General features: G+C 40.6%; 1 protein-coding gene across 1 annotated transcript; it reads right to left on the reverse strand.

Annotated features, from left to right (window-relative positions):
- Positions 1-16,563: 16,563 nt before the first annotated feature.
- On the reverse strand, positions 16,564-92,605 carry TAFA4 (TAFA chemokine like family member 4). The gene is made up of 6 exons (XM_031049265.2): positions 92,474-92,605; positions 68,025-68,160; positions 64,863-64,978; positions 28,680-28,835; positions 21,042-21,125; positions 16,564-16,661 (listed from the first exon to the last, which is right to left on the reverse strand). The coding sequence occupies exons 2-6, from the start codon at positions 68,102-68,104 to the stop codon at positions 16,564-16,566; spliced, it is 534 nt and encodes a 177-aa protein (XP_030905125.2). The 5' UTR covers positions 68,105-68,160; positions 92,474-92,605.
- Positions 92,606-104,767: the final 12,162 nt, after the last annotated feature.

Consider the following 104,767-nt stretch of genomic DNA (forward strand, 5'->3'; position numbering starts at 1 on the left):
CAGTTCAATACCCTTACAAAAAGTATGGAAAAGCAAGAGCAGGAAGAATATGCTGGATATAACTTAGTCTGTGCTTCAATCCACCCTTCATACTTTTTTTGGTGACACACCATATCAGTTAAAAACAATTTGCATCTGGTACACACCTTCTCACATCCAGAGGTTTTGCAGCTTCCTGATGTGAATTATTTTATTCATTCCTCTTATGAATCACAAGTAGATTTGGGAAGCTTGTTATTTACTCCTCATCCAGCTCAACAACCTTGCGTGGCTGACTGTTGTCCAGGGCAATGTTAGCTTACCTCATATACCAGTGTGCAGGAAGACTGATTTGTGTCCAGTGTTGACTAGTGGAAGTACCAAGTTTATTTGCATTGAAAGAAGTTGGTTTTCCAGCTCACCATATATTTAACAATTACAAAGGGACAGTCTTTTGCAGATGGATATGAGTTTATACATGGTATGTGTGTTAAATTGACTTCAAAATGCAGTTTCTTCAGGAACCACATTTTTTCACAAGGCTGCTTTCACCAGCCTCAACCATTTTCTTCCCATATTGTTCCCCTCCCCAGAACATCCCTGTCCCACTGAACATTTTCAGCATTGAGTCCTGCTAACAGTAGATGCAGTTATCCTGCTCTTCCCACCAAAATCCATGGCATCATTGCTAAAAATGCTCTTGGAGTAGCACAGGCAATCCCTTCAATTCATCATATTCTGCCCTTTTGCAGACAAGATTAAAGACCTTTCAGTAATTAAAGATGGAATGGTGTCATTGAAAGGTACGTAGGGTAGCTGGGGAAGGTGAGTTAGCCAAGTGACACATCTATGATTCTCTTGTCTCTTCTGACCTCTTGTTCTGAAGGCTACTGTTTGTAAATCAAGATTAATGAGAAGAAAAGCACTTAAGTGCACCTGATCATAAATCTGGGAGAGTTAGTACACTCTCTGACAAGATTAATATGTTTTATATCTGACACTGTCTGTGTATTGCTCCATGTTCAATATATTACAATCTCAGACCTGAAAGTGGAGCATGAATTTACTTGCATTTGTTTACAGCTCTGTATCCGTTGTCATTCCTCTTGAGACTGCTTTCATTATGAAAAGAAACATTAACATGACTCCAGTACAATTGCATGTAAAACAGCATATTGGCAAAAAGCCACTGAAGAGTGTTGTTGGTTAGACCATTAGGACAACAAGTTGGGAATTTTTTGAGGAAACAGATCAGAAAATGCCATTTCATCTAAGTCAAAACATTTTGTATGTAAAATTTATTACTTTGCGAAAAAAAAACCCATAATCTAAACTACTTGTTTTAATATAATTTCACTTGAAACAGACTGCATTTCATACAGACCTGCTTTCTTCTTTTGAAATATGTAATGATTAGCAAATACTCCTGTAAATTTAAATAAGTCTGAACTCAAACTGCAGTAATTGCTTTTTACTGAAATGCATCAAGTGAGACAGTTCCATCCTCCAAAATTCCCCCACCTAAGGAAAGAAAATTGTTGAAATTTTTGTTTTATGCCTTCATCTGACACAAAAAAAAATGTTTTTCAAATCCTGACTTTCTCATAGATTAGGAAAACAATCCCTACTGAGCCATAACAGACACACAAGCCCTGTGAGAAACTGTAAACATGCTTGGAGCAATTCCTCAGCAGATCTTCAGATGTTCTTGCCCATGGTCAGTGAACAGACATGGTGATGAACAGTTCCTTGGTGGTCCGAACACACCCAGGATCAGCATCAGACACTGCAGAGAAAGCTCTTTTGTGCAACAGCTGCACCAGTGACAGTGGCAGTATGGTGTAACACATAACTAAGGCAATACCATCCAACCAATCCCATGCAGCTGAAGCAGCACAGAGCAAGGAGAAATGGGATTCTGCCCATTGAAGGAACTCCTCACCACCTGCTTCCTCCCCATTTACACCTCCAGAAGCCACTCCTGCCTTGCTGCTGTGGCCCCAGTTAGCTACCCCAGGCATAATGGGCAGGTGATACATCTCCTCCCATGGCCTGTCCCTTCTTCCAGGACTGTAAGTTCACAATCATGGGCAACAGACAAATAGCTCCTGTCCCCTTCTGAATCAAAATCAGAGCTAGAGAGTCATTAGCAGAGGCCATCAGTTTTATTTCTCTGGAGAGCAACATATGGGCATAGATTATCCATCTTTCAAAACACTCCTCTAATTCAGGTCATAATTCCAGTGGCCTCCAGGCTGAAATGCCATGAGAAGCACATGCATGATAGAAGCTAATTTCACTCCTAGGTCCCACCTCTGCTCACAGTTCCCACCCTTACATGGTTTGATTCTCCTTTGCACACACAGCCACGCTCTCAACAGTTCCTGCCCTCTGCGACAGCATTTCCTGAAGTCAGCAGCCTACCAAAAGTTGTCTTCTCATTATATTTCGTGTTCTGCAGTGCCACTGTCACCTCCTCCCACCACACCATATGTTCCTCATCTCTTCCCTGCTAAGCAGTCTCTGGTCTCTGAAATCTGACAGCTGAAATGACCTGCCCCTCCTTGGCCCCCTGTTCTGTCTCAGCAGAAGTCAGTTACTGCAGTCAGAATGCTCTGCTCTCCTCAGGCACCAGATCCATACCTGCAAATGAAGGTAAAGGCACATCCTCATTCCCAGCCTTGATCTACTCCATCTCCTGATGCTGTAGGATTTCTGGGACACAGAGGTCTGTTATTTGGCTGTGGAGCACTTAAGCAGTGCCTTGCATCTGATTGAGGTCACTGGGTGCTTTCATAATGCAGATAGCTAAACTGTTCCCATATTACTACTGGCTAGCCATTTCTAAAGCTTTTTTGTCACCAGCACCACTGAAAAGCTTCTAACATCATATGAACTTTCAAGACTCAAGGTCAGAATCTTACCCATAAACAAACCAGTTTCATGAAACCCTGTTCATGCTCTGACTCTGTAGCTAGGACTAAAGTAAAGTCACGTTTTCTAATCTTCCACACTATAAAACATCCAGCAATCAGAGGCTTATTAGCAGATAATGATCTACTTTCTACCCACCAGCTATTTGCAAAGATCATCCACTCTCCCTGTCTGAAGTACCGTCAGGGCTTCTCCATAAGTTCACTCCATTTATCATTAGGGGGATTTACACTGTAAACAGGACAGCTGCATTACTAAATCTAATTACACCCTGAGAAGACAAAGCACCGTGCACCTACACTTTGAACTGGAATTAGAAGTCCAGGTAGAACAGACGAGAGGCTTTTAATTAAACAACGTCAGTTACCTTTCACAGAAAGCCTACGATTTAATTTAAGCACACACACAGGAAGAACAGTAGGTCAAGCACCTTCCCCATCTTGTGAACCTCAAGCCTAGTGGCTGCCAAACACGACACAATCGTTTCTGACCACCTGCCTCACATTTCTCTGCAGAGGTACCTCATCCTCTTTTTGGCTTTCTTTCCTTTAATTAGGAGTAAGGGAAAGGTTGTAGTGACTTCATAGCATGTCAGATTTAATCTGCGTAAGACCCCACCACATGTTGGGGGTGTGTGTGGCAAGAGTTTTTAATAAAGGATTACAGGATGCACCTGCTGTGGCTGAAATATTGTGAGCTTTGTCTGAGCTCTGGGAGGCCTGCAATAGGTCATCTTTGACTTGAACATTCATTACATATCAACCTTTGGTGCTGGGATGGAGTTGGAAGCATGGTGATGATGCCAGCTGACTTAAATTGCTAAAGAAGTGATCAGGTTGTTTGCACGAAACAAGATAAGTGTTTGTCTTAAATGGCTGTTTCAAAGATGGGCAGAATTCCTTCGCCCAAGAAAACATATTTTTGTTGTTCCCAGATGTCATCAGATAATGACTTTTACGTCAACAAGTTAATTGCAAAATCAAAGCTATGCAAATGTATACTGAACTACACTCATGTATTTCCTACAATTGCTTCAAATTTAATGTAATGAAAAGAGTGTTTTGCAAAGGAATATTGCAGATGCCAGGAAAAATTAATGCTGTTTCTGAGCATAACTGTCACCCAGCCAAATGTTTTGCCAATTCTTTGCTTGCCCTTAGCTTGCACTACTTGTACTGCTCCTTGCTCACATCTTTCACAGACTATAGGACACAGAGGGTCAATTGCTTTCTTCACCTGAAGGCGTTCAACCCAAAGCTCACTAGCATACACCTTTGCCATTTGGTGTACGTGAACGGGACAGGCACCCCCACTCCAGCCAGCTGAAGCAGCTCTGTGGTTGGAAGGAACATTAAAAATCATCTAGTTCCAGCTCTCCTGCTATGGGGATTTTGGGGTTTTGAGGTAATTTTAACTAAGATAATCTCACCTTAGACCATTATTGGCACTTGCAGCTACACAGCCTGGTTCAGCAACCCTTACAAACACCAAGCAGCAGCCAGCAAAAGAGCAGTTAACCAGACCACTTCACCTAAGTATTCTCAGCAGTAGGGCTGCAGAGCTGGACCAAGTCTGTCTAGGAAACAACCACCTTTGGAGTGTTTAAATATCTCCTTTTTAATGAATCACTTGTCAGTTCATTGCTCACAGCTGCCAGTGTGTACCAGACTATTTACTGCATCCAAGCCATTTCCATTCTAATGGTACACAATAGAAGAGAAAGAGACACTCAAAATACACAGAGCAGTGACAAGTGTTAATAGGGCTGCTATCCTGCTTTAAAGCAATTCTATTAACACATTATACTGCAGCTGAGGGTAATTATTTCCAAGGGAAATGGTTTTTGCAACCATGAGCCATGGTAGGCTCTCATAATGGTGATTAAATTCACATGTGACTAATATACAGAAGACATTAACTGAAGTTTCAGGATTTATTAAGATTTGCAGAGACATCTGCAGAGTCACAGAAGACAGTCTCCTTGGGCTGGGGGAACAAAAAAAAACAAAGAAAGAAGGGCTCATGTTGTCATATATAGCTAAAGAAATTAATTTCAGATTTTCAGTAATATATTTTAAAGTAATATCTCTGCAAATCTGACATCTTGTGAAGAAAATAAAAGGGTTTTTATTCGTAACATGCACTAAAATATCACATTTTGCCTTCAGTTAACACAACTTCAATCTACTACTGACTACCAAACTAAGTTAGAAACTTAGTGGTGGTGGGGATAAAAAAAATAAGGATCATCTATATTTACTGCTTCTCATCTGGCATTGTCTGTCTCTTCCTTACTGCAACTTGGTGGCAGCACAACATTGTGCATTCAGTACTTCCCTGTCATGCAAATAAACAAAGTACTGGAAAATATGGGATTCTCCTTGTTCCTTCGCAGCATCCAACTGGCTAAGCCAGTGCTGGAGACTGATTAAAGCCAGCAGCTGATCACTCCACCATTGGAAAGCCTCCACTTCTGTCTCTCTCCTGACACTGGGCTCACCACTATATGCCAGTCTGCCTGCGTTCAGCATTCATTTACTACTGATCCAAATCGGTCCCAAAAGGGACTATAAACAGGGCAGACTGCGAAAGTGTCAATACAAGTTATGCTGTGCCATACACACTGCAGCATTAAAATGTAAAAGCTTTTCCTGCTTCATAAATAGAAGTCCTTCCATGGATTTCCACAGTGACTTGATGTGATCTCTACAGTCAGAAATAAACAAGAGCAGCACCAGTAAACTGAATCTTCCCACATGCTCTCAGGATGACTCTGTTGTGTCAGGATGGCATCTGGTTGCAGCTGTGGAGCAGTTGGCAAACCTTAAGCCTTTCCTTTATGGGAAACCATGCTGCAGCACCTGTCTGTAAGGACCAAATGCTGTCAGGAAGAGCTTTCCCCACTGCACAATAATGTTCCATAATGTTACCATAAATGTTCCTGCAGAACAAAATATGCTATTTTGAAAGGAAAATCACTTCTCATCTAATTGTGTCCATGCAACAGCAGTGCAGGAGGCTCTAACGAGTAACTCTCCATTGCCTTTTGATTTTGTGCTTATACACAGCTTGGATATAAGAAAGGGAAGGGAAATGAGAACAGAAGTGAGGAAAGTTTAAATCTACCTTGTGGGATGAAAGAATATAGAAGTAGCTTTTATGGCACAGCCAAGTTTTCTACTGCATATCCCGTAATGCCTTGCGGTAGCTGCACACAGTCAATATTTGATAGACAAGTTGGTAAAGCATCTTACATCTTATGTTACTTACTTATTACACAGCAGACTGAGAGTTGCAGGCAGGCAGGCTACAGGTCTCCACACCAGGCAAACACTGTGGTCTGGCTTCTCCTTTGGACCTTGGGGACAGAAAAGGAACATGGCTTCTTAGTCCTTGCTGTCATAAGCAGTAAAGCAGGGAAGGATGCAATTGCTTTCAGACATCAGTTGAAAACCTTTAGGCTCCATCACTCATGAAGAATTTCTGTTGATAAACATGCACATGAGGATATCCACTGCATTTAAGAGATAATCTGCATTTATTCAACCATCTTGTCATTCTTTGTATGTAACAGCCTGCAAATGGCTCTCAAATACAACCTCCATTGCAGAACTCTGATTTAACAGCAGAACAAAATCCAGAATTTCTCTCAAGCAGCTGACCCTCTCTCCTAGTCTCCTGCTTGGCCACTGCCTGAAATCTACTGAGAGCTCATCAGGACACTTACAGACTTGACAGAGAAAAAGGAAAAATAAATGTTTGACTTCGTTATTCACCAAATATTGATTTTCCCTAGATTTGAGTATATAATGAAACATACCCTTGAAAGTACTGTGTGGTGGCAGAAAATGTTGAGAAAGGAAAGAATTTAGCATTTCAGAGGCTACATAGTCATTTATACAGCTACTCATCAAGCAACAAGGGCACCTTTGGCAGGCTCAATAAGGTCATTCTATCATTAAAAAAAACCTCTGGAATCTCCAAAGCAATCCTTGAATTGAAGCTTTCCAAAGAACAAAAATGCAGTTGGAGAGTATAGAAAACATTCCTGCCTGCTTCAGAGTTTGTCTGACAGAATGTAATTCTACATACCTATGGATCGCCAGATCAATGACCCAGGAACAATAACTCTGTTGAAATATTCTTGACATGGTGAACATTAATGGGTCTTGGAATAGGCCCATAGGGTCTAACCCATCAGTGCACCTGCAGCAATTCAGTGGACTGTAGCAACTCTAAAACTGCCATTAGTCCATTAAAAAGATACGTCTACAGATGTACTTCTCACTAAAGGGGAAGCAAAGTCTGCTTTGATTTGACATACTGAAATAGCTTCGTCAGAACTACTAACTAAAATATCTTCGAAGGTGTTTACAGGGGCTTTAGATGGTGTTGAAAACCACATTCCTTTTATATGCCACAACTACAGAACTCCAATGGGATGTTTGAATGGATAAACCAAGATTTCACTGATTAAATAATGTCAGCACAACATAGCACAATCTTCCCACACAACCAAGCCAGCCTCCCCAGTTTGCAACCATTAGGGACTTTTCCCAAAGGGACCATGTCTAAAAGGGACTGAACTTGTCACATCATTGCTCAGTGCCAGAGCCTTGTTTTGATGTGATAGACAACTGGTTTTGACATGCCCAAGCCTCTTTTCCTACCCAAGAGGAAAGACCAACAGCTACAGCTTCCAGTTTTCACCTAGTTCAAGCCCATCAATATCTTCTTCTTTTCCAACACTTTCAAACACTTTATTTCAAACACTTTCAAGTACGCTTTTAAACACTTCTGCTCTTCTCTGCTTTTCCCTTGACAATGTGTGATGTTCTTGGTTGGTGGAGTGGAGGAGCAAAGCTTGGGAAAGGAAGATTGACCAGACCCATTGACAGCCAATGTGCCAAACTCACCTGAGGGCCAAAACAGTTGCACTAAAATGACTTCTGTCTCAGCAACCTGTCACTTGTCCCCTAGTGATTCACAGATCATCATTCCTCATCATTGCTTGTTAGGGAAGGAACCCAGGGTAAAGAACTTTATGAAGGTCTTTATGACCTTCACAGAAGACAGCCTGTTGTGGTGAGGAAGATAACCTGGTGGGTGGGCAAGTGGAGAGGAGCAAGGACACAAGGGAGAAAAGATAAAACAATGACAACCTTTTGAGGGTTTCTCTGCAAAAATACTTGCAGATATTTGTATAGAACCTTTCTAAAATGAAAACTAAAATATTGATACATTCATCATAGATAAACATACTGTACCACAAATGCAGCTTTGTGAGCAGTCATGAAAGACATAAACAGCTCCAAAATCTTCCTCTTGCAGAAGCTCCAGCACTCCAGACCTGTTCTGTTGCTTGGCTTAATTTTCAATTATGAAAAATAAAAGCTTTTGCTAAAAGGACATAACTATCCTTGTGCTTCATAAAAGAAAGTTCTTTTTTTGACATGATTACCCCAATCTAATTAAAAATTATGCTTGTCGCATCTTGGAAAATTAAATGTCTTCACAGAGGGCAAATTCTATCATTTGGAGAGGTCACAATAAATTACTTATAAACAAGAAAATAAATATTAATTCCTGCTGTAAGTACAAAACTCTTTACAACCTAATTAAAGAGCAAAAATCAGCATCCTGAAGTGACTCAGAGATGCTTCTCACTTGCACACTCTGTGTGCTTACGTGAGCAACTCAACACATTTGGGAAAGAGATGGAAAGCACAAAAGGAATAATATAAAAGACGAGAGACAGGATTTTGTGCAAATGCATTATGAATATAAATACACCCCAACACCAGAACAGGGAGTGCATCATTATTGTTGAAGCAGGGGGATTGGTTTTCTTGTCATTCAGCATCAAAAATCAATGCTCAGAATTCTTTTCTCATGACACTGTTACAATTCATAAATTATTAACTGGAGTCTTTTGTAAAAAGTTCCTGTTTACAAGGTTACTCTGTAAGTTAAAATGTTTGTTTCCCCACAAATCTCTACTGTAAAGCATCTGTGGGTATATTTACATGATGAAGTTGATAGATTTGTATTTTGACAGTACATCTGTCATATTTGCTTCATGTGTCAAGAGGTCAGGTGTGCACTTGGTGTTTTCAGGTGGCTCATTAGTGTCCTGTGGGATATACTACCTTGTCTGCTTTACTTTAAGTGACAAAGAATGTTCTTTTCAGCCCTTGCTGCAAGAATTCACATCCCTTTGCAATTGCTTGTATGTTCCTACTGTCACAAGGTAGGAATGAATTCGTAGCACACATACAGAGAAAACGTCAAGGGACAGAGCACCATGCGGAGAGAGAAAGCTCAATACTTTCACACACCCTCTGATCAATCTGAGCTGCCAAGGGTGCAAAGTATGCCCATGGCCTCTTCTTTACAGGACCCGAAACACATATTTAGACACTCAGCACAATTCGCACTGTTTCTGTCAAATAAATGTTCTTTAACCAATGCCAACAAGCCATCAGCTCACTGTTAACTGATCTTGGACATTTATGCTCTCTATAGGGGTAAGGTAGCTCCACTGGCTGTGAAAACCATGGGCTAAAACAGAATGTAGTTTTTCCGTTACTTTCCTAAGACTGTGTAAAAGTTACTAAAACCAGCAGTACTATTCCTCTAGTCTTCCTGCAATATTCCTTGCAGATTTGCTAATGCCTCCTGCTGTTTATGGGCACATCTTCCTAAGACAGACTAGAGAATATCATTGTGCATTCATCTGGACCTGTGTGAACCCATCAGCTCCAGGAGTTTCATATGAATCCAAGTGACAGCAAAGATTAGTCCTGCAAATACCAGCACTCTTTTAAAAAGCACCTATATTATTTGCTGGGACTTAGAGTAATGTATTTTACATTGATTTTACCACTGTAGTAGATTACTCTGTGGGACACTTAATTTAAAGGGTAAGCAAACAGCTGACAGTTTTGCTGGCAAATCACTTGTTCCAGTGAATGTTAAGCAATGGGTATATTTGTCAAAAAATTTGGTAAAGAAAAAAATTATTGGGTTTCTGTAAACTTGAAAATCATTCATTTCATGAGCTTGGGTGGGTCTGCATATCATTATACAGCAGACAGATTCTGTATGTAATTTTTTGTTGTCTTCTAGGCTACTTTTCCACTATTGCAGTTGTCCTCATCTCTTCCTCATGGTGCCTGATGGAAGCATTGTAGATGTCCTTTAAGGTGCATGACAATGATTTTTCCATTTATTGTGGCTCTCTGATGTCTCAGGCTTACAGAGGCCACAGGTCAACAGTCCTTGGAAAGTCTATGGAATAACCCTTTGTAATAATCATAGAATCATAGAATAGTTAGGGTTGGAAAGGACCTTAAGATCACCTAGTTCCAACCCCCCTGCCATGGGCAGGGACATCTCACACTAAACCATGTCACCTAAGGCTCTGTCCAACCTGACCTTGAACACCACCAGGGATGGAGCATTCACAACCTCCCTGGGCAACACATTCCAGTGTCTCACCACCCTTACAGTAAAGAATTTCTTCTTTATATCCAATCTAAACTTCCCCTGTTTAAGTTTTGACCCATTACCCCTTGTTCTATCACTGCAGTCCCTAATGAAGAGTTCCTCTCCAGCATCCCTGTAGGCCCCCTTCAGATACTGGAAGGCTGCTATGAGGTCTCCACGCAGCCTTCTCTTCTCCAGGCTGAACAGCCCCAACTTTCTCAGCCTGTCTTCATATGGGAGGTGCTCCAGTCCCCTCATCATCCTCGTTGCCCTCCTCTGGACTTGTTCTAACAGTTCCATGTTCTTTTTATGTTGAGGACACCAGAACTGCGCACAGTACTCCAAATGAGGTCTCACGAGAGCAAATAATAATATAGAGTATCTTCGGGCAAAGTTCTCTTACCAGTGATCCCTTGTTATTCTTCTGGCACCCTGTTAGAGATCATCTGTGGGACTGGATGAACCTTGTCCCTTTTGGCTTTATTTTCATGTCTGAAGCAAGCCTTCCCTCTACTCAGAAGAGTCAGTAAGAAGTTTCCTGACAGGAAAGTGTATCCACCCACAACCTTGAATTGCAGAGAACACGAATAAGGACTCCATAACCAACAGCAGTGCATACACTAAAGAGCAGAAGAGACATACCGGACTCCTACAATTCATATGTGTTTGTGTAAATGGCCTTACCAATCTGTGCAAACTCATGTCAGTATAGTTTGTCACTAAGAGAAACTACTCCAGTGAGCAGACAAAATACTTGTCTTCCTACTCCTCTGCTGAGAAGTCTTCAATGACTAAATACCAAGACCAAAGTGGAGTCAGTTCCACAAAGTTTCCCTCACAAACATAAAAACCTTTTATACCCTAAATGAAGAAGTCACTGCTAGTACTGGGTTATCCAGTATCCCTAAATAACCACTGCTTGGCAGAAACAATGCAGGTTCTAGCTGAGGCAGGCAACTATACACAAGAGTTAATGTATCTTTAAAAGCTTCTGCCCCCAGCTGCAACCCTCATGGCTGTATATACCTCATACTTCATACCTCACTTTACTCCATCTATCCATACACCATGACTAGGTATGGTACCTACATTTCAGATGAAGACCAATATCTTGTCAAGATGCACCGCTTAATCACTTGTGATCTGACCATGCCTTAGATAGGTACATTCTAAACTGACAATGTTATATTGGCTAGCAGAGGTAAGTCTGAACTTTATTCCCAGAAAGATGCACAAAAGCTTCATACACAAATCTCTTTCTCCATTGTATGTTAAGGGCAAGAAGACTGAAGCCAGAGTTGACTTTCCACTCAGCCTCCTTCATGTCTGCCCACATTCATTACCAAGACCCATCTTGCTCTATCAAAAGACAAGTGTCATTTCATAGGCTTGAACCTCCACGTTCAGTGTAACTTGTAGTGATTTTTCCAGCAATATTTAATCAACTATCATTTTGTGTAAAGGATTGTAATAACAAACTTTCTATCCATGCTACCGAAACTCTTCTTTTGAGTGCATGTAATTTCTATTAGTATTAATGGGAATGTCACACACTTATACAGGACAGAAGGGACCCTGAAGTGTTCTAACACAGTATTAATTTCTCCTGGTGGGTGACTTTATCCTCATAGCAATAATAAATATACAGTGCTTTATAAAATGAAAAAGGACTCTTGAAGGTTGGTACAGGCTGTTATTCTAACCTGTTAGCTGTGTGAATTTTCATCAAAATTAGAAAAATCTGGTAACAGACCTTTACACAAGGTTCTAGACTCTAAAGTACAAACTGCAAACACTGCCTAGGCACTTCTTTTAAAATAACTATTTAACAGCAAAAGACACAAATAAAATCTATTGGAGATATGCAGCTTATCCAACAAGGCAAAGTCATCATCTGGAAAAAAGCCTCCAACTTTTACCATTGCCTACATAGTCCTGCTTTTGCAAAGGGCATCTAGATGCTCAAATAAACACTAAGGTAACTAAAGTGAAAAATACACACATTCCATGTTTTCAGATGTAGAAGTCTCATTTCCATTCAATGAGAATCCCTGCAGCTGTGACCTTCAAAAACATCCTCATGAACTCAATATAACCAGCATAGTCCAAGGTGAGCAGATCCATTCTGTTTCTGCCCAGAATTGTTACCACAATGAAGTGCCTGGGGACACCACGCTGCAAAAAGCAGTCCTTTAAATGACATTACTACAGTTTAGAGGTATTTATCCTAAATAGTTAAAACTTTGTTATAGGATCATTTATATTTCATTAGATACAGAACCATCTATTGTTAAAACAGAAACCTTAACTGTTCTCTTACCCCAGGGTCTGTTCAGTCTGTTCAGTCTGTAAGCAAATTGTTAGTCTTCAAAGACATTTTTTGCTGTTGTAGGTTTATTATGAACTAACCCTTGAGAAAATTTACAGCAAATGTAGAAACTTTATTCACTCTCTTTAGGTACAAATTCTAACACAAATTCTTGAAGATAGCAGACTTAGGGGTAAACGGAAAATGGAGAAAATCTATCATGGATTTAACAGAGTTGTAGAAGGGAAACCTTGCAGAGATTTCTATTAACATAATTTATTTTCAAGAAAATACCATGTATCTAGTTTGATCTATATATCAAAGCATTTATTTTGATACTGCAGATATTTCCCAGTTTAATTGGAGAATATATAGATGGTGGTAAGAAAACTGCTACAGAGTGAACAATGGCATTTTCTGTTCAAAATGAGATGGGATAGAGCTTCTTCACCAGTCAGTCTTGGTAGTGTTCAACCATAACATTGCAAAGAGACACACAGAAAACCTCAGCACAGGGGACAGGCAGCCTCTCATGACCTCAGCCTGGGAAAGTAGCAGTGAGTGACATTCAACAGCACAAACTTCAGGGCCACTCTCGAGGTAGAATCAGTAAAAACATAGGCAAGGAGACATGAGCTTTAAAAAAGCAAGCCTAGAATATTAGTCAAACACTCACTGACTGTGAATTGCTAGAGTGATGTGGCTATGAAAAATGCAAAAGCAACTTAGGCTGTGGAAAGTGAAGTATTCGCAGCAGAGATGGAAAAGTGCTAACGACACTCTAGAAAACTGGCAATGGCAGATGTCAAATAAAGTGCATAATTCTGGCAATCCTTGATCAAAAAAAAGATCTACCTAAATTGCGAAGGATGCAAAGAGGACTACAAATACAGGCAGGGTGAAAAAGGAGATGAAGAGGCCATGGTTATTTTATGCCTACTGAAATGTCACCCAGGTGAAGGAAAATACATCAGGATTATCCTAATGAGGGAAGAAAAGAACACAGTTAAGAAGTAAGATATAAATAGGACATTAGTCAGTTTGGCTGATTGATACAATAATAAATCATCAGAGAAGTGTCTGCAATAATTTTTGTTAGAAAACATGGCAAAATATTGCTGCTTTTAGACCAAGAGGATTGCTTTCTGAACCACACTAGGAGACAGTGCCTGCCCAAACAACAGCCTGGACATGATGACCCACAGAGTCTAGTCCCATAGAACCTTAACAGTGGGATGCAAAGTGTGGTTTCCAAGAGATTAAAAGTATGCTGTTTACAAAAAACACTCTTCCAGAACAAGTAGATAAACAGAAACCAAGCAACTTACATAGAGAACACATCAAGAATCTGGGATGCTGATCTCTTCTGCTAACAGAGCTGCTGGCAAAGACTTCAATTTTGCTATCGTTCAGCAGAAGGGCAATGCTGGTGTCAGATGCCAGATAGCAGCATTAGAAGAAGCAGCAATCCTCCAAAAAGAGACAGGCATATATTACAGCATTTGTGCAATGAGTCAGAAAAAGCTGTAAATCAACCCAAGATCCTCTGGAACAAAGCTGCTTTAGGAATATAAAATCTCTGTCATGGGCTGAGGATCTAGGAAGGCAAGTCATTCATATAGGTTGTATTTCATAATCCCAGGCTATCAAAATTATGGTGTGGTTTCCACCTATCTCAGTGACAGCAAAAGCATATTCCAGGTGGCTATTACAATACATGTGATACACTGTACCTCTTTTGGGTAAGTATGTTACATGCCCTAAATAAGAAAGACTTAATTAGACATATGAAGTTTTGATTCTGTTCTCAATCCTGCCACAAATCCAGTGTAAAACCACTGACAAGTAACTTGTTTTCTTTGTATTTATAATCCAAAAAAAAGAGGAAAATAATAAATTTTCTCTAAAAGTCATTTATCCACTTAGAACATTTCAGCAATTGTTTTTACTGTGCCTTTCTAGAGCACTTACCAGACTAAATAAATAACAGTTATAGGTCAACATTGTACAAATAGTAAATTCAAATGATCTTCACTGATGACACCGTTGAACACATATCCACAGAAATGGTAGAAATAGCAAAGGTAATTTTTAAATTTGATCAAAAAATCAAAACAATGGAAAAATTGTAGGAATGAAGCACTCATTAGGGCAAGCAGAGTCTTAACTGTTCAGCTGTCCAAGCACAGAGCAGAAAATCTCTTATTTGCTTATCACCGAGTACAACGACCACTATGAACCCAGCTGTCATCAAATACATAATTGAAAGTGAATTAAAGCAGAGAAATCGAACTAAAAAACATGGGCCAGATCTTCCCACCACTGACTTCAATGGGATTACCTGACTAAATACTCATGCTTACTCCAGCAAACCAAAAGCTAATAATTATTACTCTGAATCGCTTCATATTGCTGATGGTATCTCTCCCATAAACTAGAAAGCTTACGCACAATGACCTAAATTAGTACAACACACTTCATTTTTGCTTTTCTGTCTATATAAAAGTTAGATGTACATTGTTAGCCTAATATTTACATAAAGCATAACAATGAATTCAGTAGCTGGGTCAGCAGCTTTTCATCTGCATGACAGCCATCTGCATCGCTGCATTTTAGTCTGATTCTATGCATCTTAAGTCACAAAATGATGTAATGAGGAACAGACAGGCTACAGTCTGGCTCCATCTCTTACTGTTCTATTTCTGAAGACTAATGACAAAAAAATGTAACAGGCAAATAAGAAAAACAGTATGAAATGCATCTACAATAATATGAAACAATTATGTGTCAGAAAACGTAACCACTTGGGAATTCAGTCTGTTAAGAAATTGGACATTTAATTATTATAATCATTCTGAACAAGAACTAATTGGAATTGAAGATTCACTTTTATCTAGAATTTTGCTTATGTATTTTAAGTATGTTACCTATTATAATATAACCACAGCTATGAAAATCCAAACAAATTACTCTCTTTCCAGAAAGCCTTCCTTACGCAGTACAAGCATGTTCTCTTTTTTTGTTTTGGGGCATCTGAATGAATATTTCTAGCTAATGGCTAAATTCTTTTTGATATCTAGATTCAAAGAGGCAAGGAATATGTATACTTTTCTATTCCCCTAGAGAATGTATTTATTTTAGGACAAGAAAAAACTATATCTACTTTCAAATTTTGTCTCTTCCTCGTGCTTTTCTGCCATCACATATGAATGTAAAAGCTAAACTACCTAGAATCATCTAAGGAAATAAATCTAATTGCACAAATACAACCAAAGTATGCCCTACAGTAATTGCTACTGATTTATAAGTTCAATCTTTCAACTTCATACAACCTTGGTAGCTACTAAATCACAGTTGAAAATACACCAAGACATAATTTACTAGTACTGTCCTGTCAACTCATTTAGCATTGGGATCAGCATTGTATTTTTGTTTTATACTGTATGTGAGAAGTACCTCAGATAAGCCATAGAATCATTTGGGTTGGAAAAGACCTTTAAGATCATCTGCATCAGTTCTAACAGAAGCATTTTTTTATATGACCCCTAGGTTACATTCATAATCTAAACTCATTTCAAACCAAGTTTACACATCAGTGTCTTTAAGAAAGTCTTATCCTTGAAGCACCACAAAAGTTCAGGTGTGTGCTTCCACGAATTTCTGTTAGGTGTCAGATCCTTGGGAATCCAAGGTGCATTTCTTGTAGAGCCAAACCTCCTTGTTTTTCCTTTGTGAAACCAAAATGTACCATTCTGTGTAGCAAAATCCAGTTCTGGAGCTTCAGCCACAGTTGCAAAGAGAAATGTCCTTTTTGCTGCCTAATTTTGCAAGTTCAAAGAATTAAGTCAACAGCATCATGTCAAAAAGGGTCTCTGTGTAACAGCCAAGCAATAGTTGCACATGCCATTGTTCTGGTAGTGACCCACAGGTTTATTCTTTGCTACCGTGTTACCTATAAAAGAAGAGGAAAATATTACCTACAAAGAATGGAACAAACAAAGGATGATAGCACATGCTTTGTTGCTGCAAAGGAATGGTACACACAAATGTATCATGAATTAACTTTCCCCAGCCATATATATATACCTTGCAGAGAAACAGAAGTACATGTAGATGTTATTCAATAGTATAAGGGAGATTTGCAGAAAGAGAAATAGCTGTACGCTATTAAATTTGCCAAAAAAATTGCCATTGCAATCTGCACTTTATTTTGTTTATCATAGTTTTTAGCACCGGTGTGTATGACTTACATCCCAAAAGACCATTTATGCAAACCCATTCATGGTGGTCCATCTTACAGCAGGGACCTAGGGATCAGACAGAACAGGGTATGCAGGGTAAGAATTGTTCTTGCGGCAGAAGCTAGTCCCAGATAGGCTTCTCCATGAGACCCTGCAGTGTCTTCCCCTTATGCAAGCTCAGTCAGATGCTTCAGGGATGTATGTGCAATCCCTAATATATACACACTGCATGAACACAGTGGGTTCGGCTACATGGTGAGGAGTGGTCATGTCAGATTTCCCATCCTGGACATGGCTGATAATAGGCAGCCTGCAAGGAGGAAAGCTTTGTCAGCTCTGCTCTATAGCATCTAGGTGTGTTACAAAATTAAACAGACACTCAGCATAGAGGTTCTTATCACCTTCTCTGAGGTAACTGATGTAAGATATGAGCTCTTCAGCTTTTTAGATTTTAACTGCGCCACTCAGCTACTAACTATTCGTCTAAATACTGAGTAGCATCATGAGTCTCCTGTCCTTCAGATACTTCACGTTACTCTAATATTTTCACAATATGAAAAGACAGAGGACTTCAAGCTGGTTAAATGGCATTTCCTCTTTCAGTGCATAATTAACCTGTGGAAGTCACTGTCCCAACCAGCACTGATCCCAGGGTCTTAGAAAGCTTTAAAAATTGATTAGAAATTTAAATAGTAATGAGATTATCTTTGGTACATAACAGAAAAAAAGATAACATGGAATGGATCTCAAATCATGTTTTAGACATAAGCCAGCTATTAAACTGAAAGAATTTCATGTATGTGCACATTTCTTATAATTGTCCACAAGGGTTTTACTGTGTATTTCTGATTAAAGTATCCCAGCACTGAGATACACAGGCTGCTGTACAGTTTGGACTACTGTTCCAACAGTTAATGCAGTCCTATGTGTAAAGTTTGAATAATGCACTTAGTATGTATTTTGTTGATTGAGCTGAGTTTGGAATAATCTTTGGTTCATTTTTAAATGGAATTTTTCTTTCTATTCTATTTTCTATTTTCCTCCCAGTTCAGTATTTCCTGTAACACAAGCTTCTGTTCAGAATCTGAAGTTACCATTACTCATTTTATTTCATTTTATTATCTTAGTAGACAGAGAAAACCACACACAAGACAGAAAAAAACTACAGAAGAAATATGGGTGCCAGGACAGATTCTGTAGCTGTCTGCTAGACAGCTGTCTAGGAAGCAGACATCTACATGTAAGGTTGTCACCCAGGGCTTTCTTAAGGTACAGGAAAGAGAAAGAATTACTCATGGGAACACTCCTATGGATGAGCAGTCATGCTGAGACATCACCCTTTTCTCCTCATGTGACTTCAGAACACCCTAAATAACTTAGCTTGGATGGAAAATGCCTGCAGCTGGGCACAATAAATCCCACCCATAAAACCTTGGACAAATCATGTTCTTTCTCACTTGGACCAATAAAGAAGACAAATTTCATGACTTCAGATTGATTCTCCAGAGGTTCATTACTAGAAGCTAATTATAGGAGTAAACTCGGTGATAGTATGACAAGTCCTCAGCCTTTAGAAATGTCACTACTACTGAAGATACAGCTATATTAAATCTCAGCCTCCTAAAAGCAGCTTTTCATGGTTTGCTTACTATCAACTTAGGTAAATGCATGGACAAAGCTTTTAGGGGTCAAAACTACCATATTTTAAAGTATGAAAGTAATTAATTCCCTGAAGTATCTGCACATAAAACACATACAGCAAACAATGGAAGACTTTATCTAGTAAAGAATAACTAAAAAGGGAGGGACTGAGACACCTTTTTAAGGGATCTGCCTTTTAAGGAAATCTGCCTGTTCCTTTTCCTAACATGGCCAATCACTAATTAAAGGTTATGATCCTCTTATGTCATTTCAATGTAATTTTCAACCACTAGCTTTGTTACTCATATCTGTATTTATACAATTACATTACTCCAAGACACCCATGAGAATCAGGATCTCCCTTATGCTGCTACTAACCACATTCACAAGAGAAACACTCCTACCTCTAACACATTCTAATGAAAAATCTAAACCACAGGGCATTAAAAGAAAAACAAAACCATGCAAGGAAAATGAACAGTTTCCATGCCAGTAATACAGTAGAATGATGCACATCTAAGCACAAGTACCAGCTGTTTCCTTATCTTTTCAATTAAATGCCCCTGAAAGAAATCACCTATAGTAAATAAAAATCAATGTAAAATACATTAATCCACATCCCAGAAATGGAGAGGAAGAATTTAATGAAACAACATTTGCACTCATATTGCTATGCTTTGCCCTCTGTTAGACCCACATACACTCACTGGAGTTGATGAATTTGAACAGAGCTAATTGCAGGCAGGATGATTTGTCCCACTCTAGCTTTATAAGACATCCCTAAACTCATCAGAATGTATTACCATATCCTGTAGTTTGCTGGTTACAATATTTGTCATGGATAATAAAATAAAGGATCCATGCCAAAATTTGCCCTTCTATTAGTAAACTCCCACTGACTCAGGACTCCTCTTTTCAGTATTTAAGAGAAGTCATGAACACAAGGCTGTATGACTAGTGTGGGCAGTTGACCTCAACTAACTAAAAGGCAACTCTTCTCAAACTTTCAGCCACCAATGCCAGCATAAAATTCATTCTTCTACCCTTCATCCCTCTAGTATCTATTGAAGGCATCAAGGATGTTTAACCCTCACTTACTCTTTTCCAGTAAGGTCCAGCTCTCTTCTGGTATGTCCAGAGATGAAGTTGTCTTATTCAGCATCTAGAATTCCTGCTTCACCAATCTTACATTTCAATGTGATGCTACAACACTGCATCTTACCTCTATATGAATAGTTCAAAGTCATTGCCCATGAAAATAATGTAAAAGCTGAGGGTAATCTAGATCTTGCAACATGCCAATTACCTACATTGGTTCTAGACTGTTCAGGTCAACTTTCAGGTGGAGTATCCATCACAAGAGAACAGCAGAACCTAGGCACACTATAGATTACATCTTTGGCATTTGACAGATAACACTGATTTACAACTCCTCTGATCTTAGAAACTGGAATACAGTTTTCAGAGCCGTTGGTTCGGTCAGCTTTTTCCAGCAAACCTGCCACTATGCAATGTTTGTAGAAGGGCTTTAGACTACCCATATACACCACAGTCGTCCAAACCATCCAATTTTGTCTGTTTCTTCCAAAAATTAGTATAGTTTTCATTCCTTAGAGCAACTTTTATTAAACAACATTTGGTGTCAGTATTTGCTTATTAACTCCGACTGTAACCTAATAAATAACACTCATTTCTAACAAGAAGAAGCTGTAAAGAGAAAAGCTGATGTTTTTCCTTGTTATTGCCTGACAAAGAGTTCTGTTTTATGATATATTTCAATATGCAGTTTGCTATGACTTGTTGAACTTCAATGCACTGAAATCATTTTAGATTTTTAAGCAGAGGACATGATATTTTCTCTTTGCTCTTCATTAATTAAGAAATAAGCTGGCATAGCAAAGGGTCTTTTTGAAGAAACAGGCCATCTACAGGGCGGCCTGTAACTAGAAATGATCTAAACCAGACTGATTTCCAGTGGTGTCCCATAATTCCCACTAACATTCAGTGCAAATTCTCAGTAACTCCCAAGACAGGCTGCTGCTTTCAAAAGGTAAAAGGGCTTTTCAGTAGCACAGGATTCTAACTTCAGATGATGCTGATAAAGCCCTTGGATCCATATGCACTGCCTGCAAATTAAAGATTTGATCCCAGAACACAATTATCCCTCTAGCCCTAATCACAACGTAATAGCTTCTTTGCTCACTAAAGACTAAATCAGGGCTTTCTTCAGTTTGTCTCCAGCACACAGTAACTTCACTAGGGTGATAGTGAAGTGGAAGTTCTGATGCAATATTTCCCTCTCTGAGAACAATTGAGGAGTCTTGTGCTGGTGCTCACACCCCCAGTTACAATGCAATAAGTGCTCTCAGCAGACTGCCACCTTTAAATATAGGCGATCTCTGTACTTGCCTTTGTGGTTTTGACTTTATTTCCACTGCTGCAAGACCAACCTGAATAGTCTGGTAGTACTTTACAGTCCTCTCCATCCAAACAGGGGTTCATATGACACCACCACTTCTGTAGGACAATGGAAGCTAGAAAAAGAAACAGGAAAGAGAAACACAACACAATCTGGTTTTAATTACGGTTGATTTCAGTAAGGAGGTTATCTATGCAGTGTTCAAGTGTTTGATTTCAAAAGGCAGAACCACCAGTTACTGTTTTAATAGTTAATCACACTGATTGTGGTTCAGCTCAAAATGTGGCATATGCAAGCACACAGAAGGGTAAATTCTATACACAAATGGTGAAGACAGGCAAGCACCACCAGAGACTGACTCCAGCATTTGAAATGATCTCTGTAAGTGCCTTGCCATCTCAACTGACTACAGATATGATCCGCCTCTTTCATTTACATGCTTCAGTCAAGCTCCTGCTATAAGGCAGAGTGAAACTAAAGCTTCTTGTTTAACCTGGATATGCATATGCAAGACTGGACGAAGAACTGCCAGTTTCTCCCTTCACTGGGTGAGAAAATAGAATTGCACAGAGATGTAAGCATGTGAAGCCTGTCAGCAAACAGTGCAGATAAAAATGGAAACCACTGGAAAGCATTAGATTATTAACTAAAAATCTACTTGCAATTACACTGCCAGTTTTGCAGTTTTGTTTAGAGCACTACCATAATACACCTTAACTGTGCAAATTTATTGATTTTCAAATCCTTAAGCCAGTTTCCATTAATAACACCATGGTTGTTATTTCTACAAATGTAGTCATGACTTCATAATACTGCTGTTAACAAGAGATATACTTTCTCACAAACAGCTGCAAACATCTGCATGAATTTCTGCTTTGCATTGCTCATGAGATTCCTCAAATCACAGCAAATGACTATGAAATATATCAGTTCACAATCCCTCATAATCTAAATTGGATTTCAAAATAAAATATGGCTTAAAATCTTGATTTAGTTCTTGTGCATTGTGCTACTATGCGCACAAAATATTGAATTGCATGCTTTAAAAGCTACTACATCCAAAAGAGATGAACAAAAATAATTGAGTCTACTGCTTATAAAGCACTTGTTTTCCTTTTAATTTCAAGGTAGATTCATACTTCTGCAACCTGTCAATTAGGGTGACAAGCAGGCAAGCTGACATCAAGATATTGCTGAAAAGTTCATTCAATTACTTCTGTTTTACACTTTCACTCTAAGCCTATGTGAAAAGCACTAAAAAAATATACTTCTGGAATACCAGTTTGGCTTGTCTAAACTATTCTTTTGATCTCATAAATGTATAAAATAAATTTACAACTCCTTTCACCAGCCATTTGTTTCTTAGATTCTTGATGCCGATTGACTGTTGACAAAACGAGTGAAACTTGACTGTTCTTCCTAGGAGGTGAGGGATCATTTCCACTCCAGATCCATGGGCTAGTCACCCATTTTACTTCTGCTACTTTCTATATTTTTTCAATTTCTATAGCACATTTATTTCAGGTAAATAAGAGCAAGCCTAGAAGGCCAGATTCAAGAAGACCAGGGGCATGTGCAGAGGTCCCTAAGCAAGCAGAAGATCCTGGTAGCAAGCTACCTGTATCTTCAGAGCTCTGCTTCAAAGCCAGCAAGTGCTCCTGGGAGGCACAGCTACTACATTAAACAGCTCTGCACAGTGCTGTTGAGGGTGTGAATGTGGTGACATGCTATGGCTTCACCTGCACTCTGACATGTGAGCATGCTTTCATGTATTTAGTGCTACCTTAAAAATAAGAGCTCAGCTTCAGCACTTGAACACCACCTCTTGCTCCCCTGTCTCCTACAGGCACCTAGAATGCACTAATTCTTACATCCATTTCATGCCCAATTTCTTTGTGGTTGTAATGTCCAATCTGCTGATCTGTATGTCCTAATGGGCTGTAGTTATTTGTGTAGAACATGCTCTTGACATTAGTCCATTAAAATTCTCCATCAAAGCCATTAGGTTCATCTTCAGAGCTAGAGTTCTTTGACTGTCATTGTCCCTGTGCAACTCCATGAAGGATATAAGAGTTTGCTTCTCCTTTCAGATAGAGGCACTCTCAGAGAGGTTTAAACCGATGACTTTTCTAAGAAATGAGAGCAGCTATGTCACTCTCATACACAACCACCCACACGAAGGGAGACTACTTTAGTTAGACATTAGCCAGCTGATTTGCTGGAAAGCAGGCAGAAACCCTTTGAGAAATCAATCTTCTGCTGACACCACTCCCTAGATAGTGTGGCACCACGGAAAGAGTAGGTTCATAGAGAGTATAGTGTCAATACATCATCTCATCCTGCCTCATGCAATTCACTGGTTGTGCAACCAATTGTGTTTGGCTACACCCAATCTGGAAAAGGTGAAGAAAGAAACTTCTCCCCCTGCAATGTGTTTTGACAGTTAAACCATCTCAGCACGAAACACACCGCCTTAGTTTTTGGCCTCTTCCCACCTTTTTTGTCATATTTTCTACTCTTACATTACAGCACCTGTTAGTAACCATAATTTTATCCCTGTGAAGGTATTAAATGTGCTGCAATCCAGTAACTTTTCAATCTTCTGCCTGATAAGCTGAGCTGATTGAACTTCTTCAGTTTCACGCCACAATTCGTCTTTATTAATGCAGTCATTTCAAACAGGTTCCACTTCCTGTGAGTAGGACTATTCCTCTAGATTGCCTTGTGCTTGTCATTAATTATTCCTTTGCCCCACCAAATGAAGCCCAAACATGCTTTTTGCTGGGGGAGATTCTATATTTGCTTTCATGCTACTGTTGAAAATGTTGCAGTGTGTCAGGTGCAGAGCTAAGCATTATGAAATCCCAGCAAGTATGGGCCATTTGACTACCATTTCCTACTGATGACACTAGGGAGAGAAGTATTTTTGAGGTATGCCACACTAAGCAGTGCACACAATGACACATCATTCAAAATTAAATAGCTTACCAAAAAACCCAAAAATATTTAAATCCTCAAATGTATTTAGCAAACAAACCTTTCATTAAGTAAATATATTATCTTCCAAGGTAACTTGGAAAACCTGGGCTTAAATGTTTTAAACCCAAAACTATTGGTATTGAGTCTCACAGACTCCTCAGAAAATGAAATCAGTTTGGTCTGGCAAATCTCGTTTCAGAAAGCTATATAAACTTTTGTGATCTCTACTCCAGGAACTCCTTGCTCATTGGATACCACATCAGCTTCTCAGTTACCCATACAGGGTTGAGATCAGCCTTAGTTGCACCTAAGTATCTAGACAATGCTGCCTACCCTCTCAAAACTGACACAGTACTAGTGCTCTTCTAGAATACCTGCAAGTATTCTGAAATACATTTTGAATTACAACAACTGACCAGAGACCTACAAGCCAGTTTCTCAGGATAAAGTACTCAAGGTCAGAATGGGGAAAAAGTTTAATACTTTTTAATGCTTAGCACCTTCTTTAGTTAAGTTAGAAAACACCTCCCCATCCTGTTACTTACCAAAAGAGCTGTGATATTGATATGCCTCAGCATTAACAATGTCAATATTTCATGCATTATGGGCCAATAATTTCTTTTTTAAGGATTTCTGTGTGCTCTGCTTGAACAAGTAAATTCATACTGCTGTTAGTTTGGACAAATACAGATATCTTTCCTACTCCACTGAGTTAAGCTTTCTTTCATAAAAAATAATCAGTACACTAGGCATTCTACTGTCTATTTCCCTTTATTCTTTGAATACTGACATGGCATTAGCATGGCTCCCAAGTATTCCAAGAACCATTCAAAAACAGTGGGAGATAAATCTTCTCAGCTATTTCTTCTCTTATCTTTTTCTTATGTACTGGATTTTTATGTTCTTATTTCTATATGCTCTCTTCCTTTCAGTCTGTAACACAGATGGGCTTTCAGCCAAAATTGTCTTTTTCCTTCATTGCAGCTCTTTGGCCTTACAGAAAATTCTTAAACAATTCTTTAGTTCTATTTGCATTTTCTTCCAATCTGTGTGATTCCTCCTCATAAATTCTAGGACTAATAGAATTTCCTGGATGGAAGATGATTTGGCTAGTGATGATTTACTTAGAGGCATTTAATGCACTTAGCTAAGATAGCTACTCTACAGACACAAGTTATTAATGTTTTATCTCCTTGGCAGTAGCTGTTAGACAAGCTGGAGGTACTTACTCAAGGATGTTTATTTCTATAAAGAAAATGGGTATAAACAAAATCTCATGACTACTTACAATGTAATTTACTCATTGACAGAAAAGTGGGTTGACCTTTGCTAAACAAAATTTTCTATAGCTGCAAATAACTATTGCTACAACTCAAGGCAGGGTATAGAGGCTGTGCAATATGTCCTCTCTGCATATTTAAATGCTTTTTTGTGTATGCTTTGCTTTTTTCTGAGTGTAATGGCTCAATTTATCTACAGCAACATTTCCCAAAGTATCAGATGGGCCTGTGCTTGGAAGCTCAAATAACCCCCAGGAAAATGAGGTGTGCATGTATGCAGAAGAACTAGCTGTGCTTTTTTTTGTTTGCCAATGCTTGTCAATAGCTTTCACAACTAAGTTAAAATACACAAATGACAGAATTGCTTGCTGGATGCATCCAAAATGCAACCATCTAAGTAAGTGTGTTAACATGGACAAACAACAGAAAAACATTATGAATATCCAAAGAGTTCTTGCCCTGTTCTCTGGTCTAGGCTATGAGTGATTATACTGAGCTTGTAAAAATGCTTGGAAGATCTCAGTCTATAACAAACATTGATTTTCACTGCCATATCCTTTTTAAATGAAGTACTTTGACTTCTACTGCCAATATTTAAAGTTTCTGAGATGAAAGGCACTCTCAAAATGCAAAGCACTCTATAAACGTCAGTTCGGTTTCACAACACAGTATTACTTGCACAACATGGGAAAGGACTGATCTGGAGCAATCAAGACAGTCAAGACTTTCACTTCATGTATTTGCAAGATTTAACTAGCTTTTATTTTCCTTTCTGTACCAATTCAGCACCTTTTCCTTGGAACTCACCTGGATGTCTATAATTTCTGTAACACAAGTACTTGATTTCCTCCATAGGACATATCCTGAGGAAAAAAAAAGTCACTTCTATGTATAGGTGTATGCCCAAAAGTAATTATGCAAAAATCCATTCTGACATGGCTCAAATAAGAAGCCTTCCTGGAATTTAGGTAGCTGTGAATATTGGTGTATACATTCACTACCTCTTTGAGCCAGGCTTAGCCTTATGTACAGTGCTGCTCCAATAAACTGCTGCTTTAAATCTGACCTTGTGTAAAATTCTTTAGCATCTGTCAGCCTATTTCAGAATGTAAATATCTGGCTGGCCTATGACTGACACTAAAAACGTAATGATGGGCTTCATAAGCCTTTTTCATGGCCTATATATACAAAAGTCCACAATGCCCAGTACTTATCAACTAGGAGCTCTGCCTGATGAACTAGGCTCTATCCCACCTAAATTAACAAGCAAGATGTCACTGAAAGCCAGTGGGATTTAGGTCAGAAGATTCATATGCTTCAAGACAGAGAAAACTAAGAGGAAATGCTCAACTAAATTGAACAAAAAGGATCTTCTGAGTCCCTTCCAACTTGAGACATTCTATGATTTTGTGTAGGAATTGTAAGTACCAACCACCACATGCATGCCATGCCTAATCAACAGCACAGGAAAAATTGCTGCCCTCCTGTAGTGATAAATGCTACTGGATGGGGTCTGAAGTTCAAAGAAAATGCTTTAAAAGAATGCTACAAGTCAACTGCTCTATATAATCTTTTCTTTTGGCTGGAAAAGTAACTCTGTGCTTTGAGCATGTTGTTCCCTTTAATCTCAGGGCAAAATACAGGCAAAATAAACAGCCCTGTGTTCAGGAAAAAAGTGCTGGAAAAGAAAATAAAATGTCTGTATAAAACTGAAATATGCAAATTCAAGACATCAACTGTTTCTGGTTTCTGCAGGATAGAAGCCTACTGAAGGATATGTACAAAGAAGGAGAAAACACACCTAATCCTGAGGCTAAGGAAAGATAGTTACCATTTCTGTGCTACAGCAACTGACTGTGGTCCCAGATACTTGCAAAAATAAGCAAAGTGTGCTAAAGCGTTACCCTAAGGGTTGAGATGGAATCAAAGGCTTCTACTTTAGAAAACAAAATCTTACATTCATATTTTGTTGCACTTAATTTCAACTATACTTGAAGTAAAAACAGCTACTAAATTCTTTCAGCAACTATTTGCATTGACTAAATTGAGGTTCAAGATATTGTACATTTACATCTTTCTATCATAGAATGAGTGTCACCTTTGCAATCCTTAAGCAAGTTTAAAACAATGAGTGATTTTTATTATCTGTTGTGTATGTAGGTGGTGTGTCACCTAAAAATACAGAAGGTACTTCTGATCTGACAAGAAAACTGCTTAACAAATTACACAGTTAAAGCTGATTGTGTTCCTGAATTACAAGGTACGAAAAGACTAAGCATGTAAATAGTAATTTTAAAAATCTTTTCTTAAATAAAAGGTTCTTAAAAAGGATAAAAAAAATAAATCAAACGTCACATGTATTTTGAGTTTTATGTTTAAAACTAATTATCTTTGAAGGTTTTTCTTTTATATTTAACTTGAAGTACTTGCAATTTTTTTTGTGTGAAAAAGAATGAAAACAGAAGAGTCTTGCTTATGAATTTATGAAATAGGGGATCCAGTAACTTGTTTTCTAAGTTAACAAGATCAGCAGCCTCTCCAGTGAATAGATTCTGCTGGTGGATAAGGAAGAAAGGTAACCCACAGTTTCTGAGCTGCTGTCAAGCCAGAGAGGAAATTTAGGGTGAAGTGCAGAATGAATCTCAAGAAGGCAAGTTTTATATAGCCTCAGAATGCCTGGTCAACATTATGATCAAGGTAAGATTTTGGCTTTAGTGTATATAATAAATTTAATTTCAAACGAGTTATACTGCTAAAAGCATAAGGATGCCAACACTGAAACCTGTGAAGAGTCAGGAAGGTGATGTACTAAGGCAGCTGTACCACATTTTTGCTTCATCAGGCATGTGTTCTAGCTCAGACAGTGTCTTGTATAGCAGTTTATGCTGAAGTATTTGGGGTTACAACATGTGAAACTGAATAGACATGGGGCATCACTGTTGCACTGATGCCCAGCATAAAAGACCATTAGGCACATAAAATGACGAAACAGTCATCTAGAGAACAGCGCTCAAACTCATGGAACCTCAGCACTATCTTCATGCTCAGTCTTAGGGCTGCATTTATTATCCAGAGCATTTTAAGCCAAGTTACTAAGTCTAAAGACATCTGTAAGAGTTAATATTATAAGCTTGAATTTCTTGGCTTATGCTGCTTCTCAGACTAGTTTTAAAGAGTTCTTGTGTGAAAAACTGAGTTTTATTGGCACAGACATGAAATAGATGAGTACATATATTAAGAGGATTAATTACATCCAGATTTATGCACAGACTCATTATCATCAATGCACAGAGATGTCTCCAAAATTAACAAAAGGAAGGATTATGCTTTCGAGGCAGTGGGGAGTCAAATAATCAAGGAGAATAAACTCTCAATCTTAATGAACTATGAGCGAGCAGGAGACTGCTTACCTTCCACACAGGAGGGCTGAGCCCTTGTTGTACCTGCCACCTGCCCCGGGAAGCAGGAACACTTGACTGTTTGTGATCGTTCTTCAATACGGTTCTTATTGCAGCAACGATGCACTGCCACAACTTCACATGTCCCTTGCTTGACTTGGTGCTGGCCTATTAATTGCAGAGAGAAGTGATGGAGAGCAAACCAAAACGTCAGTGCACAAAGAAAAAGCCAGTTCATACAAGATACTGAATCTCTCAAACGTCCCAGCAAGACAAAGGGGCAAAGCATCTTGTAGACTCTGAGTTATTCCCAAGTTTATTCTATTCTTATTAATAAACATTAGCTCATCATAACAAGTCAATTTTTCAATCTATCTTCCCTGGTGTTTACAAAACCATAGGGAGAAAAGGAGATTGGAGTATTCAATTAGATGGATTAGACAAGGAGACATGTGGAGACAGAGCATGCCCTTCCTGCCTTTGGCTTCCTGCCTTGCATCACGTTTTATATTTAATTCCTTCCCTTCATAAATGAACACAATGGACTGGGCAATATTTAGTGCAAGGGAGACTTGTCTAGGGAAACTTTCTAACTTACATGTAAGCACCATTACCTAAGCCTATCATTGAGTGTGGACTAAGAACAAAGCAGACTGAAAAGGTGTCATAGATAGTCAAGTTTTGTTAATAGACAAAAAAACAAACCAACCCAACAAACTATAAGGACTTCTCAAGTTCCATCCCAGACTATTCTGAAGAAACCTGAGATACTCTCACTCAAACTACTGCTTTCCTCTCAAGTAAATTTCCTCACAACTCACTGCTCCCTATTCTGCTCCCTATTTCTGTGTGTATTTTATCCTTCCTCTCCTTTCCTTGCTCCTACTTTCATATATTACCTCCACTGCTCCTTGCACCTGACCAGTTTGCTCCACTGCCAAACTTACTCTCTGTCCTGTCTAAAATGCTTTCTCAGAAACCCCATTTCACAAAACCCCTTTCCTCTTTGCATAAGTCATTTCCATGTCCTCACTTTCCTGAATAGTCTTCAAGTGCTTCATCTTTCATTTGTCTCGTCTTATTTAGAGTAGAGCCTTGGATGGCCCTTATCAGTGTTTGTAAAGCACCATGTAAATTAACAGCACTACAGAACAGGGTGAGGTTTTTAATAAGTGAGCTAGACAGAGAGACAACACTGAGAATAATAAAAACATTCACCATCAAAGCAGTACAGGCTCCTTATATGAGAAGAGACTGCAATACAGATATTGGTGTAGGTGGGGGTAATATCAAAGGCACAGAAGATGGGAAAATAGAAGGTAAAAGGGAGAGCACTCCTCAGAAACAAACAATCCTCAAGTGGCAAGCCTGGGGTATTGCCCTGTTTCATGCTCGCTTCATGCTTCCCTTGTTGTGTTTCTTTTGGGGGGTAGGGGTGTGGGCTTTACAGCATCAGTTACTAATATCAGACACAGGATGTTAAGATATAGAACACCTCGGTCTGGTGCAATATGGCCAGGCTCACATCCTTATTGATGAAATGTTACTGAGTGACTAAAATCACTGTATTGGGGGGGCCGAAATTTCACTGAGTAAGGGAGAAATCTTCAACCTTCAAAAGAGTTAGCAGTGCAATTTAGGCTTCGGGGGGGGGGGGGGGGGAACAATGTGTGAAAAAATGAAAGGAGAGTATTCAAATATATAATACATAGGTTTTAAAAGGTTTGCTTGGCAATGTTCCTTTGCTGCGTGTGTTTTCGTTTGACAAGTATTTTAGCTAAAGGGCTGTCCAGCTATTTTTACCAAATTTGTATCCATAACAACCTCAATGGACAAGAAACTACATATATGTAATCCAGGAAAGGAAATTTAGTTTTCTATTTGTGCACTCAACACATACAACTCAGTAAAAGAAAAATATACATCTAGAGATGTTTTGGGGTTATTTTTTCTTTTTTTCCTGAGTTTCCACTGCACTGTTAAGCAGAATATGCTACAGCAGAAAAACGCATAAGGTATTTTACAGAATGTTAAAAATGTTGAAGACAGCATAAAAGTATCTTACATAGTAATAACTTATTGGCAGACTCCAAATTTTCATGCAAGTACCCAATACCCACATCATAATAAACATGAAAAAAAAATGAAAGCAGCTACCAGCTTGGAGGACAGAAACTTCTCTGTAAGTTAATATGGAAAATAAATACACAAATAGAGCAAGCAAATTGGCCATGCCACTGCATGACAAAATATTGATCTATAAAACACATTGCATGACAGTGTTTGGGGATGATAAGCAGATGGCCAGGGATTGACAGAAAAGATTTTGTAAAAAGAGGTTTTTAATTCAAAATTAATGTATTTATTTATTAGCTCCACAGCCTGAAGCAAAACTCTCTGTATTAATCAGGGGAAATTTTCATGTGTTTCCTATATTGCTTAAGGTGATGGGCCTGCATCCGCTGGAGTCAACAACAAAGTTGCTATTGACTTCAGGAGAGCAGGGTCACCACCTGGACTGTCTCTTGAGAAGGAGATTTTATAAGGGAGGGAAGAAAAAGTAAAAGTTTGGAACTGCTCAGGCCGCATACTTGAGTTTGCCATGTGCCTCATCTGAAAAACCAAGCAGCCAGGGCCTCTTTTTAATTAAAGTCATCATTCACAAGACATCAGTTGCCAAGATAACGGTAGAAGCCATTTTTTTCAGAAGGTGCATCATGAGGATGGAGGACTAGATCCAGCTCCAACGATCAATATGTAGCTGAAAGTAGCTGAAAGAATGTCTATTTTCAAACCCTAATCCCACTTCCTTTAGGTGAACAGTCCCGTTAAGCCAATGCCAAAATAAATCAAACAGGCTGGCCCTGAGCATGCAGCCTAAAAAAAACTGGGACTCTCTTTCTCTTATCATGTTTGAATTCTAAAGCAATGACAGTGCTCCCTTGAAGCGCCAGGAGTCAACAGGTACACAGATATTTGCAGAAGGCAAAATCTAGTTACCTCATGAATGCATTTTTTGTTTTAGTAGCTGTTTTACTGTTCATGTTTCAAAGCTATACAGGCAAGTAAGAGAAAGTGTCCCCTCATCATCTACAGGCAGGAGTAGGATGCTAAAGTTTGAAAGTACTGCTGCCATGCAGAGGAAGACAGCGCTCTCCTCCCCTGTCCCTAGCTCATACAGAGTATACCAGTGAAAGGTACTAAAAAAGCCAAAGACATCTGCATGCATCATTTGCATTAATTGGATTGCCCTTGTAATAGTCTTTCCCCTCCTACATGTTCACATCTATATTTCCTCTTGCTTGTTCACGCACATCAGAACACCTTTTATTCTGTCGAACACCATGCACATTTCTTCTTAATATTCAGACACATCTGTGAGCAGGTGCTGAACAAATGCTAAGTGTTAACATACTGGGTTTCCATCTCATTTTTGCCAGTGTTCAGCAATATAAAGAGCAAGCACTCGGTCTGCAGAGTGGCTTTCAGATTTAATAAAACTCTCAGACTATCTTAAAATCTAACCATCAACTCAGTCTGTTCTCTGCCTGGATCTACTGAGACTCGCTGTATCTACATTTAGGTGCCAAAAGGCAGCAAAAAGAAAAAATATAAGAATACTCTCCTGCACATTTTAATCTCCATCTTGCACTATACAAACCTTCATCTTAGTTCTAAAGTACATTTAAGGTATAGCTGAGATAATAATGACAGGAAAAATCAAGAACAGCCTTAACATATTTTATAATCAATGGTTTCTCAGGAAGCAAGGCATTAAAGGAGCAGCGAATGAAGGACTTTTAAACTGTAAAGATCACAGTAAGTTAATTCTATGCTGGACACTCTGAAATGGCTTTCCTGATCAGAACTACAGTGAGAGACAGAAAGCCAGGCTGTGCAGAGCAAAGCCTCTTTGGGCTCACTTATGAAAAGCCCAAATTTATAGCTCTTCACCTGTAAACCTATTCCGATGTTCAACTTAAGGGTTGTCAATATTTGCAGTTTAAATTCAGTTACATCCTCACATTTAAATAAGAAAACTCTCCAAGGAGGAATACATTTTATCAGCAACAGTACCAGAGAAAGGTTCCTGTCATAGAATGTCTTCTGCATACCGAAGAGGGAATGCCTGCCAGCCAGGCACTGTGGAGGAATGAGTATGAATGTCGAAGACTATGAGGCTCTGGGTTACCTCTGATCAGGAGTCTGGCACATGTGTTACTCTCCATATCCCAATTCTTTTACAGTTTAACTTCCCTAGAAATACCACTGCTATTCAAGTTCACTAAGGACACTTTCCCTACCTCCCCATATGGGGCACAGACATAACGGGATAGGACTTCCTAATGGAAGCAGCTTCCAGGACACTCCATGATAAATATAAAATAAATATATAAACATATTAATATAAGTATTAAATATTAAAATAAAAATATGTAAATTTTGCTGGCTTCCATGATGAGATACATACAGATAATAACATGTGCCCAAGTCCAGAATGCCTCTTAATGCCTCAGTGACTGGCTGCACCAAGGCTCTCTGACTATTTCTTAGTGTGCTTTCTAGCCCAGAAGATGGTTCTATGCAGAGATGCTCAGCAATCTTTACAGTTTTCAGAGAGGCAGTCATCATCTCTGAAGAACAAGAATGACACAAACCTAAGAAGTTACAAGGCTTGCACATTACAAACCAGTACAAGTGTTGTGAACAGAGTTGACTGAATAATCACAACTGAGCTTCTTATTCTCAGTTTAATACATTTTTTTTCAAACATATTTGACAAGACCTTATTTTCACTTTTCTTCATAGAAGTCAGGGGGCAGATATGCAATTAATGCTTCTAAAACTCTTTGAAATCCTCAAATGAAAAGAGGGAAATACAATTATTGTTAATAAAATATCAAACTTCATAGTGATGTACTTCAAAACTACAAGGAAAATATCAAAGAAAGAGGAAGGCTTTCAGAAGTTTGCTAGCCAATTCTATCCACATCCATTTCATCTCTGGGACTAATTCTAATCACTCCCAAGGAGTACTCTTTCAATGTAATATATATGCAGGCAGTATGCTTGCATCGGAAATGCTGAATAACCTCCTCTTTTTCTAGTTCCTTAGTTAAGAAACATACAGAAAAGACACATTTAAAGGGAATTTTTATCTCTGCCCTCTTTGAAGAAGAAAGCAACTAGTGCTTTGGAGAACAGCACATCTAGATATTAGAACAATATGACGCTAGCTCAGCACATTCTTTAGTAAGCCTCAAAACCAGCAAGCTTGGTCTGCACAAAATCAACTGCATCATTTATTTATAGAGTAAGAGTATGGCTGTCAATAGGAAGATGAATGACTATGGAACCTAATGTTGCAAACAATAGTAACAGAAACAAGTGAGTTTAGAGGTCAGCACTGATACAGTTTGGAAGAGGAAAGAACTCTAAAAAGCTTGGTGCCAGTTCATCATCTGTTCCACCTTCATTTCATGCTGGCTTTTGCTTACAGATGTATGAACAACGGAGAATCGCACACCAACAGGCAAATGCTCTTAGAAAAATATATATTAAAGGAAATATCATTTGCCAGTTTTCTCTTGCTTTTATCAGTCATATTTATGAGAACTTCCCCAGCTCATGGAGTGGCTTCTGGGGGCAAAAGGGGAGAATGGATGTTTCTAAAGATGACAGCTCTTCTCAAGGGAAGAAGCTAAAAGTCATTTGGAAGGTATCACACCATCTACTAGTCTGAGCATTTCAGCAGAGCTTTTCTCTACCATTCCATCAGCCACTGAATTCTTTCACTAATAATTTCATATTCATGTCACAAGGTGCTGACTTGGATGCTTTCTATCCTGAAGGATATACAATACTTCCGTATATGCTTTCTTATAAATTGTCTCTGCATACACAATTCAGCCCAATTTCACTTTTACAGTTTTACCTTTTCACTTGTTGGCAGTAAGGACTGTTCAGAGATAGTCCATAACTGCTAAAAAAGGCTAGTTCAATTTCTCTGAAGATAAATAGACAAGAAATATCTTCCCATAATCATTTGCCCACGTAACAGCCAAAGTAAGACATAGCTCACACACCGCAAAAAAAAGGAAGGAAGCAATCAAGTTTGTATCCATTACTCTCACATTCCTCAAGCACATGCAAGTATTGTCATTACTAGAAGCTAACATCTATAACAAAACCAAGCAAAGATACAACAATCTTCCAGATGAAGGAATTAAGGTTGATGTTCACACAGTGTGCAGGTTTCAAACCAAAAAGTTTCTCACAGCTCATAAAGATACAGCCTTTGTTGCAGTCAAGACATTTGTGCTTGTTGTAAAAGCCAGTAGTAAGGCATGTGCAAAAATTGCTATCAGCATTTTAACAGGATAACCAGGGAACCAGCACTGAGCTACTTCAACCTGTTTTGGTCAAGATGTGACACCTGAGCAAAACAACTCTCAAAAGTAGCAACCAATTTGAGAGGAACCCTAGGGGTACCATAGACCTAGATGTATATCTGGAAAAAAAGGTGAGTGACCTCAAACCCTGATAATGAGACCCAAAAAGTTAATGAAATCAAAAGCATAACCTTTCAGTGAGGATGGAGGAACCTGCTGACACAGCTGGAGAGAATCATGTAACACAGCGAATTCTTTGGCGAGTGTCAGAGGTCACATCCATATGGAGATTAAAGTCCCCTGGAATAAGTAGCATAGGTGACCTTAGATCAGACACAAGCACTCCAAGGTACAAAGTATTAAATCTGAGCGGTCAATAAATCAAAACAGCCAAGACCAAAGCAGGGACTGCAAACAGGGGAGGGAGGAGGGAAAAGTTGCTGTAAATGAAAAGAAAGGTGGATGAAGAGTGACCTGGAAGCAAAAATAAACTAAAACATGAGTTTCTCTACCTACTGAAATTAATCAGTAAGGACTGCCTTTCTGCCAGGCAGTAATATTCATCCTGGCTCAAGCACACATGACACTTGTACAAATGAAATCTAAGAACATAAACATTCATAAAACACCTCGGAGTAAAGTAGTGCTAATCATTTCCTGTAGGAAACTTTCCACCATGCAGCTATTTTAGGTGAGGCAGAGAAGAAAATACAAGGGACAGATTTGGTTTTCCATCATAACTTGCAATAATAAGCAATATTGTGCTCTGTAATACAGAAGTATTTCCCACATGTACCATTAACATTCACTCTTGCTATTACGTGTGAATCACACTTCTTCTCTCATTTGTTCCTTCCTTGGCAAGTTTATCATGAAGAAAAGGGAAAAAGAATTAAACCAGCTTCCCAGAGTTTTCTGCTTGCCTGAAGAGAGCAGGCAAACACACACATCCATATAGGCCAGGCTCACAGTTATTCACCAGTTTGTACTTGTACAGCGTAGTACATCACATCTATGGCATGCCTTTAATATTATCATAAGCTTTTAATAAAGAAAAAAAGAAAAACTCTAAAGTTTGTCTCATGTATGTGGATAAATAAATGCAAAATAAATTTCAGGGTTTGTGCCATTCTGAGTTTTCCTCCATCACCTGAAATAACAAATTATCATTTGGGCCTTAGCTGTGTAAACCAAATATTTGTAATCTACTAAATACCACAGGTATTTTTAACCCAGTTCAAGGTTATTCATCAGACAAGAATGATATTTGTTTAGAGAATATGGGACAGCAATTGTTGTCGAAATCATTAGGCTCTGCAGATTAAGTAAATGGCAATTGCCAGAAAACAAAAGGAGATGTTTGGAAAAGAAGCATTTTCTTAATTTCAAGTGAAAAGTGAATTCTCATGTCCAAGTGCAATGGGGTAAAATGGAGGAAGGCAACCAAAGGAACTTCTATTCTGTTCTGCTTCAGTACCCAAAACAGCTCAGATTTATAAGGTACAAAGAACTTCTGTTTTTATGGGGTTTATTTTTTAAATGCAAAAGTGTGTTTTCTTCTTTAAATGAAATTACTTTAATGGGATTGTAAAGTAATAGGACTGTGTCTGAATTCAGCTGTTAGAGGTAGGCAGATGAGTTTGTTAGTTAACCCTCATTTGAGAATCTGTTCAAGAAAGGTCCAGAAATAACTGTTGTCATTAAATGGTATGGTTTAAGAAAGTCTTTCTGGTTGTTCTGTTTGACCGTCTTCATTTAAAAGACTGAGTTTGGCAGTGAATCTCATTTTCCATTAATTGCTCTGTGTTTATTAAAATTATTCAGCAGTATTTTTGGCTACTGGAAGAATTGTCTTTTGCAAAAAAAAACCCAGGACCAGTGGATAAGACTGCAAATTGGAATGATCCATTTCATTGCTGAAGTGTGATGAAATTTTCATGCAATGGGCAAATCAGGCAAATGGAATTTTGAGGAACATTACAAGCAATCAGATCATTTAATGCACTGGGCACCAGGCCATCAGCTCCTCAGCTGGTCTTTAGTCCCTGGAAAAGCCCCTATGTCTTGATCACCGCTGATTAATTATTTTCAGAGTTTGCCTCATTTTATATCAGATTTTCTATAGCTGTAATGGTCATCTTGGGTTTATTCCTATGCAATGGACAAGGAAAGCATTGCAGCAGTCCAAGTATAAGATCCAGCTGCCAGTTAAGCAATAACAGGTCATAAAACTAAATTGCACAAATGCATTTTTAATTCTGAGAGGCATGACGACTTTTAAATGGCTTCAGTATGTGCAGACTTTATCCAACCTGGCTGAACAACTAATTGAACTTCGGCTAATTTAACTATTATATCCATAAGTGCAAAGCATAAGTGAGGTTTCCAGAATACCAACAGATATTTTTAGTCAGTATTATTGAATGAGCAGTTTTTTTAATTATATGGAAAAAAATAAACGTGCAGATTACCCACCATTTTATGCCACACTGTAACAGTGGAAGAGACAAGAAAATAGACACCATCAACTAAAACGAGAATCAGAATCTGATAGCAACTTCCCATAGGCTCACACTGCAACTCATGACCCTGACTTATACTGCTAAAAATGAAATAATATCAGAATTCAGAAGTTGTGAGGATCTGAACATTTGCTGTTTCATACTGATGACTGTTTTTCAAAGCTCCGCCATTAATACTTCTTTTCCTATTCAAGGTTGTGCAGATCTCTTGAGCCTCTCAACTTCCCCTTTTTAATCTTCTTTTCCTAAGAATAAAAGTGCAAATCTTAAGTTTTCACATTTCAGTTGCAGGCTGTAACACAAGAAAATCCCAGAGCGGTACATTTCAGTGAGCCAGATCCAGAGATATGTGCTCAGTAACTAGGTGCATGCACAAATGGATGCTGACACAACACTCATCCTATGCTGATCTTTCACCTTATTTCCACTGTATTATTTATACTATTAACCCTATGATCTTATGCAGAAAAAAAACCTTTTTTTTGCAGTCAGTGCACTGCTTGTTCTACACAAATGTGGCTTTTTCAATTAGGCAACTAGCAACAATAAAGATAGTTCACCCAGGCGTACAACGTGAATTGCTATGCAAAGCTGTATGAATCAGTGAAAATAGTGTTAACAGACCCTTCTCAGAAATGGAAGAACTAGAGGTTAAGATATTCTTTTCCTGTTCACAGATCCCCCTCCAAGCATCCAAGAACCCAACCCTCTTCCATTCTTACCAAAACAGATAGCCCTTGACAATCATTAAGTAGATTTTCCATTTTAATTAAGCCATTCATCTTGATGTGAAAAATTAATATATAACTTTAAAATGTTACATAAGCTACTGTATCCTGTGACTTGTACAAAAAGAACAAACTCGAGAGTAACATCAGAAGCATCCCTCCACGCCATGCTTTAGCTTTGGCAAAAGAAACAACTCTGGGAGAAAGTGTGACAGTTTAGTCCAGGAATATTCAAGCCTCAGGGTCATCATTCAGAGGACTAAGAAGGCTCTCGACTCTCCAGATTGTTGTATTTGGAAGGGGGTTTTCTACCACGAGATAGAAATCTGCTCCCTGATAACAGAGTACATTTATTTTGTGATGTAACAGCTGCAATAACAGTACTTTCCTACACCTGCATGTAGCAAACAGTCACTGGCTTAGCCCCAGGACCCTTGACAAAGTGTATCTGGATTGAAGCTCAACAGAGGTAGAATTGAAGACGAAGTCTCATATTCCCAAGGGCTTTTAGATGCCCAGTTCTTATGTTGGCAATGAAATCTATTTGAAATCATTGGAAATGAGATGTTTAAACAGCAGGAAAACACCTGGATCTTGGCCCAAAAAAATCCAAGAGGTCAGCCAGCAAAGGGGATATAATTCATTCACTGTAAAATGAAGGGATCGCCCTTTTTAGTGGGAGCACTTGTCACAACTTGGCAAGTTGCAGAAACGATGTAGTGAAATTGTCTTTCAGAAGTATCCCAGCTAGCTTGTCAGATTTGACAAACTTTTACTTTTCCCAGAAAACAACAGGCTTCTTCACCTGGTGAATTGTCCCTTGGCCCTAATGAGGCTATCAGCAAATGAAGAGATGAATTAAAACACTCATTTAAGGAGGCAAAGCATAAAAAGTGAGTTACAGGAAAGGTCAGAGCAACAAGGGTGAATGAAGAAGAGCACATGCCCTGTCACAACTACTGCAGATAGTGAAGGAAACAATTGGGAGAGAAGCAGATGTTGCTGTTGAAGCTGTGCAGATTTGATGGCTGCTGTCAAGGATAACAGAGCAGCCCTAGGTGGCAGGAGAGGGCACACCATTAACTTACACAATGCCGATTGGACTCCCCCAAGAGCCATTTACTTTAACAGCAGTGCTTCACTATCTCCCCTGTCTGAGCAAGTTTAAAGGTGACCTGGTACACTTGTCATTAGTTCCACTATCTTTCCACAGAGACAGCACTTTAATTAAAAAGGTTTGGTTTTTCCTCTTGCAGTGAGCATATTACAATGGGGAAACTTTTAAAGTGTTACTTCTGGTAATATTCTCCAAAAACAATGTCAAAACATCAGTTGTTTTTTATTTTTCTCACCTTTAAAAGCTGTGTTGACTAACTCAGTAGAAAACAGTTTCTGCTAGTGTGGCTTGTCATAATGGTAACCAACTTTGAAAATCCATGGATATCATCAGATTGCATATAGCATCTTGTAGTTCTGGTATCTGCTTTCACTCAGCGTCCCACCAGGGACAGGGTGAGAAGGACCAACAGGCATTGCTCACGATAGCTGTTCTACAGAGCAGCTGCAGCTTCATAAAGGCAGATTCTTCTGCAAGACTTTTCTTGAAGGTGCTGAAAACCCAGGTAAAGGTCAGGTTTAGTCCATAGCTAATCACAGGAGCAGGAATCAGTGACAACTTCATTAGTGTCACATAAGTGCACTATGAATAATGAGCTATGAAATCCTTCACAGTCTATACGACACGCTTGCACACTGGCTGGATATGTCATGGGAAAAGAAGAAAGAATTACACCAATGCCTGTTTGATTCCTGTTATTTTCAGAGCTTCCTAGGACACTGTGTGGTTGGAGTGCCTCCCTCACCCTATTCTTTGACTAGCTTCTCCTTTAAACTCCTCTGTTTCCTCCCTTTGCTGACATCCCTCCAGTGACTACACCATTGGTCTCATGTCTGACAGCATCATCGCTGCCCAGCAGGTAGTCCTCAGCAGCAGTGGAACTGGTCTGACTCACATTAATCTCACCCAGTCAGATCAATACAAGAGAACAGAAGAAATTCTATCTCCTATCTAGAGGAAAGGAAGGAGATAGCCAGAAAGCAAACCACAGCCCCAGCAGTTTTTCTCCAGTGGATATGTACTTACTAACAACCCTGAGATCTCCAGCTAATTTCACACTAACCACCTGCCTGATGGCACTTCCAAATGCTACCAAGCAGGCATAGAAACAACAACCTTGAGGTGAAAGGCTCTGTATCTTATTACTAATCCATAGAGGCTTCCTGTTCTCATGTGATTGCATCTTGTAACTATTTACAAGTGCCTCTTTCAAGCACAAGAAATTACAAGACTTTAGAGTGACTATACACCTTTGGAGCATGCAAACCCGACCGTCTGAGATTAAGCAATGCAATTAACATATTTGTTTCTGCACTACCACTTCCATGAAGAGAACTCAATTGTCTGCACACTGACAGCCCTGGCTAATCCAGTTTAATTCCAGCTTGGCAAACAGAACATTTAAGAAGAAGAATTCACACACCTGGACTGCCATGCTATACCTTCTTTAACGAAATAGTCTGAACCTATATGTCTGCATTAATAAAAATCTAAGGTTTGCCTTAAAAATACTACAGAATTTTTTGTTAGGGACCAGGCATGACATTATTCAGCACGAAAACGCTGACAAAGAAATGTCTTTTCAAAAGTCTTTTTGGCACTTTATATATGATTCATTGCCTGCAAGCTTCCTGTTTAAATACTTCTAACCAAGTAATTTACTCTCCACTCATGTACTACATATGAAATAAATGGAAATTTTAATTGAGGTCTCCAACAAGTTGCTTCTGATAATGTAAAAATAGTAATACAGAAGTTAAGGAAAAATTTTCTCTTATTTTTTGGGCAGAGGTTAAGGGAAAGGCAAAAGAGAAGTAAAATTAAAAAGATTCTAGAATGAGTATAAAATAGTCATTGAGTTTAAAACAATAAAATAGAGCAAAAGATATTCTGCTGTGATTCACTGGCTGTGGTAAGGAAGGATGCATCTTGGATGAATAGTTCCATTCATTCTGAAACTGGTGGCAGATGGCCTGAGGTGGTTATAAATACGTACATTTTGTAAGTGGCTTTAGCTGAGAAGGTATCGGACTTCAGCAACATAACCCCAAAAAGAGTTCACTTTTAGACAAGAAAGCAGGCTTTCCACTACCAATTTCCAAGCATTCTGTGCTGAGAGGTTAAAGAATTATGATCTATCTTTAATCACAACTCAAAACCACATAGCAAGCTACACCAACAAGCTGGCAGTCAATGCCCTCAGAGTTTGATGTGGCTCTGTACAGAGTATCCCTAACTCCATGTTACGTGCTGTGTTAGTTTACAAGGCTCATCAGAGACACTTAGACCTTCAGGTATGGCCTTAAAAACCATCTAATGCTTTACTTAATACAGCCTACTTTTACAGAAAGGAATTTGCCATGCAAGTTCAGAAAAACTTGTGAGTAAAACGGAAGCGCCAGAACATCCATCTATCCTAGCACTTACACATGGGGTGACTAAATCCCACATTTCACTTTTCCTCAAGGCCTATTTTAACTCTTAACACATCCTAGTGACAAGAGCTGAACAACTGAACCACCACAAGGATGCAGGCAAATGCAATTCCCTCAAGTATGATGGCAATTCCAAGAAAGCAAACATCCACAAGAGAGTCCCTGAGCCATACACTGGTTGTGGATGGGACACTGGAAGTATGACAGCTCTCACAAGGACTTTGCTGTCTCTCCATAGAGCCCTCTCAGGCCACAGCACACTGTGCTTTGATGCTCCCAGCTGTCAGATTATACCCAGCATTAAAACTCGGGGAAGTTTTCAAGCACTGGTTCCAAACTGACTGCAACAGTTAAACACCTCAAGGACCAAATCACTGTATTTAGTACAAATTTCACTCCCTTCCTGAGCTTTAGGTAAAAGTACCTTAAATATCAAGTACCTTAGATATCAACAGTAAAAATCTCAGACCACCAACGCCCTCTTGTTAGCTACAAAGGTTGCCCTTTATCCCTCCTCTTGAAACCTATTCAGGTTGTGAGCTAGGGTGGATTCGTTTCCAAGGTGCCCTGGCTTCACATTCATTCTTGAACACAGGAGAGGCACTGAGAGCACTGAATGGCCACCTATAGGTATCTCTTACAATCAAATGAACAACGGGGTGTGTCAAAAGAAGAAGTCAGCTACCCTCCTACCGGGAGCTATTCTGGCTTTCAGTTTGTACTCATTAAATTTTGCTAACTATTAGACATGAAATCAGACGTATTATTTGGCAACAGACTTGACAGCTGCTTTCAATGGAATAGAAAAACCAGCATCATTTGTGTCCTGCAGGAATGCATTTTGTAGTCTGAAATTAAAAGGTGCAGTCATAACTGGGTTTTCCTGGTTTTATTTATTTAAAAGCATGGGCATTTTATCAGGAACTTTGGTAATAAATTGTTATTTAAAAAACACTGAAACTGGGTGAGAACAGATTTATATTTCTTTTAATGTTCCTGTCAATTTAAATCACAGGGATTTCTTTTTAATTGAATTTTTACTTGTCCATCAAATTTCAGTAAAAAGTACAGTAGAGAAAAGGAAGAGTCTGTTAATGTAGACCCCACAAAGCCTGAAAACACTACAGTGAAACAACATTTTTGTTTTGAATGAAGTAGCTAGTAAAAACCTGAGACTACCTTCTTTAAAGGAATTTCTTACGCATCCTTCCTAATACTATAATAGTGTCATGGCTGGTCATGATTCACTGTTTAAAAACAGGTAAGTTTCAGACTAGAGGTGGATGGACATTACTGGGATGAACAGATACTATGCAGAGATTCAACCTGACACCAGTCTGACACCTCATCCTTTGTTAGCATTTAAGTAATTTTAAGCATTTGATACAGGTAGATTATGAGATAGTTTATGTTTCAAGGCACACAGACAATTTATGGAGGCTTACTGCTTAGAAGCATAAAACATCTTTCTTTGCAGGATTCTGTAAATGGCTTGTCCAGAGACCTTTACATTACAAAGTTGATGTTTTTACTGGAGCTGAACAAAGGGGTCTCTCAGCTGCCACTTCAGACCATGGAACAACATGGAAAGTGCTGAATCAAAATCTTTACCTGTAGAACAGAGTGACCAGTTTCCAGCTACTGCCAAAGAGAAAACACGTAGTCTGGCTTCTTTTCGTAAGCAATCAGGCCTTGGGTGTAAAAATAAATACAAGGTGGCTTATGTCTTATCTTCACAGGACTGAACCAAGACAGGCAATTAGGCAAAATGAGAATGGACTCAGTGAAACAATTTGTTATTTGTTTACTATACAGTATCATCTAATAGAGACTCCACAGAAACAAAATCCCTTCCTGGAGGTCTTTGCTTTGCTCATAACTTATTACCCTAGAGACAAGAGATATCACTGATGCTATTTTAATCCACTAAGCTGCCTTTGCTCAGCTATATGGCATGTCTTATAAAACCCCTCTGTGCACAAAGTAAAAATCTCTCTCCTGGCAAGAAGACCTTGAACTTGAAGGTTTGAATCTCTAGCAAGGCAGGCTGTGGTAAAATGTCAAGTCATAATAGTAGTGCAGGATAATGCCTTATATTTTCAAATTCGAGGTTTTGCTGTACTGTGTTAGCACACATCCAGAAGCTCTTGTCACCAGTAATTACTATCCCACAGCAGCTACATAAAAATACTCACCAATTAACTAATTTCATTTTGACAGTTTTGGAAACAGAAGAGGAGAAATATTGATGTCTCCAAACCACAGTCAGCAGCTGACACACATCTTTCTATCTAAAGAGGCTGCTGTCAAACTAATTGCTTATAAAGGTATTTGAGGTGGTTCTATACAATACAGCAGGGATGCATTGCAGAGCCTTCTGCAAGTGTTTATTCTTGGGGTACTATTAAGATTGGTACAAGTGAAAAATAGACCTTGGTGGCAAGAAATGACAACTAGAGAAAATTAGTGTTTATAGATGGCCAGTATTTCAAAGGCTACAGGAATTTTGAGAATAGTAATTGCCTGTAAAAAACAAAGCAAATCTTGACTTTTTCAGCACTATGCACTAAATATTTAATAAAGGAACCTGGAGCTCAGAAAGGTTTAAGACACTGTGTTAGGATATTGAATAAGCTCCTCCAGTAAGCCTCTAAATACATATAGTTAAACACTACCCCGTTTATTTTAATTATTTAACACAGAGACTGAAGGAGGTTAATGTGACCCAGCGGACTTGTTTATGTTGAAAACTATTGCCTCTCCTTACTCAAAAATCTGCATGCTGAGCTGCATCAAAGCACTGAGTTACAAGAGAGCAATAAGGAACAGAGGTTTACAGCTGCTTGCTAACATCCAAATGATAGCAGTTACACGAGGACAGTGACTGCATGAAGGAAGAGATAACAAAAAAGGTCAGGCCCATTGACTTTATTGACATCAATGGAAAATCTAATACATGTAAGAAAGACGCAGAGTTGAAAACACCCTTGATAAATGGGGATATTGTTTGTTTCTAAAGTTCAGGTTTAGAAATATAGGAATAAATTCACACCATCTACCATGCAGCTCACAAATCACAGCTTCTATTTGTCCACCTCTCTCTTCAGACCATGGATGATGTGTCACTTTGATCTTCAGCCTTGGCCTCAAGCGAAGACAATGGAGAGAGCAGCTTTCACTAAGCCACTGAAAACAGTGAAAAAGCCCCAAACCACTTTAAAGAACCTAAAGGATAGTTATTAAACAGCAGGGGGAGAAAACTACTTCTGCAATATTCCACATCCAATCAAAAAGAGAGAAATGATGGAAAGGTAACCATTCACGACCCCACCTGAGGAGAGGGGAAATAATGCAGTTTTAAGCAACACCAGCTAAGGCCCAATGTATTCACCTGGACACCTCTTCCTTAAAAAGCCTAAAAGCTAGTTTTGCATAAGCAAGAAAGGGCTTGAGTTTCATTTTTAACTGGTTGTTTATCAAAAGAAATCTTGATCAAAACCGTTTGGTTTCCTTTGTCTTCAGGAATGTGAGCACAAGATGAGGCTTACTTTCCTTCTCATACACGGCATGCAAAACTGTAAGCCTTGTGCATAGCATGATGTGCCAATGAAAAATATGGCCTAGCTCTGCAATATCTCTGACTATTTCAGAGCAGTGTTCAGAGGCATTGTTTTGATTCTACAAACTAGTATTTATACAACAAAGGTTGTTAAAGATTAAGGGAAAAGCTGAGTGGAAGTCATGGAACTCTGAGAGGATTGGCAAAGAGAAGGCTTTGGAGTTCACTGCACTAATGGTGTTACATTCATTCAGAAGGGAACAAATAATGGAAATTTTATGTATGCATTTCCTAGAAACAAGGATTCTGCTGTGCTAGAATAATCCTGCCAGCAGATCCATGCATGAACGCAGCTTTGAGCTGCTCAACCATTGGAGAGCTACTGACTTAAAAATGCAGAATCCTGCCCAACAGCATGATAAACACTGTTACTTCAGCCATGGTGCCTCAGCCTTTTCCCATTCAGTCTCTAGCACTACCACCATCATCACCTTCTTTGCTGTTATAAACATGGATGACCATGACCATGAGTTGTCTCTAAGTCAGTGCCTTGCCCAAGTGAAAGGTGGTATTCTTAAACACCTTCTGAGATCCATGTGCTGTTCCACAGCTATTCCATTTCCAGCATTAGGTAAGTTTGGGGCTGTACTTTGGGGCTTTGCCTTCTACAAAATCAAAACTTCATGACAATTACTGATTTCACAGTAAATACAACCTCATTTTCAAGCAAAGCTGAGGTACAATGATTCCAAAATCTCTAAGTATAATCAACATAATCTTCAATCATCTAAAGTCTCAGTACTGGGGAAATCATTGGGGCAGAAACAAAAAGGGAAGCTCATCCACACATAAAGAATATTTAAATATAATTAGTGATTCAAATGTTTTATCTGAGAACAAACCCAGGAGGTACTAGTCTTTTTTTACTCGCAGTCCCTAATAAAAATAGCACATTTAAGTCTCAATTATGTTGGCTTATTTTTCCTTTTCTGCAGGATTTTCATTACTGCTTTCCTTTAAAGCTCTCCCAAGACTCAGTTACATGCCCAGAGAGCTTTTAAAGGAAAAGAGCTTACTTGCCTGGCATCTCTTCCCAGCCTCTCTTAGCTCTAATTACAAGGTGAAGATTAAAAAGACAAATGAGTTTTATCATTACATCCTTTGCTTTTGGAGGAAAAACAGCCAACCAAACAAACACAGAAGCCCACAACCAATCCCAAAACAAAAAGCAGTGGAGCCTCCAACCTCAGTGAAACACTGAAATCAGCAGCTTGCAATGGGAGAGGAGGGAGAAAGAAACGATGAAATCCAATTTACAGAAAAGAATTGCTACAAAGCTCCCATGCCTTGTGGCAGTCTTGCATGAGTACAAAGTTGTGCAGGTGCAGGTGACATAATTAGGTCACAGGGGGCAAGGCTTCTTAGAACTATTACATAAAGAAATCCATAACATTTCCCAAATTAGGCTTCCTCCAGGTTTCAAGGAGGTTCAAAACAGCAACTCTGTGAGCAACCTGGACTAAGTCCTTCCTGGCAACACATCACACTGCAGTTACATGATCTGGCTAACTAACTAGTCAATTCCCATCATTATTCTGCTCTCGGCTTGCAATTATTTATGGGATCCTGCTAAACAAACTTTATAACTTTGTCACTGAACATGAAACAAGATTAAAGAGATGTAGTAGGCAAGCTGCCATTGGTGTTTCCCTGTCATACCAGCATGAGGAGTGGCATTGCTCATATAACAAAAGTGAAGTAACAAGACATAGGCTTTGCAGATGGGTAGGATTTCCAGAAGTGTCTAAAAGGTGTTTTCAGTGCTCCTGGGTCAATGACCTTTCCCATTCAGCATTTGCTCCTACTCACTCATAGGCTGCTATCTAATAATCAAAATCTAATGGAACAGTCAGTGACAGTTAGAGGGACTGTAAAATTATGTATGTCCTGCTCCATTAGGAACTTCCAGTCTTTCAGGTTTAAGGGGTGTTTGAAATGCAAGGTGTACATGTGGTTCCACTTCTGGAAAGCACTGCGAATTAAACAATCTCACTAAATACAGAAGACTCAGCCACCTCTTGTTCTCTGCAACACTCCCAGTTATATTCACTCTGAAGCACTCCGCAATTAACTCAGAACATGCTGGACTATTGGATTGACAAGTATCACAATACACAAGAGCAAATGGAAATGGAACAGACAGCTAAAGAGAAAGAAGAAACCATTTGCTCAGGACAAAAACCAAAGCATCATTCTTGCCACCTGCAGCTAGTCCTAGTACTTGGAACAAGAACACAAATATAGGGTTCTACTTAACAGCAGCCTTTTTACGCAACTATTACAACTACATAAATCACCTCGTGATTATACTGCATCATTTCGTAACGATTGTACATGAAAAAATCCCAGTGCACGTCTCCACTATTTCCAAATTCCCCTTGAACTCCCAGTTTTGTATGGATTATTTCATGTGTCCACCAGCTAGCGATGTTCTGTCCTCTCCCTGGATCTTCCATCATCTGCCACCTGGGGCATACAGAGGTGTATTTGTATCTTTGGGATATTCACTCCCAAAGGGTGAATCAGAGAGCTAGATGAATATAGCTAACCAGTTAGCTCCTCTGAATGACACAATTAACCCTAATTAAGAAATCTATTTCTAACAAATCTTCTTTCAAAGTGACTTTCCCTTTAGGCTTTTAAGCCAACGAGATAAATTCAACAGATGGGAGAGTCCCATAAGTCAAAGAGCCTCAATTCCCACTGTGCAGCATCAGCTGATGCACTCAGCCAGTGCACATGGCTTGTGTTAGTAAATTTCAAACAGGTATGTGTCACCATATCCGCAAGCAAGTTGAGAAGGAGGTGAACAAGCTGCCAAAATCTTGTTTCTTTCCAAGATCAAAGGCCACAACAGAGATCAAGCCTGTACCAGCTCCAAGATTGAATTTCTTCCCACAGAATAATTTTCCTAACTTTATTACCTCAACATTCTTGCCTAGTACCATCACTAGGACCTGCTGCTGGTATTAAGTCTCTACTACTTATCCAAAAGGAACTACTGTGGGATTACTGATAATCCAGTCACTGGATGTCACTGCTACAGCATTTATAGGTCCTGATGCTCTGAGTAAATAGTCTGTGTTTTAATCTCTAGTTTCCTGCTTACAACAAACAGCACCAACTTCAGCCTACCCACTTAACACCATATTCATGCCCTGGTAAATACAAGTATTTCCTAGTAAACTTAGGATCACGTCCAATAAAAGCAGGTATGATATTTTAATTTCTGTGGGACTTTCTCATACTGCAGAGAGCCTTAACTGTATAGATCTCTTTTTCCTATACTGTACAGACCAGACACACAGCTGAAGAATGTAGCACTGACACTAAGGTGAACTGCCCACACTTTCATCCTAATGAACTGTCAGCCTTGGAGGCGAGCTGGATCCCCTTTAATTCTTGCATACATATGAAGTATCGTAGGTCTGAGCACTCAACACAAAATCAGGACATTTAGTTAAGTAGTATGTTGCGCTTCTACAGGTACAATGATGCACAAGATGTTATAAATTTTAAGTAACATAATTTACATTTTAAATAGATCCAAAAATTCAAACAATGCTTCAAGTAACATGAGGAATGTGTGATTGCTCAAGGTCAAATCTGATTACAAAGCCTGCTAAAATGAGGATCATTCCTTAAGCAGTGGGAAATGTGTCCGCACTATCTGGAGGTAAATACCTGCCTGTTTGAATCACTGTTGATATAACCTCATAAAAATAGGAAGGGAAATGCTCAGTCTTGGTTCTCTTTCCAGGCAAAGTTCTACCTGATGTTCAGCAAGCTGGGCTGGTCATTGTTGCAGTCTGACCCACACTAGGTACGGGGCACATCACCTCCTCACTGGCTGACTCAGGCCCCTGGCCCTTTGACGATCTAGTACAACAATCTGCATTCTTGGACGCTGTGAGAGGAGGACACTGAAGACCAAGCTGTGTCTTCCCTGGATACCCAGAGGCAAATAACAGAAGATTAAGTAGGGAGAAAGTCACATGAAAGCTGGGAAAATATATTCTAAGCTGGACAGGCCCATTACTTTAGACAAAAAAAGGGAATATATGGATGTGTTCTGCTGCTGCCATCCAGTGGGGAGGTCGAGTAGATAGCACTGGAGTAAAGATCGATGACCAACAAGGGCTGAGTCCAAGTCACTGTCAGATTGATGCTTACGCTGTGCTTTCTGTCAATGCCATCCAAGACAAAAGTTTTCAGAGAAAGTAAAATAAAATAGGTGCTGAATAAGAAACTGTTGTAACAGTCTGCTACTCCTGCACAAGGACAATAGAGGCATTCTGCTCCCTGGCTCATTCCTGGTGCTGCCTGTGAAATCACTCTACAGACCTGATTCACTTCGATCCTGCAGCTGTTTAGCTGTTTCAAGATGCTGGAGCTGACATACGAATGGTTGCACAGAGCTTTGTAACTTGCAGGATCTCAGCTTATACCACCACAAATTTCAGGTTTTCAAACTTACAAATTTCATTGCAATTAAACTGGAAGTTCAGCAACTACCTCTCATAAATGCATTTGAAAAATCCTACTGACTCCTACTGTGCAGTGATAGGTACCTAATATCTTGTTATATCTGGCTTTAAAAGCCCCTATCTGCCTTGTTTCAGTATGTGGGAGCTCTGAATATAGATATGTGGAGCAAAATGGAACTCTGATACTCCACTATCTACTTAGCATGTCCTCATAGATAACAGAGGGCCTCAGAATTCATAAGTGATAGCATAACATTTTTGTTATCAACATCATTACTTGTGGATGATGAAGCAGAGGCAATGACAACAATTTTAAGCCAACTCAAATTGTCAGGGTACGGCCTACAGGGCAATTTATGAAGAAGATAGATTTCTGATGCTAATAGGACTCTACAGCAAGACATCAATACACAAGAACTTCTCCAGCAAATCAAGGAGAATGGGTGGAAAGCAGTGGGAAGTGGACTGACATCAGACTCAGAGAGAGGAAAAGACAGAGCTTTCCTCAGTGGTCTGGCTGCACAATCAGGACAATCTTTCTGAAACCATGAGATGCTGCTGGGACTGATTCTTGCTTATGTTCATATTTTTCACACCTTTATAATGTTTCCAGTAAAATTCCTACAAGGAACATAAAATTATAATTTTATCGACAGCATAAAATCACACTACACTGGACTCTTCCAAACAGCTGTAGTGATAATAGCAGTCAGCAACAAAGGGGATGATGCTTTCTTTTTGGTGCATGCATGTGAACTGTGCCCATAAACATCATTTACCAGTATTGACATCAAGCTAAACCATCAGCAGAATGGGAGAATCACAATCCACATTTAATCTGGTTTAGGCACTGAGGATTTATGCACATCAGCCTAACTCTTTGATTATCTTGGTATTTGTACAGCAGTCAGAAAAACTGACATATGTTGTCTTCTTTGCCCAGGCAACCTTCCTGAAAATCAGGATACAATCAGAGTCCTCTACTCTCCAGGAAATCCTGCCCCTAGAAACTTAGGGCTGCCCTCTGAGCATGTGCTATACATTGCACTAGACACCAAGTCAGATTTGTACAAAGAATCTGCAAGTATATCTGACCTTATTTTCTGCCATATGCTCTGTTCAGCTCTCTCTGAGCAAGACACCAAAGCCCAGGACACTCTCAATGCTTAATTTCCAGATTAATTTAAGATAACTATGGTTTTTTTTTCAGTAAACAATTGTCCTTTGTACCAATAAAACGCAAACCAAGCATATACCAAAACACAAAAGGACCATTTTCCTTTCAAAAATAATTAACTATGGCATTACAGCCATTCATAACTTGCACAGCCATACAAACATTGCAGAGACAAAACCTGCATAGTAGAATCATAGAATCATAGAATAGTTAGGATTGGAAAGGACCTCAAGATCATCTAGTTCCAACCCCCCTGCCATGGGCAGGGACACCTCACACTAAACCGTATCACCCAAGGCTTCATCCAACCTGGTCTTGAATACTGCCAGGGATGGAGCATTCACTACCTCCCTGAGCAACCCATTCTAGTGCCTCACCACCCAAACAGTAAAGAATTTCTTCCTTATATCCAATCTAAACCTCTGCTGTTTAAGTTTCAACCCATTACCCCTTGTCCTATCACTACAGTCCCTAATGAGTAGTCCCTCCCCAGCATCCCTGTAGGCCCCCTTCAGATACTGGAAGGCTGCTATGAGGTCTCCACGCAGCCTTCTCTTCTCCAGGCTGAACAGCCCCAACTTTCTCAACCTGTCTTCATACAGGAGGTGCTCCAGTGCCTGATCATCCTCGTGGCCTCCTCTGGACATGTTCTAACAGTTCCATGTCCTTTTTACGTTGAGGACACCAGAACTGCACACAATACTCCAGGTGAGGTCTCACGAGAGCAGAGTGGAGGGGCAGGATCCCCTCCTTCGACCTGATGGTCACGCTCCTCTTGATGCAGCCCAGGATACGGTTGGCTTTCTGGGCTGTGAGTGCACACTGCTGGATCATGTTCATTTTCTCATTGACTAACACCCCCAAGTCCTTCTCCGCAGGACTACCATGAATTTCCTTTTTGCCCAACCTGTAGCTGTGCCTGGGATTGCTCCGACCCAGGTGTAGGACCTTGCACTTGTCATGGTTAAACTTCATGAGGTTGGCATCAGCCCACCTCACAAGTGTGTCAAGGTCCTTCTGAATGGCATAACACAAAGAATAATCTCAGCCTTTGCCCACTTCTACCAGGTTACTGCTTCTTCATGTTTTAAACTTTAACACTTATTTGGATGCAGGGCAGTAGAATTAACTGAAACCCCACAATATTTAATCTCTGACTCTAGTCCAGAGGGTATGTAATCATTAGCTCAGACCTATTTGTCTCCCTCTCATTTCATCATTGAATGTGATCTTTGAATTTCAATTAGCTTATCAAGTGCCCAACAACATCATGAGATCCTGTCTCCACTGAAAGTGATTTCTGCATTTCTTCTTCCTTGAAGACAGTCATGTCCTGTTCATCCTGTCAATCAGCCTGACATTATCTTCCTTTCACAGAGCAGAGAGCTTAAGTCATCAGATTTATGCAAAAAGTAACAAGTAGCTCTCTTTGCCCCAGAGAACATTTTGCAACTGGATGTTGTTCTTTATTCACACTCTTATTGAAGCACAGTGTTTATACTTGTGTATTTCATACTGTGTTTTTATATTCATCAATTCTTTTCTTAATGCTTTATTTCCAGTATAACATCACTGACCTTTAAAAAATAACCCAAACAATTACTTACTGATTTTTAAACAGATACAGGAATAAAAGTAAAGAGAAAATTGAAGAGGGTATTTAAGAAATCCATTAAGTCAAAATGGAATTAAGATCCGAAATACATCCTCATATGCTATTGTAACTCTTCTGTTACAACACAGGCCTCTAAAAAAACCACAGCACCCAGGTAACTCCAGTGATCAGCATCTTCCTTTCATGCTTCTCACCCTGTCTGGTATCTCCACAGTAAATCAAAAGTACCTTTCCTTTTATTTAATCCTGTAATCTCACTCTTCAACTAAGCAGTCATTCCAGCTTCACAGGGAAATAGTATCTCACTAAAAACACTTTACTGGCTTTGTGTGAGCCAGAATGTTACACATCTTGCTTCTGCCCTAGGACTTGATTGTACTTTTAAGGTTTCTACCACTGTGGCTGATCAAATGGTGGCGAGGAATGGTACTGCCCTTGTCCTCGGAGAAGCTCAGACACTGCAATCCCTGAAGAGTGATGCTATCAAACGGTTGTTTCAACTGTGCAGTGCCAGAGTGCTGTGGGCACCCCCTAAGATGGATCCTACTAGAGCCGTCAGAACTGCTGGAGGACCGAAGTGAAAGAGGGGTCCTGGCCTTATGGTTTACTGTGTACTGAATGGAGAGACAGTCTTGTCACCTGCCACAGACAGAAGGACCCCACTTCTCTCCCCATGCCCAGAGGCAAGTGGCAAACCAGTTCTTAGTGAACATGCTAATATAAGAGCAGTGGCAATTAGCAATATCCACTGTCTCATTACAACCATCTGCTGAAGCTGCTACAAACCAGACATCTTTGCATGGTTTGTCCCTGATTGAATTTATCATCTCACAACATGTAGTTTCTCCTCGGTCATGCAATGACCTTGCTAATACTGTTTACCATCTAACAGACTGAAAGCCCGTGCATACTCCATTAAAACAAAAACACAGTGAGCAAAACTCCCTGTCTGTAAGAATGGAGTATTTAGCACTCAATGCAAAATGTTACTTGTGATTAAAAAATGACATTTCTTTACATGGCCGTTTGATCAAGTCATCTAATGGACTCTGGACTAGGAAACATTTTAAACAAGTTTGGGAAGGAGCTTAACAATCGCTTGTCAGCTTTGATAGTTGCATGCCCTCGCTGTAGGTGGCCAGCACAGCACAATGACGGAATTTAAGTACTGCTCTGCGTTGTTTGCACAAATAGTAGCCCAGGTGCCAAGTCACAGGCAAGACAATCTAAACGTGACCTTTGGCACTGCTCTGCAAATGAGTCCAATTTGCTCCCAAGATCTGGAAGCATTCACCACACATACATGTGTGTTTCAGCCCCCCATCTGTTAAATGAGAATAATCACACTTCATTTGTAAAGCACTTCATGTTCTGCTGACAAACACCTTGTATCGCTTTGTTCTCAGTGAGCCTGGCTGACAGAGTGGAGTTATTCCAGCTTACTGCTGTTTATTTAGATTGAAGCACTTGGGGCAAAGACCCTTCTCTTTTGTTGAGGGGCAACACAGAGAATGCTGGATCACCTTTATCCCTCTGCTAAACTGGTCATTCTGCAGCCATAGTTCTTTTTAATGCTGTTTTGACACAGTTCTTGCTACAGAAAAATGAAAGTGATTTTGCAAAAACCCTGCTCACGCCTTGATTCAGATCCAGAATTCAGTTAATTCAAATCCTGTGACACTGGGGAAGGGCCAAGAAAATGCTTTCCATAGTCACCATTGGATTAGATGTGTTCCCCTAGAAGAGGCTATAGTTTCAGAGTAAACTCTCTTTTCTCTCTAGCTTGGCACAAACTACCACGTGATAGAGTCTGATAAAAGAATGTTTCTTTACATTAGCATAGCAGACTTATTTGTCAGTTGTAGGCTAATTATCCTGGCTCCTTGTTTGGGGACTGTGGCATCTCTTGCAGTAAATTGCATTTTGCTGAGGGAAGGAATTTTAGTGCATTTCTAAAGAATGTCAATACAAACTTGTGTGGTTTTTGTATTTCCAGTAAAAATAGTGTGTGGCGAGGGAGAAAAATAGGACGCCTGCCATAGTATTTCCAAATTCAACATCAAACTAGTGCTTTTTCCTACATAGTTCAAACAAAAGAAAAGAAAAAGCATAGGACTGATAATAAAATCCACTATGTTGTTCCCTCCCCATTCCTGAAACCTTGGAAGTACAACAAAATCTGGACATTAACCCAAAATAAGTAAATTATTAACCTCCATTGTGAGCAGCCACTTCCAAAACCAGACAAAGGTTTGGGGGACACAGTCAAGCAAGTGACAGTCATAAAAGGCAAGATACATTTAAAAACACTGAAAATACAAGTATCAGTTACATATTAATTCCTCAGTGACCCAAACAGTGCCGACTCCAATCAGTTACACCTAGAGAACAGTGGGGACCTCTTTCTACATTAATGGCTTAGATGAGATATTTCTGTTGCTTTAATTCTGGAGATGTTTTTTGTTTGATTTGTTTTTTTTCCAGTTGGAGGAATACCAGTATCTGCTGGAAGGACTCAATAGACAGAAATCATCAGCATATCCACAATTTGGGCCAGACACTCATGTTTCTGGCATGATTTCTGCCAACTGACATAATATGCACTTCTTTCAAATGATGCTTTGACTTGATTTTCATACTTTCAGTAAATTATATTTTCTAAAGACAATCTAAGAAAACATAGGAATAGCAACAAACATCAGTGATGACATACAGTCAAAGATCTTCCTGTCTGATCGCCTCTGAAGAGGGCATCTCTGCACAACAGTAAGTCGAAACTGGACAGGCACCATTCCTTTGGGTGACAAGGTATTTATTTTGCCTCATTTTAAAGATAAAATTGGTGGAGAGGGGCACAAAGTGTTTTCATGATTATTGCTTATTCATGAAATACAGTAATCTGGCTCCATAACTTCCAGGGTTTCAATATACTTCTTATCCTATCACCAGACTATGCAAACAACATCACTGGGACTGCGGCAGGAGGGAACATGTCAGAAAGCCTTGATGTTTTCATACTGCATGGTGTATAGGGTAGTATAAAACAGCTGTAAATAAATATTTATAGGGAAAACAGATACTTCTATGCTTTTTTCCAAGCAATTTTGTCTTTCACTGTGCTGTGTATTGGGTTAGGAAGAGCACTGAATCCAATCCGGTACCTTACAAAGGTCATAGCTATGAATGAGCGCCTTGCATTCAGTTCCTCTCTCCCCTTTTGCACTGTTGTGGAAAGAGAGTTGTACTCTAACCAAGAATGCCAATGCCACCTCAGAGTCCTAGAATACCCTCATCTTCATGTCCCATTCAGTGCCAACCCAGGGGCAGTATGGAGAAAGAGGGTCAGCATGCCCTCTATCAACTTTTATTTCCTGCTATGTAAAAGGAAACCTCCCATAGAAAAAGGAGCTACAGAAGAAAGGATCTTCAGAGCACAGGAGATAAGATTTCTCAACCAAATTTTTGCTTTGCAATTGCCTACAATTTCATTTTGCTATCAGGCATCAACAGCCACCATAAAACTAAAATCAGCTGTGTGCAAAACCATACAAGGACTGGTTAACAAAATCACGATCTGTTACACATAGATCCTGCCATTCCACCCCAGAAGTACAACACGCCAAGCTAATTTGCTGAAATCTGTCTGTGAAAAAGGCAGTAAAAAAACCCTGGTTATTGCAAAATATTCACTGCATCTTAGGATGCCAGTGGAAGAACTGATACTAGGAAATTAAGTAAACAGTAAGTAAAGCTGAGAGAAACCCTGCCTCAAACTTACCTGGTCATTATTTCTTCAAACAAAGAATAGCAACCATCACATACAAGGCATACGTATGATGTCCATCACAGAAACAGAGAAGAAATAAAGAAAGGGGACAAAATAAATAAAGGCAGGTCAAACACTAAGCAATAGAACTGTTGACCCTAGAATTTTATACTCATAACTTCAGTCATTTGGGGGGTATTGTTAAAGTTTGCCACCATGGAAGATAATGAATGTCAGATGCAGCCTCCACTTCTGTGCTGATGGATAGCATCTCCAGGCTGATGAGAGGAGATTACCCTGCTAAACCCTACAAGACATCTTTAATCTCCTGATTCAGAATCCCTTGTCCTCTACCAGTTGTTACCCTCCTGAAGGAATGCAAGAATGCTGCCAAACACTGATAAATAGACAGCTGCAGCAAAGGGCTATCAGCAGCAATCTGGAGGTGCTCCGCCAACAAAACACTTATATGTTAGTTAAAAAAAATACCATCTCCAGGTTCTTCCATTATTAATTAAACATTTTCTGGTTTCTAAGAAGAAATGCTTGCTCAAATGTGTCCTTGAAAGCTGACACATCAACACTGTAAACTTTCAAACTAATGTTGAGGGACAGCTCTCTGGCAGGGGAAAATACTGTGCTTGGCATGAGAGCAGAGCTGAGCACTTCTTCACACAGTCCAAGTGGATTAGAAGGTGGGGTGCGTTTGCTGCTACAGCCAAGTATGACAATTAATTTCCTGCTTTTAAATATAGGGTGAATATTTTGTACCCACCAATAGCCAAAACCATGAGCAAATGGAAGCCAGCACAGAGGGTCAGCATGTCCAAACCTGCTTCTGAATGCCCCTTCATTTGACAGCACAGACAGAAGTAGACACAAAGTCTAAATCACCAAATCAGCACAAACTGCTATCCATTTCTATGGACTTTTATTCAAGCCTGTGCAGTCACTCATTTGGGATGAAACTCTCCAGTGGCACAAGGCCTTACAATTACATTTAAATTGGACTCTAAGTCTGGGACAGACTCTGTGCTCCTATTACAATTAATGTAATTGTAAGGCTGTGGCAATACAGCCCATGCAGCAAACACAGACAAGTTGATCAATAGCAGAACAGGCCCTAAAGCACTTTCCATCCTTTAAAATGGCAGTGATTTGCAAAACACTGACTGATGAATTCTGTAAAAATGACTGGCTTAAGCATTCATAAAATCATAACTATGAAGTCAAACTTTTCTGCTGGGGCCAAAAAAACATATGACGCATCCAGAGCAGGCTGGAAACTAAATCACAGAAGAATCACAAACTCCCACTTCAGTGAGGTCAGGACTTCATCTTAGGAAGGACTTTTAATCATTTCAGAGCAAGGAATTCAATACAATTCCTTCACATTTCAATCTAGTGCCTTCATTACTCAAGCATCTATCCTCCTAAGGACTCAAAGTGTTGACCTCCATGTAAACCCAGAGTAGAGCTCCTGAGTAGAACACATTCCAGTTTTTCTTGCATCACTTTGCCCAGCTGAACTCTCAGGACAAGATGCTTTCCATCCTACTTGTGGATTATCACTTATCCAACCATTTCTTTCTCCCCACATTATCAGAAGCCTGTACATAAAATGTATACAATAAAAAATTATTATATTGGAAATATAAGTTCTAAGTTGGGAGAAGTAGATTCAGACAAAGATTAAGACAAAGAGCAAAGAAAGCTTTCTTGGTTAGGATGTTGGTCAATGGAATATAAAGATTACCATTTATTTGAGCTCACAGCTGTGTAAAAAAATGATTGTGTCAGTGTAAAATGAATAAAATAAACACAGTGTTTTCACAAGCTTTCTCCAATGGCTTTTAAACAAGGTCACTTTGATACTGCGGAAAAGAGCTTGGCTTCAGTCTCCTACTGTACCAATTGATATACAGGACTTAGCCATTTGTGTGGTAAATGAAACTCCATCTTCTTTTTGTTAGAGAAGATGGTCCATCCCCCCCTTTTGAAATGTAATGAAATATGACGTGCAAAACCTGCACATTCACTGATTTGTCTGTAATTCCACACATACACCCCAACTCCCTGGAATATGAAAATCTTTTCATAGACAATCACAATCCATTCATGGAAAATGATACCAGAAGCTACATTTTACCCTATAAAAGACTAGATTATCATTGAATTGGCTTTTTACTGGTAACACAGCTATGCATCCAAATTGAAATCATTGTCAAAATCTGTCATATGTCCTAAAAGTTCCCATTGTTACTGGGGGAGAGGAGCACGGAAATCAGGAAAATAAGAAGTATTTCTTCATCTTCTTTTCCATCTCTGAAATAAATACACCAACAAACCACACAGTGAACTTCGCTCCTTTTTGTCTTAAAGGGAACCTATTCCTCAGTTGAATTGCTTTGCCTGCCTTATTACTCGAAGAGATTACAGCCAGGGCTGTATGTTGTAGCTACCCTATATTTAGAAGGTGGATAATAAAACACATAAATAGCACACTGAATAAAACATTAAGACATAAAAGGAGTTAAACGGAACAGAGGGCTAAGGTTTATTGTGCAGTAACCAGGTCTGACCCGTTAAAATACAAAGTACTCATAATTCTAATTAGTAAAATGCACAGTTACTATAAATCAGGGGAAAGCAAGAGGGGTGCTGATCTGTGACTGTGCGCTGGAGCCCCTTTCACAGCCTTGCAGAGCCCTCTGGTGGAACTGGGAACCAAGCCCGTGGCTACCCAATAGCACTGAAAGAATGATGCTACAACCCCAAAATAAGGGGACAAGAAGACTGGGTTTCCCCTTTTTCCTTGAAAGCAGCAATATTTCTAAGAGAAAGCTGCATTTTTCACACACACAGCCTTCAGTTAAGCAGGTAAAGTCCTAGAGCCTGTGTAAAGAAAGAATTTTTCCTCTGACTCCAAAAGAGCAGGATCTTGTCCACAAATTCCTAGAAGCCATGAAAACCTGCAATAGATGCAGAACTATCCAGTCTATCAGACCATCTGAAACCAGAAACATGATCAAGAGGTACTGACAGTTCTGAATTCCATCTGACAGCAACATTTCACATTCAGAGATAAAAAAGGGGGGGGGGGGGGAGAGGGGGGTCCTGTAAGCCAGAACAGTTTTAATACACGCCTCAGCACATGATTTGCTTTTCTGTGCATAAAGGAACAGGCTCCTGTTTGGGATGTTCTCAGCATCATTTATGCCCACCTCCCACTCAACCCCCAAGTCCAGTCCAACAGCATCACTGAATCCCTTTACTGTGATGTTCATTTTCTTCATCTGATGCCTATTTGACTGATCCCACACCCCACACTGACAACACATCCAGGTTTTACCTATCATAGGCTGCTAGTCCTTCCTCACCACCTAATAAAGAGCAATGAAGTATGTACTTTCCCAGTGTGGTATGGAGGTTTAGGGGGTGATTCTTCCACTCCTCCAAAGTACTGACTTCTCTGTGCTGTTTGGGACACAGAAAAGAATTATTAAACACCTCATTCAACACATACCCTCTGTACTGCCTTCAGCAGGTCTGGTCTGGATCTGTCCAGGATAGGTCTTGGATTCAGGTCCACGTACATACAATACTTGCCACTACCAAATGACAAGAGTGCTATTTCTTATGATAAACAAGTGACTTTGACCATCCCTCTGACAGGTTAGATCAGCACCTCTTCAGTTAGCAACCAAATAAGAACAAAAAGAAAAGAGACAGACACATTCTGGAAAAGATTGTTTTCTGTGAGCCATAGCCAGGGCAGAAAGGGAGCAACAGCAAGGAGAGGCTTTGTCTTCTGCATCAAGTGCATTATTCGCTCAGATTGCTCTCACACAAGCCAAACCTTTCAGTACATGTCTCTCCCTGTTCATGATGCTGTTCAAGCATCAATCAGAAGAAAACAAAGGAGAACATTCATGGAATCCCAGAGAATTATCACAGGTCCCACTTCAGGCCCTGCTCAGCAGAGTCTACAAAAGAAGCTTGTCTTTCAGAGGTAATGGAAATCACTGGTCCTCTGAAAACCGGTTAGGGCAGCATTCTGGTTGTTGGAGATCACATCTAAGATGCCAAGCAACAAATTACAAACTTTCAGCTGGATTTCACTAAGCAAAGACATAGAGTTTACAACAGCTCAGGCTGGTGACAATTCCCTCCAGAACACACTTCCCAGGCTCTAGTCATGCATATTTGCTTGCCACTGCCATTTTTAACAAGACTTGTGCTGTTTAACCTCCAATAACTCTGTAAATAAAACAATCTTGCAGCGAAACAAGGAAAAAAGTCCACAAAAAGAAGTTGCTACTCACTCTTCTGGCTGGCCAGAAAAGCCAGCTGTCCCAGTGCACTCAAACACAGGCAGTGATTTCTCCCTATGATCTGCACCATCCTGCAGGTGCAGCAAGGAAGCAAACTGCTACCAGCTGCATTACCACTGATGTCTTCACTTGAAACCACAAAGAAAAAAGAAAACTTGAGCTGAGTAAAACAGCTCAGAGACGACTTTGGCCCTGCTTAAAACTACATATGGATGTTTATTAAATACATGGATTCCAGGCATATTAGTAATAATGGGCTTTCAAAAAATCTAGAACCTTCAACAAGTAGAAGGAGGCTGGCAGCATTTCAGGTGAACATCATCACATAAAACACAGCAGCCACAGAAAAGCCAAGCTGCACTGTTAATTCATGATAGAAACTGCTCAGCTGGCTATACCACTTAATGGTCTGCAAGTCCAGTCCTGCCGTGAGGTGACCTGAGGAAGTGTCTTTTCAATGCTTCATCATGTGTGGATCCTGACTTATAGCAGTGAGATGGAAACAAATCTCCTCTGTTACTAAATGTATGTTGCTTCATTCAGCACAGCATGGAATTGATAGTTATATTGGTATCAGTTAGGTACGCTGAGAGCCTGAAATACTGCCCAATTTTAAATAGCCATAGTAAGGTTGGTGCTTATGCTTCTCTCAGTTACTGTCAGTGCAAAAGACAAACAAGGGTAATTCAGAGCCACAAAGTCAAATGAATATTCTGACATATCTTCTCTACATAGACATACAGGAAGCCTGCTGAAATAATCTGCATGAGCAGCATCTTCAGTGAGCTAATGGTAATGAGAAGGAACATCTCTCTTTTACCTTTTGCCTAGTTAACTCTGCCAGTCAAAGCAATTACAGTGTTCAAATGAAAAACAGTCTGTGGCCTCCAAGCTGGGCTCAAGATCCAAACTGCTTCAAAGCAATGGCAGGATTGGCTTGCTAGATTGAACAGACTCTTCACTAACAGTTATTAGATGGTGGAGAATATTTTGCAGAACAAAAGAAGCCAGATCTGTCTTACACTTTATTACAGTGGAGAGGCCCTTTTTTGTCAAAGTGATTGCTCAGTGGCATTCTCTCCCACTCTTCAGAAACAGAATGGGTATTGGGTCCTTAAAGATCTGGTCTCTGTTCCTGCCTGAATATTGCAGAGACAGCTGTCAAATGTCATTCTTCCAGGCACCATGTAACATGACCAAAGTCAATAACTGTCTTTTCCCAGATTAGGGTCCTTAAAAATGGCAGCATTTTGAAAAGAAAGGAGTCAATCTGCACTTCTTCAGTTCTATTGCCTGCTCTTAGTTAATAAACTTCTTTAGCCTTGATGAGTAAGCACTTTTTCAAAAGCCACTAATGATGGCAAGTACATAGCTTGAAACACGCTCATTTTTGGGAGCAGACACAATATGTTCTTAAAACCCAGACCCTCCTGAAGGATCCCAGTCTCATAAACAGATCGTATTTCCCACCTCAGTACACTCCTGTCAGGTTACAGCTACTTGACCTAAGGGACACCAGACAAAGGTTTTGCTAAACCCAGAGCTTGAATCCATCCCCCTGATGTGCTTCAGGACATTTTACTTTGAAAAAATATTCATGTTGTCTATTGAGTGGAAGAATTTTATCTCAATTACCATCCAAGAACATGCTAATTTGTATTAAACAAAGGAGGCTAATTATCTGCTTTCCACAAAACAGGCTACACTAAAACAGCTAAATTATTTGCTTTCCTGGTGAACAAGACACTGCCTTGCTCACAGATCAGATTCCATCTGATCATACATTAGAAGGTCAATCTAGGTGGTATATCAAACAGCAAAGATAAAATGAGGCTGGGAAATACAAGCCCCATGAGGAGAGCCCCCAAAGCCTTCTGAATGCTCTATGATGCCATAGGGCAGACACAGGGAGCTGGAGAATCAAAAATGGGGTGACTGTTTCATTGCTACATGAAATAATAAAATGGGACAGGGATCACTTCCATGTATGCATAAGAAAAACTCATGTTTGGGGAAGAATATGATACAGGAGTCTAAAAAGATGTATAAATGTCCCAGCTTCAAGGATATCTAATTGAAAAAGAGTTCCATAATCTATGACCAAACTATTAATGAAAAACAGAATCTTTCTTTAGTCTACCAGAGAAAGCACAGTACTTAAATCTGCTTAACAGTCAAGCAGCTTGTGTTCTACAGTCAAATCTTTAATAGGGGGGGAAGAATTCATAGTGTCAATTAAAACTATGCAGCCAAGCATTCCGAAATGTTATGTTAAAATGATTGTCATTATTTACATAACACACAAAGATTGTTCATCCTACAAGCCTACAACACAGGATCACTACTGCCTCATTACGGCTATTTCCCTTACACACGCTAAGCACATTTTTAAAAGACAAAAGTAACATTTCTTTCTACAAGACTCTTCTCTGAAAGACAAAAGCTGCAGAAAGCTGTTCCCCAGGTTTTGCCGTGTAGTCAGCTCTGAAATGATCTACTGAGCAGCAGTTGTTTACAGGAAAGGTCAAGAGGGCCTAATTAACTTGTCATTGTGCATAGGCCCCCTTCCTCATTGAAGTGGTTCGACTAGTTTCCATAACAGCTACCTGCAAAGCAGTAATATAGATCATCCTCTAACACTGTATTCTCTGAAATTACTTTGTGGGCTTTTAAGGCAATGTCAGTTATTCTCCATAACCTGTGACTGTGTCTTATGGCAAACACGAGTGCTGCACAGCACCAGGTAACACAGAGCTGGTGATGGATAAGGCAAAGAGGTGGTTTGTGTAGCTCTTAGCTACACACACTGCTGATGGGCATGTAGACAGACACAGCAGTTATATGCAGGTCACAGTCAATCCTGCTTGCCAGGACGTCAGAGATTTTGGTGCCCAGATAAGGAGACTTCAGCTCCTGCTTCTGATGATCACAGGAAGCAGCCAGGAAAGAGATCAATAGGTTGTCTCATCTGGAGGATGGAGCCTCTAACAAATGCATCCCCACTTCCTAGCACTGAGCTGAAGTGGATGCTAACATTAGACCTGGACACACAGGAGTCTGGCTGAGAGCTAAGAACATTGCATGTGGATCTAAGGCATTATAGAATGATTTGGGTTGGAAAGGACCTTCAAAGATCATCTAGTCCAGACCCCCTGCCATGAGCAGGCACACCTTTCACTAGAGCAGGTTGTGCCAAGCCCCTTGAATACTGCCAGGGATGGGGCAGCCACAGCTTCTTTGGGCAGCCGGTGTCAGGGCCTCACCATGCTCACAGAAAATAACTTATTCCTTATATCTAATCTAAGTCTACCCTCTTTCATCTTAAAGCCATTCCCCCTAGCACAGAGATGTTATATCGAAGATCCAGTCTGGCACTTCATGAAGCCAATCCCACTTGTTCTGAGCCATTTCTGTCATTTCTGAGAAGGTACTACATTGTGCCTCGTAGATATACCCTACTACAAGAGTGTATCCCCTTAAATGCAATTATCTTTCTGTTTGCCTATGCAAGATGGGAAAAGAAGGAGCACACCACAAGCTGAACTAAACCACACTTCAGTATTTGTGTTTAAATTTAAGTGAAAGAACTGGCTAACATAAGTCTGAGGACTTTGATCTATTGCCTGCCAGAGCCAATGATACTGTCGTAAAGTCTCTTGATAACAACCGGATTAGGAGAGAGAAGATAAAGATGCATTTTAGAATATCTTTGAATAATAATAAAGCAAAACAACAAAAACCAAATCCCAAATTCCTAGCAGTCATGAAGTCACTCCAAAAACTGTCTGGTGAGATTCAGTACATAAAATTACTTGAGAAAACCCATGGAAAATTACAATAACTCATATTTTTCTTGCTGTTGATATATTTTTAACCCATTGCACTGATTATAACATGCTGTCAACAGCCTCATCAATTATCCATTGCTAAAAAGGGGGCTCTAACATTCTGCAAGTAGTATTAATTGGTCTCAGTAGCACATAATGAGTTTAAAATCTCCTACCTGTGTGTCCCCGGGGATGGTGGCTTGAGGCGGACAACAATTTACAGCAGACCATTAACACATAGACCAGAAAGAGCCAGTCAGATAGAAGCATAGATTTGGCACAGAATCTCATCCTGGAGGCAGAAAAGGAAGCAGTTGAGTGAAAGAACATTGTGAGTAGGGAATAACATAAAAATGAGGAAAAGCTGAAAAGATGTTGAAGAAAATTTAAAGTGGCTTATTACAAGTCAACACTGACCAAATCATATTCACGGTTTAGTTGGATTCAATTCTTTGTTAAGCATGTTTCATAATCAAAAGCAATGCAATGGCCGTCACACATCATATTACCCACAAACACATATTTATAATAACACATTATGAGTGCAATGCATTTCTATGAATCTGAGATAAGGGGTTGGGGGTTTTTTGGATTAAGAACCATCCACACTCCAATCTAATTATACATATTTATAAATTACGCTACTATTTTTAAACTCTACTTCCCTCAAAATCATAGAAACATCACAGAAAAATGTCCTTTTTACTCAGTACTTCTCAGGACATATTTGCTATTGCTACCAGCTCCCATACAGCCATGCACATGAATTGGCTGGATCTCCCAAACACACAACTTCTGCTAATTTTCCTGGAGATTCATAAGTTTGCTGATGGTTAAGCGCTCATGAAACCAGCGCCTCAGTCAAACATTCAAGGACTTAGGGTTTTAGGAGCCATCTCAGAAAACATTTGTTCTAAAGGAGGTGGATGTTGTTGGTCTTATTCATGTCAGTGTTAGAACTAAGACCACAAATCCTCAGTCATTTTGTTGCAGATATCTACAATTAAATCCCTCAATTGTTTATGCTACACCATTCATCATATAGAAAGGTAATCTAATCATTTCTTAAACTCAGTTATGATGATTTATTACTTGTGTGATATATAAGTAGGCATTATGCAGTTGAACCCTGAGATAGAACGTTCCACACTTCCAGCAACTGCTGTAAGCAGGGATACATCAAATTAATTAAAGGCAATTTATAGATTTGCATAAATTGAACTAAATACTGCTTTCATAGTAGTGACGTTAGTGTGCTTTTAATCAGCACACTGGGATTTGCATAAGCCTATCATAAGCATGCTTACTTGCATCAAAAAGTCCTTTGGGATCTTCTTTTCCCTGCAAATTCCAGTTCTGAATTTTCCACGTGTTTCCTAAATAACATATTTATCTGTATATCTTTAAAATACTTGAGACTATTCAACTAATCCAGTAGTCAAGTGGGGAATAGACAAGAACCAAACCCAATGCCTTAGACAGCTCTGCTGTCAAAGACAGGGGAGCACTTGGGTCCTGTTTTGAGTCTGATAACCATCTACAAATAAAACCAAAACAGATGCCATGTTTTCTCATTTCAAAGTGCTTGCATAATTTTCCCTTTCACACATCACAAAACAATTTTGTTCTTTCATTGTGTATGAACAGGAATGCTGATAGAGCCCAAACAAATCACAAATAAACTTATTAATATCAAAAGTTGAGACCCAAAAACCTGTTGTACACAAACATATTTTAGCAACAAACACTGTTTTACACTTGAGAAAACAAAACCACATTGGTGAAAAACCCAGCACCTTCAGCTGCCCTTACAGGCCCTACTCTGGCCTATGAACTCTTTTAAGAAGCTATACAAATACTGCTAAAAAAGTTAACAGGTTTAAGAAAAAGTAATATTGCATGTAAAGAAGTCACATTTAAAGACTGACTGGGCAAAAAGGTACCTTTTCTTGCTTTAAGGTGTTCTGTTTCAAGCCCAGTACGTTGCCACCCTGAATGCAAGTAAGCCAGTACAGGAAGAAACATGCTGATGTTCTTTTGCAGCAGTACATAGGAATCTTCTGCAAGCATGAATCAACCCCAGAAGATAAAGACATCACTGGTCCTTGCCTACCCTACAAGTATTGTCCCATGAAGCACTCCAGGGCTAATTCAGAGCAGCTACACTTCAGCTAATAAGCATGGAACTAATTCACCTCTTGCTCCCAGCTGAACCACATAATGCTACTGCAGCTAATGGGATTGAGTCACTGTGAAACCAGCATAAATGTTATCATTGCTATTGATTCAATACTAGTCTAAAGAACATTCTCAGTAAGCTCTGAAATCAACCAGATTTTAGTCCCCCAAATCTCCAGGTAACTGAACCTTAATTCCTGGAGGAGAGAGCTGATTTTAACCTTACTTTACTTGCTTTCTCCCTAAGAAACACACAGCTTACACCTCCTGAATCAGTTACCACTAAATAGGAAGTCATCCTCTGCTCATGTTGCAATACCATCTCTCTGTTGCTCTAAAAGCAAACACAGGAATCTGATCCAAACATCAGTGGACAGTTCAGCTCTCATGTCACTCTGTAGTATCATAATGGAGACAGGGAGCTTCCCCCAGGTTTCCCAAGATGTAACTGAAAGCAGGATTTAACCCTTGGAAGAAATACCACAAATCAGACATTCTGAACATGCTATTTCTGATGCGAGTTGATGGGAGGGACAGGTGTTTAGTCCCAAATCACACACCACATGCCCAACAGCTGCTATTTCAACATGTAAGTGAACCTAGGTGTTCCCACCATTCCCAGTGCAGGAGCAGAGCTGGTCTCTGTGGAAATGCCTGTGTGCTGACCTGATTTCAAAGGCTTTCTCAGATTATGAGTTTGATTCTTTTGAAGCCATAGCCCTGGTGTTAGACAGGGAATGTGAAGCCAGGCTTCATCATGTTAACAGGGTAACCTTACTCCTCTGTAAATATATTCAAGTCCAGGAATAAGTGTACCACTACAAAGCATCAACTTAGTTATATCCAAACTGAAAGGCTGCTAAAAGCCTTCAGTACCATTTAAAATGCTACATTTGCCAGCTTTAGTCTGCCTTGCAGGTAGACAAGGCACAAGTGTTCAGCCCACTCATATAACGAAATACAAGAGGATCTTAAAAAAGGCAGGGGAAAGATGAAATCTGGCAGGCAGATGCAGCAAGGGGTGCTGAGCCCTTCAGCGTCAGTGGGCTGACGCTTTCAGAAATGTCAAGCCTTCATTCTCTGTTGGATTCAAGTGGATATTGTTGCTAACCAGGACAGCAAATCTTCAGTGTCGTTTGAAAGATAAAAAGTGCTCTTACCTTGGGGACTTTGCAAGAATTTTGTTCCAGTCAAACACAATTATTTCAGTGTGTTTTTCATAATTATTCCAGATTCCCATTTGCGGCAGCAAATAAACTTTTCTGCATTTCAGAATTTTCCCTTCACTTCGGGGACCTAGAAAGAAAGCCGTATTACAGTGCAATTAACGTCTGGAATAGTGCTGTGAAATGGATCTTTGTTACCAAAATCATTGTTTCACAGTGCCATCTACAGTGCAATCCAAGGCAGCAGTCATATTGCTCTTTTCACTTGTTTCCAAGAACACAGAGGAACTGTGATAAGGCAGGTCTGAAATATCACTACATTAACTACAGGAGGACTTCTCTATACTAGAAGTTACAAGCATCATGCACACAGTTTACTGTGTCCTTATACCCGTGTGCCCTCTTGCCACCCAGCTGCTGTGAAAGCTGTAAGGTCTAAAACACCACCGTAGTGCAAACATGGTTCCACACTATTATGTGAAACCTTCAACAGTTTGAACCAGAGATTATTAAAGAGAGAGGGGAAAATCTTTTCCTGTCTTCATAAAGATTTGGCCAAGGCCCTTAGAGTCTGGCTGCCTCAGGAGCAGAGGGTCTGCAGGGTCACATCCATAAGATCGTGTGATCAATGCATTCTTGCACCTTCTGACACTTTTGTCTCTGCTTATTTCCAGCGCCACATCTCACACCCAGTCCACCTATACCCAGAAGCTACACTTTGAAATCACTGTATGGAGACACTTCCGCAGCAGTGCAGACACAAGTTCCACAGAATAATGAGCTCAAACACTCTGTTTCATAGACATTTGTGTCTCTTTGCTTTTATTGTTTATATTTGTTCTCTTATTTCTATCCCTGGGCTCAACTTGACCTTCTGCTATTGAAAACGTGACACAGTGCAATTTGTGAGAGAAATAATAATGTGTTCTTCACCTGCAGAATGATCACAATAACCTTTTCCCATCTTCTCCACCACTCTTTTCATTTCCCTCTCCCTATGATCAATTAGAAAATTGCTTTCCAGGAGCACAAAACTACACTATCACATTGGAGGGCAAAGCATCTCTGGGGTCATAAAAGCATGTAGGCAGATACCTTTCAGAAGCTAAGAACAGGAAAGTCCCTGGCTCAATACACTTACAGAATCACAGAATAGGTTGGGTTGGAATGGACCTTAAAATCATTCAGCTCCAACCCCCCTGCTATGGGCAGGGACACCTTCCACTAGACTGGGTTTCTCAAAGCCCTGTTTAACTGGCTTTAACAGCTCCATTCTGCTCAGAACACCATGAGAAGATAGAGTAATTGCTAGAATTAAAGAGGTACCAGGCCAGCAATCTATAATTCATCACATTTTACTCTGGTTTTGCTTTTGAATGTGGAGAGTTTCAAAGTGAGCTGAAACAGCAACACAGCAGTTCTAATGCAAACAAGATGTGGGCAAAGAGATGTCTCAAGACAAGACACTGCCTTCCTATATTAATGCTTTCTTCCACAAAGGCAAATAAAATAATCAGTGTCCTTCAAAAAGCTTATTGAGAAAAAGCAAACAAACAGGCTTTTCAGAGTAGTACTGAATGACTGAAACAGTTGTGTGGTACATTTTTACCCATTTCATAATAGGACAGATAGATAAATGTGATCTTACAGTGCTCTTTTAGAAATCAATATTGCAACACACTAACTCAGGTTTTAGCGCTTGTCTGTCCCATAATTTTTATTACGGAGGAAGAAAACAACTGCATAGATGCATCTATAGGTAACTACTGACTTTAGTGTAACCCGGCCTGTAAACACGTTAAATGCTGGTAAAAGACAAGGACGTATTGATTATTCTAACTCATTCTAATTAAATGGACAGAGGAAAAGTGGCAGATGATACAGCATACTTTGGGGTTTTCTGATGCCTTCCAGCAGTGCTATTTCTCAGTAAAATAAGGTTGTTTGAGGGGAGTGTAAGGCCAACTCCTTCAGTGCAATCTGAACTCTTGAGATTCAGCTCATTTTACGTCAATATAGGAGACAAATCAGAACAGAAGCAAGAGGCTTCTGTTCTGATTAATAATGGTAAAAGGAATTTCATGCTTCTCATGGCAAAACCATGTTCTGTGTGTATATTGTGATCGGCGCTTTTACTGCTCATCCCTACCTCATCTCACCTCAGCGTTGCTTTGGAAAGCAGGGCTGCACAAACAAGCAAATGAATCTTGGCCTTCTGTGCCAGGAGCTGTGCTGGGCAGCATGCTCCCATAAGCAGGCAATGGCCCTCCCTCTAGTCATCTGCAAGCAGACCAAGCATTGCTTTAAACGTAATAAAACTCAGCATCACATCCCAAGAGGTGCCAATATGTCTGACAATAACTGGACTTTTGTGGATGAAGTCCCTGATTTCAGGGCAGTGGGGTTAATTTACACAGGAGGGATTTGAACAGAAGTTACCCAAGGAAAGCAATCTTGTGAAGAAAGGGGCCATTTTTATACAGCAATCTCTGGCCAAGAGGCAACTGAACCCTCACCTCCACCTCTATCAAAGCTATAGAAAAGGAGGAAGCAGGAGAGGGGAAAAGGTCTGCTTTAGGCATTTACACATTACCTTTCCATGAACAACTCCTGCTTTGCCTTGGAGGCTACACAACTCTCCTATGTTAGTATTTAGGGCGTCCGTGTGCCCAAACTAAGACCATGGGTTCTGGTATCTGAAGGCAATTGCCATGATCAGATATACTGCACCTCATTCCCAGCCCAAAGTAGTCTCTGCTCTGCTGAGCTTCAGTAAAACGGGAATAAACAGCATTTCCCTACGTCAGAGAAGCATTTCGAGAGCAGAAACAATAGAGGCCTAAAGTTATCTGAAAATTGTATGGGGAGTGTATAATTCTTTTGACAGATGGAATAAGGTAGCATTTTTAATTAGGTACTTTTCCTACCAATATTTACATGTTGTAAAATGCTTCTTATGGCTACTTTCTGTAAAGAACAAATTACTAAGCCATTTTATGCCATCTTTTATTATAAGCTATTAAATAATTTAGAAAACCTCCATCCATTTAATATTTAAAAGGCCTTAATTTCTCCATTCTCAATAGTTTCTATCTTAAAGATAGTGCATCTATTAAGAGACTCCTCTTCTGTAAAGCAATTGGTAAGAAGGAAGCAAGTGCAGATGCTACATCATCTACAGGGTGACTTGCCAGCCAGAAAGTTGAACCTCAGCATAGAACCACAGAATGATTTGGGTTGGAAGGGGCCTTTAGATCATACAGGCCCAACCCCCTGGCATGGGCAGGGACACCTCACACTACACACCAGGTTGCTCCAAGCCCTGTCCAACCTGGCCTTGAACGCTGCCAGGGATGGGGCAGCCACAGCTTCTCTGGGCACCCTGTGCCAGCGCCTCAGCACCCTCACAGGGAAGAACTTCTTCCCAATACCTAATCGGAACCTTCCTTCTTTCGTCTTAAAGCCATTCTCCCTTGTCCTGTCACTGCATGCTCTTGTCCAAAGACCCTCTTCAGTCTTCTTGTAGACCCCTTTAGCTATTGGACAACTGTTATAAGGTCTCCCTGACTTTTATAATGGGTCGCACCACTGAAAGTCCCCTTGGTGATGTAAGGCAAGGACCTAAAGCATCCCTGATGTTTACAGTGGGTCCCATGATAGCCTAAATAGTACACCAATAAGCTTAACATCAGCCCTAATAAACTCTTATGTACTACTGAATAAGTAACTGAGAAAAAACAGAGCAACATTTTCAATTCCTTAGAAGCGGAACAAAACCCACAAATCTAGTCTGGCCACTGGGCGTTTGAAAGGGGCTGCTATTAGAGTTTGAGGGGAAATAGAGGCAAAAATCAAGAACAGAGGTAGACAGAGTATCTGCTTGGCCACTTCCCCCTATTGCACACCGGTTAGCTAGCACACACCGCCCATTTCAGGGCTAAGTTACTATGACTGGGATATGTATGAGCAATATCTCTGCAAGACCCTTCCACCCTACAAGAAGCAGCTGACCCCAGGCTGGAGGGCAGGCGCTGCCACTCAGGGTGACAGCCGACACCTTAGCAGTGACACTCGGGCTGCGCAGCTCAGTGTAGGTTCAGGTTCGCGAGTGCGCAAATCGTTTAGTCCGTGGGGAATAACTTTGTTTGCCGGTAGTAAAGCGCACGGTGGGGCGATGCGGAGCAGCGCGGGGGGATACGCACCTGCAGGCGGCCCTGCGGCGTGGCGCTGCTGCCCCCTGGCGACCGATCCAGGACGCAACGCGTAATTGAGAGGCGAGCGACGAAACACTTCCAACTTGTGTCATTACTGCGAAACCTCATTAAATCTCATCCGTCCAGCCGGCACCGACTGCTCCTCCGAACCCCGCTCATTGTTCCCTCCTCCGGAGCCGTGCTGGCCCTTAGAGAGATGCCCTGCGAGGCCCCCGCCTGCCGTGCTCCTTTGTGCGAGAATGAACCTTCCGTGCAAATTAAGTTCTGTCATTAATCACATTAACACATCACTGTCACAGCATTCCTCTGCTCACCCTCCTCTCTGACAGGGCCGTCTCTGTCTCACCAAAGTCCCCAGTGAGCCCACAGCCAGAGGGAAACAATGCTGTTTAGGTTCTGAATTTAGTCTTTCGACTTCTCACCCAGAAATACCTGCATCAATCAGGCAACTTTAGATAGAGCTGAAAACTCCTAGAGGCAATAAATACACCACAGCTAAGTTATTCCAGCAGTTAATTAACCTCACTTTAAACACTGCACCTTCCAGCTTGTACCTCGTGGTGTGTTCTGCTTCTTTTCTTGGTTTGGCACATCACACAAACATGACAGACTGCTCGTTGCTAACAGGTATCACCTCTAAAAAGTGACTTCTGGGGGGAAATGAGGACCTGGTGATGTGTTGTAGGGGTGAACCCCAGTGCAGTCACAGAGGAGGGTGAGCCAGGCCTGCCCTGAGCCTGGAGACATTCAAAGCCAGTCATTATAAGGTTCTAGCAACATGATCTATAATCACCCTGCAGGTACCACTGAGGAAGGTCCAACCACACCAAGCTCCATATGGCAAGCTGAAGTGAGAAGGCTCTTCAGACAGCAAGAAAACTAGCTAAGAAGGTGGCAGCAAGCTGCAAGTGTGCTTCTTCACTTGTGAGAAAGCCATGCATGTAGCCTAAAAACCACAGTGGGACTGCAACAGTTCTCAGCACCTCTCAGACCCCAGCACACTTTACCTGCAATCGCTGAAGTGCTTTTTTACATCATCACATTCCATTTCTGACATCAGTCTCTGTTGGCAGCAGGTTGGTCTGTCACCACTAATCATCCCTTTCCACAGTTGCACCTAACAGCAACTTAACAGTGAACTTAAAAGCAACTGGGAGAGGTGGGGAATGAAAGAAAACATTGCCAATGAGAGCTAAAGGAAATAAACCTCATAGCATTCTAAGAAGGGAGAATTGAACTGTTATTACATCAGTGTAACACAAGGTATCGATCATACCCACAGACAGACTATCCACACAGAGACAGACATCCTGTGCCATTTGGGGGAAATGTGTCTGTCATCACAAGGATTTGGGGTTCTTTAGGGTATGTCTGTCTTCACTGGGATGAGAACAAGCATTCTGTCTGTTGTGGGCATGTTGAGAGGATGTGCTGGGAAGATTGCAAAATATGCCTGAGCCAGTCACTGTAGTCTTCTTCCTCAGCAGATTGTTCCAGAGTGAGAACAATGACCTGGGTGGATGCACTGTTGGAAAGGCTTTTGCAGCTGGACTCATTTTCAGTGAGCTTGTGGCCTCCAAGGTAAACCCAATGAAGTTCAGGTCGCACAGAAGCAGTAACAGCTGTGCATGGAATCGGAAACCAAGCAAAGGACTAAAGGTGAGAACTAGAGGGCAGAAGATCTCAAGTTCACACGGTATGAGGAGCAGTTTGAAATCAAAGCTGTTGCCTCCTCTGCTCAGGCAGAACAAGTCAGGTTTCTATCAGAACCTGATGCAATGCAAACATCAGGGGCTAGTTTAGGTCCCCTCCAGACAAGGGAACAGTAGCTTCTTCATATGCATCAATTCCAGTGTCTGTGCTGGGGATCTGTGGTCACCAGAGCTCACAGCTTTCAAGTGTATTTATGTGGCAAGTAATCTTGCAGATTACACATATGAGTTATTCTGGCACAAATAAATGATCACTTGCAGTCCAAATAACCCCTGTGAATGAGACCATCGTCTAAAGGAAATAGAATCTCATTTATAAACTGAATTTTTAGGAAAAGGCTTTAGAATCTGCTCTCTCAACTCAAAGTGAGCTCTCATCTTCCCTTCAGGCAAAAGTCGACCAAGACAAATAAGACTGCTCAGAGAGTAAAGTACAGCTATTCTAGCTGTAAAAGAGAGGAGGAATAGACCCTTTTCTCCATATAATATTATTTATTATTCATCACCACCCCACAAAGAACCCTTCCGCCAAAGTGAATTCCTGCTGTCATTGCATTAAAGGTTGTACAGACTTCCCAACCTGGACAGCCAACACAGGATATACCCTCACTACAGCTCAGCATTTCAAGTCTTTCAACTGCATTTATCAGAGAGAATTTTTCCTTGTGATTATGCAGGTTCTTTCAGTCCTTCACTACAGCTCAGAATCTTCCCCACCTTCCAGTAGAGATAGGCAAACTTCAGGCACTGTGTTCAAGGGAGCACAGGAATTGCTGCAATCCTGTTCAAAGAGGAGGCAGAGCAGACACAGTGCCCCGCTCCACTCCCAACTGACCTGCCAGCAGCAGAGCAGTACTCACATAAAGCCAGCAGCACACCATAAAACATGGAGAGAAATGTCTTTGAAGGTAATGTCTTCAGCAGGATGCTTCAGACACAGCGAATATGCATTTCCCCTACTGTTAGCTTCGCCTGTCAGGCAGCAAAGCATTAAAGGTGTTGCACAGGTTGTCTTGAGTAGTAAGTCAGCTTTTCATACCCTGAATTGATGGAAGAATTTTATGTCTCCCATGGAAAGAAAATATAACTGACCTGCTATAGAGCTGGTCATTCACTTTGTTCCCACTCACCAGGGCCCCAGGTGAGCTGGTAGGCTATTTTCCAGGGATTCTCAAGGGAGGAAAGGAGCCTCATGTCAGCTTGTGCCTCTGGATAACACACTGGTTGGTCCCAGACCTTTTTCCAGGTGCCTGATGATTAGCCCAGGGCTCACCTGCAAGAATTAGTTATTACTGACTATGGGTGACCATTAGAATTAAGAATATGAGGTAATCCCAATGAAATAATATGAAAATTAAGATATTCAGTAGGTGCAAGCAGTAAAGAAAGGCTGAAGTAGTTGTTTTTGCTTAGTTGAGGCAAGAGAGTTTATTGGACACATGCTGTCTCCTTGAAGATGCTTGCTTTAAAGTGCATGATTTAAATGGTTCTCTGCAGCTACTGCAGATGGAATAAATATAAATCAAGGGTCCTGCAAAGATAATTTGGTGTGTGCACAAGGAAAAGCTTCCTGTATCCAAGTGTGGGAAATGAGTGGTACAAGCTGCTAAAAAACCATGGAGCCTGCTTCAGTGGAGGGGTGTTTCTTTTAAATGAACTGAAGACCCATGGGATGGTCAAAGGTCCCTTCTCCGTCCATAGAGTTGCATTACAAGTTTGCACAGGGTCTGTAAGAAAACTTACATCTCCTTTATGCCTTGGAGCAAACAAAACACTGGAATATAAATGTGAGGTAGTCACTGTACACAGTGTCATCCTCAGTACCAGACCACAGACAGTCATCAAGCCAGAGGTTAGTGAAGGGAAATTGTATCAGAAAGAGACTGAAAATACCTCCCACAAGTATTGATTGGGTTTTTCATGCAGTCAGGGTCAGCTTGTGTTATTACTAGATACCTTTCTGGCGGTTCTCAAGGTCCTCATGCAACCAGATTTGGTTATTTCTGATTCTACTGCAGTAGAATACTGTATTCTCTTGTTATTCCCCAAAACACCTTATTCACAGTAAACAGTGTGACATGTAACATGCCCACTCATGCTTTCTCAAGCTGTATTAGGCTCTGCTTGCAACAGGATCATTCTGGATCACCAATGTAACCTGGTCTCTGCTTTTGTTTTATTCATTAAATGCTCCAAAAGGAAAGTACAGAATAGCTAGTTTTGCTTTTAGAACACAAACATGCTTTATGAACAGTGGATGCACATTGGCTGATGAAGAATCTCAAATGTCTGGGTGTATTGGATAATTGTTCCACTTGGGACTCATTAGCTAATTGTTAGAAGATTCTAAGGAAAAGCATTTCATAAATACAGCACTGAATTTCCAGAAGTGTAATTACGGGCTGAATGCACATTTTTAGCACCTGTGTTATCAACCACAGGAGCCAATAGCAAATACCTTGTGGTGTGTTATCTCTGTTCTCACTTTCAGTCTCCCAGTAGTAAGTAGGGTTACTACTAGTAAACTGAAAGGTAGTATTTTTGATATTTCTATTTTTGTGCAAATCTAGCAGAGTAAGCTTGGGGTCGGCTGCCTCTAGCACAAGGGATCTCTTATGGCAATAGTGAAGGACAAAACTTGTAGAGGAGGGAAGAGGCACAGACCAAACCCCAAGTTTTTGATTTTGTTTTGTCACTCAATTTTGATAGGACAAGCTTTTTACTCAATATTAGAAAATGCTGTTTACTTATCAGAGCTTGCTCCTCAAGGTATTTTAGAAAATCATTGCTCCACTGAAAAGGAAAATTCCAGAATCAGGTTCCTGACCCTTCAGTTCAGGAACTGCTACTAAAAAAGAAAAAAATAGAATAATTTAATTACAGAAAATGAAGAATGATAAAGAGGTAAAATACTATTAACACGCTAGCAAGGCATTTGTATGGCATGAAGACTTGGAGCTGAGTCAATAAACAATTGCACTTTAAAGGAGAACACGATCTTTTTCAGTCTTAATTCCAGTTAAATGAGCAAAAGTAGGTTCAAAACATATCGCAAAGTTTTATCAGAACAGTTTTACTGTTCCAAGGTTTGTCAACATCATGCTCAACAGAGGTACTGCCCATCACACAGAATGCACCTACACTGTACACAGCACTGTCTGAGATAGGGATAACTTAATTCCTGTTCCAACACTGACAGCAATGGTCTTGAGCCCTGAACTCTGATCTCTGCCCAGTATTGGAAGTGTCTTCTTGGCTGGAACTAACTGGGGCACCACAGTCACAGTAGAGGCATGACAGGGTTGGGTTTAGCTCTCACAGAGTCTGAGACCTGGGTGAGGCTGTAGCCAAACACTGTATAATTCTCTTCAAAAACCATATAAGGGTTTCTAATTCCTGATAATAGTCTACTACTGAGCAAAGAAGAATGATCAGATACGTATATATGTTATCTCCTGAGTCATTGGTCCTGTGGCCCTGGAATCAATATTACATTGCCAGAAGAAAAAGCAAACTTAAGAAGTGGACAGACATTTCTGATGTGTAAGCAGCATACCCCAGCTAGTTTGGTTGTCACTCCATACCACTACGTGTACATGGAGTGACTCCTGCAGGCCCTTGTTTTTCCCCTGGTAACCAGAAAAATTCAGAATTCCAATATGAATACATAAGGTGACACTCAAAAGTATTTTCCTATCCAGCAGTGCCAGTGACTGCATGCCCTGGTGCAAAGGAGTTTCAGAAGTACCTTAAATTACATTTTGCTTCCCAACTTCCAGAAGAGATTTCCTCCATTCTTTCCTCTTCTAGCCCAATTTTTCAGGCCTCCTTCCCTGTCACTTCTCAGCCCTTTCTGTTCCTTGCTTGCAAAGCATCTCTCCTTGCCTCCTCTCACCCACTCAGCAGTAGCGTGTTTGTGAGTAGCAAGAGAATGGATAGCAGCAGGGAAAGAGTCAACACCCTGAGTCATATTATCTAGGGTGAAAAAGGTCTCCCTGTTTAGAGCAGGTTAATCACCTGTTGGCTGCTGTTTTCCTCCCTTCACAGGCATGAGGAAGCCAGACTGAGCACTGGCTACTCCTACAATGAAAAAGGAGCAAGCCTTAAAAAGTACTAAGGGACTGGTATGGAGAATAGTCATAGCCACCTTGTCACTGCACTAGCAATACAGGACAGCAGCAGCCACAACAAGCTCAGAGAAGGCTGAACTTCAGGCTTGCACTTCCCAATCTGCCTGGGAGTGATTTTTGGTTTCCTATTGCCCCTCCATTCATGCACAAGCCACTTCATGACCACACACCCATGTGCATGGTTGGTGGGAAGAGCTGAGGGAAGGGCATGAGGCATAATTGTGATGATGCTTTGAAATGCTCAGGGATGGAAATGAAGTATGGGATCCCCCCCACTTCCTCTGCCTCACTTGAAGGCAACTATTATTGTCTTAAGATGCAAGATCTGTTAAAAGTAATAAATTGTTGATTGTTTATTTTCAGGGTAGACAACGATCAGCTTTTAATCAGCTTTTAATCAGGTTTTTGTCACTGCTAGAGAGCTATTAAGTCTCTTTAAAATAATTAGAAAACGGAAAAGAAAAATCTCCTCCAATTATTTTCATCCAGGAAACTGGAACTTTATGAAAAACAAAAAAACCCCTCAAGATTCACAGAAAAAGAGTTAACTTGGTGACACTTTTAGTTCACTCTATTAACAATGAGATGCAGTTTGCCAGAGGGGAAACGAAACATGAAAAACTAAACCATGCTTAATATTTTTGCACAAAGCCTGCCACAAATAGCTGCCCACCAAGCCAAGTGCTGACCGACTCTCACACTTTGTCACAGCCAGCACTGCCCTGCTCTGTCCCTTCCAAATCTCAGGTTTCCCAGAGCACTGTCCTTTTACTGCAGGCTCAAAGTTTTGTCCCATATTGGCAGTTGTTTTCCCTCACCTCCCCAAATATAGTTTGCCTGCAGTCATGCTCACAATGGCAAAGCTACAGAAAACAACTACCATTTCTCTTTTTATAGATTGCGCTTCCTGGGCTCATATGATGTTATGGATAATATTGGCATCTGCATGAGAATTGATGTTTTCAGTCACCTTGGGTGGACACTTTGTTATTTCTTCTGAACTTTCATTTTTGGAGGCAATAGACTGCTGGAGCCTTCCATTTCTCTGGTTTCTGACTATTCACAGATTCTGGTCTTTCAGATCCCCATAAAGCACATTTTTTGCATTTTTGAGTAAAAGAACAGTGAATTCTGTCCTGGGGAAAACACTGCTCAAACTTAACTACAACACAGAGAGCAAGCTCCAAATTCCAACAGTATTAGCAACTGGTATGAAATGTCCTAGCAGATAATACCTTTCTGTGATTTCAGATAAGCAACTAAATAGAGAACATCCATCTCACATAAAATGTTCCAGTTTTTCCCACCAATAGTCCCATCAAAATATACCCTCAATGTGCCACATTTACTTCCACACACACTTTTACCAGTATACTGGTAGTAACTCAAATGTGGTCATCCTTACAGGAAAACAAGATCAATCATGAGCACTTTGCTAGCTGCTGAGACAACTGCTATTGTAATTGTTGTTGAACACAGATATTTGCCTTCCAGGGTGTGACCAGGCAATGTCCCAGGTGTGCTTCTAAGATGCAGTTAAGCAGCACTTTTTGGTATGGGACTGAGGGACAGACAGGCTTTGTTGTTATCATATTGAAGGGAAGCAGTTCTCAAAGTCAAGAATAGATTCCCTTCTTATGGTAGAAGCTAGTTAAATACAGGGTTTCAGATCCTAGTAAGAGCTAACTTTAGTGAACTGTAAAAACCAGATCCAACTGGGTTATGGATTTTAAGGGAGGCCTAACTAAAGAGTGTATAAGGGGCTGAGCTAATGAAGTTCTCCTCCACCAGGACCCCAGTGGCTGTATCTTTATTTTATTTTTTCAAGTGCCCATTGGAGATGAATTGTGATTCACTTTAAAAAGGGATTCTTCTCATAAATCGATCAGTGTTAGACCCATTTGACCTACTAGTGTCTCTTTAAAGATTGATGAACTGGAACGCAAAAGTGAAACTCTCTCACTTTAACTGTTCCCATCTGAGTTCCTTACACTGTGAGATACATTTTTAAAAAGACTTAAGGAGTGGTTGTATCACTGATTCAAATTCTAGGGTTATTGCACAAAGTGTTTCCATTGCCTGGCCATAGGCAACACAGCCACACGAAGGCCATTAGCAAAGACAGTCACAGGACTGGTTTAGATTAGAAACTGTTGCTACTAAAAATGTGCTGCATTTCAGGGACAATAGCAGATAGTCCTTTTTACTTTCATACTGGTCACTAATTAAATGCAAAACAGCAGCATTAATTAAAAACAAGGGGGGAAGGGATATGGAAAAATCACTTGCTGGATTTATATTTTCCCTCTCCAAGTGAAAGAGCTTTCTGGTAAACGACAAGCATTTTGGCCATGATTAGCAAGAGAGGCTGCAGGTAACTGACTCTTCACTCATGAGGGTACCACTGCATCCAAAAAGAAAGATAAAAGACTTTCAGTTTAGAGCCATGCCTTGCACTAGGCAAATTCCACTTGTTTTCACATAGCTATCTACTGCAAATTTAGTCTAATACTTGGTTTTTCAACCCAGGATGAAGTGTTGCTCACCTCTGTCCTCCCCTAAAATTCACAGGCAATGGTCAAAAGCCCCTTCTTTGCTCACAGATACTGTGGGGTCGGCACCCAAAGAACACTTTCTTGAAAGTGCAACCACCCTTATTTTACCCTCCTGGGTCTTTTCCTAAGCTGATTGCTTTGAGCAAATAAATAATAGTTGGGTATAAATAAATATTTGGGTATTTATCTGTTCAGCTTCATTCAGATTGTGAGTATGAACTGTCTTATAGCACCTGTATATCAGAAAGACAGCATAACTGGCTTGGTATACTGACACTATTGCATAAAGCAGAAAAAATAGCCAGTAGAGGGTGTGGATGATCGCTTTCAATTATTTCTGCACGCCAGCCAAAAACAGATGGTTTCTTGAACCATGATTTTTTCTCTTTAATTCAACTACTCAATTACATCAGAATTCCTAATACTCTGCTCACAGTTATCACCATCTAACTTACTACCTGAGAAAAACGCTGCTGCATAAATAATCTATTGCCTTTTTAACCTGAAGGTCTCAGCATCTGGTCTTCAAGAATATGAAGAGTTTCTAATTTAATAGTAGAGTATTCTCATGATAGTCATCCGCTTCCTGCAGAGACCCAGAAGTGTGGGGAGAGATGAAGAGCAGGCTGCCTATCACATGAAGAGCCAAGATGTGCATGCTATTTGGCAGCATTCAGGCTAGAAGCATGAATGTTGCACTGAAGAGATAGTAAACCGGGTTTTAGCGTTGTCACTATTGCTCAGTGCTTGGATCTATGCTAAGTCTCAGAATACAGCGCTCAACCTGGCTTATGTTCCACTGCAACAGTCTGGACATAGCTGCAGGTTATCTGGGATTCCTTGGAACTTTCTCCATCAGAGACTTCCAGCCCATCTGTTTTCCAAGACGCATATCCCAAAGCATGAAACCACAGCCATATCCTGCCTGTGTGTTGTACAGTGTTGAGTAGAAGTGCTTTGAGAGTGAAAGCAAAAATGCAGAGGTTGTTCCCCTGACACAGAGGACCAGACACAGTCTCTCTGCTGTGTGTGGCTGGTTAACTTTCAGCTGAATTCACACAAGCAGCAGGATCTTTAAAAAAAAGCATCTCCAAGAAAGATCTGCTGAGGACCATGTAACAAGAATAAAGACAGACCAGACTTGACAGGTTTGCAATTAATTTTCCTTGCCTCTTACTTACTTACATCTTTGATTCTGGCAGCCTTCCTCTTCTGAATGAGAAACAGGCTCCCTTCGTTACTCCTAACACAGCAAAATCCATAACACGGCAGGTGTTTGCTACTCATTTCATTGACACAAATATTATGTTTAATCAAAAGCTGAAGCAAGACAAAATGAATGAAACAAGATAAACCAAAGTAAAGCATGAAGCACAAGTCTAAGCCCAACTCTTAGCTGTTCAGCAGGGTGTTGGTGGGCAAAATCTCAAAGAGCAAAATTTGTCTGCCCACATATCACATTGTATTGTCAAACCAACCCATATTAGCTCCCCAGAGACATTCTAATACATTTCTTGCTCATGTCCTGTCTACTAACTAATGCCTTATCCAGAGACTATACAAAGTCTTTCTCCAGTCCCTTCCAGTTGTAAGTATGGCCTACATATAACATGCCCCTCCTTCTCATCACCCAGATGATTTCAAACAGGACAGCAAGGAGTCTAGCATTAGGAAAAGGCAAAATCTAAGAATCTTTGTGAGCCAGCTGTTGTCTTACCCTAGAAAGCTAATGGAGATGTCTGTAAAAGACAGGGATAACTACCTTCAAAGCAACCATTGGACAATGCATTCCAGCCGAAAGGCAGTAACCCAAGGACCTGAAGCAGAAGCTCAGCCATGCTTGTCAAATGATGTATTTGTAGCTGCACTGAGATTTGAGATTCAAGCTTGAAAACCAGCATTACTTGGAAGTCACTTAGAATTTCAGCATGAGAATTGTGAAAGTCTTATTCAAGACACACTACTAAACACATAATTATTCCCACCAGGGAATCCAGAAGTGGAATTTGTGTGGGTGCTTACTCTATTACGTGAGACCAAAGAAAAAAGCACCAGAAGAGTCTGTGACACAGAGCAGCCCTTTCAGCAAGCAGAAGGCTGTTTATCTCCTCCTTTAATAACATCTACTACCATGTCTTAATAGAGCAACTCCTCCTAACAGCTCCTCCTCTCTACTGTGTACCCTGATGAGATGTACACGATATCAAAAGCAGCACTGGATGAAAGACGGAAACCCCAAGATGTCCCTTTTTCATCATGTATAATTTGTTAAGCTAGTCAAAAAATAGCAAGCAATTTAGCCTGGAATTTTGCCAGCTCTGGTATTCGTAGCACATGTGATCAAAGAGACAGTCACTGGGAAAACAATCCTGCTTGTAACCTGACTTCCAGCACAAAAGGCAAAGCCTGTAAACATTACTATTGATCAGAGTGGAACTATTTTCATCAGGCTGCATAACACTCGACATTAAACATCTGCAAAGTCAAGGCCTACTTAAGCTGAGGCTGGGACAGATAGTTCCAATGGTTTAACATTCCCAACACATGAGCAATTTTCAGAAGAATAAACAACTGAAGACACTATGAAATCACACTGAAAATCAAAGAAAAGGATTCATAAATGGATTTTATGTAATACTCCAGGATATTGACATATATAACAAATTAAAACAATTAATTCATCTTCCTACCTTCCACTGATAATTTTTTAATTAAGTTACTTATCTTTATCTACATATTTAAGAATGTAGATCTTTCATTATTCATCTCTTAAAGAAAATCAATGCTGTCTTGATTTGCTACAGCTCAAACAAGAGAGCAGTATTATTTAAGATGAGACAGCCTAATGGAAAAATAATTCATTAACTTTATTAACAAGCTCTAAAAATATGTCATTGAGCACATTTTCATATTCCCAGAAGTCTGAATTACGAACCAAAAGCTTAATGGTTTGCAGTATGACTAAAATATACATAATAGATTTTTTTAAAATGCTTGTAAATAGAAGAGGGAGAAAACTATTAAAAGAATTCAATGAAATGTTTTAGAAAGTTCATCCCTAATACTGAATTCTATTATGAAAACCACTATCAAAAAGCTTCATAGTCCGTAATGAACTAAGAGACTGTGAGCTAATCTCTAGCACTGGTTAGGTGCGAGCACCTAAACACCTATCAGCTATACGGCTTTGAAACATTTGCACATCAAAACAGACTCTGGTTTTACACTTGGGATCCTAAAGCTTTATAAAAGACACAGTGAAAAGAGTGAACTTTGAATCCCAGTTTCTTGAGGAAGCAGAGTTTTTGTAGTCATCTTAAATGTCCTTTTCTTCTCAGGGTGACCTTAACTTTCAGATTTGTAAAATGGTTTCCTCTTGTGTTCAATCCTACGGTGTAACAAGTTTTAAAAATGACTATTTATCTTCTGTAATATATTAGTCACATGTAGCAGGAGAAGCCTCTGTGGGAATTTTTGCTATCGGTTTTGCTCAAGCTTAAGTCAATGCTGATTTAGAAAATACAACTTACGCTTAGCAACAAGCAATCATGAATATATTTATTGGAATAACATCTTTCCATTCTCCTCCAGCGGTGTTCAGTTTATCGGCTGCAATACTATATGTTGGTATATATTTACAGTGACCAAGGCAATTTGAAAGTAATGCTTTTATGTTGCCCATCTCATTACACTTTTACAAGCCTGAATCACAAGCACTGGGGAAACAAACAGATCTGATAGGTCTGAAAAAAAGAAATGAAATGCAAATTAGCCAGGCAGGTATATGTTATATTCATTCCTGGGAGGTGAGAATCAGTGCATTGCTCAAAAACTGCCTGTTGCAAAAGTCAGATTTAAACAACTTTAAGTATTTTTAGATTTTGCCTTACTAATCATGACCTCAGCTGCTGGCACCATGTAATGACAATAATGAATAAACATGCTGTGCTTATGAAGAACTAGAACCTAACAAGCTGATCAATTGTTAATTCTATAAAGTGACTAAAACGTGTCTCTACTATCAATAAGTAAATCAGCATTTATCTGTGCTACTAATGCACCTTGTACGTATCCTCCAGCTATTCTGCTCTTCTCTATAATAATGTAATTATCAGTTTGGTCATATTTAAGTACAACCTGAATGAGATTTGATATTATTTTTGTCCTGAGGGTGAGAAAATAGAAGGAAAAATTGTTTGAATATTTAAAGCGACACGCTACATTTGTTTAGAGAATGCAGGTTTTCCATTTGCCCTCCAATTAGTTATACAAAATTATTCATTAGAAAACCAATTATTTCACAGTATTATTCTTAAATCTTACAGGCTATTATCAGGCAGTCATTCCAGAGAAGATGGTCTTTTTATTATTAAAGCCCTTTTGCTCTAAGCCTCTGTAACAAAGAATTTAAACAAAAGACAACAACACTCATTAACTGTAACAGAAAATGATACTTCTGTAATAAAAAAAAACAAAACCAAAACGTTTAAAGCAAGATCAGTTTCACTTTATTCAGTCTTTATATTTCCTCTTAGATGAGATGTATCAAGTTTTCAACCATAATACAATTATGTATATTCCAAATACCTTAATTACAAATAGCTACCAGTCTCCATTATATTTCTAAGCAAGATTTGCAGATTCTGTCCAAGAAGAAAAATGTTGGAACACATGCAAAAAACAGGAGTTTTGCTGAAAATATCTGCTTTCCTTCTCATTCCTACTGCTGTCTGCAAAGACACAGGGTGAATGCAGCTACCCAACCATCCACACAGCTCCTCTCAGTCCAGGGTGCAACTAGAGAGTAAGCACAACCTGAAGCATGTCTCAGGTGAATGAGGTACATTGGCAGAGTAATTAGTTGTATTTAAGTTGCTGCACCTTTTTCAGAGTTATATGCAGTAAATATTCTTAAAGGTTTAGGGCTTCTTTGTCTATCCTATTGTTAAACCAAAATATATATCACAAAAATACATTAGAAACATCTACAGGAAGGAAATGTTCTGGAGGGAAATGCTATTAAGTATGTGGATAAGCTCAATACCAATTAATTTCTAACACTTAACGAACCAAATGAACCTATTCATTTCTCAGGTGAAAGGTTACACTAATTCTGCCAGAAATTGCCCTGCCTCACCTCAGATCCATCCCTCCATGTCAATTTGGTGTAGAAAAGGAAGGAGAACCCTTTTTACCCAGGACTCTCTTAAATTAAAAGAATCAATGCAGGCTTATAAAAATAACTCTTTCTAACAAAATTTTATTCTTTTAATGGTCTCTGAAAAGAAACAGCTCTGTCATTAAACAAAAGCAGAATGAACCATTTCATCAACACACCAAAAAGACAGGGATAATTTAGTACTAAAATTACTATTTTGCTTTTGTCTCCTTCAGCCCCAGTTGAGCCTATATACCCTATAACTGCTAAGCATTTCCACAGTTAAATTGTTACTCCAGTAGTACTCTTCAGGCAGACAAGCCAATGTCAAATGCTCTCTGACATTCTTCCAAATAATGGATATTAGCTCAAAGGTTCAGAGACACTGAGTAATGTAACAGAGGAATATGCACATACAACAATCTATATTCCACAAAATTGCTAATCCTTTTTTCAGACTCAATGGCCTATTTTATGTGCAAGTCCACTCACTGCTGTAGATGCATGTTTGGGGAAAATTTTATAGCACTTGACTTCTAATTGTGGAACCTCACTGTCATTAAACTGACAGTGCTCAGCGCAAATAGTGATGCAGTCAACACAAGCCTACCAGACAGTCAGGACTGGTCCTTTACAACTACCTGTATTCATGATGGGCTAACTCCAGTGCAATCAGGAAAACACTGGTGGAGTAAGGCCCGGCTGTGCATATACAAAGAGGAAAAGGTTTAGCCTCATAACAACGCCAGCTGATGGACATTAACTTCTCCAGCTCACTGCATCCCAGTTTTCCTTGGGGAGGAAGGAGTGCTGTGGTCCCAGAGCTGCATTTCAGAGCAGACCAGCCACAACAGCCTTCTCTCGCCTCAGCTGTGTGAGCGTGGCTGACAAGAATTCCCTTCCCTGCATGCTCAACAAGGCGCAATCCAGAGAGCATATCAGAATGGTATGGGGGAAGGCTCACTCACTTCCTCTCAGGAGCTGATATATGTAGTGTGCAGGTAGCAGTGGAAGCGAGTAGTGGGGCATCACAAAGATTTCCATATACTCCATCACATTCTCTAGGAACAGAACAAACAGATACCCTGAATACAGCCCTGGCGTTGCCACAGTCCCTAGCAATGGTCAGAAGAGGGAATAACTGCAAAGGGGAAGCGATGACCCCTCCTTTCTTCTTATTAATCCTATCTGCTGAGCATTTGCCAGGAAACTGGGAGGAAACCAGCAAGGAGCGTGGACTGCCTGAATGCCCAGCAAAGGGACCATCACCAGCAAATACAGCTTCTCTATTTCCTTTTCAGAATTATAGGGAATAAAGAGTCTCAAAGGCTAACTTAAGCAGGGCTTGTGTCCAAAAACATGCTTCCATTAAAGACCCCAACCACATCTGTCTAATAGTTTAAACAAAACAAGAAGTTTCATTTAGGAATCTAAGTTAAATGTATTTTTCTAGGAAATTGTAATACAGATGCATTATATTCATTTCTGAAATAAGGCATTTCTCTTCCTGTCTCCAACATTATTAGCATGTTCCAGTGGCTTAAATTAAAAAGGATTCATTTGTTTTATCACCCTGATATCAGCTCACTGCAATATAACATTTTTGAAACAAGAAAATATCTCAGCTTAGCACCATAAATTCAATGCTGCAACAAGATAAATCCTCCCTATTAATGTAAACTGTTGTACTTCACAATATATCTACATCTGCAGTGCACTTCTATTTGCTGATCAGGCTATCATAAACACATAATTCTCGTTGAATTATGGAAGCAGCAAAGAAATCTGAGAATAACTATGTTCTCTAGACTAAAACAGCCACAGTCTGGTCCTCCAAACAGATTCAGTCATGCAGGGATGTTCCTGCTTGTATATGACAACATAAAATACCACCATCCCCACAGCTGGAAACTAGATAACATAACAAAACACATCAAAGTATCATCACTCCTTAATTACACATGCACAGAATGTATGCTGGAAGCTTTATTAACTTCCAATATATATAAGTCCCAGAGATGCACATATGAAAGACTGGGCACCCTATCAATTAATAACTTCCAAATTTCCCCCTGAATACATGAGGTGACACTGAAATGATTCAGAAAATCAGTTCCTCATTTAATTTTGTGGAAGAGAAAAATCGCTGACTATTCAATGCTTCCTACAACAGCTACATTTTCTCCTTTTCCCCTTTATACTGAGATTAACACGCTGAAACCTACACCAAATTGGAATTTGGCACACAGCTTAGGAAATGCAAACACACGAATTAATAACCTGATTTATGCAAATATGAACCAGAGATTTGCAATTTGTTCAAAAAAGCTAGAAGAACTCATGTTAACTCATTTATCCATGCCCAGGCATTACTCGCATGCTTCTGGTTTAGTGAGCAGCTTCTTGAAAAACAAGCCTATGAATGCTTTAATGGCTAAAGCATCTGAGCACTCTTCTTCTAAAGAGTTAGTTGCTTACAGAACCAGCAAGTCCAGCCTGGTTCTCATTAGAGAGTGTCCTTCAGATCAGAAGGATGTAATGTATGAGTGAGTCATGCTTTGCATTGGCTGATTAGAGAACAGAATGGGGCAAGAGCTCTGCATCAAGAAGCAGGGACTGAATTCTTTAAACCCGACTTTTACTATCGTGTAACACCAAGGCTGGCATTGCTGCCCCTCAATATATTTATCCTTGCTTGTTATATTTCACAGCACTTGCAACAAAGCTGTTATTATAGAAGAAGGAGGGAGAAAACTTGTACTGGTGCTGTGCAGAGGGAAAGAGCCTCTGAGGCCTGACCCCACCAGAGTTTTATTCCACAGATGTTCCCTGTAAAGAGTAACTGAAATTGAAACACAGCTGAAGGGACAGTAAAAACAACAGGTCACCTTTTGAGTCACCAAGATTCCCAATACTACTTTCCTTCATTTGAGCTTTACTCGGGCATAGTGGTACCAATTCCGAGAAAATCTGCCTTTCAGCTCACAGCCTTTCCAAAATAATTGCTGGAAAATATAAAATAAAGCAACACTGGTGGAACCCACAGGCCTTTGTTCCTCCTTATATACGTCTTTAGAATAGCAAAGAGGCTTCAGTGACACAGACCGATAGAAATCCCCAAGGCTTGCAAGTAGTCGGGATGCTTTGCCACTGCAAAGCAGCTCAGATCGCCCTGCCTAACCTCAGGTGAAAGTGTGCTGTGATCTTCTGATCTGCAGGGTTGGCACTGGCTTCAAAACAACCACTTGCATGGTGGTTATCAAATTCTTCAAAGGGAATAAGAGTTGCTGAGGGAATTCTACTACTAAACCTTGAGAGGGGGCACGAAGTCCCAGGGCCATAAACTGTGAGACAAGGAAATCTAATCCCCTGGATGAAAAGTATATATAGAAGAGCTCTTTATTCTGAATATGCTTCTGAAAAACAGTATCCTCAAGACCTTCCTCAGGAGACTGGAACGAGGCTTAGCCCTCCAAGGTGTCTTCTTACTCCTTAGTCATACTGATAGTGAGTTCAAAAGAATAAGACATTTGTCTTAGACCATTATTAAAGATTGATGCTCCAAACAACACAATTTTTTGCACTCACAAATTCAAGTTTAGTTCTGTATTAAGAGCTTAATTTTTCATTGGCAAACCGATGTTGGTGGCATTGCAAGAACACAGTAATTTCATGATAGCATAAGAAACTTTATTTTACATGAGGCTGAGAATTAGCTGCTTTCCATTAATTTCAATTTTCCAGCCATTTCACTGCTTGCCTCTTAAGTGTAGATATTTTCTAACACTTGAGAGGCACTGACCAAATTCTGCCCTTTTCACTCAAAGCTGGGTCCTTAACTGGGCATCTTGCTTGAGGAAAGACAGCAGGGTTAGCTTCAGATTAATAAAAGTTTGGCATGGGGAGATCAGGAGCTGCTCCACACAAGTATCATCAACCAGTTGCCAATTCAGATCTAACCCAGAGCAGTCACATCTGCATGGCAGTACCAGGTAACGCCTGCACGGTGAGGTGTACGACCAGAACTGGTGGATTTAATCCGGTTCTTAAGAATTTTTAGTACAAATCTCAGTGAAGTCAATGGGAATCCTTTTATGCAATTTAAATCATAGCCCAGAATTACCCAAGCGGGAGCAGCCTTCTAGACAGCTGTGGAAAGGGGCCATGGAATAAGTGGTATGAACCCAGACTGTCTCTGCACCCTGGCAGGGCAGAAATCTCTTCAGTATTGGACTGAAATCTATTACTGAGGCTCTTGTATCTTTTTGCCTGTGTTTTTCTCCAATAATTAGGAGCTTTTAGCTACCAGAGTACATCAAACCTGTACCTTCCACAAGCACCAAAGTCACTCAGAAAAAGGATAGCAAACATCAATGTGAGACTAGACAGCAAAAAAAAAAGCAAGCTGCTACAGCATCATCTAAACATAAGCTACTAAGTAATAGCATTTAAAAAAATCTATTTCACACAGATGAAAATCATTACAGTTCTCTAGAGACCCTCTCTCTCTCGCTCTCTGCAGTAACCTGTGTCATTTCCTAGCTAGTAAAAATGTGCCACAGGATATCAAAAGACGGTAACGTTCCCCTAATTTTAATATTCCTCTAATCCAATAATGGCTTGTTTACTGCTTTCTAATTTAAAGGTAATTCATTAGATATATTCTGTCACATCTTATTGGCATCGAAAGCATAAGAATCATATGCACCTCTGAGACACATCGTTGTACTGCTAATATTCTGTGTGGTTCCCTCGATGCAACTGGCTACACAAATGGCACTGGTAAGGGAGTGAATGCATGTACATACATAGAAATTACAACAAAAACATTAAAAGACTTCAGAGATGAACTCTGGACCCCAGAATTTACATCCACTGAGAACTCCAGCAAAGACAAAGTGTTTAAACTAACATAAGTGATTTGTGTGTAAATATTTGTGATAGTGACACAAAGGGTCTCACAGAGCCTGCAGGGAAGCCTCCAGCTGACCTATGGGAGGCCTGAATGAGTCTGCTGCAAAACGATGAAGGAGGAGAGGAGAGGCAGCCTGAACTCAGAACTGCACATTTTGGGAGTCAGACTGCGCTTGGCAACATCTGTTGCGATTCTGCAAAAGCTACCCAAGACACCTGAATTTTTGAGCAACCCTACAGCAATGTAACAGGAACTGAGACCAAGGGCTTCAAACCTGCTCGACCTTGGCAGCACACAGGCACTGAGGTCCTGGGGTGAAAGCAAGAACAGAGTAGGAGCCATTAGCACAGTGGGGGAATACGTGTTCCTGCCTCTCCAGCTACGCAGCATCCACCTGGCTGCACGGCTCCCTTCTCACTCCCCTGATACAGACCCTGTGCCTACCTCCACGTGAGCAGCTCCACTCCAAGCAATAAGGCAAAGGAGGCAATTTACTACAGGTAAATCCACTGTGTGCTCAAACACATTGTTCACGCAGCTTTCCTGCCACAAGGGCTGAGAACTCTTTGGCTGTTTATATTCTGCCAGCAGCCAGCTCAGTCACATCATCTTTCCCTATACTAGCATGTCCGTTTTCACTAATCTCTTCCTAAGAAGTGAAACCTTTGATCAACCAAACTCACCACACACATTTGGTTATTTAATGAACCATGCCTAGAGGGGCACAAGACTGAGGAACACAATGGAGCCATGATAGGAAACCACACCAGTTGCCCAAACTTGTGTTATTCCTTAGGAACACAGCAGGATCAACACATCACTTTGGAAGACAGTTTGGGTCAGTACATGTCCAAACCCATCACCTCATTGGCTGTTGGTGATGTCATGCCCGTGCATTAATCCCCGGTGACTGCAGATTTAACATCATGTATATCACCACATCACCTACTTAACGACAATGAGCACCACTCTTGGAGGAAATTACTGGCGCAGAGAATAAAGCAACTTGTTGAAACAGGGGAAGTTGCATCTCTTAAGTGATTATTTCCAGCTGGGCTTTTTTTTTTGTCACAGTGAAGTTGCTGGGGGCAGGAAATAACACATGCCTCAGCGAAAGGAGTGGGTATTGTTAGAGCTCTGGTTTAAAGAAAGTAAATCAAAATCTCCCACTCAAAAAGGTAAAAACGCCAGTGGTAAGAAGCCAACTGCTCTGGGAAATAAAAGTATTTCAGGAGGTATAAAATTGGTGGCTGAAATTAAAAACATTTTTAAAAAGGAAAAGAAAAATAGAAGCAAGAGTGACAAAACAAGCTTGTCCGTTTGCTAGTGACATCCCCGTCACTAGAATAACTACAGCAGCAAGCGGATACACGCACCCACTGGTACACACGGATGTTTAACTACAACAAGAGCACCTGAAGTGCTGCTGACTGACAGTCCCGGTCTCACCCCGGACCCGGCGCCTGCCCAGCCCGCGGGGCTCGCTATAGACGTGATTAAAGGAGCAAAAGCCCCGGACACTGCCCTGTGCGGGCTGCGCGGCGGGGTCCCCGCGCCTCCCGCCCGAGGCCGCCTGCCAGCCCCAATGGCCACTTAGGGGACAGACGAGTCCTTGCTATCCCCCCACTCCTCTATACAATTTACGCCGCAGACTAAGCCACCCTTCTCCCAGCGCAGCTCACCCCGTTCCCTGTCGCGGTCACAGCTAGAGCCTGCCCGGGACGCGCAGCGCCGATCACCAGCACCGGGTACCGCTCACCTGTCCGCCGCCTCGTCCGAGGAGCGGCTGCGCTGGAGAGACAAGGAAACAGCAGCACGGGTGTCAGAAGGGGGGATTCTCCTGGGGCAAGCGGGCGCACACCCGGCTCTCAGGCTGCGCGGAGGATGCTCCTCACGGACCCACTCCGCACGCAGCGGCGCATCGCCCGAAGTGCCTCTGGCGCTCCCCTCCCGCTCCTCCTCCTCAGACACAGGGGGAGGAAGCACAGTGTCGCGGCTTCTCTATCTCTTCCCTTCCACGGGACTCCCTGCTCCCTCCCTTCGCTCCCTCCCGCACACGACTCCTCGGAGCTAAGGCGGCTGGGGCGCAGGGCCCGCTCCTCCCTCCGCCCCGTGCAGCCAGGATGCTGCAGGGAAGAGCGCCCTTCCCTCCGCAGCAGAGCTGCACGCCCTGCTCAGCACGGGCTTCTGGCTGCTTGGCAGAGCCTTGACCTTATTCCAACATCCGAGCGGCCGCTGCTCAGCCGAGGGAGGGGGAATGGGACGTTGTTTCAGCTCGTAGCCGGGCCGGAGGTCGCAGCATCTTTTGGAGGAGGCCGCAAGTTGAGAGGGGTGCAGAGAGTCAGGACCAGAACCCCATCGCGGGTCCAATCACTCCTGCCGTACACCACAGTCCTACGGGCTCCCAGTGAACTACCACCTTCCAAAATTCAGTTGAAATGGCAAAGCAAAAGGTGTTTCACTGCTGCGGACCGAGGGTCACTTCAACAAGCAGCTGCCACCAGGCAACAGTCTGTTTCTTGCTCTGCCACTGACTTGCTCTACTGTCTTTATCACCTCACTTTACACCCTCAGTTTCTCCCATAGCTCTGCTGCTTGCTTAAAAAACAGGGATGCCCTAACACATCCTTCAGTGAGAGTCAGTCATTTAAATATCCACAGATTAGTCCCATTGTGAGAGAGGGCAGTCACCCTAAGTGACTGTAGGAAGAGCTCTGTGCAATGGCAGGCTGATCATGGTTGCATTCCCTAAACATCGATACGATACAAATCATCCTCCTAGACAAACATTCCTTACATGGGAAGAAGCACTGAAAATGCATATTGCAGAGCAGGGCAGGCTACTTCTGTCACAGGAAATCACTCATCAGCTGCTGATGTGGAGTTGCATATTGCCTTTCAAGTTGTCCATGTGCAACTTTCCTAGTGCACATGTGAAAAACAGTAAAAGTCTCAACAGCTTTCACATCACAGCTCCTTGTAAATTAATAATACGATAACAGACACTCACATCTGGGATAAATTCACTTAGCCTGAAAGGAAGGGCCTGAACCCCCAGCCCTAGCTCTCCCTCATCTCATGTTAGCAGAACTCAGATGTGATCTTTTAATCAACTGGAGCTACGAATCTGTCAAGATAAGGAGCAAGCCCACACCATCAGATCACGTTTCTTCATCTTATTCCTTACATGTGGAGCTGCCACCTTCTTACCTACTGCTCCTGACATTTCACATGCCTCCAGACCCCTAGTGAGCCTAGAGAAGGGGATAGAGAAAAGGTAGATAAGGGAAGGAGCATTAAGCTTGCACAAAGGACTGTGAGACGTAGATCTGGGGGACAAGGGAGAGAACTGGATGCACTGGTGAGAAAGGGAAAGATTTAGAAGACAGGAGACACAAATCAGCAGGGAAAGGTCTAGTGCTGCTGCCTGGGGAGCCATTTGTTGGAAGCAGGGTAGCCAGGACATCAGATAGGGATTATGTGGGATCAATACCCCCCAGTACATGTGGATGGAACAGTTCACTTGCCATGGGTGCTCTAAAAACCAGGCTGCTGAGCCATGGGAGACAGGAGGTCACAGCTCTCCCTGACCCAGTGCTATCCTGTGCTCACATTTCCTTCCCCAGCCACCTCTGTTTTGGTCTGCCTCTTAGACTCAGTTTTCCCACCCAGACAATGGAGACAGCCACATTTCTTGCACAGAGCTCCTGTCAAAATGAATTAAGTGATGTCCAAAGAGTACTTTGAAATGCAGATATTATGCTCGCTAGTTTTAATGCCTCCAAAGCGGTCTCCAGATATCTCTAAATCCTCACGATATCCCTGATCAATTCCTGTTTTACAGATGAGGAAACTGAGCAGAGGGACGGGTGCTTTAGTTCATCTCTTTTATGTCGATGCTCTATGAGTCCCCCTGATCTTGCCCAGGCTCCCAGCCCCTTGCCCACAGTGATGAGTCACATCCAAAGGCACACACAGAACAAGCATCACACCTGCAGTGCCTTCCACACCAGATTACAGACCTCCTTTAAAACTATTTCCTTTGACAAGTTAATGCCTAGGTTTGAGCTGTGTTCCCTCCCATGACCTGGTGTTACACATGTGTATCCAGGAGCCCCCAAAAGTGTGGGCACTGGGGGGCTGAACTAAATCTCCCCCTGTATTTTCCTTGCCTCTGCAGGTGTGCTGGGAAGGAGCAGGACACAGGAGCTTCTAGTACCCAGGCCTGTGATCAAATTATCTCTCCCTCTGTCACACATCCTAATCATCACAGCTGGCGGTCATGCCAACAATATTAACTCTGCCGAGTAGCTTTCAGTTTTGCAATTAGCAAGGTTTTCTGCTTCCCTCAAATAAAAAATAGGCTCATACTACTTAACGCTGCATAAATAACACAGATACATTTGAGGCTCATGTTACTGTCTCGTGGAGGAGAGCAGACGTTCTAAGTGCTGTGGATATTCTAAACCATTTGAAGATTACAATGGTTACAAAGCTCATTATTTCTAAACGTATTTATCCTTCCTCTCTTTTTTGTTTGCAAAATCAGGCATTGTGCAGTTTAAATAAACAACTATTGTACTATTAAACATTGATTAAAGAAAAGGGTTCCATTTAAATTATTAAGTGGTAAGATAAAAAGCATCCTTTCTCTTTGTATGCTACTTTATTCAGAAGTCAAACTTCTGTAGTCTCACTGAATGCTAATGAGTAGCATAATAATGCACAAGGGCAAGAGGGGGCTGAGTAATTAAAAACAGAGGCCAGAAATCAAAGGGCTTGAAATATACTTACTAAAATAATTCAATTATACATTAGAAACCTGGGATAATCAAGACACATCCCACAGTTTCATTCATCGTTATGCCCCAATTTAATATCTATATTGGTTTGCAGTGCACAGGAAGCAGCACTTGGGACTTTCATGTGCAATGCCTCGGCTCAAGAGACATAGGAAACAGGCACTCAGGTCCCATTCTCATCATGCCGCACCTTGAAAATGGCTTCACTTGGCTGAGTATCTTCTCAGTTACCTGATTTAGGGAACTGTTTTTCACCACAAGCTATTTCTGTGTTGCCTGTATACTCCTTTTCTCCACAGCTTTGCAATTAATTAATAGAAATCTCGCGGCCCACCATTTCATCTTCCCTATAAATCCATCTCCCACCTCTCTCCTTCACTTCACCTCTTCTTGTGGCTTCAGGCTTTCCTGGCTATCCACAAAAACCTCTACCAAGCAAAACAGTGGGTACATTCATTCAGCAAACCATGTATTTAGCTGAGATGGCACCATGAGTCTCAGAGGTTTTCACACAACACAAGCTGGGTCAAAATAGCCTGATGTAGCTTTGCAGTGTCAACATCCTTATGGGCCAAGGAGTCCTAGCACACCTTCTAGGACAGCAAAGGAGGGGACTGTTTCAAGGAAGTTCCAGTGCCGTGTGATAAAACAAGGGAAAAGCTCCAGCCTGATTTTCTTCAGTGATTTTGGAGATCAGCAGGGGATGGATGTGATTTCACCCTGTGTAGTCTCGATGCAGTAAGCAATGATCAAACTTAGTCCCATTTGCACTGACAACAGCTGCATGGAGGGAACTACAAGTGATGCATCACCAGGAATCATGTTAAAAACAGACAAAGTGAACAAAAGTTTCCAGCTGACAAAGGATAACACTGTTGTTCAGAAAGGTTGCAGATGCAAAAGTTGTAAGCTCAATTCTGGTGCATAATTAAGGCAATGGCAGGTGAAATCTGTTGGAAACAACCAGTTTCAGCAAAAAAATCAGGAATTTCAGCAAAACCAACCCTTAGCTGCATACCAGCATCCTGAGGAATCAGTCTGATTGTCTTGTTCGAAATCTTAAGGATTTAAACACAGAGACTTCTAGCTCTCTAATGAGTGAAGAAGTCAGAATCCTGCTGAGCTTCACAAGCCAAGAGGAGCCTGTAGGCCAGCACAGGTCGCAATATTAACTGGTCAAGAAGAGAAACAAGAATCTCAGGTCAAGTTTTCCAAAACTAGGGCTTTTAATTAAAATGAAGGTTATGACTTTAGCAGGTGGGTGCCGTTTAGTACGGTCCCAGCTATTACTGAGATTTGCTGCATCTTCAATGTAGAACAAAACAAAATGCTGCATGAGAAAGAGTGAGGGAGTGTGCTTCAGCCAGTTTACAACAGCAGCTAATATGGATGTCTCAGCTTTTCCCCAGACCTATCAGCTACATCTTCCTCAATCAGAAATAAAGCTCCTTTTGAGGTGATTCTGCTCCCCAAAAGAAGATGCACATTCACTTGTTAAGAAGGAGGTCATTAAGACAAACAAATCAGCCCATGATGTGAGCTGGAGCAGGGCATGCCAAAGGGGGAGAGGGAAATGTACAAGTAAGTTAAGGCAGACAGTATTTCAGCGTGCAGAGAACAAAATACCTATGTTCCCCCCCCCCAATTTCTAATGAGGAATTCATTTTTAGAAGAGAAGACACTAACACACACATCATTTGGTTTTGCAGAGGGATTGACTGGAAGAAGGGTGCAGAGCCTGAGCTACACTGGAGCCCCACTATTCAATATTTGTTTCCCAACTTTGGTGATTAAATACTCTATTAGATATCTTAGTGACATCCTTTCCCAAGAAACAGTCTGGGGCAGTAATTCTAACAGGACAAGTCAGCTGTAATGAATCTCTTTCCTTGGCACAGATGGGGCCTCACTTTACTCTCATGCATAGCTCCTTCCACTTCCTAAGACTACATGAAAACAGGAGCAAGCAGCTCTGGCCTCTTATCTCACCTGCCTTAAACAATAGAGTGGCAATCAATAAATGAACATCATTTTTTTCTTTAAATATACAATTACATGAAATAGTTTATAGAAGTGACAAAACCCAGAACAACTGCACAAACACAGAGCTAGGCTCTGATTTCTATCAGCATGAGATCAAAGTAGTGTAGTTGCTCATTTACAGCTCAAAGCTGTGTTATTTTCCCTAACTCAAGCTGTATTGCTTGTCAACTGAACTCTGTAAAGCAGAAATATCAAGACATCTTGCTATTCCTTTCACAGTAAATAACGATTTACAAAAGAGGGCGGAAAAATCTCCCTTTCCCTCCCTCTTTCAATTCATTAAGTTCAACTGTGATAACCAGTGAGGCATAGAGGAAAGGGTTAGGTATCTCTGCCTCTGAATATTTAATTCAGGAGTAAATGTAATGCACAGCATCTTTATACCCCTGGGAGTTCAGCAGCCAATATGCCAATGAATATATCCTGACAATAGTGATTTTTTCTGCACTTTGGAGGCATGAGTGACATTTGCTCACCACATATGTTACATCGGATGCTGAGGTCTACACTTGTGAGAAATTAATCAGAATCCATCTGTTTCCTTCTCATCCTGGACAATTTCATTACAACTTAACCAAAGATTATAGGATTCTCATGTCTGTGTCCCCAGCCCCCAGCCCAGTCTTGGTGTTTCCATACTGAACGATTAAAGCTGCTTAGTTTAAGCAAGGTCAGAAACAATCTTCCTTCCTGTAGGGAAAGGCATAATGCTCATGAGCAGGGTCCAAAATCTGCTCTAGATTACATGTAGGTAAATCCAACATATCCTTACTGAACCAAAGGAGGTTTAGATTCATCATGGAGCAGGATCTGGACCTTGATCCTTCGATGCATGTTTCTGGTGGTTGATTTTGATTGGCACTGGGCTTGAGATGGCACAAATTCAGTCACGGTGCAGGTCCTCTGTTACATTACATTTACCTGTCCAGGTGGTGAGAAAAGGGATGGCTCAGCCTTTCTGCAGGACTAGGAGACAGTGTGCTACTGCTGGGAAAAGAAAGTGTTCTGTCTTAAAAAGCTCCCTCTACTCATACATGCAGCTTAGCAAATTCTTTGCTTATTTGTTATTTACTAGTACCACTTTAATTCAATGTAATAGCAGGGAAGAATTAGACATAAAGATTGTTTGGACCCAGCTGATTTATATTACTGAATAATGTACAATGATGGATATACTTGCTGAAAAGTGGTGTTTTCTAAGAGTTCTTTGGAAGAAGCACAAATCATGCAGTAAAACCCAAAAGTATAAATATCAGTGGGCATCTGGTACCCAATTGCTGGGTAACAGTTGCAGCCAAGCCTGCTAACATGAGGTTTTCTGAATGACAAAGCTAAGAACCAAAAAGTGATGCTTCCATTGCAGAAACTCTTGACAGACACTGAATGGGAGACCTGGTAGAGCCCAGTAAAGAGGAAAATGAGCACTTGTGATAAGGAGCCAGGAGGCAGCTGTAGCACTGGGGTCTACACGTCAGGGAGGCAAAACCTGAGATCCAGAGGGATGGAGGCTGCTTCTGCACACAGGGACAGCAATGAGGGCTGTGCTGCCATTCCAGAGAGGGTGAAAGCAGGTCCCTTTTTAGGGGAGCAGCATCTCCTATACCTGTTGTCAACCCAAAGCCTTTCGTCCATTTACCAGTGAGTACTTTTGCTGCTCAGACCAAGTGAGGGAGGATAGGTGGAGATGTGAGACATTCCACCAGCTTCGGCAGGGCCACTTCCAATTGTGACTGGTCCCATGGTGACTCAAAGTCCAGACTCCAGCCCTGAAGATGGCAGGATGAAGGTGCTTATCCCACTGAGCATGGAGGTGCTCAACAGGAGCAGCAGGACCCCATCAGGCTTAGGTTAACATGGGTTCCCTAAACAAGGCAAACATCCCCCAGCACTGCAACTTCATAGGGACCAGCCCCAAACCTGAATGTTCTGGCAGTAGAAGGAGGCAATCAAGCAAAGCTGTGCAGGACCAGCTAGAAAGAACAGCTGTAAGCAATAGGCTGTGGCAATGAGATTTATCTGCAAGCAAAGAAATTCACCCAACAGTAGGGAGGTGGAAGCTGGAGGCAGATGAGATCTGCAAAGCAAAACACTGTTCACATAGCATGAGATGGGAAACTGCATGAAGCTCCTGACCCTGCTCAGAGCCGTGCTGCCTTCCCCACTTCTCCCACCCATTATTCCAGCTGACTTGCAGTACCCGATTGTTATTTCTGAAAGGAAGGTGCGTTCAGATCAGGCTGTCACAGCCTGTCTTTTCAATCAGGAATTACTTGATCAGATGCTTTTTTACTGTAACATAATCACATGATACCAGGGCTTTAAAGAGGACCTATATTCTAGCTCCAGCGCTGGGTACTTCCTCGCCAGAAAGATAGTGACACATTGGGAGATAGCTATAAAAGAAAAGAAAGATCTTGCATAAATTAACTTATGCTATTTATAGACATGGAGAGCAGCCTATCCATGGAACCATCTGTTAATCTGTATCCCATGGCAATTAAAGTCAACATTTCACCATATCTTCTCCATTGAGGGCTGAGATTATGCACTGTACACCAACCTTACATCTGTGCTGTGGGGTGTCTGCTTCCAGCTGCCCATAGCACTTCCCATATCCAGTCTCTGAGTGTCTGCTGCAAGAGAGAAAAGACTCAAACTGTTTTTATTACAGTGAGGTCAAGGGGCCAGTTTTATTTCATTGATGCTCAAGAACTTTTCTGTTTCTTTAAACAGACATTATGCACGAGATTAATTAATTTATCTATCAGATACAGAGCGGACTTCCTACAGTTAAATCTCTTCACTGTTCCTTGTTACAAACATCCAGCATACATCTTCAGAAACAATTTATGGGTTTGGACACTGTGTTTTTAAGCATCTAATGAAAGATGCTTTCCAAAATTACCAAAAGCCTGTGAGCAGACCTCTCACCATCTCATCTCCTTCAAGGAAAGCTGGAAGCCTAAAGAGTACAGCATCCAAATATTTTGCTTTAGGAAACATGTAAGACAAAACCCAACTGTATTTAATGCATAGCTTGTCCATGTAATGGATACTAGAGAACTTTCTAAAGTAACTTAAAAGCTGATGTTCCACTGCCTTGTTCTATACCTTGTTATACACAACCCATTTTTATTACTCTCTGTAATTTTAATAATTTATACTGGCACCATCGTTTCAGCTCTTGCATTCAGTACATTTAGAAATAGGAGTTACTGTAACAGTGAGGAAGAAAATACAGGAGATTCGATGAGAAGGAAGATCTGCCAGAAAAGCAGCCTCACAGCATGGCTGAAGGGCTCCAGCTCAGGTGAAAGATATTGCTTTACAGAAATACAGCTCAGGGGTACAAGTTTCATGGACACTAATACATTTAGTTAATTGAAAGAAGAAATTCAAGGCTTTCTTAGCTAATGTGTGGATCGATCGCACAAACACCATCTCAAGTGATGCTCCACCTCTGCCATAGCTGATACAACAAAAAAGAGAAGGAGAGGGGAAATGTTAAGCAGTGACACAACCAAATATTACCCATTTTGGCCTGAAACTTATTGCAATCTCAAGATGATTAGAAGTTATGTGAGCACAGAGCTCCCCACAATTAATGCCACCTGAGCCACTTTGCATGGGAACATCCCGTATCTTCCTTCCCCTTCCAGCCTCCCCAAAAATTCCCTTTCTCTGGTGTCCACTTTCCAACATGGGATGCAAAATCTCTGAGGATGAAGGTGCTATAGATGAGCTTTACAACCATGGCTGTCTTCCCAAAGGTCTAAACACTGATCAAAGCCTAAAGGTTATTATGCAAAGTCCTAGAGAAAAAATACCAGTGTAATACCTTCTCTTGGCACCTAAAAAGATATAACAGTCCATTACTGGCTACGGATATAACAGATAAAAAGTATACCAGGGCATAGATGTATTTGTGGAGAAGGTTTAAAGCCATTGTTGTCCATTTTTGCACATTAAAACCCACAAAGAGATTTATTTAGAGCATTAAATCATTTCATTTCTCTCTGGCTAGATTTTTAACTATTAAAATATTCATCATGCACTCCAAGAACCTTGATGCCAAGTATTTATTTTATTTTTTACAACCTTTTAAATAGCTTCTTTAAAGTGTCTTCAGGTGTGCATACTGCTCTTAAAGAAACACTGAAAGTCAGAGCTTATTATAAAGCACCAAAGAGAGAAATGAGACATCAGGCACTGCTGAAACTGGAGATCTGCCCATCAGCAATGGACTCTGACCACAGTACAATAAGGGAGTATATTCCACAATATTCAGTGTTTAGGGTAAACAGAAAGGATATTGTTTTCTTAGCTGAAAGTATTCAAAGTGATAGTTCTTGGGGTTTCACATAAATAGATGTAACTGTCTGCTGCCAAGGAGGCTGGGTGGAGAAAAAAACAACTTCTATAAATGGGAGATTTGTGTCAAAACCTCCCTTTTAGGTTTCCCTTCTGATGGACAATATTTTCTGTAAAGTGGATGGTCGGCACTGAGAAAAAGTATTGTTTTCCGATTTAAAATCTCCCCCTTGTCCTGTTACCCTCTTTGGCTGACAGGATACCCTGGCCCTGCAGTGATGCTCTTTCAGATGGGAGGCAGTGTGCTGGATACGGCACCGATGCTGCTGTGCTCACCCCCGCACCATCTACCTTAACACACATCCATGCCTCCAACTTCCCACAGCATGACCAAGCAGAGAGCTGCGCATCCTTCCTACTCTAGGTAGCCCAGTGCTGATCAGCCCAAGCTGCATTTATCAGAGCCATTTACAGAGCTGCCTTATCCAAGGAGAATATCATGTTGTGGTGCTGCACAAGGTGCCATCCCTGAATCCGGCCAGGCTTGTGCACTTGTCACAGAGAGCAGCAAAGGGGATCTCATACCCACAGTGTGATGGGATAAAAGGCACAGATGCTGTAGTCACTATGAGTGGGAATAGCTGAGCCTATGGCTGGTGAGCTCATCCCAACACTGATCTCCTGTTCAAAAGATCAGCAGCACCATGGAGGCTCAGCCCACCTCATCCTGTAGCTTTCAGTACTGTGGCAGATCAAGCATCTTCCACCTGGAAAGACTCTGGATGATGGCTCTGACAGAGACAGAGGCCAGGGCTGGGTTGGATGCTTTCACACCCTGCTCCTCAGTCTGCAGCCTCCTCAGCTGGAGCCGCTGAATGTGATCAAATACAATTTGGCAGCTGTAAAGCTCAGTTACAAACTGCCTGGGAAAACATTACCTTCCTTTTCAAGAGCACTTCTTCAGATCTGAAGAGAAGCAAACACCTCCCCTCTCCTCCTTGTGGAGCCTCTGCTTTATGCATGAAGCCAACTTCATTCTCAACCACAGGAATCTGAGCCATTACTTTCCTCTCTGTATTCCCACATGCGATTTAACTTCTTCCAAGTAGCAAATAACAGTCCTTCCTTCTGCTTCTTCTCACAGAGGAAGGAGTCAAAGAGTGAAACACAAACCTGAAAAATGATGCCAAACTTTTATAGACTGCTTTGACATCTCCTCCAAGAGCTCTTCATCCACTGTGACTCCTTGGAGGACCATGGCAGGCAGCATCTTCAGGTGATTTCATACAGAATTTGTGCCATTGCTCCTCTGTCTGAAGGGGTTTCATTCTGCATCTGTATAAATGTAGAAAGCAGAAGAGGCTGTTTACCATTTATAGTCTCCAAGGAGTAAGGGATGTGCTTGTACATAGTTATTCCACCTGTTTTGTTTTGTCTCCCAGACACTGCAGTAATGAAAAAAGGCAAGCAAGACTGCATTTGTAGACACTGACTACATTATTACTGAACACAGAACTTAACACTGAACGTCTGGGTCATTTAGAAGGTGACATGCATTTGTGAGAAAATGCATTTAGCTTATTTATGGACAGAGAGACACATTGGATCCACTATATCATAGGCTTTTCCAAGCTAAACGATCCAGTCGAGGTAGAGTAAGTGAGGATATCTCACAACTGGGGAGGAAGCTTTCTTTTTCAGCAAATTGCTGGTTGCATGGCATATTAGGTATCGTTAATGGCTTAAATAACTTCTACTGAAACCTGACCTGCTATTTCCACCAACAATTCTCTTACCTTTACCACATGTATTTCCTATAAACTCTTTGATTTTCATTTAATGCCTACCTAAAAGGCTAAAGACCCAGGCACTGCACTCAGCTGCATTGACATTACCTTTTAATTAGCAGAGGTCACTTAATGCTTTCAGTACGATAAACAGCTGCTTTCCTTCCATGATCAACTGACTGCAAGAGCATCATAGTTAATGCGGACTGATAAAACTTGACAATCCTTTAGTTTAAAAGTATGGTAGAACAGCAACAGTCAAACTATTGCATGTTGATCCCTTTCTTTGACAGTTCTGATTGCAGCACTGCCAGGTTGCAGGAAGAACGGGTCAGGATCTGGGGGTAAACGGCCTCTTGTATTGTACTGTGCATCTCACCAGAGAAGCAACAGAGCTGTGGGTGAAATTAACTCCTAGGGCTATCTCCAGCTGCCTGAGTCCGACATCCTTCAAGTGCTTCCAAACCCTTGTCTGAAAAAGAAAACTAAGATTAGGGTTCACATGTGATTGGTAAGTGATAAATAAATCTCACACTGGAAAGACAATCAGAACTCACTACTCAGCATCACAGCTGAACACACAGGTAAATCTGTGACCAGTCATACAATGTCTTGCAAGTATAAATCGGTCTTCTCATACAGAGAAGTTGGGATCCTGGCCTGATTTTAGTGGATAAAGACCTATTACGTGTTTGGTGGTGAGAGAGTTGCTTGAAATGTCAGGGTTTTGGGAGTTCACGGGGATCATGTTCAATTCAAACAAATAGCAAGTCTTCTTACTTAAAAGTCACCTTTTAAAAGCTAGAGGCAAATAAACAGGGCTGCTGTCTCCAGTACTTAATAGTGTTGTTAATCCTTATCCTTTTAACCCATATACAAAGAAAATTATTCCAGGAAACCAATGGTAAGAACTCCTTTATAATCCCTGTATTATATCATATCTGCTACCGAGTTTGTAAAGACAGTGAAATGAGTAGAGCTCTTATTCTGCCTGTTACAAATCAATGAAGGCTTCTTAGTCTTGGTAGCTTTTTACTGCTAGACAAGGAGCATATGTCAGAAAACATATGGCAAACAACAGAACCAGGATAAACCAGACCAAAAAAAAAA

Source organism: Melopsittacus undulatus, chromosome 9, assembly GCF_012275295.1.
Source record: "Melopsittacus undulatus isolate bMelUnd1 chromosome 9, bMelUnd1.mat.Z, whole genome shotgun sequence".
Taxonomy (NCBI): Eukaryota; Metazoa; Chordata; class Aves; order Psittaciformes; family Psittaculidae; genus Melopsittacus; species Melopsittacus undulatus.

Coding starts and splice junctions, on each gene's coding strand:
- TAFA4 (XM_031049265.2), bottom strand. CDS start 68,104: ATGGGAATCTGGAATAATTATGAAAAACACACTGAAATAATTGTGTTT. Junction 28,836..64,862: donor CCATCCCCGGGGACACACAG/GTAGGAGATTTT, acceptor TGCAATTAATAG/GCCAGCACCAAGTCAAGCAA. Junction 21,126..28,679: donor TCAGCCCTCCTGTGTGGAAG/GTAAGCAGTCTC, acceptor TTCTTTTTCTAG/CTTCCATTGTCCTACAGAAG.